At 37.3% G+C, this 144179-nt stretch overlaps 2 protein-coding genes and 2 pseudogenes across 6 annotated transcripts; 1 reads left to right on the forward strand and 3 right to left on the reverse strand.

Annotated features, from left to right (window-relative positions):
- The first annotated feature begins 6261 nt into the window (after positions 1–6261).
- LOC307055569 (upstream-binding factor 1-like protein 1) lies at positions 6262–7478 on the forward strand (annotated as a pseudogene). Its single transcript has one exon. The product of its transcript is annotated as an upstream-binding factor 1-like protein 1 (transcript).
- Positions 7479–11248: 3770 nt separating this feature from the next.
- Positions 11249–12153, reverse strand: LOC307055570 (putative upstream-binding factor 1-like protein 6; annotated as a pseudogene). Its single transcript has one exon. The product of its transcript is annotated as a putative upstream-binding factor 1-like protein 6 (transcript).
- A 2683-nt stretch (positions 12154–14836) lies between these two features.
- On the reverse strand, positions 14837–22649 carry LOC307056279 (tripartite motif-containing protein 64C-like; the record flags this gene model as incomplete). Its single annotated transcript, XM_079708898.1, has 6 exons — positions 14837–15330; positions 16585–16682; positions 18696–18718; positions 19469–19699; positions 20402–20497; positions 22239–22649. The coding sequence occupies 6 exons, from the start codon at positions 22647–22649 to the stop codon at positions 14837–14839; spliced, it is 1353 nt and encodes a 450-aa protein (XP_079565024.1).
- Positions 22650–31452: 8803 nt separating this feature from the next.
- FOLH1 (folate hydrolase 1) lies at positions 31453–86170 on the reverse strand (the record flags this gene model as incomplete). Of its 3 annotated transcripts, none has more annotated exons than XM_079707574.1 (19): positions 31453–31642; positions 32964–33056; positions 36754–36835; positions 37109–37373; positions 40210–40300; positions 42546–42637; positions 45198–45265; positions 48107–48170; positions 49871–49953; positions 52141–52260; positions 53890–53975; positions 54256–54354; positions 64879–64972; positions 67093–67279; positions 68071–68196; positions 76501–76602; positions 77898–78084; positions 83666–83771; positions 86053–86170. In XM_079707574.1, the coding sequence occupies 19 exons, from the start codon at positions 86168–86170 to the stop codon at positions 31453–31455; spliced, it is 2253 nt and encodes a 750-aa protein (XP_079563700.1). The 3 variants fall into 3 exon arrangements, with proteins under 3 accessions (XP_079563700.1, XP_079563699.1, XP_079563701.1); XM_079707573.1 differs by having other exon boundaries at positions 67093–67291; XM_079707575.1 differs by lacking the exon at positions 32964–33056.
- Between the last annotated feature and the right edge of the window lie 58009 nt (positions 86171–144179).

Raw genomic sequence — 144179 nt, forward strand, 5'->3', positions numbered from 1 at the left:
TGTACTGATATGAAAGTACTTCATGACATATTTCTCTAATGAAAAAGGCAAATTCTGGAAGGGTTTATATAGCATAATTGAGGATCTGCAAAATATCCACATAAATCAGTGTTTTTCCTATCACGAATTTTGTGTGTGTGATAGGTGGAAGCCTGATTCAGACCTGAGTCTCTGAATCTCCACAGCTGGGTCTGCTTTCCCTCTCAGTTCTGCTCTATGCCCCTGTTTCTCTTTTGTGATATCTATCGAGGATGTCACTTCAGGAGCAGGTTTTCACGTTGCACTTGCCTGGCATTTTCTCTTTTCTGTTGTGATGGTTTGCGAGTAGATCTTCATCGGATGATAGATTCACAGCTAAATTCTCACAGTGAAGATCTCAGGGATGACTTGTGTCCAGTTTGTCCCATCAAATTTGAGAATCAATTCTTTCTGCAGAAAAAAAGACATGTCTAAAATCTCATATGGGATTGTCTTCTGTGTATAATATTTCATACTATGTTTCAGTGCCTAAGTCGTGAATATGAGTCAGTGCCTATGATATAAGGACAACAATAACTGCCTAGAAATAAAAAGAGTGGGGATCTGTGTTTGTGGAAAGAGCAGAGGGGACATTTGAAGAGAGGAGAGCCAAGCACCATAGGGGAAGGCGGTGAGTACCAAGAATCTGGAAAAGCTATAATGGGACAATATAAAAATTATAATAGGTAATACTTTTAATTTTATGTGCTTAGAAGACTTTTTTGTGATTTTTAAATATTGAAATCAAAGAAAGGGAGTTATTATTTATCTGCATCTAGGAGAATTCTGAACAGCTGTGGCTGACTTAGGTCTATGATAGGTTCCAGAGCCTGAATTGATTCTGATGCTGTTTAAGAAAAGATGAGTCCTACAGATTTAGTGGAAATGTTAGGGAGGACTTTGAACATTATCTGCATGGAGCATTTTGAGCCAAATATTTCTATTTCTTAAGAAGCAGAGTGACTCCCATTAATATTTGGGTAACTGAAGGAACAATTATATGTCTGCACTTTGTATTGTCCTGTGGGAACTGCTGTGGCATAAAGTGAAACAAACAGCAAAGAAACAGCAGAACCTGGAGAGTTCTCATGATAAGCAACAGTTCTGACATCCAATGTCTTCTGTGTCCAGTGCACTAAGGCTGGTCCTTAAAAATTAAATACTAGCAATACTAACAATGGGTCCCTAATTCGTAACAGACCAACATTCAAAGGAAGAGTCAACATTTTCCCCCAAGTATTAGAGGTAATGACAGAAAGAAATCATTTGCTAGGAAGGATAAGACAGACACACCACAAAAATTACCCCATAAGTGAATATTATACCCAACTAATGATTTTTCTTTGTGTTGAACAATATCATTTTCTCAGTATTAGCACCAAGGAAAGCAGAAGCATCTGGATGAAACTGAATTAAAAGTTCTCCTCTACAATATTTAATTGGCATACATGAGTACATATATATATGACAGTGAGTTGTGTGTGTATGTTTGTGTATAATGAAGGAAGAAAATATGAAAAGGTTTAACTATTGCCCATAATATTTGATTTCACTAATAATATTTTGTGATATATCTCAAAAAAATGGATGCCTTTTAAATATTGATTCTATAATAGAAATTTAAAGATGAATGATCCTACTCTATGGTTACTATAATTCATTTATAATATATGTAATTTAATTCTGTGGATGAAATTATGGAAATATAAATTTAACCCAAAACCTATTCTGTATTTCAGAAGGGGATAGGCAGAAGTCTATTTCCCCTTAGCACCAACAAAAAAGCACAAGATAAAATAGTTGCATAAGTAATACTCATAATTCTCAATTATTTTTTGAGCAGTGTTTTTGCAAGTGACAATTTCCATAGAGTCAAGGTGAGAAAGGGAAAGAGGTAGAATTCAGGGATGTAGTCTCTATTTTCCACTCAAGGACTAACCTGCAATGTTTCTTCTGTTCAGAGTCATTTGGAGTTGGCTGGACTATGGAAAACTCTGAAAGTTACAGCTGCTGACCCATCCAAGAGAACATAGAACCCCTGACCTGATTAGATGGATTTTCCTACCAGCATCGATGAGACCCATTCTACAGTCTTCTCGTGAGTAAAATTTTCTGAGTAGAGGAATTAATATTTCTTTCCCTTAAACATAAAATTTTTTTTTTAATTTAACAGTCAGCAGACTTAAGAATTTCTCAGGTGGATGAAATATTCCTAGTTAATAAAAACTATGTAATTACTTTCAGTTTACTCTGGAGCCATAGAATTATAATACCTACAAATGTTTGAAATTTATACAGGAATATGAATGTTTCTGCTAATTTATGATTTCTATGGTGTAAAAGTAAAATGTGGGTTTCTAGAGGGGAAATCCTAGACAGGTAGTTTTTCCATTTGGCATGATACCTAAAACTTGGTTGGGAGCCTGCACTATAGAAGGTGAAGAGTAATGATTCTTCAGGAAAGTTTGCAGCTTCGGTCTTTAAAGTGCCCCATGACATTCCAGCAACAGGTGATGGCTGCAAAAATGTAACACTGGTGACACACTGAGTACCAGAAAGCAGAGGAACTTCTGCACTCACTCTGATATAGAAGTGGGAATTTTGATTAATTTCTGTCATTTATTTGAAAGCACAATATATCAGATGGCATTGGTTTTTATTTTAACTTGGAATTTTCATATTTCCAAATGTGAAAACACTTGTGATAGGATAGTCAATCTGATATGATTGGGAATATATTGATCTGCTAGTCTAAGAAATGGATTCCCTTTACATTAAGGTCACTTAAATTCATGGGTGTCAATGTCAAAGAGCAGAGAAAATTCAATTGTTTGAATTCTCAAAACTAATGGTTGTAGTTAAAAAGAGACTAATACACTGCTAATGAATTATTTTTATTAGTGATAGATGGGAATGAGTTTTTAACAGAATAGAATATTTAACAATAATTTTGTTTAGTATAGGTATACTGTGTATGTAATGTCATTTTTTTCCCCAAGTTGCTCTATCAATCGGTGGTAAGAAGACTATTTTTGTGTATGAGTGCAGGAGACAAAATGCAAAGAAGTGCTTCCCCTGCCAGCTCCTGAAGTACCTGCACATTTCTCCATAATGACAGTTTTCTATTGATATCTTATTTGTTCATATCTGTGAGCTTCCGTTGAGAGATATGTTTTTGTCATCTTTATATCTCTACCAAAACAGAGAGTACCTGTCTTTTTGTATAGGATTGTATTTAATATACATTAACATAAACAATGTCTACTGATGTTACCAGAAATGAGATATCTAGGTCTTTAGCTCCTTGACCCTTACATACATGGTTACACTTCTCTTCCTTTCACCTTCCTATCGTACTTCCATGATATGTTCGTTAGATTAATTATACCAGTTATTCTCTTTTGTTAAAAAAAAGACGTAGCTCAGCCAAGAGCTGTATTGTGAGTACAATCCCTGTTTCTTATAACATCTTCATTCTGCAGTTTACAAGTTTATTTTCTGTGGTTTTCTCTAAACCTATCACACACTCAACCTGAAACTCTGAAATGAAACCTCTTCTCAAGATATACAAACATATTAGTAATCTCTGAATTTCATCTAGAAGCTGTTTGTCCCCTTCAGGTTCAGTGTCCCACTGTTGCAAGCCTTTGGGAACCTCAACTCCTTGTAGGTTCCACTCACCAGGCTGATAATATTGTTAGTATCCCCTAACTAATGAACAATTTAATGAAATCATTCATTAAATGATTGAGCTATCTGTGATAAATTGTTTCCCACTTTCCCGATGAATGGAATCTATTTTTAAAACATATAAAACTATCACCCTACCTTTCACTTGTATTCCCTCATCTTCCATTGAGTTTTAATTTCTCCTACATTATACCTAATATAACATATTAATGTATCTTATAGTATATAATTTCTCTTTTGTTTTCTGAAAAGTTCTTCTTAAAATCTTTTTTTTAGTATTATTTTTTTACCTTTTTTGTAATTTAGGTAAGTAAATAAACTCTCTTAATGTTTTTAGTTTCCTCATCTAAGTCCTGGGATAATAGTAAATGTAAGCTATTTGGAAAAATGCCTCACTCGTAAAAGTGCCACACACAAAAACTACAGCACAACTGTATTTCAACCTTCATTGTTTTAAATACATTATCTTATCTTTTACAATAATTGGAAAGAAAACAATTTTTCCTCTCTAGATTCAGATTGCAAATATTCCACTTTTCATTTGTAAAGGTGATGTTATATAATTTTCCACCTTTTTCCTTAGTTACCATATATTTGAGAAAGTTTAGTCTTACACTAGAGGAATATCCTAAGAGACTGTTCAAGGTGTTTGGGGCAAGATCTTATTATGTACCACAGATATGAAGTTAGAAAAGATGTCTTTTCTATCCAACTAATTGGATAAATGGATATGAGAAAATTCTGCATTGTTACGGTTCTTCCACTTGTTTAAATTCTAGTAAGTACCAGGTATTTTGTAGAGAGTTTTCAGAAGCAGGTAACGCTTTCACTATGGCTTAAAGACTGATAAAGTTAAGAAAATAAACACTCTAAATATTCCATAATTTTCATTAAATCCTTTCCATTTAAAGACAATAAGTATGGCTCAATAGAATGCATTTATTCTAATGGACAGAGTCCAGCAAAATCTATAAATCAATCATTAACTTAAGGTTCAAGTGTTCATGACTAATCCATGAAGTGCTCACAGCAGTATGCAAGTCTGGAGGGTCTTCTAGGCTTGTCTCATTTCTATTTCTAGCTCCTCAGTTGCACATTTAGTCCATGGCCATCAAGACCCTTCTTAGAAGGTAGCTATGCTCTGGAATCCTATGGAGTGTTACTGTTTTAGAGAAGATTCGATTCACAGTAGAAATTGAGTAGAACATACAGAGAGTTCCCATATACCTCCTGCCTCCTCCAAATAAACACACGCACAGTATCCCCCATCATCATACACTGTACCAGAGTGGTGTATTTATTACAATTGAAGAACCTACACTGGCACTTAATTATCACCCAAAGTCCATGGTTTTACGTTAGTGTTCACTCTTGGTGTTGTATATTCTGTAGGTTTTGACTGATGTATAGTGAACATGTGGAATCATGTATCCACCTTTATAATATACAGAAGAGTTACACTGCCCTAAAAATCTTTTGTGATCACCTATTCATTAGTACCCCCAGCCTCAACCCTTTGCAACCACTGATTATTTTACTGTCATCATATTTTTACTTTTTCCAGAATGTCTTATAGTAGGGCTCATGAAGCATGTAGACTTTTCAGATTAGCTTCTTTCACTTAAGGATATGCATTCAAGTATATGCCATGTGTCTTGCTGGCTTGATGGCTCATTTCTTTTTAGCACTGAATACTATTCCATTGTCTGGATGTACCAGAATTTCTTTATCCATTCACCTACCTAAGGACATCTTGGTTGCTTTCAAGTTTTGACAATAATGAGCAGAGCTGCTATAAACATCCCTGTGCAGGTTTTGTTTTTTGTTTTTTAATGAATACAGGTTTTCAACTGATTTGGGCAAATACAAAGGAGCATGATTACCGAATTACATGGTAAGAGGATATATAGTTTTGTAACAAACTGCCTTATTGTCTTTCAGAATGCCTGTACTAGTTTGTATTCCCATCAGCCATGAATCAAAGTTCCTGATTCTCCACATCCTCTCAGTATCCAGTGATGTCCTTGTTTTGGGAATTTTACCATTCTTATACATGTGTTGTGGTATCTCATTGCTATTTCAAAGCCCTTTCCTTTTCAGGCATTTTCATTTTTAAAGTTCCCTTCATTTTCTCTTATCCTATGCCCCTTGAGTGAGCAGTCAGTCTTTAGTTTTGTTCATTTGTAGTTAAAACAAGCTGTGGTGAGATTGATTGGAAGGCATGTTGGAATGGGGCCTGAGGATTTTTAATTGTACAAAAGGAGTTCTTAATGCTCAACATGAATCTCAACTCAGAATTTGGGCCTGCTTTCATTTACATTTTTAAAGGTAAATTAAATGATAGAAGGGACATATCCCAGGTGGGGTGTGCTTTTCTTGTGTATCACATAGGAGAGAACCTTTCTTTTTCTTTCACTTCAGAAACATAGAAATCACACACACTGCAGGACTTCCAGAAATAACTCACCTGCTGAATCTTGAGAGTGAAGAAGCTGGAGATTTGCTGAGGTGTTTGAACTGCTGGGACGATATAAGTATCCCAAAGAACAAGAAATGGTGTTGCCTAAAGGCCAGGATGACTGGTCCAAAGAAGATATTGTGAAGTTATTGGAATATATGGTGAACAACATTCCATACAATGACAGGAACATGTTCAAAACAACCCAGTCACTGATGGACTGGGAAAAAGCAGCTTTTAAAGATTTTCCTGGGGAAATGTGCAAACTCAAATGGTTAGAAATTTCTTATAACTTGAGAAAGTTTCACTCTTTGAAAGAATTAGTACTGGAAGCAAAGGAAAAAGTTAACAATCCTTACAAATGGAGAAAACACAAGAAGCATCCTGATTTACCCAAGAAGCCCTTGACAGCTTACCTCTGCTTTTTCAAAAAGATGTGACTCCAGTACACCGAAAAACACCCTAAGCTGAGCAACAAGGAACTGAGCAAGGTTCTGTCTGAGGAGTACAAGAAGCTGCCAGAGCAGCTGAAGCTGAAATATAGTCAAGATTTCTAGAAGGAGAAACAGAAATTTAAGGAGAAAATGACTCTGTTCAGAGAACAACACCCTGATCTAGTCCAGAACTCCATGAAATCTGATGTCCCCAAAGGAAGCCAAATCAAAGTGCCAAAGAAGTTTCAGGGAAATGTGCAACAAGTGGTCTCCTCCCCAAAACAGTTTATTCATGAAGAGCCCAAGAAGCCACCTATGAATGGCTATCACAATTTCCACCAGGATTTGTGGTTGAGTAGGGAGCTGAAAGGGTTGCCCCGAGGGAGCGCATGGTAGATATTAGTAGATGCTGGCAACATGTCCCACAGAACCAGAAGGAGCATTATAAGAGGCAGGCTGAGGAGCTGCAGAAACTGTACAAGGTGGACCTTGATCTCTGACTCAAGAGTCTGTCTCCTGAAGAACATGCTTATTACAGAGAGACAACCTATTTGAAGCGTAAGAACATGAGCATGATGGGAGGCCCTAATCCCAAGATTAGGAGGATGGATCTGCAGTCCCCATCATCAGGGAATCTGCAGGGAGGGATTAGATTGGGCCAGGGGATTCAGGCTCCAGAGACAGAATCATCAGACACAATTGGAGAATATTTTCCTGCCTCAGGGAGATCAAAGGAAAATAAGGAAGAGGAAGAAGAGGAGAAAGGCAGCAACTCCTCAGACCACAGCAGTGGGGATGAAGATGAAAATTGTGAGTCTGAGGACAGTGGCTCCAGCTCACCTACTTCAGGGGAATCCTCTGGCTCAGATTCCAGCTGAGCTTTTTTCACAACCTGAACAAAGAACTTCCCAGCAAAAGGCCATGGCATCTTCATTAAATGGAAGGGCTCTTCTCCCTGTGCCCTTTCATTGCCTTTCTTCTTTCCTTCCCTCTTCAATACAAAGTAAGACTGGTTGGGAAAAAGGCATCTCGTGCAGTAATTTCTGGCTCCTCTCTGTACCCCAAGTCCATCCACAGAGACAGTCAATATATATACATATATATGTATACATATATATGTATTTGATGTATATATACATTTCTTCCATTTGTTCCTATATATATATTTGTCCATTTCTTCCATTTCTTCCTATATATGTATACGTATATATACATATATATGTGTATATATATATATATACATATAGCTGATTCTCTTTGTTATACAGCAGAAACTAGCACATCTTTGTAAAGCAATTATACTCCAATAAAGATGTTAAAGATGTTAAAAAAACACTATAATGGAAAAGAAAAAGAGTTTACCATTTAGGTTCATATTGACTTTCCTGAATTATTGAAACATCTCTTTGGGGGTAATTCTCATTCCTCACAGGGATCAGAAGAATTTCCACCCTAGTTCTGACACCATGTGTCCCCAGCTTTTTCCTGTTTAATCTCTTGCTTCTTCAACATCTCTACCTCATACTTCAACCAAGCTCTTCTATTCCAAGAACACACCTTCTTCCTCCCTCTTCTTAGTGTCATTAACCACACAAAGAGCTCCTCATTTCCATTTATACCTGGAAAATTTCTATATATATCCAAAATGACAAATAATGTAGTCATAATTTTTTCTAATGTTAAGCATTCAGGATTAATTCTTCTAAAAATCACAAAAGTAAAACCTAACTTGAACAATATTTTAAGATTGAAGAAAAATAATGTGAGTATATTAGGGCCAATTTTTAAAAAGTAGAATTTTGAGAGTGAATATCTACTGTATATTAAATATATTATGATGATACAAATATCAAATCTTTGAGGACTTATGCAAGAATACCTAGAAACATGGGAGCAGACAGACCAATAATAGACTATTGATATAATAAGGATGTATTTGTAAAATTAAAAGTCAAAGAGGAAAGAAAGATACTCAATAATAATATAAGGAAACTGTGCAAGATGGCAGAGTAGAAAGACTCTGTGCTCACCTCCTCTCACAGGCACATCAAAACCATAACTATTATGGTTGTCTCTGGGTATAGGCCCAGTAGTGGTATTGCTGGGTCATATGGTAGTTCTATTTTTAGTATACCCAGAGAAAACCGTAATTCAAAAAGGCACATGCACTCCAATGTTCATTGTAACACTGTTTACAATAGCTAGGTCATGGAAGCAACCTAAATGTCCATCAAGAGAGGAATGGATAAAGAAGATGTGGTACATGTATATAATGGAATATTACTCAGCTATAAAAAGGAACAAAATTGGGTCATTTGTAGAGATGTGGATGGACCTAGAGACTATCATAGAGAGTGAAGTAAGTCAGAAAGAGAAAATCAAATACCATATATTAACACATATATGTGGAATCTAAATAAACGGATAGATGATCTTACTTGCAAAGCAGAAATAGAGACACAGACATAGAGAACAAATTTAGGGAGACCAAGGGGGAAGGGGATGTGGGATAAACTGGGAGATTGGGGTTGGCATATATACACTATTGATACTATGTATAAAATAGAAAACTAATGAGAACCTCTACTGTATAGCACAGGGAAATCTACTCAGTGCTCTGTGGTGACCTAAATGGGAATGAAATCCAAAAAATAGGGGATATATGTATATGTATATGTATAGCTGATTCACTTTTCTGTACAGTAGAAACAACTATACTCCAATAGTATATATATTTACAATATATTGTAAAGCACATATACTCCAAAAAAAAAAAAAAAAACTATTCACAGGAAAACCAATGATAAAAAAATGCATAACCAACTAGATAAGAACTTCTAAAATGAAAGACACAAAGAAGGAACTACAACAAGATGGGTAGGAGGGAGCAGACTCACCATACAGTCAAACTCCATTGCCGCGAGTGGGCATTCAACAAATGGGGAATAATTACAACTTCAGAGGTTTTCCCAAAGGAGTGAGATCTGAGTCCCTCATTGGGCTCCCCAGCCCAGGCGTTTTGCAACAGGAAGATGATCCCTCAGAGTGTTTGTCTATTAAGGCCAGCAGGGTTTACTTTGGGGAGGCCCAAATGGCTGGGGGAAATAGAGACTTCACTCCTAATGGGCACATACAAAATCTCATACAATTTAGAACCCAAGGCAGAGGCAGCAATTCCATAGGAGCCTGGGTCAAATCTACCTGCCGATCTTGGACAATCTCTTAGAGAGGCAGGAGGCAACTGCAGCTTACCCTGGGGACTTAGACACTGGTGGCAGCCATTTGGGGGAGCTCCTGCTACCACGTGGACACCTCCCACTAGTTTATTAGCCCCAGGACACAGTCCCACCCTGGTCCAACATTCTGCAGTTGGAGCTCTCATGAATGGGATTAGTGCCTTATAAAAGAGGCTCCAGAGAGATCCTGAGTGCCTTCTGCCAAGTGAGGACACAAGAAGTCTTCCCCCGAAACAGAGCCATCAGCCAACCACGTTAGCACCCTGATCTGAGACTTCCAGCATCCAGAATAGTGAGAAATAAATTTCTGTTGTTTGTCCAGTTTATGATATTTTTTTATAGCAGCTCCAATGGATTAAACTAACATTTTCTATGAATCTACTGTGAGCCAGGTATAGGCATTACATTTAATCTTCACTTATACTTATTCTCATTTCATGAATGTATACTTGAGGAAACAGATAAACAATAAGTTAATTATTTTAACCAATGTCATCTTATTGTAATAGCAAATTCACAATTTTAATCCATATTTGCCTAATTCCAGTATTTGTACTTTTTTGACCAAATAATGCTTTCTATTACTGATTACACTTACTGGTCATTCTTCAATGTTAGAATGATATATTAAAGTTAAGAATTGTAACTTTTATCTCTGTATCCCATGCAACAAGGCATGACTTAGAAAACATTAGGTGCTGAATGAATTAGAAAATGCATGCATTAAATTCACAAGAAGAGCCCCACTTGACTTGATATCTCACTATGTATTCCAGGTTATAAGCCTTACTAGCACTTCAGGGCAAAAATGACTTATGGGAAAGTCTGCTGATTTTCAGGTAAAAAGAATGATCTCTTAGACCTAATTTTGCAAATTTAAAGTTAAGGAAGGAAGCAAGTAACACAAACTGCTAAAGGATTTTCCAAATAAATTCAACACGTTAGACATCTAGAAGGCATATAAAATTGATAAATCTCCAGTAACTTTAAGAGATTAAAAGCATATATTTACAGAGCATACCTGTGCATGAAATTGCATATGTCGGACTCTATGGGAAATAAATGTATAATTTTTTGAATACCAAATGCCTTGTGCACTACTTATCTGCTTGTTTTGTCAATGAAAACTCAAAATCAGCTTTAATTAATATTTGTTTTAATAAAGTAAAACATAAAAATGTTTCTAAGAGTGTGCAATAGCCATCTATCTATCCATCTATTTATCTAATTCAATGATCTTTATGTGTTAAAATAAAAATAGTTTCATATACCAATAGTGAAAACTATGGACTTGGGTGACAACGATGCGTCACTGTGGGTTCATCAGTTGTAAAAAATATATGCTGCATACAGAGAGACAACCTATACTAGATGTAAGAACATGATCATAAAGGGACCCCTGAAACCCAAGATCAGACAGACAGATCTACAGTCCCCATAGCAGCATATTCTTCAGGAAACAGACTCTTGAGCCAGTGATCCAGGTCCACCTTGTATTGTTTCTGCACCTCCTCAGCCTGTTTCTTATAGTGCTCCTTCTGACTCTTCAGAACGCCTTGCCAGGATGCACCTCCACCATGCAATCCCTCAGGGGCATATCTTGCAACTCCTGACTTGACCGTGAATCCTGGTGGAACATCTGATATGTGTCCTTGGAGGTTGTTCAGTCTCTCCATGGAATCTAATCCTCATGGAAAAATAGTTTTCTGGGGGAGACTTCACGTCTTGCACATTTTCCTGAAACTTCTTTTGGCCTTTGATTTAGATTCCTTTGGGGACATCCGATTTCTTGGAATATTGGACTAGTTCAGAGTGGTGTTCCCTGAACTGAGCCATTTTCTCCTCAAACTCCTGTTTCTCCTTCTGGAAATCTTGAATATGTTTCAGCTTCATGTTCTCTGGGAACTCCTTGTCTTTTGCCTGGTACACAGTTTGGGGTGTTTTGAGGAGTACTAGGGATACATCTCCTTTAAAAAGTAGGGGTAAGTTGTTAGGGGCTTCTTGGGTAAATCTGAATGTTTCTTCTGTGTGTGTGTGTGTGTGTTTTGCTTTTGTGAGAATTTTTAACATGTTCCTTAACTTCCAGGACTAATTCTTTTAAGGTGCATCATTTTCTCAAGTTATAAAACGTTTCTAACCATTAGAGTTTACACATTTCTCCAGAAATATCTTAAAAAGCTACTTTTCCCCAGTCCATCAGTGACTGAGTTGTTTTGAATGCATGGCTGTCATTGAACAGGGGATTATTCTCCATTTCTTCCAGGAACTTCACAATGTCATCTTTGGACCAATGGTGTTGGCCATTGGGCAACACCATTTCTAGGATTTGGGGCTACTTACAAGGTCCCACTTCTGCAAGCACCACCACAAGAGCTCCAACTTCCTCACACTCAAGACTCAGCAGGTGAATTATTTCTTGAGGTTCTGTAGTGTGAGCGATGCCATGTTTCTGCAGAGAAAGGGAAGGAAAGGAACTTTCCTTCTATGCCATAAATGAGATAATCACACCTCGTCTGTTATAAGTCAATTCTATAATTTAATTGACCCTTAAAAATAAAATGAGGGCTTCCCTGGTGGCGCAGTGGTTGAGAGTCCGCCTGCCGATGCAGGGGACACGGGTTCGTGCTCCGGTCTGGGAAGATCCCACGTGCCGCGGAGCGGCTGGGCCCGTGAGCCATGGCCGTTGAGCCTGCGCGTCCGGAGCCTGTGCTCCGCAACGGGAGAGGCCACAATAGTGAGAGGCCCGCGTACCGCAAAAAAAAATAAATAAATAAAATGAAAACCTTCCCAAATTCTAATTTGAAATTTATGTTTTGTTTTCAGACACATCATCTGTACTCTTTAAAATTCCCCTTGGCTCTCCAGCCTTCATTCCACCCAATTTTACAGGGCTTACCATAAATAGAACTTAACAAAAAAATGAGTCATTCAATCAAGAGGCTTAGGACAAGAGATATAATCAAAGAAAATGGAGGAAAAAAATCAAAATGAAAAGAGAAATGGCTAAAAGGATAGGACTTTCACTCCATAGTGCACTGAATACTTCCTTTGAATTGTAGGACCGAAGATACAGTGAAGGATTTGGAGATAAAAATGAGACAAACCAAGAAGCTCCTTCTTGTACTCTGTAAAAAGAAAACAAAATACATCCAGCTCCTGAGTTTTTGTGAATTGGATATTATAGATTGAACTTGAACAAATTATCATTTAATATATTCTTGTGGAGATGTGCCTGAGAATGAATGCTTTCTAGTGAACCATACTGTTTCTGCTTTCAAATGACCAGGGTATAATGAATATTATAGAACAATTACAATATTTTTTAGGTATCACATTATATTACAGAATCTGTATTTCTGTCATCTGAATTATTCTTCAAATTTAATTTGGTTTTGGCCTTCCCACTACTAGGGAAGTTATACCACCTTATGCTTAGTAGTATTTTATATGTCAGTTTAAATTCTGACAGTCACCATCATGTGAAGTCCTGTTTTCTGTTTCCATATCACTTTATGTAGGGTCTTCATCTTCCAGTAGATTGTACTGATCGTCTTAGGGAAATATAAAAATCAACACTATAAAACAAAATTATGCAGTAGTTATTTTAAACCTCAAAATAATGGAATTTTCTTTGGCTGTAAAGCTGCAAATCAATTACCTCTCTTTTGTTGACATTATCAGATAGCATTTTATGTCCATTATGTTAGCTACATTTTGGAAAACTTTATCAATGCTGGAATAATATTTGTTTATATTAATTCTTTCATTCATGTATTTGTTCATTGATTCATCCTATACTTCTATGTGTTATGTTATAAGTATGCATTGGATAGTAGGAATATAGTAGTAAATAATATACTGTCTCTACAGTCTCAGAATTGTCTGTCAAGTAGTAAAAGTGCTAATTTGAGGAAGGTTTGTTGAATATTATGATGAGACGGTATATGCTCAGAGAGCGTGTAATGAGAGGAACTACACTGGTCTGTGTAGTCACGAAAAACTTCCTGGGAAAAATGTTGTTGAGCTGAGATGTGCTTAATGACTAGGGTTTAGAGAAATGGCAAAGTCTGTCAAACACTTGGTTCTTACCAACTAGGTCAGCTTTGAAGAGAAAACTAAGCACCATTCCTTTTGTTTACTAACCTGATATATATATTACCTCATGCTTTCACCCCAATCTGGTTCAGATACGCAAGTAAAGCACACTGCTTACAATGTAGATGAATCTTTTTTTTTTTTTTTTTTTTTTTTTGCGGTACGCGGGCCTCTCACTCTTGTGGCCTCTTCCGTTGCGGAGTGCAGGCTCAGTGGCCATGGCTCACGGACCCAGCCACTCCGTGACATGTGGGATCTTCCCAGACTAGGGCACGAACCCGTGTCCCCTGCATCGGCAGGCGGACTCTCAACCACTGCACCACCAGGGAAGCCCGCTATGTAGATAAATCTTGAAAGCATTAAGTGAAAGTAAACATATATAAAAAGTCACACATTGTGTGATCCAATTGAACCATATGATAGAAAAATCCATGAAGAATAAAACTGGATCAGAGGTGACTTGGGAGGGGGAGGGGGAATGGGGTGTAAATGTTAATGGTCATTGGTTTATTTTTGGGGGTGATGGATATGTCCTAAAATTAGATAGTTATGGTTTCACTTTTTGAATATTACTAAAAGCCACTGAATTATATAGTTTAAATAGGGTGACCTTTATGGTATGTAACTTTTATTTTAATAAAACTATTATTTATGACAGAAGAAAAGCAACTGATTAGACTCTATGAAATATTCCATAATAAATTTTTATTACAAGAAAATTTAATTAACAAATATATACATTCAACATGGTTATGCCATTTTATAAACATACAGTTGTATATTCCATTAAATTACAATGTGCTCAGAGATAGTCAGATATCATCCTGTGGCCTCATGTGAGGTCTAGGACAACAATTTGTTCAGGCAAGAATTTCATCAATTAAATGGTCATGGAACTTGACTAGTCATGGAGATCTAAGGCAAAGGAAAGGCACCAGAGGGAAGGAGAAGGAGGAAGGAAGGAAACTATATATGAGGGAACCTCTGCAAACATCATAGAAACTCACAGTTCCATTGTCATAATCCAGAAACACTCCGATCCTACCCAAAGGCCTTTTCACATACTGAATTAAGGGTGGGGAGTTTGTGGACAAAGTATAATGATTGTTCACCTTCACAGAAAATAGAAAAAATGCTTCTTCAGAATCAATAATGATATCAGTATCACTCGTCAAAATATCTTTACAGACTCCCAGAATCCAGTTCGAGGAGTGTGTCACATCCACCTCCCAGTAATGCCTCCCAGATGTGAAGGCCACAGCTCCCCAGGCCACATATCTCTCCACAATCTGGGGCTCTCTGGGCACGTCGTGATGGTCACCTCCAAACATCACACTTGTACGATCCTCAGAAAGGCTTACATTGTGAATGGTCATTTTCTGACTCAGAACATTATCCACTGCAGAAAGAGCAAAAATCAGGTCAGCAAGTGAGATTTCTATGGCCTGAGAGGCAGAGGCTCTCTACCCAATGAGTCTTTTAATTTTCCCTCCTCCAAGGAAATACAAAACAAAGACAGCAAAGGGAGTTCAGACTAGCTCTTCTATGAAGAGCAAAAGGCATTACTATCTCACCAGCACACAGAAAGACTTCAAATCATACAGATAAAGGAAAAAAAAAAGGAGATATGAACTCTGTGAAGTCTGATTTAATGTCAATGTCTTGATAGTTTATTTCAGGACTCACCAAAAACATTATATTTTTTCTTTCATTTAGAAAACTTTTCTTGTGTCCTTTGTCTTTAATACGATCTAACATGTAGATAGCACTTGCTATCATGTGGGTATTTATTGGGCTATAGTCTCTACTTACTACATTTTCAAAGGTCAAAATTTTGATAGAAATCCATCAATGAATAATTTGGAAGCTTCTAAAAGGATGTTCTGGCCAACGATGTTCAAATATCCCTTGCCTTTCAGTTGCTTTGAAATTGATCTAATAGCATTACAATTATCCTGCCTAAGCCAATTTTAGTCTTTTCTGTCAATTCTTGCTGATTTTAGAAATAATAAATATTTTTGTACAATGCATAATAAATGAGCTTGTAATACAGAACAAATTAAAAACCAGCAATGCCATATTTAACTTTTTTTTTTTTTTTTGCGGTACGCGGGCCTCTCACTGTTGTGGCCCCTCCCATTGCGGAGCACAGGCTCCGGACACGCAGGCTCAGCGGCCATGGCTCACAGCCCCAGCTGCTCCACGGCACGCGGGATCCTCCCGGACTGGGGCACGAACCCGTGTCCCCTGCATCGGCAGGCGGGCTCTCAACCACTGCGCCACCAGGGAAGCCCCCATATTTAACTTCTTAAGAGTGAAATAAACTGAATAAACACAATATTGATGGTTACTCACAAAAGTAAATATTCTACCTCTTTATAACCACATGAGCAAGCTGGTTGCTATCCTCTTGCTCTGCCTATGTCATATGTAACTGAATATATATATCTAGTTTTGCACTTTCAGTAAACTATAGGTTGCAAAGCTCAGCCTTGATCTTTGTAATACAACTATACAGGCAGGAAAAATGTAACAACTTTTGGAAGTTATGTACTACCTTCATGTCAGAAAAAATAAAATAACAATAAAAGAATGCTCCTTCCCAAGAAGTTCTAATGAAATGTAGTCCTGTTCACTGAAGGTTGACTTTTACCTCTGAAGTTGTTCAGCATGTCTAGGATTCCAGTGACAGGCCAGGAAGTGAGCTCTGGGTTCACTGGCTGAGGCTTTTGCATCTGTACCAAATCAGTCCTGTAACAAATGATGTCAGTACATCTCAAGGTCAAAGGCTAATCACAGGACCATTACAAAAAAGCAGTTTTTTTTTTTTTTTTTTTTTTTTTTTTTTTTGCGGTACACGGGCCTCTCACTGTTGTGGCCTCTCCCGTTGCAGAGCACAGGCTCCAGATGCGTAGGCTCAGTGGCCATGGCTCACGGGCCCAGCCACTCCACGGCATGTGGGAACTTCCCAGACCGGGGCACGAACTCGTGTCCCCTGCACCGGCAGGCGGACTCTCAACCACTGCACCACCAGGGAAGCCTGGAAAAAAGCAGTTTTTAATCCAGGATATTTTGTCATAATTCTCCTATTTTTGGTTAATTCGATATACATTATATTCTACACACTTAGGAATATAAAAAGTTACCATACTTTTTTCTAAATATAAATTACATCAAATTTCAACTTCCCCATTCTTCTCAGACTTTACTCCAATTTTCAACTTATTGAACTTCATTCACTTCCTCTATTCCAACTGAGGTGATGCAAAGATCCTGGGCATTTTACAGAGAGCAAAAAATTCAGGCAAAGCCTTTGGGACTTCAGTCAGCAAGTAGTCATCAAGGATACATTCAGTGTCTAAAAGGAAGAGTTCACTTAGCCATACATGTTTGCTCTTATCAGCCCAGCAAGGGAATCGAATTCCAGCCTGACTGCCTTGGTCCTGAAGGTCTAACTTTCCAGTGGACACCAGGAAGCCATTAGCTCTGAGGTCCTACCTACAAGGGGGCTTGCTGTAATGGAACAGGCTGATTCACTGCTACTCCTAGGAACAAAATCACAGCCCCTCTCCCTATTAGGGAATTTGCTCCTTTCCTGCCTTTTTCACCTTCCAACTCACTAGTGTAGGTGCTTCCTCTGTGATATCTTAGAAAAATCCCTTCCCTAAGTTTTATTGTGGTGAGTCTGGAGAGGATGGGGTGAGTGGGTGGAACAAAGCCCAGAATGTCAGAAAGTTTTCAGGTATATTTGAATTCAGTCAAATGAAAAGGAAACTTCTCAGACCAAGGATCAGAAGGCCTCTAGAATCCTTTTGAAATAAAACAGAAAATAGCCAAAAAGACGATGTTAATAGATCAAAAGATGTACTGTTCGTCATCCATGTGCGAGGGTTCTGCACCTATGGATTCAACCATGGATTGAATCTGTAATTGATGTTTTATTTAATTAATTAATTAATTTAGTTAGTTAGTTAGTTATTTTACACTAGGCCCTTGTTTGTTATCTATTTTTTTGTTAAATTTATTTTACTTATAGAATAATACATAGATACATTCTTTTAAAAAAGTTTGAACATTATAGGTAAAGCTAAAGTCTCCTTTGACCACCTTTTTTTTTTTTTTGCTGTATGTGGGCCTCTCACCGTTGTGGCCTCTCCCATTGCAGAGCACAGGCTCCGGACGTACAGGCCCAGCCACTCTGTGGCATGTAGGATCTTCCCAGACCGGGGCACGAACCCGTGTCCCCTGCATTGGCAGGCGGACTCTCAACCACTAGGCCACCAGGGAAGCCCTGACCACCATTTTTAATCCTGATCTGCTTCCCTATGGCTTGAGATAACCACTGTGTGTTATTTATTTTAAATATAGCAGTGTGTACATGTCAATCCCAAATTCTAAATCTATCCCTCCCCTACATTCTTCCTCCCTGGTTCTAAATGGAAAATATTCAGAAAAAAAAAATTCCTGGAAGTTCCAAAAAGTGAAACTTGAAAATGCCACGTACCTGGGAACTATTTACATAGCATTTAATTTACATTTTATTAGGTGTTATAAGTAGTCTAGCGATGACTAAAGTGTATGGGAGCATGCTTGTAAGTTATCTGCAAATACTGTGGCATTTTCTATAAGGGATTGTGCATCCTGGGATTTAGATTTGGGGGATGACCTGAAAACAATTCCCCATGGTACCAAGGAACGACTATCCAACCACTTCATCAAAAAGACAACTTTTCCAGAAATCAAAAATCGTTAGTGTACACTCACATTTCCAATACATTTCCTGAGGCCTGCAATGAAAAAAAAAAATCATGTTAATCATGAGAGTTCTGTCCTTTTGCATCTTCTTTACTATTCTTGTTTGTTCAATAAGGTATTGTTTTTCTCATTCTCCTCTAAGGAACAATCAGAGGTTATCTTAATAACAGAACTTAAACTAAAACATGATGAGCTTCCTCAGGGCACATTAAGGAAGGAAGGAAGGAGGCCAGGAAGAGTCTGTGTAATGATGCAACAACATCAGGTTTCCAATGTCAGTCATTGCTCAGTCCTATTCCCAAGGAGAGATCTCACCATTATGATAACAATTAAAGCAAAACAAGGAACCATATAAAATGAATTATAGAGTGCATTGAAATTGACTACCAGTTCTAAAAATTTTACCTAGACAATGGGCAAAACCTCAATGTCTTCAGTAAGTGTGGGATAATAGAGAGTGACAATGTATTGAGAATTACTCCAAGAAAATTAACTTTCCCCTGGTCACAGAATTTTGCTGATTTTGGATAATCTGTCTGGATAGTACTCCTGATCACACTGAAAAAATTGTGTCCTATGTTAGCTAGTGAAAGGATAAAAAAAAAAACCTCCCAAAGATTACATGGCTATGAGAAATAAGGGATTGGACAAATAAAATAATGGGAGTCAAGGAACATCATCCTTTAGCTGAGATAAGAGCATATGCAGGTAACATTTCAATGTCATGGCAACGGTGCCCAGAATAGTACTTCTGTCTCTGAGGATGGAACCTCCCTTCTCACCTGGAGCAACTCCACGTCAGGCTTGTGGCACATCTCTGTCAGCTCTCTGTACATTTCTTTCAGACTTTCTTTCTGTTGAGTCATTCTGAATTCACTCTCCCTGAGTTGCTGGAGAGTCTCCTTCGCTTCTTTCTCCAGGGCCTCCAGATGGAGTTGCTCCTCCTCCCGGAGAAACAGGTGGATCCTCTGATACTGAACTTTGATCATCACCTTCCTCATGGCCACATAGTTCTGCAGAGATAATGGATTCAAAGAATCACTCATCCTCATTCTCAACAGAAAATGTCAAATATTATTTCCTTACTGTCATCAGGAAAGGTCTTGACAAACTTTCTGCCTCACATTTCAAAAGGCCTGGAATATTTGCTGGTCCTTCCAGTCCATCCTTTCTCTAAGTTTCTCACCTGTTTTCCCGTTTAAATCAAGCCATCTGAGGGGGTCCCAGTTTTTCTCCCTAGGAGGATTCTTCAGGGGTGTTACTCCATCAATTATTTCCTCTCTTACACAAATCTTGTTTTTTCTTGTTCCTTTCCCTGATTTTTCTAAATATTCTTTTATTAGGTAAACCCCATACTATGCAGCTTTAAAAATATACACTAATTCTCCTCTAGGTACTACTGTATTCCTCTCCTCACCTTCACAGACACACTTAGCACAATGTTGTCTTATACTCCATGTCTGAGAAGGTTTATTCAAATTTGAAAATGTGGATTAGGAATACGTTTCATGCCTTGGTTTTCCCATATACTAGCACTCTTTGAACTAGTTTGTATTGGTCTGTTATAACTGTGATTGCTGATAGGTCATTTGAAACCACTACTCTTTCCAAGGAAAAGACCACTATCCTTTACCTGGTAATTTGAATTTTGCTGAAAGTCTAAGTCAGGATTATATCTGTCTCCATGCAAACAAATAGAATATTTTTGTTCTTACCTCTAACAACTGAGTTTTGTTAGCTTCTTGATTCAGACTGTTTTGCATTTCTTGTGTCATTTTCCTTAAAGAGTCCATTCTCTTCAGAAGTTTCTCCTGCAAAATAACCATGAGCTTTAGTGACACAGATGATGATACCATAAATTCCATCCCCTTATGTATGAGCAAAGGCAGTCATTTAGAGCAGGGGTCCCCAACCCACTGGGCCAAGGACCACTACCAGTCCACAGCCTTTTAGGAATGGGGCCGCACAGCAGGAGGTGAGAGGGGGGCTAGCAAGTGAAGCTTCATCTGCCACTCCCCATCACTCCCCGTCACTCCCCATCACTCCCCATCACTCCCCGTCACTCCCCATCACTCCCCGTCACTCCCCATCGCTCCCCATCACTCCCCATCACTCCCCGTCACTCCCCATCACTCCCCGTCACTCCCCGTCGCTCCCCATCACTCCCCGTCACTCCCCGTCACTCCCCATCGCTCCCCATCACTCCCCATCACTCCCCATCACTCCCCGTCACTCCCCATCACTCCCCGTCACTCCCCATCGCTCCCCATCACTCCCCATCACTCCCCGTCACTCCCCATTGCTCCCCGTCACTCCCCATCGCTCCCCATCACTCCCCGTCACTCCCCGTCACTCCCCGTCACTCCCCGTCACTCCCCATCGCTCCCCATCACTCCCCATCACTCCCCGTCACTCCCCATCACTCCCCGTCACTCCCCATCACTCCCCGTCACTCCCCATCACTCCCCATCACTCCCCATGGCTCCCCATCAATCCCCATGGCTCCCCATCACTCCCCATCAGTCCCCATGGCTCCCCATTGCTCCCATCGCTCCCCATCGCTCCTCATCACTCCCCATCGCTCCCCATGGCTCCCCATCGTTCCCTATCACTCCCCATCACTCGCATTACCACCAGAACCATCCCCTCAACCTCCCCCTGCCCCCATCCATGGAAAAATTGTCTTCCACGAAACTGGTCACTGGTGCCAAAAAGGATGGGGACCACTGGTTTAGAAAATAGAAATCTTGAGTTTGAATTATGTGGTCAGATTTTTCCACATTAATCTAATTTGATTCTAATATGTTGAATATCAAAGTGACAGAAACATATAATGAAGAATTGGGGGGGACTTCCCTGGTGGTGCAGTGGTTAAGAATCTGCCTGCCAATGCAGGGGACACAGGTTTGATCCCTGGTCCCAGAAGATCCCAAATGCTGCAGAGCAACTAAGACTGTGTGCTCTAGTGAGCCTGTGCTCTAGACCCCATGAGCCACAACTACTGAGCTCACGTGCCACCAGGACTGAAGGCTGAGTGCCTAGAGCCCATGCTCCACAACAAGAGAAGCTACTGCAATGAGAAGGCTGTGCACCACAGCAAAGAGTAGCCCCCGCTCGCTGCAACTAGAGAAAGCCCACACGCAGCAACAAAGACCCAATGCGGCCAAAAATAAATTAATTAATTAAAAATTTAAAAAAGAAAGAAAGAATTGTGGAAACTTTATAGATAATGAAATTTCTCAGTTCCATGAGAGAAATGAAATTTCTCATTTCCTAAGAAATTGAGACTCAGATTTTTATATAACTTGACTAAGAATGTGTCAAGCTCACGTCAGGAGTCAGTATGCCTGGTGCTACCACATGCCCCAGGATACAGCAGTTCCACGTGTTTGGACAATTGGGCAACAACGTTAAAACGATACACTTACATGACCTACACTGAAAAATCTCCACCTCGACCATCTCCATCCCCATCAACTTCATTATTATCCTCATCTTTCTCTCTGATTTAGGAGCCTACAGATTCCTAATTGTTTTAGAAGCATCACTTACCCGGTATTCCTCAGCAGCCCATTGTATTGGACTGTGGCTGTGAGCTGCATGCTCCGGGGACTCAGAGCAGGGGCCACAGAGCAGGGTCTTGTCAACCTCACAGAAGAATCCTTTGGCTTCTTTGTGTATCACGCAGATCTGCGCCTCCGAGCTGTTGGTTTGTTTAGCTGCTTCCTGTCTGGCGAGGGAAGCCAGCCTCTTGAGTACAATATTGGTTTTGAAATCTGGCTTCTCTGATAGTCCCCTGCACTCAGGGCAGCTCTTTGGAGTCTGGTCTTCCTCCCAGCAGAGGTACAGGCAAGGACGGCAAAAGCTGTGCCCACAGTCTATGGTGACGGGGTCTATGAAGTAGTTCATACAGATGGAGCAGGTTAGTTCATTCTGGAAGGCTTGCAATGTGTCTGAATCCATGTTTCTGAAAATTCGAGACAGAAATAGAGAGGGTAAGAGAGAAAGTCTTTCTTCTGCCCTGATAAGGGAAAATAAAGCCTTTGGACAAAGTCCTGTCTGTTTGAACTCTATCTAATTTACCTATTTGCTTACCCTCAGTACAAACCTAGAAATGGTGAATACAGAGAGGTTCATACTGATACAAATGACAAAATTAGATAAGAGAGTCCCTAGCAACTTTTTTGTTTAAAATAAACCATGTTCTCAGTCATACCTAAATTACATGGATGTGCTTAAAGCTTAGACCAGAGGGTAAATGGTAAGATGACTCCAGAGTTACTTTTATTAGCTGATTGGTACAGAAGCACATATATAATCTCAATCTGTCTGTCTCTCTCTTTCTCTCTCTCCATGACTCCATGACTGGAACCCATACTTGCACAAACTTTGTCTCTATGCTAATGTTCTCTATGTCTCCTGCCTCTGAACTGAGAGATGTGCTTTTCTAAAGAAAAATAAAATTGTTTAGACTAATTTAAACTTAATATAATCAATGTTGGCTTTACCTTTGGCATATTAAAACTATAAACATTTCAGTGTTTGCTTCCAACTAAAATAGCAAAACTCCTCCTTTCAAGACAAAAAAGGAAAAAATTATGTTATTTCTAGTTCAGGAAAACAATTTTTCCTGGAGTCAGTTCAGATCATCAGAGCACTTCACATTTTGAACTAGTGAATGTTCAAGCTACAACAGTAATCAGTAAAAATTAATCAGTTGTTTTTTAAAACCAAAGAAAAAATTTGAATATACATGAGGATTTTCTCTCTACACTAGAAATTTCAAAGATGTACTTAATGGAAGTAACATCATATTCTCTTTGTTTCTGATATTTCCCTATTTGACCAATGCCACTTCTTGGGAGTCCCTATCAGTTCATTGAATCTATCCTGAACACTTTTCAAATCTAGACTGCAAACTGAAGTCTTTAAAGAGATACAGCACCTTTATTCTGGCATGGACATATATACACTACCAAATGTAAAACTGATAGCTGGTGGGAAGCAGCCGCATGGCACAGGTTGATCAGCTCGGTGCTTTGTGACCACCCGAGAGGGGTGGGATAAGGAGGGTGGGAGGGAGACGCAAGAGGGAGGAGATATGGGTATATATGTATATATATACCTGACTCACTTTGTTATACAGCAGAAACTAACACACCATTGTAAAGCAATTATACTCCAATAAAGATGTTTAAAAATATATATATAGCGCATATGAACTTTACAAGAAGATATTCTAATTCATTCAACACATTTAACTCTTATGTTCATCTGTATAAAGACTATGAAATGTATATATTATGTTGAACATTTTAGGTGTTCTATGTGTTTCATAAATATATATGTCTGTAGAAATCTCATTTAAGACCTAAAAACATCTAATAACATGTAAGGTAATGGAATAAAAATGATTACATATGTTAATGTTACAAATATCAATATATTACAATTGCTCTAGTTACAGATATTTTAGATATTGAGGTCATTAAAAAAAAACTAAGACAACTACTTGTTTGCTTGGACAAAACCCAAGCAGGCTAATAGGTAAATGGAAAGGATTTGGATGAAAGAAAATAGACATGAAGATATTTACAATCAATTTCTTACTTACCAGAGTCCACTCCCAGATATTTACAATCAATTCCTTACTTACCAGAGTCCACTGTGAGTGGTCTTACTTCTGGAAGGCTGCACGTCCTGGAAATCTGTGGATATCAGGGTCAACAAGAACTGTCCAACACTTGGTAGCTGCACTTTCCCTCAGTCCCCTTGAGAGAAGAAGTTACCCCTGGACAAATTTGCCTTTTAAAGGATTAGACTCTCCTGAGGCCACACCTACTTCTTGAGATTGGATAAGACCTTCAAAGGGAAGTGGAAAATACTGATAAGTTTACTCAGAAAGGTGTGAAAATGGTTGATTGGGTTTTCAGTATATAGAAAACCCAATCTTAGGGGTCTGAGACCCTAAAAGAATATAGACTTCTTTTGGGGTAAATGCAAAAAAAAAATTGGTGAAAACTTTTAAACAAAATACTTTATATATGTTATATATACGTACATAATATATACATCAATGTATATGTTTATATTAATATAAATATAATATAGTAATTATTTATACCATAATTATGTGAGTAATTATATTTAACACAATGCATAAAGACGACTGTTTTTTATTGAGGTATAATTGACATATAGCCTCATATAACTTTCAGGTATATAACGTAATGATTTGCTATTTGAATATATTGTGAAATGATCACCATATTAGTTAACATTCATCACAACACGTAGTTTAAAATTATTTGCCTTGTTATGAGAACTTTTAAGATCTACTCTCCTAACAAGTTTTAAATATGCATTACAGTATTATTATCTGTAGTTACTATGTTGTACATACTGTAGAATATTATTTTTAACAGAAGTGCCATACTACCTGTATTTTGCTGACACCTATCACAGTTTATCAAATTACCAATGCTTACATACACGTTATTTCACTAAATTATCTATTGTGTGTTAATTGAAGCACTACTTATTAAAAAATATGGGCAGTTCCCTGGTGGCGCAGTGGTTGAGAGTCCACCTGCTGATGCAGGGGACATGGGTTCATGCCCTGGTCCAGGAAGATCCCACATGCTGTGGAGCGGCTAAGCCCGTGAGCCATGGCCGGTGAGCCTGCGCATCCGGAGCCTGTGCTCCGCAACGGGAGAGACCACAACAGTGAGAGGCCCGCATACCACACACACACACACACACACACACACACACACACACACACACAAATATATATATACATATGAAAATAAATTGACCTTGCTAGAAATTTTTAAAGTGAAAATATAAAGAAGGTCAAATTTTTTTTGAATTTTTGAATTTTATTTTATTTACTTGTTTAAATATCAGGTTCTTATTACTCATCCATTTTATACACATCAGTGTACACGTCAATCCCAATCTCCCAATTCATCACACCACCACCCACACCCCCAGCCGCTTTCCCCCCTTGGTGTCCATATGTTTGTTCTCTACATCTTTGTCTCAATTTCTGCTCTGCAAACGGTTTCATCTGTACCATTTTTCTAGGTTCCACATATATGCGTTAATATACGATATTTATTTTTCACTTTCTGACTTACTTCACTCTGTATGACAGTCTCTAGATCCATCCACGTCTCTACAAATGACCCAATTTCGTTCCTTTTTATAGCTGAGTAATATTCCATTGCATATATGTACCCCATCTTCTATATCCATTCGTCTGTTGATGGGCATTTAGGTTGCTTCCATGACCTGGCTATTGTAAATAGTGCTGCAATGAACTTTGGGGTACATGTGTCTTTTTGAATTATGATTTTCTCTGGGTATAAGCCCAGTAGTGGGATTGCTGGGTCATATGGTAATTCTATTTTTAGTTTCTTAAGGAACCTCCATATTGTTCTCCATAGTGGCTGTATCAATTTACATTCCTACCAACAGTGCAAGAGAGCTCCCTTTTCTCCACACCCTTTCCAGCATTTGTTTGTAGATTTTCTGATGATGCCCATTCTAACTGGTGTGAGGTGATACCTCATTGTAGTATTGATTTGCATTTGTCTAATAATTAGTGATGTTGAGCAGCTTTTCATTTGCTTCTTGGCCATCTACATGTCTTCTTTGGAGAAATGTTTCTTTAGGTCTTCTGCCCATTTTTGGATTGAGTTGTTTGTTTCTTTAATATTGAGCTGCATGAGCTGTTTATATATTCTGGAAATTAATCCTTTGTCCATTGATTTGTTTGCAAATATTTTCTCCCATTCTGAGGGTTATCTTTTCATCTTGTTTACAGTTTCCTTTGCTGTTCAAAAGCTTTTAAGTTTCGTTAGGTCCCATTTGCTTATTTTTGTTTTTATTTCCATTACTCTAGGAGATGGATCAAAAAAGATCTTGCTGTGATTGACGTCAAGAAGTGTTCATCCTATGTTTTCCTCTAAGAGCTTTAGAGTGTCCAGTCTTACATTTAGGTCTCTAATCCATTTTGAGTTTATTTTTGTGTATGGTGTTAGGGACTGTTCTAATTTCATTCTCCTACATGTAGCTGTCCAGTTTTCCCAGCACCACTTATTGAAGAGAGTGTCTTTTCTCCATTGCATATCCTTCCCTTCTTTGTCATAGATGAGTTGACCATAGATGCATGGGTTTATCTCTGGGCTTTCTATCCTGTTCCATTGATCTGAATTTCTGTTTTTGTGCCAGTACCATATTGTCCTGATTACTGTAGCTGTGTAGTATTGTCTGAAGTCAGAGAGTCTGATTCCTCCAGCTCTGTTTTTTTCACTCAAGACTGCTTTCGCTATACGGGATCTTTTGTGTCTCCATACAGATTTTTATTTTTTTTGTTCTCTTCTCTAAAAATGCCATTGGTAATTTGATAGGGATGGCATTGAATCTATAGATTGCTTTGGGTAGTATAGTCATTTTCACAATATTGATTCTTCTAATCCAAGAACATGATATATCTCTCCATCTGTTTGTATCATCTTTGATTTCTTTCATCAGTGTCTTATAGTTTTCTGCATACAGGTCTTTTTTCTCCCTAGGTAGGTTTATTCCTAGGTATTTTATTTTTTTGTTGCAATGGTAAATGGGAGTGTTTCCTTAATTTTTCTTTCAGATTTCTCATAATTAGTGTATAGGAATGCAAGAGATTTCTGTGCATTAATTTTGTTTCCTGCTACTTTACCAAATTCATTGATTAGCTCTAGTAGTTTTCTCGTGGCATCTTTAGGATTCTCTATATATAGAATCATATCATCTGCAAACAGTGACAGTTTTACTTCTTTTCCAATTTGTATCCTTTTATTTCTTTTTCTTCTCTGATTTCTGTGGCTAAAACTTCCAAACCTTTGTGGAATAATAGTGGCAAGAGTGGACATCCTTGTCTTGCTCTTGATCTTAGAGGAAATGTTTTCAATTTTTCATGATTGAGAATGATGTTTGCTGTGGGTTTGTCATATATGGCCTTTATTATGTTGAGGTAGTTTCCCTTTATACCCACTTTCTGGACAGTTTGTATCATAAGTGGGTGTTGAATTTTGTTGAAAGCTTTTTCTGCATCTATTGAGATGATCATACGCTTTTTATTCTTCTGTTTGTTAATATGGTGTATCATGTTGATTGATTTGCATATATTGAAGAATCCTTGCATCCCTGGGATAAATCCCATTTGATCATGGTGTATGATCCTTTTAATGTGCTGTTGGATTCTGTTTGCTAGTATTTTGTTGAGGATTTTTGCATCTATTTTCATCAGTCATATTGGTCTGTAGTTTTCTTTTTTTGTAGTATCTTTGTCTGGTTTTGCTATCACAGTGATAGTAGCCTCATAGAATGAGTTTGGGAGTGTTCCTTCCTACGCAATTTTTTGGAAGAATTTGAGAAGGATGGGTGTTAGCTGTTCTCTAAATGTTTGATAGAATTCACCTGTGAAGCCATCTAGTCCTGGACTTCTGTTTGTTGGAAGATTTTTAATCACAGTTTTAATATCATTACTTGTGATTGTTCTGTTCATATTTTCTATTTCCTCCTGTTTCAGTCTTGGAAGGTTATACCTATCTAAAAATTTGTCCATTTCTTCCAGGTTGTCCTTTTTATTGGCATAAAGTTGCTTGTAGTAGTCTCTTAGGATGCTTTGTATTTCTGCAGTATCTGTTGTAACTTCTCCTTTTTCATTTCTAAATTTGATTTGAGTCCTCTCCCTCTTTTTCTTGATGAATCTGGCTAATGGTTTATCAATTTTGTTTATCTTCTCATTAGAGGAGGAAGATGGAGGAAGAGTAAGATGCGGAGATCACCTTCCTCCCCATAGATGCATCAGAAATACATCTACACGTGGAATAACTCCTACAGAACACCTACTGAACGTTGGCAGAAGACCTCAGACTTCCCAAAAGGCAAGAGACTCCCCCCATGTACCTGGATAGGGCAAAAGAAAAAAGAATAAACAGAGACAAAAGAATAGGGACAGGACCTGCACCAGTGGGAGGGAGCCGAGAAGGAGGAAAGGTTTCCACACACTAGAAGCCCCTGCGCGGGCGAAGACTACGAGTGGCGGAGGGGGGAAGCTTCGGAGCCCCGGAGGAGAGCGCAGCAACAGGGTTGCGGATGGCAAAGCAGAGAGATGCCCGCACAGACGATCGGTGCCGACCAGCACTCACCAGCCCGAGAGGCTTATCTGCTCACCCGTTGGGGTGGGCGGGGCTGGGAGCTGAGGCTCGGGCTTTGGTCGGAGCGCAGGGAGAGGACTGGGGTTGGCGGCGTGAACACAGCCTGAAGGGGTTAGTGCACCACGGCTAGCCGGGAGGGAGTCTGGGAAAAAGTCTGGACCTGCCGAAGAGGCAAGAGACATTTTCTTCCCTCTTTGTTTCCTGGTGCGCGAGGAGAGGGGATTAAGAGCGCTGCTTAAAGGAGCTCCAGAGACTGGCTCAAGCTGCGGCTAACAGCACGGACCCCAGAGACGGGCATGAGACGCTAAGGCGGCTGCTGCCGCCACCAAGAAGCCTGTGTGCGAGCGCAGGTCACTCTCCAAGACCACAAGTTATAATTTGAATCAACTCCAGGTAACAAATTGTCCCTTATAAAATGAATAAATGCAGTAATCTCTTCTAAAATGGACTAAGGGTGCCCTATTTGTGTTTCTGAGAGGAGACCATAATATTTTTGCTCTTTTTTTCCCCCAGAGCTTTTGATTTACACATAACTCTGAGCTGTCAATCAACAAGTTTAAATATTTATTTAAACTTGTTGAAATTTATTTAAAGGTACGTCTATAAACTAAAGGTGTTAAAGATAAATAAAGTATTGCATTTCACTACCTGTGTTCTCAATTGATTCAACACAATCATCCAGTCTATATGAAGCACTTACCTTTGCCTTTCAAGTATGGTGGGTGAACCAAAACAAGATAGCTGAGCCTTCTCCCACCAGAAAACTTACTGTATAGTTAGAAAGATAAGGCAAACACAAAACAATTTTTCAAAATGTGCTTAAATTAATCACAACATTTAATAAAATAACACTGAAATGCTTAATGCAAAAAAGATTTAAAGAATAAAGTAAAATTTTTATAGAAATATTATCTGAACTGTATATGTATTTTTAAACTTCTTAGTGTCCACATCATAAAAGGTAATTAAAAATATTTGAAATGAATTTCAATAATATACTTAAATATATTCAAAAATTATCATTAAAAATATAAATAATATTGAAAATATTAATGAGCTATTTTACATTCTTTATTCTATACTAAGTTTTTGATGTCCAGCATGCATTTCATACTGACAGCACAGCTCAATTCAAACTAGTCACATTTCAAGAGCTTGATATCTACATGTGGCTACCCTATTAGGCATTACAGAATCAGACAAACCACCTATTACATGGGAGACACATTGTTTTCAAATCCTCAGGTGACACAACAATTTCAAGCAGTCTTAGGAAGAGAGGGTGGATTGGAACCCACTATCTCCAAATTCTATAGCAATAGATGAGCATTATAAACAGTCTTATGATGATAATTTTAGAGGAAAAGTCAAAATCAGCCAGGCTGTTTGCTTTGTAAGAGGAATAATTGGCATCTGTACTTGGCATCTTAATGTCCACCAGTGAAGTTCTTTATTTTCTGGATACTGTGAATTGTATTCTTTAGGCCTTTTGTAGAATTTCCAAAGACTAGACTTTTCTTAGGGTATTGTATGTTAAAGAAGATTAGGTTATCTTAGGTGTAAACACAAGGTCAAATCATTTTGATTGGATTTACACAACAGCCTAATTTATTTGTAAGGAAACATCTACATGTTCCTGCAGTCCTCAATCCAAGGGACAGTGATTGCTCCATATATCTGTAATTCTTATATTCTTATATATTTTTTAATAATTATTTATTTATTTGGCTGTACCGGGTCTTAGTTGAGGCACACAGGACCTTCCTTGCGACATGCGGGCTCTTAGTTGCGGCACATGGGATCTAGTTCCCTGACCAGGGGTCGAACCTGGGCCCCCTGCTTTGGGAGTGCGGAGTCTTAGCCACTGGACCACCAGGGAAGTCCCTGTAATTCTTATATTCTTTAAACTTCTTTTTACCTTTTACTAGACAATACTTCATTGCTCCAATGCTATTGTAATTAATCATTCTTTACGTTAACTTTCTCTGTTTATGTTTCTGTGTGGTTTCTCTGTCTTGACTGAATGCTAATGCATAAGTGTTATATCCATGTAAGGGAATGCTCTGTGTCAGTGGAATCTAATGACCTACAGCCACAATAATACATGGATGAAATGTCAAAGGTGAGTGAAAAAATCAAGTCCTAGAAAAATATACATGGTACAATTTTATTTATAAAAATTCTAAAAATACACAACAAATAACAAACTGATGTTTTCTACATGTGCAGTGACAGGAGTAGTTTTGTAAATGCTGAATTAGACATGATTCTCTGATAATGCCACATAAGTGTATTAAAATTTTACTCTCTTCTTAATTTCACCACTTAGTCCAACTTCAGAATAACTTTCTATAATTACAGAATAAAAATCATCCATCTTTCTTATTCGATCTATATGGAGAAGAAAAAAGAATGTCAAGATGGATATATGTATCTATCTGTATCTATATATGTATATATATGTACACAACTTTATTTTTCAGTTTATCAGTGCATCCAACATGATTCTTTCTGAGTGATGCATCATACTAATTCAATGTGTTCTCCAAAGAAACTTCTTAGGCTACTTCTCTCAGAGTCCCTGCTGCAGCCTGCATGGTGAAGGCTGCAATAGAAATGTGTCTCTTCACTTCTTCCCAGGCCTTGGAAGGATCCACCTTGCTTTCAATATCAAACAGAGCATCGAAGATCCCTGGGAATGACTCCCCCATATACTTGTTGTGGCTGCTTGGAGCATAGATGACATGTCTGTTGATAAAAATAGTTTGCTATCAGTTGCTCGAATTATATATACAAGGGAAAAAACAGGGACTTTCTACAATTCATGGATTGTATAATTTTAATTGCCACTTGTCAATTAAATTTACAAGTTCAATCTCCAAAGACTAGTCTATGAAATATGTGGCAATTAATTATATTTTGACTTTAGACAGATGACTTAAAGTGGCTCAGAGCAACAAAAGTGATGATAATGATAGCAACAACAGCTTGTCACCTACTATGGATCACGCTTGGCATTAAATTACTTACCTCTCATTTTTCTAATCCTTGAAAATAAACTCTACAGAGTTGATATTATAATTTCAAAGAGGAGGAAATTGAGGTCTGGGAGATGAAGTGATCACTCTCAAGGCACACTGCAAGAAGTGATGACTTCAAAATACCACTCTATCCTATGAAATGTAGCACAACTGTGATTATAGGGTTTCATTTGTGACCAGACAACCTACATTGTGTTTTTCTCCTATTTAAAAAAGAAGTCATGTATAATACCTAGCGTCAAGCATGATGAATCATTAAAAACAGTTTTATAACATTCAACATGACCTAGGAAGAAGGTGACGTTTTACTGAAGGAGCTATGCCAGTGCATGTAACAGCCCTGGAAGAGAAGGACAAGTTCCACAGTAAAGAGGTAAAGAAGGAAAGGAACATGATTATGCCACTAAGGGGAATCCATTCACCCTGTTTGGATGATGCCCTTACACTCAATTCCAATTCTTTCATAGATAATCCCTAAACAGAAAGATGAGGTCGTTTCTGGCTGGTCAATGATCTAATTCTTTCTGAATACTTAGTAAGATCAACCTGGGGACAGTTGGTGTTTATCAGAAATAATTATGATTGTCAAAAATTAGAAAAAAACTAAATGTCAACATTAAGAGATAGAGTAAATAAATATATATTTATTATGCCTTATGTATATGCATAAATACACATATATTCAAAATAAAATAAGAGAGGGGCTAAAATTATGTATACCAAAGGACAAACATGATTTTATATCTGACAAGTAGAGTTGGGGAGATTTTTATTTTCTACTTCTGACTTCCTGGGTTTTCTAAATCTCCTGCAATGAACATATACTCTTTTATACGTAGAAACAGAAAAGATAATAAAATAAAGATCTGTAGTAATCATATTACATCATATAAATAAATAATATATTTATCATTTACTACATATACTTTGGAATTTTTTATATGCTTGCAAGAAATCAACTATATTTTTCCCACAGGGCAAAAAATAAGAAAAAAATTATATTAAAATAGTCATATTTTTACCCTTACCTATAAAAAGGCCTGTCTGGTAATCCTAAAGGATCAATAAATGCTCGTTCCAAAAACATCAGTTGATCATTCATAATTCTTAATAATATTGGGCTAGAAAAGGAAAGGAATACAGTTGTAGCTTCATGAAAATATGTGCACTACTCAGCAAACTAAAAATTCAAAACAAAACTAAACACAGCTAATATATTTTAACTTCCTATAACATGTAAATTAAGAACAGCAGCATGCATAGTTACATTTTTTAAAGTCCTACAAAATACTACTCTGCTGAGGCTTATAAAAGCACTGAAAAAGTTCAATGTGCCCATGGAAAAAATATATAGTAATTTTTATTTATATTGAAATAATTAATTGATAAACCTAGGTATTCAAATATAGGCAACACTTTTTTCATCTTAAGTCTCATAAAAATCTGTTCATAGAAGTCATTTCAATATTGAAATGGAATAGTCTATTAATGTTTAGTAGGGTACCTGGGGAATTATACATATTTACCAAATGACAGCTAATAATATTTTTATTATTATTTTAAAAGATAAACCTACCATGAACAAAAGGGGTGGTGCTTATTTCACCCTTTCAACAATATTTGAATGCCTGTTATGTATCAGACACTTCTGGCTTTCACAGAGCTCACATTCCAAAGTGTGCAGGACAGCGTTACTGTTATAAAAATGACTCAATACAACTGAAAATTTACCAGCCAGCCTGGAGTAGGGCAACAACGTTATTAAATTCAACATATTAAGTCTGTCATAATGAGATATAACCATTACCATAAGGAATCATAAATTACTTTATATAAAGATTTAATTATCTTAGTTTTGTTATTTTTTAGATTTAATAATAAAACAATGTGCCCATTACTATTCTGAATGTTTATAAAATTTGTTCTTTTTAATCTTCAGAGCAGTCCTCCAAGTTATGCAGGATAATAGCCCTGTTCCACAGATGAGATACTCAGATTCAGTAGATAAATGACTTGCCCAGGTTCACAACTAGAAAGTTTTAGAGTGAATAGTAGCTCAGTACTATTCCTTCAATGGCACTGTGTTGACAACACGAAGACAGACTAATTAAAGGCCCCACAGTTTGGATTTGAGCTATTTTCAACATTCATTTATTTAGCATCAAGAACTCGGGTTTTGTGATAGTATAAAGGTAAAGTGGGCATACACTTTACCTGTGAGCAGTTCACATAAACTAACAAAGGTGGCAACTGAACGAACCATAATTTCAATAAGATGCTACAGGTTTCCGAACCAAATTCATAAAGCATTGCTACAAACACAAAAATTCATGTGGTTACGCACACACCCCATTTGGATGTTCCTTGTACAGAGCAGGGTTCAATCTGAAATATCCCTGGGAGGTAAATGCTCACAGCACCAGACGTACGTAAACAGGATCTATTTCCACCAGAAGCAGGCTGGCCTCCCTAGGGTTGGAGGAGGTAGGTCTTGAGGTTGAATACTATGTGAGCATAAAAGTACCAGGGAGTCAACACTCTGTATCCTTTGATGGGTTAAGGGATTGATTTAAGAACAGCAGGATTCAAGAAGTGTCTCTTCCTCACATTTCAAAGTTTTGGTTGAGAAATTCAACATCCACTTTAATTTACTTTAGCCAGCATTTACTCATATTATGTACAAAGCATGGCTCCAGATGTTTCAGGATATGTAAACATAATATAGAGACACAATCTGTACCTTAACTATCATTTAGAGATGGTAAGACAAATACAGAAATACTCAAGGAAGTGAAAGCTCAGTGTCCTGGATTACCATACCATGCCAACAGCAGTTCTCCACAAGGAAGAAACATCATTTATTTAATGATAGAAAATCAGCTTAATAGACTATATGGTATTTGGCATTTCTCTAAAATTTATTTATAATTGTTGATTTTTTTACTCACATAAAAAATTTGGAAAGAATTTTAAAGTATAAGAAAAAAAATCTTCCTATTCACCCAAGGATATCACGATTATCATACTAATTGGTTTTCTGTAAGATTTTCTCTATATTCAATAAAATATTGTATATGTACAATTTTATGACCTTCTTGTTTGCCTAACATTTTGTTACAAATATCTTATTATACTTCCTTTATAACCATCAGTGTTAATCTTTACAAAATGTTTAAATGGGTGGACATCTGATTGTTTTGTAATTTCTGTCCTCATAGGTATTAAGGCTGTTTTGAATTATCTGGTATTATAATTTGTAACTTTCTCTGAGAAGCCATTTTATTCCCTCAAATTTGAGACTCTTTCCAGAAGAAAAAAATTCAAGAAATAGAAATACTATGGCAAAGTGTAAGAACCCTGTCATGGCCCTAGAAACTTTAACAGTATGTATTTATGCTTTTTAATAGTTTAAAGCAATTCACAATGCTATCAGAAAAACATGAGAGTATCTGCTTCAGTGTACTTCCTGTAGCAATGTGTACAAACAAGTTTTAAATTGCTACTCATTTGGTATGAAAATAGTATGACATTATTCTCATTTGTATTTTTGAATTATTAGTAAATTGAATACTACATTATTTTCATTTGTATTTTTGAATTATTAGTAAATTTGAATTTTTTAATCTGTTTCTGCACAGGTGGTATCTTCTTTTTGAATGATTTCTCTTGTCTATTGCAGGTACTTCCAACTTTGTTCTTTTGATTTTCTTATCAATTTTCAAAAAAAAGTATTTTTATTATATCTATATTACCCCCCGTCCATATTTTCTGGAAAAGAGTTTTTCCAGTCTTTTATCTTTGATTTGGAGTATCAGTTTCCACATTATTAACCATTTTAATATTTTCAAATCTGATTGCATTGTTATTTCTAAACTTGGAATCTCACTTCCAAGATATTTCAATTTTTACTAAAAATTTCTTCTATCCCTGTTGTTTATTTTTGCATAGAATGTGAAGTGAGATTTTGAATTCACTTTTTTATCAATTCCTGAAAGAGCTTATACAATATTATTGTTGAATACCTTTCTTTCTCATTTGACTTTAATGTATCCTTCATTACAAATACATCCTTATATATCACTGGTCTATTTTTTGTTCTGTCTGCTCTTTGTCCTTCTATGTATTCCTGCATTAGTCTCCAAGGATTTGATAGTTGTATCATCACAATATTTTTAATATATAGTAGATATTCACTCTCAAAATTCTACCTTTAAAAAATTGTCCCTAACATTCTCTTTTTCTCCAGTCTTAAAATTTCGTTCAAATTATATTTTACTTTTGTGATTTTACAAGAATTAATCCCAAAGGCTTAACATCTGAAAAAACTAATGGCTTTACCTTATTTGCTAGTCTGGATATAGAGAATTTTTCCAGGTGGAAGTGGAGATTAGGAACTCTTTGTGTGGGTAATGACATTAAGAAAAGGGAGGAAGAAGGTGTGTTTTGGGAATAGGAGAGCTTGGTTGAAGTATGATTTACAGATGCTGAAAGAACAGGAGATAAAACTGGAAGAAGATGGGGACACACAGTGGAGAACCTTCAATGTTAAGGTGGAAATTTTGTAACTACCACTCAGTTGGTAGTAAAGAAGGTACCAGCATTTCTCAACAGCACATATGCCACTCAGAATGTCAAAAATATCTCTTTGAGAGATATGGTAGTCCTGTATAGCCCTGTTAGAATGAAGAGAAAGAAAGCAGAAAAAAACTTTCCAAAGATACTTCAACAACAAAGATGTCAGCTAGTATTTTTTTTCATTATATCTATTACATGCATAACTTATATCTATATATATATATATATATATATACAACGTACTTGTTTTTGTCCAAGTCTTGGAGTCTCTCACTGAAGTTAGAAGCAATTTCTGTAAAATTCTTCACTGCAGAAAATAATGATTCTGAAATAGAAATGAGGACCTATTGGCATTGTTCTATAGTTTAAGCAAAGGGAACAATATAGAAGGTTGTTCTCTTTTGTATTTAACAAGGTATTTATATTTTTTATATTGCAAGACAGGCATCAATGAAATGGAAGATACATTTATATGCATAAAATATTTGATCATATGGAATAACAATAAATAATAAATGGGCCTAAGGTAGATCATTACATTTTAGAGATTAATAGAAACATATAGACTGTGAATTTTGGAAAAGGAAGTGTATCATACCAAATGACACACTGTATGTTTTCATTTCTTGTGGATGTTTCATTGAAATATTGTAGATTTTATCAGCATACTTTCTTAAAACGACAGCATAATCTCGACAGTCAAAAGGGAGCACTATGGAATTGGCTAGTTCAAAGACGATTCCTCCTCGAACCTGGGCCACAGCAAGGTGATACTTAAAAGCTGGATCATAAAACTTTTCCACTAATTCATATGTTTCATAGACACTGTGATACAGTGGATAGCTGCTGAATTTGTTTGTTGCCTACAAAAAAACCAAAAAAACAAAATATATCTCTCGTGAGATAACTTATATAAAATGCATAGTATCATAGATACTCTTAATAATAGTAAGACTGTTTCTGTCAGCAATGAATAGAGGAAAGTATTTAAGTACCTCAATAAGCCACTTACTAAAGGGTTAATATAATATTAAAACCCTCCCCAGGGTTTCACCAGTTAAAAATTATGTGTATATAACATAAACAATACTATGAATATTACCTTGGAAAAAACCTAACATTCTTGCCTTTAGGAAAACAGGAGATGTAATAGAAATGTTTCTGAAATAAAGACAAGATAATGTTGCATTTGGGTGAAAATAATTTAAGAAGATAGAGAATCATTAGAAACAAGGAAATAAGCATGATACAATATTATATAGGGCAATGTTGCAAATCGTTTGATGACTGAAATTCCATGAATAACTTTCTGACAAGCAGTGTGCTGACAAGTGAAGAGTGAACAGTGAGGGTTTCAGTAGTAGATCCAAAATCTCACTAAGTAAAGAAGTAATGCTCAGTCAGGTATAAAAAAACAAGAACATACACAAAAGGCAAGAGAGAACAACTTTTCAAATTCTGAGTTGCTGATTTATGCCTTTTGCCCATCGTTTAGATGCTTTTTTTTTTTTTTTTACTGATATAACAGAACACTTTATATAGTGGTGCGTTGAGAGTGGGACTCTGGAATTAGCCTGCCAGAGTTTGAATCGAGGTTTCATGGCTTATTACCAAATAACTCTGGGAGGTTATTAACCTTTCTTTGCTGTAGTTTTCTCATAAGTAAAATGTAGATAATATTAACATCTACCCTCATCACCAACCCCAATGGTAAGAGATTATAGAGATTTTCTGTCTGGGGAGAATAACTAGCCCAAGACAAAAGACCTATAGATTCTCTGCATTAGTTGGCTCCCAATGAAGCAACAAGAACATGCATTCTCAATCCCTCTCTTGTGAAGCACCCCCTACAACAAGCACCAGCCCTGTATACAGGGCTTCAATCAGCTTTTTATGGTCTCACTCCCAAATAAGATACATTGCCAAAGAGGGCCAGGCATTTGAAGAAAGTCTTTAACTTGAAAGATACAGACCAAGCACACAAACTAAAATAAAATCAACCCACAGTAAGGAGGTACTACGGGGAATGGAGGGAAACAATAAAAAAGAATGAATGAATGGCAGAGTTGAGAAAAATATCCCAGAATGTAGAAAAAGACACAGATAAGAACACAAAAGAACAGATAAAGACATTGGAAAATAATGCTACAGATGCTAAACAAATTAATAATGGTTTGAGAAAGAGGAAATAATCAAAGAAAAAAATATTTCCTCCAACTACAATACATAGGTTTCCAGAACAAAGAGTCCACTTTGTTCCCAGCTCAGCATATTAAAAAATGGCATAATACACATGTACACCAAGGGCAACACAGTCATAAACAGAAGATACTAAAATCTTCCTTAAAAAAAAAACAGAGGCGGGACTTCCCTGGTGGTGCAGTGGTTAAGAATCTGCCTGCCAATGCAAGGGACACAAGTTCGATCCCTGGTCTGGGGAGATGCCACATGCCATGGAGCAACTAAGCCTGTGCACCACAACTACTGAGCCAGTGCTCTAGAGCCCCCGAGCCACAACTACTGAAGCCTGCGCGCCTAGAGCCCTTGCTCCACAACAAGAGAAGCCACGACAATGAGAAGCCGGTGAACCACAATGAAGAGAAGCCCCTGCTCACCGCAACTAGAGAAAGCCTGCACACAGCAACAAAGACACAATGCAGCCAAAAATAATAAATAAATAAGTTTATTAAAACAAACAAACAAACAGAGGCAAGAGATCAAGGAACAAGGGACTTCCCTTGTGGCACAGTGTATAAGACTCTGCACTCCCAATGCAGGGGGCCCGGGGTTTGATCCCTGGTGAGGGAACTAGATCCCACATGCATGCTGCAACTAAGAACTGGTACAACCAAGTAAATAAATAAATTAAATAGAAAAGAAAGAGATCAAGGAACAAACAACATCTCTCAACAGGCAATGAAGCAATGAGTTCAAAATTCTAAGGGTACAGAATTTTCAAGCAAAATTTTGTGCCCAGTCAAATTATTGAAGAATTTTGTGTAGTATAACAGACATGCAAGGTGTTTAGCTGTCATTCACCCTTTTCAAGAAGTGCCTGAAGGATGTGCTCCCAAAAACGTGGAGAGTAAATAAGAAAAAGGAAGAAAAATCTGGGAAACAGAAAATCCAAAATACGAGTGAAATGAAGATACTCTCAGAATTCTTAGTGAAGGAAAATTTCACAGCCAAGAGCTGTGCCACAGGCAGAAAGAATAACCAGAGAACCTAGAGGAGCAGAAGAGCCCCAGTGGGAAAAATGGACTCTGCCAGTTCACCTGATGTGTTTGAATATACTAAGAGTTTGAGGTGAGTTAAGTATGGATACACGAAGGAAAAAAATGTCTTCTAATCAACAAGGGTAGCACAACTATATATTGAAAAAATGTGATGAGGGAAAGTATTTGGGGGTTGGGAGAAGAAGTGATATAAGAGAACTGAATGCCTAGCTTTCCTAATAAGAAGTAAATGGATAATACCTAAAACTGAAAAAGAAAGAAATAGCAGCAGAAGCATATTATTTACAAACATGCAGATTGATATCAGAAGAAACCAATTAAAATACTGAAAGAATTTCAATTTGATGAACAGAATCAGAGATGGAACAAGCACGGTGCTTAAGTCACTTTTTTTGATCCAGAGTTATTTGTTTAGCTAAAATATATTCATAACTAACCATGAAGAACTTACTGATAGACTTACCCAATCTTTAGTGTACCGTGCTCGGCCTGAAGCAATTCCAAGTCTTTGGAAGAACACTTCAAAATCATTACCAGATCCTAATTTGTTAATCCTTTTAGGGATAAAATACAGGATTATTTGAGTAACTTCTTCACTGAGTATAGATCAAAATTAATTAAACTAATCTCCACTAAATACTATAAATATAATTTTTAGATATATTGTGTTGGATATATTTTAGATATAAGCAGCAAAAAAAAAAAAAGTGGCGGGGAATGTCAATTCTGATGACAAAATATCTACTTCCATAAGACTGTTTTAGGGAGAGGTGACCACTGTTCTTTTGGGTTTCTGGATCCAACTCCAACCTGTTTGTGTGTGTGTTGTCAGGGGGGGCAGTTCCCCACACCAACAACAAGCGATTCTCCAGGCCATCAGCTGGGTATTCTACAATTCAACTCAATTCTGACATTGTCCACCCAGAGATAGGGTTAGGTCCCACACATTAAGGGCTCAGTCCCAAGAGACTGTCCCCCCCCAACACACAACCACCACCAGTGCTTCTGACCAACTGGCTGTAGATGGGAGGTTCCCACGACCCCCTCCTTGGGTTTGCTAGAGCTGCTTGTAGAACCCAGAGAAACATATACTTACTAGATCATCAATTTATTATGAAAGGTTATAACTCAAGAACAGCCAGATGGAAGAGATGCATAGGGTGAGGAATGGGAAAGGGGTCAGAACTTCCACGCCCTGTCTGGGCTCGCCGGACTCTTCCAGCACCTCCACATGTTCACCAACCAAGAAGCTCCCCAAACCCAACCCTTTTGGGGTTTTGTGAAAGCCTCATTCCATAGTCATGACCAATTAAGTCATTGGACACTGGTGACTGAGTCAACCTCCAGGCTTGCTCCCTTCCTGGGAGGTTGAGGGTCAGACTGAAAGTTTCAACCCTCAAGTCACTTGGTTGGTTCTCCTGGCAACCAGCCCCCACCTTAAGTGGGGTCGTATCACCTCATTAACATAACAAAAGACACCTTTGTCCCTCTGATCACTTAGAAAATTCCAGGGGTTTAGGAGCTCTGTAAGAGATCAGGAGGACCAAATATGCACTTCTTATTATGAATCACAATATCACACTTGTATGTTGCTTTTTTAGAAAAAGATTATTGAAGTTGGAAAATACTTTCCTTCACTAACTTTTTTTATTACCTATATTTGTTGTACATGATAAAGTTAAAAGAATCAGAAAATTTTCAGATAACTCAGATTTAATTCCCATCCTTAAAAATTTAAAGTTTTCATACTGTTATCTTTAATCTCAAACTACTGAGATATTTATTCCTCTTTCCGTGCTTATGAAGACACAACTAAACCTGAAATGATGTCTATATTCTTCTTAGAACATTATGCAGTTAACAAAACACTTGTTAACTGTATATGTTCAGAAAAAAGAATATTTATACAGTAATGAGAGGACAGACTTAGGTGACATGTGTATATATTACCTATTCAAAAGCGAACCATATTTTGACGGCCTACAGATTTAATTTCAAAACACACAGCAATATTTTGTAAGCAGAGAGGGTAGGGGGTCCCTGGGGAAAGAGAACTAGTCATGGCTTTCTTGATATAAGACAATTCATTTTTGTCCTAAGCCATTTTGTGGTAAAGGCCTGACCATAATGCTTATCCTTGAACAGGTCTCAGTAATTAATGACCTTAAGGCAGCAAGATAATTTAGGAACAAATGACTTATCAGGCAAGAGAAGTAACAATAGCAAAGATAATAAATCAGTTGTAAATACTCCCAGTTCTGTTACAATGGTAAAGATTAGCCTAAAGAACATTTTTGAGCTGTTTTGCAGAATTTGGATCCCCTTGAGCACTCAACCCCCAGATCAGCTGAAACCTAAGGAATGATGATGTTGACCCTTTCTGAACTCAATCAACTAAAGTTTGGACTCTGTCAAACTTTGCCCCAATTCTATACTGAATTCTCCTCTGCTCAAACCCCCTCATGAATATGTATGTACCCTTAACTTGAAACTTCCCCCATTTTGCTGTCCAGGGAGACACTGCTTTGGAAAAGATCCCCGGTACTCTCCTTACTTGCTGCAAGTAATACATCCTTCCTTCTACCGCTCTTTGGCTTGGTTGTGCCATTTGGCTGACACGCACCAGGAGGCAGACCCAGTTTTTGGGTAACAATTTTATTTGTAAACCTAAGCATCATTTTTTCTTTAATAGATATTAGAGAATTTTAAATTAAAATTTTATTATTTGTTGAAAGAAACTACCCTTTTATTTTCAACACAATTCCATACTGAATTTAGTAAAGAGTTTTCTTTGTTTACCTGGGCAAGCCACTGAATTCAGGTGAAGGGCTTTTTTCATTCCAGCTCTCAAAAAGGGATTTGCCTTCAAAACCTTCATCAGGACTTTGGAGCTACACAAGTTAAAAGGAAAAAAAAAAAGAAAAAAGAGAGAAAGAATACTTATAAATCAGATGTTTTAAAACCTAAACATCTATTAACCAGGGAATGAGTAGCCAAGTTATATTCAGGAAAATAAGGAATGCAATTCATACATTAGCAGTCATCAAGAATTACAACAATGAGTTTCTGACAATATGGGAAAATGCTCATGTTATTATATATAATGCACCTATTATAAAAAAAAATACATGGAGTGTATGGAAAAGAAAGCTATACCAAATTATTACCAAGCCATTGTATTCAGACAAATGGTCACACTGTAAGATTTTTTTTTTTTTTGGTCTATTTTTCCAAATTAAGGGAGGCTACTCTCAAAAACACATTCCTCCTCCTCTTATAAAAAAAAAAAAAATGAAAAGAAGCAAGCTGGTTAAGGGAAGGTTTGTTTTATACGTTTTTTGTTTTTTTTTTAAATATTGCTTTGTGCCAACAAGTTTGTCAAAGTCATTATATAATACATAACAAAACAAATGCACTAATATTTTATTTAATTAGTTGAGTATTTATTGTAATTGTGTTAAACACAGGGCTTTAAATACATTTTCAGATTTTACAGATGAGAATTCTAAGGGAGTACAATATGCACTACTATTGAATGCTAAACTCAGAGCATTAAATGTTATGCCAAAACGTTTAGCACACTAAACTGTAACTAATACTCACTAAACTGTAACTGAATAATATATGGTATAAAAAGTTTTTATTTTTTATTTAATAAAAGTCTTATGCTCTATTTTTTTTTTTTTTTTTTTTTTTGCGGTATGCGGTCCTCCCACTGTTGGGCCTCTCCCATTGCGCCATTGTGGAGCACAGGCTCCGGACGCGCAGGCTCAGAAGCCATGGCTCACGGGCCCAGCCACTCCGCGGCACGTGGGATCTTCCCGGACCGGGGCACAAACCCGTGTCCCCTGCATCGGCAGGCGGACTCTCAACCACTGCGCCACCAGGGAAGTCCCTATGCTCTATTTTTTGACAGGTTCAACTCAAAAGATTTTATAGACTACCTATTCTGTGGAAGTCTTTTTGTAGATGTCAGCCATACAAAGTTTAATAATACAAATTACACACCATCTACTAGGGGGAACTATAAATTAAAATGTGGAATTCATGTGCTAGGTACTATAATAGACGGATGTGCAAAGGTTGATGGGAACACAGATAAATTTATATAAACTTGGGGAGAGAGAAGCTATGTCAGCATCTTAAGTCATAAAATATCAATACATAAAGCACAAAATAATTTCACTCAAGCTTACAAATTTACACAAAACTTTGATACAAGGGACAGTACCACTCCATTTATTTTAAGTAATATGAATTTGAAATAATGTGTTTAGAAATATATTACTAAAGTCACAGTTTGTCACTAAAATTTGAAATACCACAAATCAACTTCCCCAAACAAAAACAGAATTTTAAAAATCCAAAACTGTCAAGAATCATATAATTTCAAACTTGACCTAGAAAGTAGTGTTTTTGCATTTGTCACAAGGTGCCACCAATCCACCTGGTAAACAAATATAACTGCCAAGCTTCCTTAGTATTGACCTCAAATTACATAAATGGTGGGAATTCTCTGAGACACAATGTTTCAGATATTTAATTTTGTATACACTTCATGGGAATTGTAAAACTGCAGGCACCTGACAGAGATCTTAAGTAATAATATGAATAGATTAGTGCCAAATTAAACTTTCCTATTCCTACTGGAGATGCTAATAAATTAAATTCCATGCTTGGGAAACCAAAGCTTAACAATATGTTTAGGATCTATTGAAAATCCCTATCTGAGGGAAATAATTGTCTTTCCTGGTAATTACATTTCAGTTGGTAATTCTGTTAAATAAGCAAGTCTTTTTATCCTTTTCAGTTCAAATCAGGTAATTAGCAGTAACAGCAAACATCTGCCATGCAAAACATTACTTATGCCTACCTTTAGGAACGGTAGCTTTATGGGGCAGGAGAATTAAAATGAAGAGTTGCCTGTTGGTCCTATAGAAATTCAGGCACCGCCTCTCCGCCAGGTTCAGTATGTTGTTCTGCTGTCAGAATTACGATAACTTTAGCTCAGTGGACTGAAGCCCACAGCAGGAAATCAGGAATTGGGTACATGGTCTTACCCAGTCTCTGTCCCAGGAGTCAGCACCTGGTTTTTTACACATACTCTTTCTCATTTGGTTAGAAATGTCAACTCTTCCAGAGTCCTAAGTTAATTGGTATTATTATATTAAAGAGTAAAAACCAGTTTTAAAATTAAGGAGTTAAACCGCAGGACCAAGTTCTGGTTCAGCTACTTGAACAAGTTGTGTGACTCTAGTGGCTAATGCTTTTTGGGCTCAGTTTTCTCGGTTTCACATGGAGATGGTAGACGCAATGCTCTCCATAGACTGCCTCAGATTGGTGTGGAAAAAATGGACAAAAGTTATAAAACAACACAGATGTTTAACAGAATAATGCTACCTCAAGAAAACATCATTTGTAGAACTTAAAATTCCATGTGATTATTTTTACCTCCTTTGTTAGGTTGTATACCAAGCTGTACATAAGTGGGGTACAATCAACTCTCAGAGTGTAGTTTCCTGAAAGACAAGAAGATAGTTTGTTTTCTATTTCATTTCTTTATTTTATTCTTCCATTCAAAGACCATTCCTAACTCTTTAGCCAGAATGATCCCTTTATAACCTAAGTCTGGGGAATTCCCTGGCAGTCCAGTGATTAGGACTATGAGCTTTCACGCAGAGGGCATGGGTTTGATCCCTGGTCAGGGAACTAAGATCCCGCAAGACACGTGGCCAAAAATAAAGAAATAAATAAAACCTAAGTCTGATCAAAACTCTCCAGCTCATCACTCAATAAAATTCATCCTCACCATGACCCTTGGTGCCACACATGAAACAACCTCAGGTCACCTCTCCAGATCTTCACCTCCTACTCCACCCAAGCGAATGTTCTATACAAAAGAGATAATAAAAGTACTCACCTCACAGGAATATTGTGTTAAATAAATGTTTATATTTAAACATTGGTTGGTAGTTTGTGTGAGCTAAATTCTGTATATGAATATTAACATGATGGAAATTCCTCAAACTGAGGACAATAGTTCCTTTGAAGAGAGGGTTATTTGAAAATGGTTTCAGTAGAAATTATTTTCTTTGTAAATTTTGCATTTTAACATTAGAAAGCTAATAGATGACTTTTTTTTAATTTGAAAAATGAACAGTTAATAAAATTTTAAATATAAAAACAAAGTGAGACAAGCTGTATTCCAATCACAGAGTAATGAGTGTGTTATTTGCTCTTGATCCTGAAAATGCTGGGGAGACAATGTAGTGTTTTAAACCAGGGAATGACGTAAACAGCAAAATCAAAGATTAAAAAAATGCATTTAAATCAAGTCTTAAAAAAAAGAAACTAGCAATAGAGAGAACACTATTCTACTTCTGAAGAATATATGTTTGGTATACTTATTCTGTGTGGCAAAGGTGTTTCATCTTCATATGTGTGTTTAAATAAGGATAATAAGGAATTCCCTGGTGGTCCAGTGGTTAGGACTCTGTGTTCTCACTGCCGGGGGCCCGGGGTTTAGTCCCTGGTCGGGGAACTAAGATCCCACAAGCCGTGTGGCACAGCCAGTAAATAAATAAATAAAGATAATAATAATCCAAGCTAACATTTTTGAACATTTACCTTGTGCAAGGCACAAGTCTGGGAGTTTTTCAAATATTAACTTCTTTTGCCCTTACAAGAGCCTTTGAGATATGTGCTCTTAGTAACTCTATTGAGAGGTGAGAAAGTAACAACCTGAGGTCACATAACAATAATAGAAAGTAGCAGTGCCGGGAATAAGGCCAAGCCCTGAGCCACTAACTAAGGAAAGTTAGAGGAAGAAAGAAAAGATAACTGAAACGCACGAACTAACTTAGGGGACAGTGGAGCTCAGATACGTGGACAAAGAAGAAAATGTAAATGCCAATGTGCCTCCATCAATATGCAATGCTCCAACTATTTTTTTTTTTTTTTTTTTTTTTTTTTTTTGTTTTGCGGTAGGCGGGCCTCTCACTGTTGTGGCCTCTCCCCTTGCGGAGCACAGGCTCCGGAGCACAGGCTCAGTGGCCATGGCTCACGGGCCCAGCCGCTCTGCGGCATGTGGGATCTTCCCAGACCGGGGCACGAACCCGTGTCCCCTGCATCGGCAGGCGGACTCTCAACCACTGCGCCACCAGGGAAGCCCTCCAACTATTTTTGACATGGCAGATTTACTAATAAACTAAAGAAAATATTCTATAAGTCCACCCTTCATTCATTTATTCATTCATTTGTTGCACCCATGCAAACACCATTTATTTAATAAGACATTAAGAATCAAGGAATGAAGAAGTATGATCCTGCCTGTTCCTGGCAGAAGAATATAGTCTAGAAAGGGAGAGGGTTTGTAAAACAAATAATTACTTAATAACAGCAGTGATGAGTGCTACAAAGATGGCTTCCCAGAAAAAAATAACATTCCTGGGGCGACTGTAAGAATAAGAATTAAACAGATGGTGTGTCGAACAGCAATCTGAGTACAGAGAACAGCAGTTGTAACGGCTGAGAAGTTGCATGTGGTCAAGGGGCAGAAAGATTCGTGCGGGGCTACAGTATAGTGAGTGACAATGGACTGTTTCAGTTTCTTGAAAATCGACTTGAGATTGTCCCTTAGTTTGAATCTCTGTTTATCAAAGCAAATCCATTCTAAAAGGCCTGTCTTCGATGCATATCTCATTTCTCAAGCCTTTCCTGACGTCGCTATCATTCTCTCCTCTGAACTCCAAGATCAGTCCAATAATATCCTTCTGAGATACCTCATATATTAGAATCCTAGACTGATGTATTTTATCATCTATACTGAGTCTTAAACTCTTGAGTACTACACTGTTCTTTACTAACCCCTAATTCCTTTGAAATCCTGGGAAGTACACTGCATAGAGAGGTGCTTAGTAAATACATGTTGAATTGAAGGAAAAAATATTTAAGAAGAAAAAATTTTTGGTGAAAGATGAAATCTGGGGAATCAGCATTTGTTTTCAAAATTTGTATGCATGATATGATGACAGTAGTTAAATCATAACTTTTTGCTGCTCCATTCTAAAATCATAGAAATCTTTAGTTCCATAACTGACTTATTCATTTAGCAGATACTCACTGAATTCCTACCATAGATAAGGTAATCTGCCAGATGAAACAAACAAATCATAGAGTGTTGTTTCCAGAGCCCAAATCAGCACCCTAGAGCTTACAGCTGCCATGAGCATGACAAACCAGCAGCAAATTCCCTCACCACTTGTTAATGGATTTGCACTCCTAGTTAGTGAATAATTTACAAACTAAATTGCTGTTACTACCAAGATCATATATTTTCCTATGAAACCAATAATATTCACCTTCTATAGAAGAATCAGCATTAATATAGGCCACACCACGCACTTGAAGAAGTCTGGAATTCTCCTATAATATTAAATAAATAAATAAACAAACAAATAGCCATAACCCCTTTCTAAAAAAACGCACATCTACATTTACTGTATGGAGGTTTCTGAATTAAGTTGGCCCAAGTTCACCCCAAATTTGACATGTAAGATTTTCAAGCATATGTTTGAAAGAATTTCAATAAAGGTCATTGGTAAGAAATAACAAGCAAAACATTTTTAAGACTAAAATTTGAGATGAGACTATCCACATTCATAATACAGTGAGTGGAAAAGGAGTTGATTTCTTTGTTTTTATTGGGTAGTTGCTGTGCGCGGGCTTTCTCTAGTTGCTGTGCGAGGGCTTTCTCTAGTTGCAGGGGGCTGCTCTTCATTGTGGCGGGCAGGCTTCAGTAACTGTGGCACGTGGGCATAGTAGTGGTGGTGCATGGGCTTCGTTGCTCCACGGCATGTGGATCTTCCTGGACCAGGGATCGAACCCGTGTCCCTTCCATTGGCAGATGGATTCTTAACCACTGTGCCACCAGGGAAGCCCAAGGATTGATTTCTTAACCACACTATGGTTTAATCCGTCAGATTAAATTCTCCTGTGTTATGACACCACCTATTGGTCAAAACTTTAAAACTTTTTTTCTCAGCTTTAAAACACTGGCCAAGGATTTTTTTTGATATAAGTGGATTATGAATCTCCAAAACAAGCAATTTTCTAAGTGTCCTGACTGTAAGAAACAAAGTGAAAAAACATGCAGCTCTAGGTGATGAAAATAAGATGAAAGAGGCAAATCACACCCTCAAAATATTTAGGCTCTTCTTGATGCCAGCATAAATCTTTTTTTTTTTTTTTTTTTTTTTTTTTGCGATACGCGGGCCTCTCACTGTTGTGGCCTCTCCCGTTGCGGAGCACAGGCTCCAGACGCGCAGGCTCAGCGGCCATGGCTCACAGGCCCAGCCGCTCCACAGCATGTGGGATCTTCCCGGACCGGGCACGAACCCATGTCCCCTGCAACGCCAGGCGGACTCTCAACCACTGCGCCACCAGGGAAGCCCAGCATAAATCATTGTCTACAGGAGCACTACTTTTTTTCTACCCCAGAGAAAATTGAAGTTGACAGGGCTTCTCATAATTCCTAGATAATAGGAGCCAAGTAAATATTTATAGCATGATTAGAAGTTAATGGAATGTTAATTTTGCATATGTTTACAAGTAACACTTCTATTACACAAAGCCAACAATGCATGCAGGTAAAATTACTTTCCAAGGAGCCTAGTCAATATTCTGTGGTGGGGCATTCCACTTCACTTTTAGCATGATTTAGAGTAGGTCATTACGATATGAGGAAGACAGTACAAGCTCAAGGAATATTTAAATGTAATTAGCTTTAGGAGTTAATTTGGAAAAGTTAAAACATTATATCTTATTATGATGTCCAGTTTCTAGTGAATTTACTTAGCTACTATCACACTCCCAGACAACGAAGATTAAATTATTTCCACAATTGACATTAAGTGGCTTTAAATATTCAAACAAAACTTAGTTCTCAAGTGACGAAAACATTTTTATCGTTGATTTTTGAAAGAGAATATGTTGCTTCAGACTTTCTGGAAAAAAGTTTGAATATTTTCTGGCTGGATTGACCAGTTATTCTTACATTCTTGTGAATTAAATATAAACTGCTTTATTATTATGAAAATGTATGTTATATCGAATTATCAACTAACCTCTGCCCACTCGGTGGAACCAAGAAGACCAAATTCTTCTGCATCCCAGCTTGCAAACAAAATTGTTCTTCTAGGCCTCCATCCTGAAATATATGTGCATACTTATAAAAGCTGGGAAAATGCATAATATTGCCAGGACATCACCATGCCCAGCAGAGTAACAACAGCAAAAATCCATTGGTTGTTTAGGAAGGGTGAATTATGGTGACAATCTTTACTTAATTTCCTTTTGAAAGATTTTAAAGCTGATCTGTCAATACAAAAGAGCACATCTGTATTGAAAAAGGGGGAAATGCAGACATGGTAAAAATCCTGTGAGATCATAAAATATTCTAATAGGTTTATAATGATTGCCTATGCTAGGAAGCCATCTGTGGTCTGCAGCTGCCTAGAGTGAAAGAAGACAATGCTGGATGTGGTCTGTGCTCTGAGACAATAGAACTGAGAGAAAATCCTTTACAACTCTTCCATGCTGTGTTGGCATCATGCAAACAATTGTTCAGTGTCAGCTGGTTGTGTGATTTCACTCTATTCTCTGCCAGAATTAGTCAACAGAAGCTCCATTCTCAACACTAGTGTCTGCTGCTGCTGAAAAGTACACCATGCATTAGGACGGTCATATGGCTTGGAGTTATAAACACTGATTTTGAAGTTAAAGAAAGATCTTATTTCAAGCCCTGGTTCTTTCACTTACTAGCAGTATGACCAAGGGAATGTTATTCAAACTTGTTAGACCTCTTGTTTCTTCACCTGTATACCAGGAAGAGCATAGTAAAGATAACACTCCTTGATTGTTAGGAGGATTAAATGGAATAATATTTATAAATATACCACTGAACAAGTGCTCCAGGTATGTAAGTTGTTATTGTTTGAGTACATATTTCATTTGTGCTTAAGGATATATATCCCTCTAGCTGTTGAGTCCAGAGCTTCATTTTTGTTAAGTATATTAATAGCATTATTCAAATCTCCTATTAATTATTATTCCCCATCATTGCAGTCTTTTGGCATACTTTGTAATTGTCATAGTGATGTTTTGTATTTACCACGAGAATCTTCTAGTAAAATCATGAAACTTTTTGTAATACTATTAAACACAACCTAATTCACAAACCATGTAAATTCAGGTCTCCATAGTTCTATTTTCTTAAAAAATAAGATAGCTGTGTGGAAAAAAGAATAGAGCACCTTTACATTTGATTTCAAAGAGTGACATCACTATTTTGTAGACTGGGAGAAAGAAATCTGAATTTTAACCCTAGTTCTCTGATTCTGCCACACACCAGCTACAAAACGTTGGGTGAATTACTTGATTCTGGAAACCTCAGTTAACTTATTTGTAAAATGAAAAGAGAAATAACTAAACATATCCCTCCTCCTATGAGTTCAAAATAGATAACATGTGATAACAGTTTCTCTGAGAAAGTAAGTACCAGGCAAATGTAACACATTTTTACCACATTCATTGTTGCTAAAAAAATATATATGGATCACATTTACAGCCTGTAGACACCTTGTTTGCAGGGTCAGTAAACAAAGTAGACCTTCTGTTCTCAGTATGTAATGTTTACTTTAAAAAGTAACCATTTGAACTCAATTTTATTTTGGTTATCATATGCAGATTCTAAAATGACTGAAGTAACTGTGCTAGTAGTATAATCTTCAATTCTGTGAGAGAAATCAAAGCTGGGGGTGTGAGAATGCAGATATCAAACTTTTGACAGCATCCTATTAAGCAGGAAGACCAGCATTTTTCTGAATTAGCTTTCATCCCCTCTGTCAGTTGGTGTACTTGACCTGAGACCTGAGGCTGGAAGATCCCAAGAAGCTCACATTTCTCAGGCCAGGACGCTTTGGCTTATGACCTAAATCTGGTGTCTACTCTCCAGTAAAGAAACCCATCTCCGTCTTCTTTGTTGCCAGAGAAACCACTAATAGTATAATTCCTTTATTTCAGATTATAATTTAATATATCAATTTAAATAATATGAACTTTATTATATAAATAAATGAATTATTAAAAATGAACATATAAAAATGAATAAACAATATCATTAACCAACATAAGTAATATAGCTGCTAGTTATTGAAAGCTACTCTCTGCTATTAAGCACTACTAAGTACTCTATGCTACTAAGATGATATAATTTGCATGCAGCCTCTCTGTTGTGTTTCACACAAACCTATGAGGTGGTATTTTTATACTCTCTTTACTGAGGACCAAACTGAGATTCAGAAAAAATGGTCTTTTTACTTTTTGCTTACATTACCTTCTTTTTTCAGCTTTCCAAAACTCCTGACAATTTCATGAACAACAGCTGCTCCACTCTGAGGGTCAATGCCACCAAATACCCAAGAGTCACGGTGACCTCCAAGAATGACATATCTGTCTAGAAAGCATCATTGCAAAATTACTTGCCATTCCAGGTCAAGAATAGAGGAAATTGCAAATGACTCAATAGCATCTAAACACCAAGCACTCAGGACTCAAGTTAAGATAGCAAAGGTTCCTGAAGACTTTTGTAAATATATCACTTTGTTCTGAATTTGATGTATGAAGAAAATATGAATGTGATAAGCAAATGTATACTTCAGTTAATTACAGTAATTATAAGTATATAAGTAATGATAAATGAGTATAAAAGTATCCTTATCCACTTCTTTATATAATTCTCTGTTACTCCTCTCTTACCTATTTACACTATGTTTCCAGTATTTTCAGAGTAAGAGAACACAGTGGCCAAATAACGATTTCTCCACTTCCTACTCCTTCTACTTACTTTTTAAGGTACAGCTCAAAGATTCTACATCTCTATGATCTGTTCCTATTTTCTACAGGGAGAGGGAATTGCACCCCTATCCAGTTTTCTGGGCAGTCTTTTCATATTGATAAAACATTTACCATGGGGCTTCCCTGGTGGCGCAGTGGTTAAAAATCTGCCTGCCAATGCAGGGGACACGGGTTCAAGCCCTGGTCCGGGAAGACCCCACATGCCACAGGGCAACTAAGCCCGTGTGCCACAACTACTGAGCCTGTGCTCTAGAGCCCACGAGCCACAACTGCTGAGCCCGAGTGCCTAGAGCCTGTGCTCTGCAACAAGAGAAGCCACTGCAATGAGAAGCCCTCACACCACAACAAAGAGTAGCCCCCAGTCGCCCCAACTAGAGAAAAGCCTGCGTGAAAAAAAAGTAAAAGGATTAAAAAAAAAAAAAGCATTTACCACACTTAAATGTAGGGGTCTTCTTGTCTCTGGTCTGTGTCTTTTTAAAAATTCCCTCCATCCCCAAAGCCTAGCACAGGGCTGGCACAAAATGTGTACTCAGTGAGATTCAATAAATAGCCAGTTGTACATTGTTTAGTGCTCATTGGAACATTGGAAGCATATCAATATTCTTTATCTTTGAAAGAAAGTACTGGCTGCTTGTACAAAAGATATTCAGTTTACTTCTGTGTGTTTGGGTAGGAAATATAACCATATAGTTCCTAAGGAATCAAACATAATGAAGTAAGATTATTTTCAAATGTATCATTGAGCAGGTAATCTGAAATCATATGGAAATCATGTGTATATATATTCCACCCATTTCAGTGTAAAAAAAAAAAAACCATGTAAAGGATTCATTAACTTCCGGTTATCTTAAGTTTTCTAAGAGTGTTACCTATCATTGTAATGAAGATATTTCTCCAGGAAAATATGTGGTAAAGAAATCCAGAAAGCTCAGATTAAACATCTGTAAACCATCTCTCCTTGCTCTTCCTCCCTTGCTCCTTTAATTGAAGCATGCATGGTTTATCAACAACCTCAGTCATCTGACCAATCTAGTCCCAACATTTACTTTCTTCACAACATGCATCACAATGTAAAATTACCTCCTATTGATCTATTTTTTGTTTATGTGAGTTCCGTTAGGACAAAGAGTTGCTTTGCTTTGTTCACCTTACATTCCCAGAGCTCAGAGCAGTACCTGGCACTGAAGAATTGCCCGATTGATATTTGTTGAGCAAATGATCAATTTACCTGGCTCCACTGCCCCTCTGAGAGTTCCAATTACATTGTAAATTCTTTTCACTTTATTGCTGGAATGGATGTGCATCTTGACTTTTCTAATGCAAAAATAAAGGGCACAGACTAAAAATACTGGTTAACAGCTTGCCACGCACAATTTTAAAATCTGACATTGTTTTGAATATTTCTAAATGCACACAGGCAATAATTACATTGACCAATTGTCCAATTGTGTGGATACATGTGTATTCCCCTTTTCAACCTGTTGTTATGTCTCCTGCTTGTAGTAGATTTTACTTTTCAGTCATCCTCTGTCATTGTTTTTTGAAAAAGCTTTCCTCCCTCTAAAGAGAGTTATTATAAAAATAGTCTCTTAACTTGGTAGAAAAGTTTCCAGTAAATCCAGGTCCAACATTGTAGGGCACTTGGAGACTTCCTTTCCAGCTGTAATCTGGTGGTGTTGATCCACCCATTTTTCTGTTGAACACAAAAAATATTATTAGCTGAAGGAAACCTTTGAAGTTATAAGTTAAAATGTCCTTGAACTTGTTTTCTTGAGTGCCTGCTCATAATAGCTAAAATGAGTCATGGTAGTACAAAGTGCTTTGCATAGGGATATGCCATTTAACTCTTAATACACCTCTTATGAGGTGGTTCTGCTATTACTCCCCACTTCAAAGATGAGGACGGTGAGGCTTAGAGAGATTAGGTAACATGCCCAAAGTCAAGCAGCTGATTAGTGGTACAATCGAGATTCAAACAGTTGACAAGTATTTGGACTCTGTGTTACCAGTTTCCAACAGTAAACCATGTGAAAAGTGCTCTCAAGAGCATGCTCTGTAGAATCAGCAGGTGTCAAACTCTTTGGAATTTCCCATTATGTTATTTCTCCCACTGATAAATACATTCCAAAATACATGTATGGTCATCCTTTACAAAGTACTTTTGCACTCATCTATTAGGGAGGGAGGAAGGGCAAAGGAAGGGATGTCACTTCAACCAACAGCCCTCAAATCTTTATACACTATTTATTTTTTTAATTCAAAAAGGTGGAAAGATTCAGGTGGACCAGCCCATATATGCCACTTGCCCTGGTTATCTCTCAGCAGGTGATTGAGAAAAATAATATGATAATATCTGTGGAATGGTGAGGTTCTTCCTGTTTCATTTCAGCATATTTTCCTTTACTGTTTAAGAGCATGGATTGACTTATTCTTGATTTGGGCATGGAAACCAAATGTACTTTTGCTACCTAGAAGCAGATAGAAGAAGATGGCTCCAGACAAACTTAAGAGAGTGAAAAACATCAATCTGTCTTTTATGGCTCAATCTCTGGTCCACACACCTGCATGCACCCTATGATTTACAATGAAACATTTTCTGTAGTTTCCTCCTTTTTTCTGTGTCTACACATAGGTACTTATTCCCTGCCTACTAAGTTGAGGTAATGTGAACAGCTCAACTTGACCTAGAATATATTATATGTGCAAAACTACATCAATATGATTATCTTCTAATGGAAAACTAAGTATAAATAACACTTTGTTTTAAAATGCTCTATCAGAGAGTAAATATTCACTCTTTTTTTCCCATCTCATGAGGGAGTTTGTTTAATAAACATAATTTCATGTAATATACTATATAATTTATTTATCTATATAAAATAAAATTTCACATGAAAAGCATCAAGTAAAATGAAGGGCATTATACATTGTTAAATATCATAATGAATAGTCAAAATAGTAGAGTATTATGTATACAAAAAATGGTAGAAGCCAAGTGAAGAATATACATATACTTGATTATACATAAAATACTTTTATAGTACTATATTGCAGACTAATAACATTGATTGCCTTTGGGATGGAAATGGGTACCAGGGAAACTTTTTATTGTATACCCCTTTGAATTTTGAACTGTGTAAATGTACTGCCTTTTCAAAATAAAAATATGAAAAACAAAACAAGGTGCAAATTCATCAGGAAGTCAATTACATATGATAAGGAAGGTAATGAAGAGTCCATATTCCCAGAAAATAATAAAATATAAAGCCAAGATTACAGTGCCCCCACAAGGTCAAGAAAATATCGCACATCTATGGAGAACAGAGGTTTTAGTCACTAAATTTCACTGGGATAATGAATCAGGGGTATAACTTTCTTTAGGTTCCTCTTTCACTCTATAAATAAAAAATAAATTCTATGAAAATTAAAAGGTTGAATATTTAAATTTCAAATCATAGAAATTTCAGAAAATATAATATTGGAAATGTCTTTGAAAAGATTTGATAGATCATAGATGCTCAATAAATATCTATAAACAACACTGAATTTAAAAATCTACATTGTGTAGCATATTAAACTTTATTTGTTCATTTAGCAAAGATGTATTCTCTATAATTCTCAAGGTACTGTATTGTACTCATTAAGGAATACAAATATATATAAGACATGGTCATTCTACCAAAGAGTTTATAAGTCAGAAAAAGATAGATATAAAACAGAGCATGATATATGATAGATAAAGTTCTGAAGGACAAAAGAGAGCTTGATTCCCCTTGTGGGATCAGAAATAATTTTCTTTCTACAGGAGGTTTCACTTATCTGGATTTTTAAAGAATGAATAAGATGTGGGCAGGGAACATGGAGGTAAAGAGCATTCCAGGTACAATGTATGATGTAAACAGGCACGAAGGCCGAAGAGTCAGAGCAAAAGTAAAGCATGGTGATTAATGTGGCTGGGGTATAAGATGATTAGGATACCATAACAGAGAAGCTTGAAAAGTAGTGAGACTTTGCTTCTGAGAAGATGCACTTTACCCTATTCATCCTGATGAGTACAACTAAATTCCCTGGACTATAAATACATTAAAAATAAACATAAGACTCTGAAAGGAGGAGAAAAGAAAATAAACCAGCTCAGGGCCTCAGGGTACAAGAAATGACAAAGTGGTGAGTTCCTTGGGTTTTCATGTGGGCTCTCAAATCTCAGACATAGAGCTGAAGAAGCTGGCAAACCAGAAAGGCTAAGTGGCTCACATAAAACACGTTACCCAACAAAAGCCTTGAGTATGAATACATACTTGAATACGTATACATATTCAACTGCACCTAGGACAATTTCCAGGATAGACCATATATTAGGCTATAAAAAAACTCAATAAATTTAAAAGGCTGAAATCATATCATCTCTTTATTAATCATACAAACCTTTTACTAACCCAACTATAGTATAAAGAATTTAGTAAGCAAAGATTCTTCAATATATGCAAATCAAGCAATGTGATACACCATATTAACAAATTAAAGAATAAAAACCATATGATCATTTCAATAGATGCAGAAAAAACTTTGGACAAAATTCAATACCCATTTATACTAAAAACTCTCAAGAAAGTAGGCATAGAGGGAATCTACCTCAACATAATAAAGGCCATATATGACAAACTCACAGCAAACATCATTGTCAATGGTAAAAAACTGAAAGCATTGCCTCTAAGATCAGGAACAAGACAAGGATGTCCACTCTCACCACTATCATTCAACATAGTTTTGGAAGTCCTAGCTATGGCAATCAGAGAAGAAAAAGAAATAAAAGGAATACAAATTGGAAAAGAAGAAGCAAAACTGTCACTGTTTGCAGATGACGTGATACTCTACATAGAAAATCCTAAGGATGCCACCAGAAAACTACTAGAGCTCATCAATGAATTTGGTAAAGTTGCAGGATACAAAATTAATGCACAGAAATCTCTTGCATTCCTATACACTAACAATGAAAGATCAGAAAGAGAAATTAAGGAAACAATCCCATTTACTATTGCATCAAAAATAATAAAATACTTAGGAATAAACCTACCTAGGTAGGCAAACGACCGGTACTCAGAAAACTATACAACACTGATGAAAGAAATCAAAGATGACACAAACAGATGAGAGATATACCATGTTCTTAGATTAGAAGAATAAATATTGTGAAAATGACTATACTACCCAAAGCAATCTACAGATTCATTGTAATCACTATCAAATTACCAATGGCATTTTTCAAAGAATTAGAACAAAAAATTTTACAGTTTGTATGAAAACACAAAAGACTCCGAATAGCCAAAGCAACCTTGAGAAATAAAAACAGAGCTGGAGGAATCAGGTTCCCTGACTTCAGACTATACTACAAAGCTACAGTAATCAAGACAGTAAGGTACTGGCCCCAAAACAGAAATATAGATCAATGGAACAGGATAGAAAGCCCAGAGATAAACCCATGTACCTATGGTCATCTAATCTATGACAAAGGAGGCAAGAATACACAATGGAGAAAAGACACTCTCTTCAGTAAGTGGTGCTGGGAAAACTGGACAGCCACATGTAAAAGAATGAAATTAGAACACTCCTTAACACCATACACAAAAATAAACTCAAAATGAGTTAAAGACCTAAATGTAAGACAGGACACTATAAAACTCTCAGAGGAAAACACAGGAAAAACATAAATCACAGCACGCACTTCCTAGAGTAATGAAAATAAAAACAAAAATAAACACAAAAATAAACAAATGGGACCGAATTGCACTTAAAAGCTTTTGCACAGCAAAGGAAATCATAAACAAGACAAAAAGACAACCCTCAGAATGGGAGAAAATATTTGCAAATGAAGCAACTGCCAAAGGATTAATCTCCAAAATATACAAACAGCTCATGCAGCTCAATATAAAAAAAACAAACAACCCAATCCCAAAATGGGCAGAATATCTAAATAGACATTCCTCCAAAGAAGATATACAGATTGCCAGCAAACACATGAAAGGATGTTCAACATCACTAATCATTAGAGAAATGCAAATCAAAACTACAATGATTTATCATCTCACACTGGTCAGAATGGCCATCATCAAAAAAGTCTACAAAAGATAAATGCTGGAGAGGGTGTGGAGAAAAGGGAACCCTCTTGCACTGTTGGTAGGAATGTAAATTGATACAGCCACTATGGAGAACAGTATGGAGGTTCTGTAAAAAACTAAAAATATTACTACCATATGACCCAGCAATCCCACGACTAGGCACATACCCTGAGAGAACCATAATTCAAAAAAACACATGCACCCCAATGTTTATTGCAGCACTATTTACAACTGCCAGGACATGGAAGCAACTTAAATGTCTATCAACAGATGAATGGATAAAGAAGATGTGGTAGATATATACAATGGAATATTACTCAGCTGTAAAAAGGAATGAAAATGGGTCATTTGTAGAGATGTGCATGGACCTAGAGTCTGTCATACAGAGTGAAGTAAGTCAGAAAGAGAAAAACAAATATCATATATTAATGCATATATGTGGAATCCAGGAATATGGTACCGATGAACCTATTTGCAGGGCAGCAATAGAGAGGCCGACATAGAGAATGGGCAGTGGACACATTGGGGGAAGGGGAGGGTGGTATGAACTGGGAGATTAGGATTGACATATATACAGTACCATGTGTAAAATAGACTGCTAGTGGGAACCTGCTGTACAGCACAGGGAGCTCAGCTGTGCTCTGTGATGACCTAGATGGGTGGGATGGGGGGATGGTGGGAGGGAGGTCAAAGAGGGAAGGGATATGGTGATATATGTATACATATAGCTGATTCACTTTGCTGTACAGCAGAAACTAACACAACATTATAAAGCAATTATTCTCCAATTAAAAAAAAAAAGAGAGAGAAAGAAAAAAAAGAAGACAGCAGTGTTCTAAGAATAGCCATGTATTGATGCTGACTGCCACCATCATTAATAAATGATTCTTCACTGAAGCCAAAGAATTAATTTGAGAGCAATTTATGATAATGTGTTGCTAGGCAATTAAAATAAACTTCTGAGAAAAAAAAAACAGAAAAAAATTTGGAAAATTTTCAACTATATGAAAATTAAACAACTGACCCTAAATAACCAATGGCTCATGGAAAAAAATTACAAGAGTAAATAGAAAATACTTTGAGATGAATAAAAACGAAGACATAAGACACCAAAAGTTATGAGATGCAGTTAAAACAGTGTTTAGAGGGAAATATATAGCTGTAAACAACTATATTAAAAAAAGTAGAAAGTTATCAAATCAATAAACTAATCTTCCACCTAAAGAAATTCAACAATGAAAAGCAAGCTAAATTCATATCATTAGATTAGAAAGGCAATAATAAAGACTGGAGCAAAAACAACAAAATAGAAACTAGAAAAAAAAATAAAGAAAAATGAATGAAAGCAAAAGTTGGTTCTTTGAAAAGATCAACAAAATTGACAAATCATTAGCTAGACTGACCAAGAAAAAAATGGGAGAAGACTGAAAATCAGGAACAAAAGAGGGAATACTACTATTGACTTTACAGAAATAAAAGGATTATAAGGGAACACTATAAACAATTATATACCAACAAATTAACCTCAATGAAATGAATTCCTGAAAAGATATAAACTACCAAAGCTGAAGAAAGAGAAAATGTAAGTAGGCTATAACAAGTAATCAAAACTTCTCAGAAAGAGAAGCCCATATGGCTTCACTGCTGAATGCTACCAATCAATAAAGAATAAACACCAAACCTTCACATGCTCTTTAGAAAAACAGAAGGAACATTTCTAAAGTTACCCTATGTGACAAACATTACCATGACACCAAAACCACATAAAGAAATCACAGGGAAACTAAAGATAAATATGAATATTGACACAAAAATCATTAATAAAATACTAGCAAACCAAATTCAACAGCATTTTGAAAGGATTATACACCATGACCAAGTGAGATTTATTCCATGAATGCAAGACTGATACTATATACAAAAATCAAAAAGTGTAATATACCACATTAACAGGCTAAAGAAAAACCACATGATCAGAAAAATTGATGCAGAAAACAAACAACCACAGCAACAATAAAACACTGGGGAAAATTCAACATCCATTGATGTTGAAAATTATCAGAAAACTAGAAATATTGAGAAAAAATACAAGACAAACTTGAAATATTTTGTGATGTCAGAATACAAGTGCTTATAAAAGGATTGGAAGAACTGTATTTTTTTTATATTGCTGGTAGGATGTAAAAGGATACAACCACTTTGGAAAAAGTTTGTCAGATTCTTAAAAAAGTAAACATGCTATTATCATATGACTCGGCAATTGCACTCCAGAGAAACGAAAACTTACGTTGACACACAAATCTGTACACAATTATCTGTAGCAGCTTTATTCATAATAGCTACAAACTAGTTGTTCTTCGAATGGTGAAACAAACTGTGATACCAAATACAATGGAACACTCCTCAGTGTTAAAGAGAAAAAAAACTATATATACGACAACTTGAACAAATCTGCAGAGAAGTATGCTGAGTGAAGAAAAGTCCCACAAGGGTATACATTTGTATAACATTGTTGAAATGATGAAATTATAGAAATGGTGAACAGATTAGTAGTTGCTAGGAGTTAAGGTCAGAGGGTATGGATGGAGGGGGATAGGAAAGGAGTGGGTGTGGCTAAAAGGGCCACATGAGGGATCCTGGTGATGATGGAAATGTTTTGTATCATGAGTATAAAAAATATATATATCAATATCTTGGTTGTGATATTGTACTATACTTTGCAAGATGTTACTATTGGGGAAAGCTGGGTAAATGGCCTAGAGGGACTTTTTAGTACTACTTACAGTTGCATGTGAATCACAATTATCTCAAAATAATGAGTTTAATTCTTAAAAATTAGGAACAAGTTAGATGGGCAGAAAATGATATGTTAGAATTTTGTGGTTTGTCATGTAGCCTCTATTAAGCTGTGAGCTTCTATACTATATTTTGAGGGCCCTGAGAACAAAGTCTATATATAAATCATACTTTTACCACAGTGCTTGACAAAAAGAGGCCATTGCATAAGTGTACCTTGAGTGGATAGGCTATAGGAAGCCATTAAAGGTCTTCTGAGCAGAGACACAAGAGTGAGACAGTGCCTTGACAAAGAGATGTCTACTAAATGCTTGTGCTGTTGAATAGAGAATAAATGATGCTCGACAAAGCTGTCTTTTACATCAGACATGAGTTTGGGCCCCAGGTCTATCACATACTTTCTGAACTTGGATTTCTTTATTTGTAAAATTAGTTTTCACAATACTAACTCATGTAGTTGTTTTATGGGCTAATTGATAAACAGTATGTAATCATTTAGCAAAAAGTAAGTGCTAGAATATAATTAGCATTCTATGCATGTTAGATGCTATTATCATTGTCTTTATTATTATTGTCATTGCTGTCATTATAATCCTGGTAGTTACTCAGGGAGACAAAGAGAAACCATGTAACCACATTCCCTTCAGTACAGATGCAAAAAAGAATAAGAAAGAACATACACACTGTTCCCCTTTTCTCCCACCTAGGTAAACACAATTTTCTTTTTTCTATAATTCACATTTCATCAACATTTTATTAAAGTTCTTGGCCTACCTGGGCCATTATATAACTTTAAGTCTCTCCTCTCCTTCTCATGTACTTATTAAGAAACTTTCATTTTATGATATATCCAATTTGTAAAATACTGTCTATTCTAATTAATACATAATGTTACACTACTAACTGTTTGTGGGAATATGAGAACTGATTATAATGGATATGTAGCACACTCCCTAGATAATCATGCAGAGGGAGTAAATACTCCCAAAGAAATTCATAAACAAATTACATGTTCTTAAAATGTTTTATGACTAAATTCCAGTCTGTAGAACGTTTCACTATACCTTAGAAGGTATGGATGGTGAAAAAGAAACTATCTTATTGCTTTTAGTATACACAGATCATCTCCTCCTTCCAAATACATTTTTTTTTTTTTTTTTTTTTTTTTTTTTTTTTTTTTTTTTTTTTTTTTTTTTGCGTTACGCGGGCCTCCCACTGCTGTGGCCTCTCCCGTTGCGGAGCACAGGCTCCGGACGCGCAGGCCCAGCAGCCATGGCCCACGGGCCCAGCCGCTCCATGGCACGTGGGATCTTCCCGGACCAGGGCACGAACCTGTGTCCCCTGCATCGGCAGGTGGACTCTTAACCACTGCACCACCAGGGAAGCCCCCAAATACATTTTTAATACATTTCTGTACTTCCAAAATTCATTTTTAATCATGGTGTTTTGAATGCAAAATATACTTCCATAGAATTTGTGTTATTTAATGATGATTGCATTTACAAAATGACTTACTAAAGCTGACTTAAATACGTTTGGTAATGTTTTTGTTCAAGTATTAATAATTCTACTACCCAGTTAGGGCACAGCCAAATTCAACTAGTTTACCAGAGCAGTCAAATGGTAGACATGATTAAATAAACCTCACGTCCAATTCTGTATGATCCTTCCTTCTTTCCTTCCATACACTCTTCTTCTAACTACAAAGATAATACGGGTTCACTTTTTAAAACTTATAATTTAGGGATTATTATATATATATATATATAATATTTTATATATATATATATATATATATATATATATATTTGAAATCTACTTTTTCTATTTAATATATAGCATAAGCATGTACCCACATTGTTAAATACTCTTGTATAACATATATTTTAATGGCTTCATGTACTGTCATAGACAGTAATATATTTAACTACTTATCAATTATTGAAGATTTGTGTTGTTTACAATTTTCTGCCATCACAGGAAAAGGTGCAATCACATTCATCTTTAAAATATAATGAATATTTAGACTTTATATTTACACAAACACATAGTCCGTGGTGCCCTCAGAAGTGCCCTCACATAGTCCGTGTGCCCCATCCTGAATCCTAACCCATGTGGTAAAGCTAAGAGCTCAAAAGAAAAAAAGACCAGGGTGCTTGCTATTCCTTAATCTGCCCTTAAATTGGACAGACACCTCCAATTCTCTGATGACAGCCTCCTCACCTGTAAAAATGAGGGCACTGAACTAGATCATAAATAAGTTTTCTTATACATTCTAGAATAAAATGATTAAGAATGCCTTAAACTCAAAGAAGAAAAGGGACTAACTGGCCGGATGCTTTGGTCTCCAGTGATTCTACTTTCAGAGAAGTCAGTGCTCTCTCCCCTCCTCAAGGATAATGGAGAAGAAGGGACATGCAGATGGGAGAAAGCAGGACAGGAAAGAGGAAAGAGCTCCAATGTCAGGTTAAACATTAACAACTCTGGAGAAGCTTCAATAGTGAAAGCAGAGGAAGAAGAGGAATGGATAAAGATGAAAATCAATGGAAGATGCTTTCAAAGGGCATTATTCCAGGTCCACCAAGAAGTAAACAATAAGAGGTTTCAATAAGTAAGAGATTTATTAGGGGAAAGGCATGTGAAGGAAATAGCAAGGGAGCTAAGAGAGGCTGAGAAAGCCATCAGACTGCAATGCAGGTCAGAAATGGGGTAAAAGAGAAAGAGAAGAAAGAAGAATGCTGGTGGCAGAATCCCTTGATAGCAAGGCTGTCAGGGAGTCCTGAGCCAGAATCTCCCATCAGAGGAGTCCCATGCCTCCCAGTAATAGGCCTCATTTTGTACCGTTGCTTCATTTAGTTACTGACTGGGAGCATCTATGGGAAGCATGGCCTTGACACAAACAGGGTGATGGATTTCAAAACACAGTGGAGCACCTTATCAGTAACACTCCCCATAGCTGATGATCTGAAAGACTTTCATGGCTGTCACACACTGGATACCAGTATTTAAAGCAAATCCCAGGTTAGAACCACTGTTCTATAAAATGGTGATAAAATTGTATGCTTATTTGATTTTCTGCCAACACACAAAAGAATAGATACTATCTGATTCCATTTATATCAAGTTCAAAACCAAACTAATCAATGATGATAGATATCAGAAAGTGGTTGCTTCTAGGGAGGTATGGTAAAAATTGAGCACAGAAAAATTCAGTATCAAATAATGGAGATAAAAGCATGAAGGTTGAAGATTGCCAGTAAAGAGAATTACCCAAATAGCCATCTGTTTTTTTCTTACAAACTTACTCTAGGAGCTTCTGTGCATCATAGTATCCAATTGGATGAACAGGAATATTTGGAAGACCCACAGCCTCTGCGATTTCACGTCTATAAGCATATTCTGAAAAAAAGTTGAACATACTGCTAATAAAAATGGAGTCCTTTTCAAAATGTTCTCTGTAAATCACATTAAACACATTCTTAAATTGCATCTACTAGAACTGTTACAATTAGAAAGACAGACAGTTTCAAATGTTAGCGAAAATGTGGAGCAACTGAAACTCTCATGTATTTTGTAAGAGTGTATAATTAGAGAGTCACTTTAAATAACTTCTTTGAAAAGTAATGTTATACAGAATTATGCCCTATGGCAGAACAATTACTCTCCTAGGTATTTACCCAAGAAAGATGGAAACATATGTCCACAAAAAGACCTGCACAAAATTGCTCATAGCAGCTGAATCTAGGTAGCCCATATGGGACACAGTCCAGCTGTTTGTAAATAGGAAAATGAATAAGCAATTTGTAGAACAGTCCCATAATAGAATTCTACTCAGCAAGTAAGGGAAGAAACTATTAACACACACAATAACATGACTAATCTCTAATTGTTGTACTGAGTGAGAGCAGCAAGGCAAATGATGAGGAAAATTCATAAATTTTTCTATGACCGGAAAATCAAACTAAGAAAGAAAAAAAATAACATGCCCGCTTTGTGGTAGGCCTTTCCCAATGTGCAATGTGCATCTGTATTGTACATTAACCAGACCTCCTCAAACAGTAAGATGTAATCAACCTTTAAGAAAAATGGTTGCTTTATTCAGACACCAGCGTTGTAATTTTAAGGTTATTTTAATTTCTTTTTCATCCCATACAGGGAGTTGTATTGACCAAAACACCTTTGATCAACGTTATGTAGAATGCTAACCTGTCAATATAACACATAAATTCTTTGTCTCAGAAATGTATAAAATTGCATCTCTAACTCCTGACGAATGGAACAGTTCTCAGAGCTTCTGCAAATCTGTTCCCTGGGTTATAATCCTCAGTTTGACTCAAATAAAATTCTCTTTTCTTTCTTCTTAGCTTGACTGTTATTTGATTTTCCACCAACACACAAAAGAATGGTTACTATCTGATTCCATTTATATGAAGTTCAAAACCAAACTAATTAATGATGATAGATATCAGAAAGTGGTTGCTTCTAGGGGAATATGGTAAAAATTGACCAGAAAGGGGCACCAGAGAACTTTCTGGAGTCATAGAAATGTCCTATATCTTATTTTGAGTGATATAGATACATGCAATTTTAAAAAATTATTGAATTAACTCAAGACCTGTGCATTTTGTTACATGTAAACTCTACCTCAAAATAAAAACACATTTTCTGTCATTTCTTCAGTTTTAAGAAAAATAAGAGCTATTTTTCCATTTTTTCTTCAAAATATTAAATTATAAGAGCTTCAGGTGATTGCAAAAGCTATTCTTGTTATAGTAAAATGACATAATAATATGTTGCATGGGATTTGTTTTAAAATTCTTTAGGGTAATAATGCAAAAAGGGCAGATGAAGGGATAAAATAAGGTTGACAAAGTGGTGATAATTTTCTCTATTTTTTTGTATGTTAGAACTATTCCATAATAAAAAGTAAAATTAAAAGGAAAAAAAATAGGGCACAAAAGGGAATTCAACAAATGCAAGCCTCACAGAGATACCATGATTTTTCTTTCTACAATGTCATCTTTTAAATTTGAGGATAATAAACAGAAATAGTCCAGTTAATCTTATTTTATGTTCACAAATTTTTTTTTTTTCAGTGCACAGGCCTCTCACGGTTGTGGCCTCTCCCGTTGCGGAGCACAGGCTCCGGACGCTCAGCCTCAGCAGCCATGGCTCACGGGTCCAGCTTCTCTGCGGCACGTGGGATCTTCCTGGACCGGGGCACGAACCCGCATCCCCTGCATCGGCAGGCGGACTCTCAACCACTGTGCCACCAGGGAAACCCCATATTACTTTTAAATATCTGAAAATGTCTGAATTTCAAAACCTCTCAGACCCAAGGATTCCAAATAAGGGATAAGGGACCCGAACCAACAATTTTCTGAGTTCAAAATCCTTTATTCTTAGATACAAAGAGAACAAGAAAAAGACATACTTTATCCATGTGTCAGAGGAAATCCTTGGGTAAAATCACTTTACAATGTTAAGGTTTTTGTGATGATTAAGGTCTGGTCACTCACCATTTGCTGGGTAGCCAGGTGTGAGAGGGTCCCCTGCACCATTAAGATTTAAGATATTTCCACGCTGAACACCACCTCCAGGAAGATTCCAACCACCTGGATAGGACTCCACCCCGGGAGCAAAGTAATCAGCAGGATCCGAGTACAAAATGATCCCTTTGGCCCCAGCCAGCTGGGCATTTTTAACCTGGAATAGACAGTCTTTCTTATTTTAGGTTGGTTACTCAAAATTACTCTTAAATAAGTAGCTAAACCTTATCTTCAATCTTTTATCCTTAGACTTACAACAAGGGACATCTCACAGAGAGTTGGCTTTTTCTTTTTCCCACTGCAAGCTCTAAAAATGAGTTTCCAGGGCTGAATCAGCCCTCAGAGCAGCAGATTTTAAAAATGTACATATTAGTGGTAGTGAGTATGTGCTATTTCCTTCCTCTAGTCTAGAAGCACAATAAGCAAGTAGACTCCAAAGACTAGACTCCCATTTCTTCTATGGTTGAGAAGGAATATTTCTGAAATTTAGCTTCCCACAAGAGAGGAAAAAATATTAGCAAATCGAGCCAAATTAAGTGATAGTAACTTTCAAAACTGCTGTGTATAAATTGGTTTCTCTCATTACCTATAATAAGAATTAATACTAAAATTTAATTTAGTAAATATTTTCAAAGGTAACATTTAAAACAAAGATACTGAAGGTTAACAACAAATCAAATGCATGCTTCTTTGTAGACCACAGGCATAATGTGTAGGTATGGAAAAAACCTGTTCTGTTTCCCTGAACTTCTACCCTGGCCGAATTCAAATGACCCAGTTTAAAACCCCTGTATATAAGCTAGAAAATGTGTCTTCCCTATGAGGTGGGCTGGTACAGAGTATGAGACGATCACAGTCCTCCAAAAGTTTTAAGGATGTGGTTCTACCCATGTAAGATACAACATAACTTTTTATTTTTGTGGAAAAGAAAAAAATATTATTTTTTACCTTATTTCCTCTGAAAATTTTCCCATATCTGGCAATCAGAATCTTCCCAGAGCAATTAATTTTCATGTCCCGCTCTAGTTTAAAGAAGTCTTCAGTTCGTGCGTAGTTAACATAGACTAGGTCACCCTGTTGAGATCACGGATGACTTAGTACAAGTAAGATTTAATAAAAGAGGTTTTTCTGCGTGAAGTCTGTTTCACATCTTTGAAAGAGGTAAGAGACAAGAGTATGCAAGAGGGCCAGAAAACCATGAGCCTCTGGTAAGAGATTCAACAGAGAAATGAACTTGAATTGAGAAGGCAATTACCTGGGTAGAGACTTGTGAATTAACTATTAAGTTTTGTTTATGTTGATGTCTCCTGTAAAGTGACCATAAAACTATAGAAGTTTTCGTCAGAAAAATGCACGTAAATATACACACTGCAATTTGGCAGGGGCCAGATATCCTAGGTGAAAAAGCCCTAGATGAGAGCTGTATTCTCCTTGAAGTATATTCACAATGGGTCTTCACACCACCAGGTAAAAAAGAAATGTCAGGTAATACTGCTTTACGGGTCTGGCTTCAGGATTACGAGTGAGTATTCTAACATCTCAGAGTATCAACATTATCATTTGTAAAATGGCCTGTTAGATTAGATCAGTGTTCTTCACACATTTTTTTTTCTCACCTACTCCCTAGATTATTTTTGAAGGAAATGTATCCCTCCTTTACTTTTTATTATTATATTTTTGGATTTTTTTAAAAATATCTTTATTGGAGTATAATTGCTTTAAAATGGTGTGTTAGTTTCTGCTTTATAACAAAGTGAATCAGTTATACATAAACATATATCCCCATATCCCCTCCCTCTTGCGTCTCCCTCTCACCTTCCCTATTCCAACCCTCTAGGTGGTCACAAAGCACTGAGCTGATCTCCTTGTGCTATATGGCTGCTTCCCACTAGCCATCTATTTTACGGTTGGTAGTGTATATATGTCCATGCCACTCTCTCACTTCGTCCCAGGTTACCCTTCCCCCTCCCTGTGTCCTCAAGTCCATTCTCTACATCTTTGTCTTTTTTCCTGTCCTACCCCTAGGTTCTTCAAAACCACTTTTTTTTTTTAATTTTTAGATTCCATATATATGTGTTAGCATACAGTATTTGTTTTTCTCTTTCTGACTTACTTCACTCTGTATGACAGACTCTAGGTCCATCCACCTCACTACAAATAACTCAATTTCGTTTCGTTTTATGGCTAATATTCCATTGTATATGTGTGCCACATCTTCTTCACCCATTCATCTGCTGATGGACACTTAGTTTGCTTCCATGTCCTGGCTATTATAAACAGTGCTGCAGTGAACATTGTGATACATGTCTATTTTTGAATTATGGTTTTCTCAGGGTATATATGCCCAGTAGTGGAATTGTTGGGTCCTATGTATGGTAGTTCTTTTTAAATTTTTTAAGGAACCTTTATACTGTTCTCCACAGTGGCTGTATCAATTTACAATCCCAGCAACAGTGCAAGAGGGTTCCCTTTCCTCCACACCCTCTCCAGCATTTATTGTTTGTAGATCTTTTGATGATGGCCATTCTGACTGGTATGAGGTGATACCAAATTGTAGTTTTGATTTGCATTTCTCTAATAATTAGTGAAGTTGGCATCCTTTCATGTGTTTGTTGGCAATCTGTATATCTTCTCTGAAGAAATGTCTGTTTAGTCTTCTGCCCGTTTTTGGATTGGGGTGTTTGATTTTTGATATTGAGCTGCATGAGCTTCTTGTAAATTTTGGAGATTAATCCTTTGTCAGTTGCTTCATTTGCAAATATTTTCTCCCATTCTGAGGGTTGTCTTTTTGTCTTGTTTATGGTTTCCTTGCTGTGCAAAATCTTTTAAGCTTCATTAGGTCCCATTTGTTTATTTTTGTTTTTATTTCCCTTTCTCTAGGAGGTGCGTCAAAAGGGATCTTGCTGTGATTTATGTCATAGAGTATTCTGACTATGTTTTCCTCTGAGTTAGATAGTGTCTGGCCTTACATTTAGTTGTTTAATCTATTTTAAGGGGTTTTTTTGTGTATGGTGTTAGGGAGTGTTCTAATTTCATTCTTTTACATGTAGCTGTCCAGTTTTCCCAGCACCACTTATTGAAGAGGCTGTCTTTTCTCCACTGTATATTCTTGCCTCCTTTATCAAAGATAAGGTGTCCATATGTGCGTGGGTTTATCTCTGGGTTTTCTATCCTGTTCCATTGATCTGTATTTCTGTTTTTCACACACAGGATTCTTGGTGGCTGCAGTAGCAGCCTTAGCGTTTCATGCCCGTCTCTGGTGTCCTACCCAGGCTTACGCCCGTTTCTGGAGCTCATTTAGGCAGTGCTCTGAATCCCCTCTCCTCGCACACCCTGAGGTCTTTTGACTCTTAGGCAGCTCCAAACTTTTTCCTGGACTCCCTCCCAGCTAGCTGTGGCACATTAGCCCCCTTCAGGTTGTGTTCATGCAGCAAACTGCCGTCCTCTCCCTGGGGTCTGACCTCCGAAGCCCGAGCCTCAGCTCCCAGCCCCACCTGCCCTGGCGGGTGAGCAGACAAGCCTCTCGGGCTGGTTGAGTGCTGGTCGGCACCGATCCTCTGTTCGGGAATCTCTCCCCTTTGCCCCCTGTTGCTCTGTTGCTGCTCTCTCCTTTGTGGCTCCGAAGCTTCCCGCCCCCCGCCCACCCCCCTGTCTCCACCAGTGAAGGGGCTTCCTAGTGTGTGGAAACCTTTCCTCCTTCACGGCTCCCTCCCACTGGTGCAGGTCCCGTCCCTATTCTTTTGTCTCTATTTTTTCTTTTTTCTTTTGCCCTACCCAGGTACGTGGGGAGTTTCTTGCCTTTTGGGAGGTCTGAGGTCTTCTGCCAGCGTTCAGTGGGTGTTTTGTAGGAGTTGTTGCATGTGTAGATGTATTTCTGATGTATTTGTGGAGAGGAAGGTGATCTCCGCATCTTACTCCTCCACCATCTTGAAGGTCCTCCCCCCTCCTTTATTTTTAAGTTGACATCTGAAATTTTTTGTCATGTCTTTAAGTTGTGGCGAACAATGCAATTTCCAGCACATTATAAATACTAACATTTTTAGAAGCAGTTTTACCTCACTTTTTATTTATATCCAAAGGAATTTAAATATTGTAATGATTTATTATTCAATATCATCCATTTTAAAATCACACTCTTCAGTCAGAATTTTATCATCACTTTTTCTTCTTGAACTTGTATTTGCCCCTTTCCCTAAAGCATTTTACTCTAAAGTAAAATGTATTTGTGCTGGACACCAGTGCGTTGGTATCCAGATTCCCCTTCACTGAGGATGTTCTTGCTTCTGCTGCAGGGAAGGATCTCTGCAGGCAGCCTTCAGGAGTCAGTCCCTTGCTTACGATCAGCTACAGCAGCCACCTTGTTCAAGGTCATGCCCCTTCTTAGGATGCACATGTTCAATGACTGATCGATGTGGGAATATGAATACCTGGACATCTTTGTCCAGCCCAGGACAATCCTGAAAGGCTATTCTGACTCCAGAGCTGCCCATTGGGTCAGCTGAGGCTGTCTTTGAGCTAGCATTGAGGTGCAGCTTCTCCATCTTCCTATTCCAGCTTCCTTCTCCTCCCTGCCACAGATATTGATCCCAAGAGAACACTCCTTAATAACCGTCTAGCATGCTAAATTCGATTTCAGTTTCTGTTATCTAGAATCTGGGTATGTTTGCAAGTCTTTTATTAATCACTGCCAAACTTGCCTTGATTAAGAATATGTGTGTGTGTGTGTGTGTGTGTGTGTGTGTGTGTGTGTGTAGTGCTTAAAAATATTTATTTCCTATGACAAGCTGTACATGTTAAGAAAATTCTTCAAGAGTAATTTACTATTATAATTATTAGTAATATCAATTGAGTCTAACAACATCATTACAAAGTTTTATAAATAATACCTAAGCATAAAATTTTACTTGAAATACAACTTTTAGTGCTATGGGATGTTAAAACATTAGGTCATGGATCTATGGATGAATAAATTATTTCCAGAATGAGTCAGGACTCACTCTCAGTTCTATTTACATTTCTTGTTTTTAGACAAGTTCTGAGAAACCTCGGGATGGGGATGAAAAAAATTGGAATTTTCCCTATATTATTTAAACTCTTTCCAAGTTACAACTCCTAAATCTCACACTGATCTATTATCCAAGTTAATTCTAATGATACCAGCTGGAAACTCAATTAGGCTCATCTTTAATTTTGTTCAACTATAAACCATTTGACTTGCCAAATCTTTGTTACCCAGCTATTAGAATCTTTCACTATTGTCTCTTTGTTTGGAGCCCCAGAGATTTTTTTTACTACTCAGAGATATTCTTCATCTTGTTTTAGGATGAATGAGTGATGTCTCTCATTCATAAAATATGAGAAAAATAAATGTAAATAGGGAGGTGGAGACAGAGTACCAGTGGGACCTCACCACGGGCTAGTTCTCAATTCCATGAAAGAGTCCACTGAGAAACTGATGATGCAACTGATTTATTTAAAACGATCCTCTGTCTGCCTTTGGAAAGTCTTCACATACCCTAGAGTTTGAAGTCCCTGTCCTACATAATTTCTAATATCCTATCATTTTATTTTGGTTATTGTTTTCCTCTTTAACTACATCTCATAACATGTGCACAACAAATTTATAACATATTGACATAAGGTTGTTTCCAAGCTGATTGTAGGATTCATTCCACAAACTTGTTGAGGGCATATCATTCTAGGAATTAGGGATACAGCAAATACCTGTCCTTGAAGAAACTTACATTCATGTGGAAAACAGAGAGATAAGATAATAAACAATAAAATTAATAACTAAGTAAATTGTATATTATATTAAAAGGTGATGAATTCTGTAGAAAAATTCAAAACAAAAGTTTAAATACAGTAGGCAAACAGAGAACTTGTACTGTACTCATTTGGGTGCAATTTTCAAAAAAGGGAGAAAGTCTATTGGGAAGGTGACATCTGAATCTTTGCTTCAGTAACAGGATTAGTTTTAGCTATTACTTTTCCTCCTAAGACCAATGCAATATTAATGCACTATTGATGATAGCACTGTATGTCTGATTTATAACTGTTAGTCTTCTCTGGAGCTCACTCTTATACTGCTGTGAATACAAAGCCATTAACCAATTTGGTTTCAGTGAATTTTGTTTTAGTGTAAATGTTCTACTTGAAATTTATTCATATTTAATATCACCAACTTTGAGAAGACTAACTACTTCTTTAAATGTCTGTAAATTGTGGCTATCTTTTAATAAATCTGCACTCCTCACAAAGCAAATTATGATGGAGAAGGGGTTGGAGAAGATATTAGTTTGAAAATGACAGTAAACTTTGAAAATGAAAACAAGTGTGGACAGATAGGCCCTCTCGGCACTTCACAAATGCAAGTTGTCACTGCTAGTTAGAAAAAAATCTTTATTTTCAGACAATGACCTTCTTGTAAAATTTACACTGTACCATTGTTCTATAACTGGGAATAAATACAATCTTGCACTGTTAGCCTACAATTTTCCATTTCTTTTAAGCTTCCATCTTCCTGCTCTTGTTAATAGAGACAGAATTGGGACATGAGACCACTGGTTCTCAAACCATGGTTCTTGAACCAACAGAATCAACAATATCTAGGAACTTGCTGGAAACAAACTCTCAGGCTTCATCCAAGACATACTGAAACTCAGGTGATGGGAATCAGAATCTGTGTTTTATACGATTGCTTATAATTTCCTTTGCTGTGCAAAAGCTTTTAAGTTTCATTAGGTCCCATTTGTTTATTTTTGTCTTTATATCCATTTCTCTAGGATGTGGGTGAAAAAGGATCTTGCTGTGATTTATGTCATAGAGTGTTCTGCCTGTGTAAGGTGCAAGAGGGAGGGGATATGGGGATATATGTATATATATATATAGCTGATTCACTTTATTATACAGCAGAAACTAACACAAACTTGTAAAGCAATTATACTTCAATAAACTTGCTAAAAATAATGAATGAGGAAATTAATAAAGACCCAAAATGTGAAAACATAAAGAGAACACTGGACAATATCACAGTTAAAGAATCCTCTTCAGTAAAAAGCAACATAAATAACATGAACAAATATGGGTGAAAAATTAGGAGAAGCTGTTTGCAATATCTAAACCAACAGGAGATGAATAACTAAAATATTTAAGAAACCTCTGAAGTTAATAAGAAAAAGGCCAGAAACTCAACAGGAAAAGAAGGCTATAATTAATCATTTCACAGAGCAAAAACACAGCATAGCTAATAAATATATTTGGAGATGTACAATCTTATTTATAATTAAAAAATGTGAATCAAAATAAATTAAAACAACAACAAAACAATTAGATGGGCAAAATTTAGAAAGTTACATAACTTCAGCCATTGATGAAAATGTGAAGAAAAAGGAACATTCATACAGTATTGGAGTGAGCAGTAAACTGCTACAGTCTGGACAGTATGAAATGAAGTATTCCCTACAAACCAGCAATCCCATACCTGGTTTAGTTTACACAGAGAGCCCATATATGAGCATATTCACTCCAACACTGTTTGTGGTAATTTAAATTTAGAGGCAAACCACGTGTTTGCCACTAAGAGACTGGATAAGTTACATGTGGTGTGCATGATAACATGCGATAACATGCAACAGTGAAAAGTAACAAACTACTCTGACATAAAGCAATAGATTTTAAAAAAAAAGTTGATTGAAAAGCAGTAAGAGACCAAGTAAGACCTAAGGTATAATATTATTTGCGTACATTTAAAATACACCAATTGCAAAATTAAGGCCATGTTTTTGTAAGAATACATACATTGCTAAAAGTATAAATACATTAGAGTCAATGGCAGGGTGTAGTGGAATGGAGAAGAGGAATGAGATTGAAAATAGGAATGAGAGATGAAAGGAAAGAAATTAAATTAGGGATCTTACATGGACCCATGATGGTAATGTGCCTTACCTTGAGGAATAAGTCTAGGTCACCTCAGGACACTTGAGTTCTAAAATATACTATCTCTTCATTCCCAACTTTTATATACCTTATTTCTATGTCATGTCAATTATGAAATAATTATAGTGATTATAAGCATTCTATTTATGTGCAAATATTTAGGGAGAATTTTTCTAATACTGTTCCCTTAACCATGATGTTAACTACTCATTTGAAGTAAATTTCATACAACCAATAGAAAATATTCTATTCTAAGTTTGTGAGAGTTTTTAAATTATAAATTAATCAAATATTCAAAACATTAGAAAATAATAAAAATAGTGTGTTTTTTAACTTTACTTATTAAAAAACATGGCATTGTCTAATATTAAATCATCCTTATGTTCTTGCAATAAATCTTAACTAATTGGTGAAGACAGAGCTTTAAATATCAATTCAATTCTAAATGTAAATTTTTTACTTAGGATGTTTCTGATAATAATCAAGCCCTTATCTCCCTATTGAGTGATACTTCAATATGCCCAACTGTCTATTAGCAACTTCTTGGAATATATCCTAGAGACCTCAAACTCAATATGTCCAAAACTGAATCTGCTTAATGTTAAATATTATGGTAGGAGACATAACATTTTCAAAGATATTAATAAACTATATTCAACTCTTTCAAATTTAACTTTCTTATAAAAAAACAAAGTACTATGCAAGAATCTGGGGATTTACTGTAAAATCTCAGATGATATTTATACACACTGCTTTATTGAGTAAACTACGTTACATTTTCTAAAATGGACATTCATACTCTTCACTTGAAAATGGCAACAATTTCAAATTCTCATTCAAGTTCTTTGAAAATTAATCCAAGTTATACAGTGGTAGTAAGATATGTAGTATTTTCATACAATAGAAATTACTTGGCAATAAAAAGGAACGATCTACTGATAAATGCAAAACATGTGAATTTCACAGACCCTATGCTTAGTGAAAGAAAATAGACACAAATGATTACATGCTTATCAATTCTATCTATATGAATTTCTAGTACGGGCAAAACTAATCAAAGGTGGCAAAAAAAATCAGAAGAATGATTGCCTTGAGAGTGTGTGGAGTTGATTGAGAAGGGGCTTAAAAGTACTTTCTGAAGTGATAGTAGTATTCTACATGTTGATGAGGTTTGAATTACACAGGTGTATGCATTTGTCAAAAGTCAATAAATGTACATTTTGGATTTCTCCATCTCAGTGTAGTAAATTTTATCTTAAAAAACACTATGAACACAAAATAGTATGTATTCCTTTTTATTACTAAGAAATTCTATTTCTTAAATGTAAAAAAAGTTGAATTTGGATTACATCAAAAACCTCCTTAATACCCCTTTAATTATTTCCTGTATGTATAAGGAAGTTCTCTTTGTTATTTTTATTTTATTGCATGCATTTTTACCTCTGGCATTCCTTGTGGAGAAAAGGCACTAAAAGGTGGAACAACATCTGAAACATTTTCATATCCTGGAGGAGGTGGTTCAAATAATGATGTGTTGAAAATCTAGAGAAACAAAATATAATAATCAGAGGCAAATCAGGTAAAGTTTGATTACTACAACCAAACAAGGAAATGTGTAGTATCTCTTTCTGTCAGTAGATGGTTAATGAAACCTTTGATATTTTAAAGATACAGATCAAAGAGCCTGCACTGTGCTAGAGGCTATGAGGATTTCATGAGATGAATAAACTTAGAGACCCTTAGAGGATGTATAAGCACTAGCTTTTGATTTAGAAGGAAAACTTTAATTCCCAAATAAAAATAACAGCATACAATATTCTTAGTCACTTATAAAAATGCTAAGATAATTACTTGGGAGCAAATTAAATGTTAAATTCACTTTGAACCAAATATAATATAATCTTTTAAGTGTATCACTGACATTGTTAAGTAAGAATCAATTTTTTTTTTTTAGGTTCCAAACCACTACCTCTAAAAGACAGCTCCAAACTACAGGAAGAATAAACTGACAGAATTCCAAAGGGAAATAAAAATAATCCACCACTATAGTTGAGATAATCTAACATTCCTTTCCCAGCAATTAATAAAGATTGCAGACAAAATAAGAATACTTCAAGGATAAAGGTGATTTTAGCCAAACAATTAAAAAACTTGAACTACTGAACAAATATAAGATCATTAAACTCAACAACTGAATACATTTTTTTCAAATAAACACAGAACATTTATAAAAATTGACCACATAATAGGCTATAAAGGAAGACTCAACAATTGCCAAATACAAACCACATTATCTGATCACAATGTAGTTAATTTAGAAAATCAGATCAAACTGATAGTGGAATAACTTTTAAATTTGGAATTTAAAAAATACCCTTAAATAGCTCCAAGGCTCAAAGATGAAAACATAGAAATTAGAAAATATTGAGATATTAATGATAACTAAAACACTTCTTCAAACTTGTGAGATCTAGTTGAAGTGGCTCTTAGAAGGAAATTTATGGTTTTAAATACTCATATTAGAAAAGAAGAAAGGTTGAACATCAATAAATTAAGTATTCAACTGAAAATGTTACAAAGAACAGCAAAATAGACACCAGGAAGGTAAAAGAGGAAATTATATTAAGTAAGAACAGAATTAATGAAACATAAAACATATATACAAGAAATGATTGCCAAAGCTGAAGGTTTATTCTTTGAAAATATCCAAAGGAATTTGGATTGCACAAGTGTCAATATTGATTTCTATCAGTATTTGGAGATGGTATAGGGCATTCTTTCACATAAGGTATTTCAAAAGAGTAGACCAGGAGGGCTTATTTTTTCTTTCTTTTTACCTCATTTCCATCTTCATCAATTATTGAGATGTAGTTGGGATGAGTCTTATTTGGATAGGACAACAGGACATCATAATGGGTTAACTCAACAGAATCCAGGCCAAATTCTTTCCACTGAGATTGAATTTGCTTTGCAAGCTGAAAGTTTTGTTCTGTTCCAGCTAAATGTGGTATCCGTGTAAAATTACTGTTGAACAAAAATTGAAAGCGGTTAGAAATTTTTAGTCAGCCTTTATCTTAAATCAACAACCAAATAAGGCTGATTTACATTAAAAAATACTTTGAGATGTTATACATTAAAAAGCAAAGTGGCACTATTATTGTATCAAATAGATTTTCAAGTGTGTTTTGAAATTTTCATGCTCTAATTTATACTCATTCAAGAGAAAAATTAGAAAAACTGATCTTTGTAGAGAATTGTTACACGCAATCCTGTAGATGTATCTCTATATATCAGATGAGGAAAGTGTTATATTCTTTCTTAAGAAAGAATGCATCTTTGAACTTTCATGGAATTATCTGTTTACTTCACCTTGTAAAATATAATTGGAAGATAAAAATATTTTCATCCAAAGATCAAGCTGTGACATGCCAAGAACTACTGATAATTACATTTATTTTTAAATACTGAAAGTTATAGCCAAGTGAGAAACCTTTTCATTAGCAACCATTTTAAAGTGTCTTCTTTAAGGAGTAATCTGAACATACTTACACAAGCTCAAACTGAATCTTTTGTACTCCATTCACCATATATAATAATTAAGTAAGTATAATACTTAAAATCAACGATGCGAATTAGTCTGACCACAAATATCTTTAACAAATAAACTATGTGGCTAAATTTTAGCTACCACAAATACTTTCATGAATAGATTAATTTCTCATTTAATATGTCCAGATACTGGTGCTTTTGTTTTAAATTTCTCTCTCTTGAAAATTTGTTGTTTCCCTGAAGATTCAGTTCATTGGTATTTTCAAACCCCTTTAAGAAAAAACAAATCCCATACGACAAAGCATCATGTATCATGATAAGACAGTGATCTATTTCTAGCTCATGAACTTCTTGAACTTCATGAATTTCTGGTTCTAAATATGTAGATTTTTCTAAACTCAACACATTTCCATCCTGATGGTGATTTAAAAAAATCTAATAGCCAACATGGCTATGATGATCCCAAATTGAAATGTTTGATTCTATTGTGTATCTTTAAAAAAAAAGGAGGAGGGGGATTCTGGTGATTAATTTTATAATTATATTAAAATCATTTAAATTGTATTTACAAAAATAGTATTAAAATTCTCATTCAATAATTTTTTTTTTTTTTTTTTTTTTTTTTTGCGGTATACAGGCCTCTCACTGTTGTGGCCTCTCCTGTTGCGGAGCACAGGCTCCGGACGCACAGGCTCAGCAGCCATGGCTCACGGGCCCAGCCGCTCCGCGGCATGTGGGATCCTCCCGGACCGGGGCACGAACCCGTGTCCCCTGCATCGGCAGGCAGACTCTCAACCACTGCACCACCAGGGAAGCCCTCATTCAATAAATTTTTAGGGGCTTAAAACCTTACATGGTATTTCTAATGTGTATTTACAAAATAAAGTAATGAAAAGAACACAATTTTAAGAGCCAGCTGAGGAGTCTGTATATCCCTTCATCAATGGATACCTGCAAAGAAAACAGAAAATAGCCAACAAGTTGCTATCTTCTTCCATATTACACAAATCCAAACTGTAACATAACTAGATGCAGATTATGCATATTTCCTGAAGTCACAGCTATAACTCTACTCTTACATGAGTGAAGAATTGTTATGGGAGTCTTGAACCTGCTCACACACACAAAAAGGAGATCATTATTAGACTTTATTATTGAAACTGAGTCCCCCTAAAACTGAGCTCCCCTGCCAAGTGTATGATTAACCTCTCTAACCAAAGCTTTATTCTCTTTCTTATTCTGCCCCTGTTCCTCTCAGGATTAAGAAGTATCAGAGAAAAGTGGGGACTGAAACCAAGCAGTACCCTGCAGGCCCCTCCCAGGTACAAGAGCCCCTCAGTGTCCCCCGTTTCTTTTTTGTAGTAAAAGGCTTTAGTCTTCTAGGCCTTCCATGGGTTCCAAAGAGCAGGCTCAAGCAGTTACTAATTAGGGAAGTGAGGGAATAGAGAAACAAAGGAAAAGCGGTCAAGCAAGAAAGTAATGATAGCTTAAACAGTATAACAACCTGATGCATATCTTTGGGCTGTTCTGCAGAAATTAAGAACCCCACCCAGGTGGAGGATGGTGACTACACGCTGACCACAATCACACAGACCCTAGACTAGTTGGAAACAGAAGGTTGTTGATTCAGATTTCCAAACATCACCCTGTTACCTCACCACCAACCAATCAGAAGAAAGTCCATGAGCTGCAACCCTCACCCCAAATGTTGCCTTTAAAAACCCTCCCCTTTAGATAGCTAGGAAGGAGTCACATAGCATAGGGAGATCAGCTCGGTGCTTTGTGACCAGCTAGAAGGGTGGGATAGGGAGGGTGGGAGGGAGGGAGATGCAAGAGGGAAGAGATATGGGGATGTATGTATATGTATAACTGATTCACTTCGTTATAAAGCAGATACTAACACATCATTGTAAAGCAATTATACTCCAATAAAAATGTTAAGGGCTTCCCTGGTGGCGCAGTGGTCGAGGGTCCGCTTGCTGATGCGGGGGGACACGGGTTCATGCCCTGGTCTGGGAGGATCCCACATGCCACAGAGCGGCTAGGCCCGTGGGCCATGGCTGCTGGGCCTGAACATCCGGAGCCTGTGCTCCACAACAGGAGAGGCCACAACAGGGAGAGGCCCGTGTACCACAAAAAAAATAATAAAAATAAAAATAAATAAAGGAAGGAAGGAATTATCTATAATGCTTAAAAAAAAAAAAAACCCTCCTCTGAAAGCTACTTGGGATTTATGGTCTTTTGAGAATAAGCTGTCTGTTCTCCCTATTTGACACCCTACAGTAAATGCTGGACTCCTTCACCTCTACCTGGTGTCAGTAGACTGGCTTTGTTGCACAGCAGGCTAGCAGACCCAAGTTTGGTTAGGTAACACTATGAGTGAAATTCCTGGTAAAAGTTTTGTCATTACCCACCAAGATGCAATGGTGTTCTATGATCAGGTTTAGAACCCACTCATCTGGAGCAAAGTTAATCCTGAAAATGATGAGTAGGAAAAAAGATTTGTTTCCAAGGATAAATAAATCAATTGGCCACAAAATCAGTGTATTGCAGGTTTTGCCACTAACTTGTTGTATAATCCTGGCCATGTCTTAAATTTCTCATCCATACATGTGGAGAATATTGCTACCTCACTAATTCACAAAGATTTGAGGCTCAATTAGACAACTACTAATAAACAGAAGTTCATTTTTTTTTGTTGTTTTAATCAATTGAGAAGTGTGTCACACTGTCTTGATTCTATTAGAATATCCAGTTATTTTCTAATAGGAAGAATAATTTACAAATTATCCAAAATAGCCAACGACATGTATTAACAAAAGAAAATAGGCTCATACAACTCTGTCTGGCTAGAAAAGTTTATATATGTTCCAAGTATCATTATGTTATCTCAATTAATAAAGGGAGCTATTGGTATTCCTGTTTTCATACATTACATCTGGTTCACAAATGCACAGTGCTTAGAGAAGTTAGATGACTTAAAGACAGCCAGTGAAAGATGGAACTGGTATTCAAATGTAGATCAGTAAAAGCCAAGACACTCTTCTGAAATAATCTTGTCTTTCAGAACAGGGTGGAGAAGGAAATTCCCTCTAGAGACATGCAAAATAGTGAACAGATCTGAGAATTTAACTAGATATTACAAAACAAAAGGGAAAACATAGGACAACCTTGCACCCCAAGGGAGACTGAAAAGGCAGCCCCTACTTAACCACCCCCCCAGCCACGACTGAGAGGTAACTTAGAAGTAGTAGAGGGCTTCCCTGGTGGTGCAGTGGTTGAGAGTCCGCCTGCCGATGCAGGGGACATGGGTTCGTGCCCCGGTCCGGGAAGATCCCACATGCCACGGAGCGGCTGGGCCCGTGAGCCATGGCCACTGAGCCTGCGTGTCCAGAGCCTGTGCTCTGCAACGAGAGAGGCCACAACAGTGAGAGGCCCGCATACCGCAAAAAAAAAAAAAAAAAAAAAAAGTAGTAGAGAATTTTTAGTAGTAAAGCAAAGGATTAGAAAGGGGAACAAGACAGAGGATCTGAGGCTTTAATGACCCCTAACCTAAGGGTCTAAATAGACTGAAAGCACTCTGATGGATAAATGACAAATTGGAATTCTGGAGAGTCCAGGAGGCTTCTGGAGGTTCTTTGGTCCTTGGAGGGGTGAGTGGGGGGTTCTGTTAATCTCTTTCTTTTGTTTGTTAATGATGAAAATTCTTGAGTTCTAAACAGTTAGAAGAGCTTGGTCAAGGCCACAGAGAATAGTCAAGAAGCTGACGGCCCAGAAAGTGAGCTACAGGAAGGCATTCATTTTATTTCTTTGCTGGTCACTCCATCTCACCGGCTAGAAAAGGAAAAATGAAGCAGAGGCAGCACCCCTGTCTAGGAGTGAAGATTATATCTCGCCAGACTTCCACTTTTATTATACCTATTATACGTAATTATAGTAAAAGAAGTGCAAGAGGCAGAAGGATTTCCACAAATTTAAGCTTCTGGATATCGCACTTGAAATGGCCCTTCCAAAGACTTGATAGGTGCCCTAGCAAATTTTATTCATGGTTTTAATTCTATCGTAATTAAATAGACATATGTGTTTGTATGACTGTGTGTATGTACATCTATACATATATATATACTTACTTGACTGTTTTTACATAAAATTATAACTTGCATTCACTAAGGAGTCCTTTAATCGTTATCAGGACTTCAAGTATGCCACTTTGAAAAAGCTAAGTATTCCAATCAATTATTCAATAAAAGTGTTTTATTTTTAGTTGCCTTGCAAATACTTTTTAAATTTACTCATTTACTTCTTTTTCCCTATACCAGGGACAGCTATTTCAGGAAATAGGGAGCTGGTTTTTACACTAGGTCGCATATACACTCTCTAATTTCATGCTCATCAGAACAATATCACTATCCCCATTTTATAGAGGTGAAAATGATGGCTCAGGAAGGTTAAGTATTCACTCAAAGTTACTTTAATATCAGTGGGCGAAGATGGAATTTAAACTCGTGTATGTCTGACTTCGAAGTCCAAAATTTATTCTTTTGACTAAAATATACTATCTTCCTCTGAAACAGGAGTCAGCAAACTATGTTACACTGACCAAATCCAGCTCACTTTCTTTCTTTGTACAGCCCACAAGCTAAAAATGGTTATCACATTTTAAATAGGTGAAAAACATCAAGAGGAATAATATTTTGTGACATATCATTTATATGAAATTTAAATTTCAGTGCCTACAAATAAAGTTTTATCGAAACTGTCACACTTATTCAATTACGTATTTACTATCACTTTTTTGGTGCTACAATAGCAGAGCTGAGTAGTTGGGACAGAGATCAGCTGGCCTACAAAAGCTGGACCTTTACAGAAAAAGTTTGCTGACACCTGCTTTAAAACATCTATCATGATAAAGTTCAGCTGAAGGTACAATCCTCTCCAGATGAAACATGATACAAGATCTTCAGTAATAAAACCTTTTTAAAAAGTCAGTTTCTGTTTATGAAATATTGGATCAAAACTTCTAAACAGAATAATAAACTTTTAAGTATACGCTTACTACAAGAACGTCTTGATGTTCTCTGCTTTCAACTCATCCAAAAATGCTTTCTTCACATTATGCTGTGGAATGTTAGTAGCTTCACTGGAGGATTTTATAAACCATCCTGTAAAATACAAACAAATATAGGAATGAGATATGAGCTTATAGACAGGGCCTATTTTTCCTTATTATTGTATTTATCATATATAAAACATAAATTATCAATGACCTCTGGCATTAACTGAGATTTTCTGACGTTTCATTGCTCTTGCCTACTTCCATTGGAAAAAAAATCATGCAGACAGACTTAATTACAAATCAGTTGCAACATATTTTTTAATCTAATTTCAATAAGTATTGCTGTTATTCTAAGAAATGTTTTATGAAGTTAGCGCTAAAATTGAAGATGGTTCAACTGATGGGAAAAATGAAGGCAAAAAAGAGATCCACTTTCTTTCTCTTTAAAGCTTCTATCCCCAGTGACGACGCCTCTGCTGACCCAGAATAAGCATTTAGTAAATGTTTGTAATGAATTAATTATGAGTATATTTCAAGTACATAAATTATTTCAAAGAGTTGAAGGCAATTCAGACTTGTAATTTGTTCTGATTCTGAAACTAAAGCAAAATATGCTTAAATATTTTGTGCTTGCAGTTGAAGTAGGCTTCAAAAGTTCAACTTCAGAGAGCTACAGTGAAACTCCAATTCACCCAACATCTCTGCAAGACACACAGTGAACACAGAGACTAGAGGCAATGGGTAGCCAGATCGCATACAGCCATTAGCCCTGGTAGTTGGCTTCGTGACATAGTTTATTTAGATAAATGATATGATTTGTGCATAAAATGGTTACCAAAATCACCCAGCTAGCTTTCATGGAGCTTTCTAGTTATTAATCACATACATGTTACACACATGCATATATACATGCATATTGAAATAAATGGTTGGCAGCAAATGGAAATAACAGTTCCACCAGTATGTAAAATAAAGGGACTTGGATTAGACTGTAGGATAAGGGCACTCAGAGGATGAAATGCTTGCATCGAGATCTAAAAAATGAGCTGGATAAAGAGGATGGTGGAGGCCTGTGGGAGGGAGGGAACAGAGAATCCTAGGAAAAAATTAACAAACATTAATAAAGAACCCACAGCCATTGAGCAGTGAATATAAGGATGGGGCTGAGGACAATACTGGGAAGAATAAAATGCTTTTAAAAGATGCAGAAGATCTTAGTCCTCATGCTACCCTTGCCCACGTTGTACAGCTGAGAAAATTGAAACTCGAGTTGAAGTGTGCCCTTAACGAGCACACTTATCTAAGCCCCACAATAACCCTAATATCCACATGCTAGTTACGAGCAGAGTGTGGCTCAAAGGTTACACAACAAGCAAGAAGAGGCTGAATTTGAGCCAGCTTAGTCGGTCTATGCCCTGGTCTTCTAAATCCCAGAAAGGGGACCCAGGATTCAGTGTAGGGCCGAACTACCAGGCTATACCTTAATGCTAGTCCTGCGTATTAATGTCCAGTTAGAAGCATCTCCTCACCAGGAAATAATTTTTTAAAAGTGCCAATACCCCAATACTGTGCCAGGAGCTTTAGATGCTATTTCGTTTACGATTCCCACTAAGTTACAGAATTTATAGTATTCTTATAAAGGTTGACAAACTGTGGCTCAGAGAGACTCAGTAACTCGCTCAAGGCCACAGAGAAGTTGCAGAGTTAAAATTAGAATTCAAAAGAGTCTCAGCGAATCTGTGCTGCCCGCTGGTTATCATGGAGAGTTGGGTTAAGTCTGCAAAACAGTACACAGGGGAAAAGGCTAAAGAACTGCTATTAAGGATCTGTTCAGAGCACTGACAATGTCAGCCGGTTAGCTCCTAAATGTTCCTCTTTATTTACTCCCGAGGACGAAAGAATGAGAGGATAGGGCTCCCACGCAGCAGTGCCCTGAGTTCTACCTACTGTATACACGAAGCAGTTCCAGGCACAGGCACTAGATAAAGACCCCAAACAGGTAAGAGTCGTTTCTTGCAAAGCTCCTTGGAAAACCTAGCAAATGCCCCCAGAGATCCGGCGCTCCTGCTAAGACGTACCAATTGCTCGCAGGGACTCAGCAGTTGGAACTTTCTCAAGTTCAGTTTGAGTCTTTCCGTTCAAACTCCTTACCCTGGGTGACTGTCCTACAGTAGCCCGTCCAGAACCCAACTGTGCACCGCCCCCAGCAACTCCCACCTAACTCGCGGGTGCTCGTCCCCACGTTCCCCCAACCCGATCTCCGCCCCCCACCTCCCGGGAGACCGGGAGACCAGCTGCTGGCCCCACGCGGCAGCTGGCCCGGGAGTCCCGCGAACCGCCAAACAGCCGGGTAGGCTCAGGGCTGTGCGTGGCGAGGGCCCCCGTACCGAAGAGGAAGCCGAGGACGAAGAGGCAGGCGGCCAGCACCAGGGCCCCAGAGCACAGCCAGCGCGGGCGGCGCCAGGCGACAAAGGTCGAGTCGGTTTCGTGCAGGGGATTCCACATCTCAGCGTGTGGCCGGCGGGGCCTCAGGGGACCGGTGCCTCTGCGGTGGCCCCCCTGCTGCCTCGCGGGCGGCGGGGCAAAGGCTTCCTCCTTCGAGGGCCGCTCTTGGCTGTTTTGCAGCCTAGAGTCCACTCCCAGCCCAGACCACTCGCACTCCCAGGGCACTCCCAGTTTCTCCGCCCCTGAAAGTATTTCTAGTTTACTCTCAACCAATCCCGGAGAGCAAGAGGCAGCATCAGTCCCCAGAAGAAGAAAACCCGGCCCCTTCGGAGAGGTGCTTAAAAAAAAAAGTTTACCTTGAAAATTGTCCGTTTTATGTTTTTGTTGTTGTTTTGTTTTGTTGTTGTTTTTGTTTTGTTTTTTGCGGTATGTGGGTCTCTCACTGTTGTGGCCTCTCCCGTTGCGGAGCACAGGCTCCGGACGCGCAGGCTCAGCAGCCATGGCTCACGGGCCCAGCCGCTCCGCGGCACGTGGGATCTTCCCGGACCGGGGCACGAACCCCTGTTCCGTGCATCGGCAGGTGGACTCTCAACCACTGCGCCACCAGGGAAGCCCTAGCTCTTATTTTGAAATAAAAGGAAAAGAAGGAAGAAAGGTAAGGAGGAAGCAAAGAAAAATCTCTTCTCCTTTCTCCACTCCCAGACCACAATCCAATTCACAAAAAGAACACTAAGTTTCCCGTAATTCAATAGAACGATCCTCTTTTGTCTGTCTAGGAAAGTGCATGTTCCAGGCAAGCTGGTAAACTAAACTATTTCTCAAGAACTTTTTTCAGATCCGAAATCCTATTAAATACTATTACAGCCCTAAAAGGAGTAAAATCAAGTAGAAAACGGTGGTGTCCAGTTCTGGCACTGCTTTGGATATTCAGGGAGTGAATTTTGGTGTCAATGCCAGTTACCACTGTGCTCTTTTTCCTAATGAAGATCATTGATACTAATCAATTATTAGGGAATTATTCCTCCCTTTACATAGCACAACCATTTTTAAAGAAATATTATTGGAATTTGCTGAAGGCAGAGAGTACATCTCTTTTTATATCAGAGCTGCCCTTGGCACTCTCTTACATTGTGGGTATGAAATCAGTCTTTGTTGAATTAACCTGAAGAGTCAATCACACATAAACCTACCCCTGTTATAAATTCTTAAAAAATTATAACAATGATATCTAAAAGAGGACAATAACGACAAGCTTTATAAAATCAACGATGTTCTTATAATCTGTAAGGGAGACTGCATGCATGGCCTCTAGCTAGGAGTGCTTTATGGAACCATTGTATTTAAAAGAATCGTGAAGTACCAGCAGAGTTTGAACCAGGGGAGATGAGAAGAAACTTTGGGTCTGGGAGCCAGAGGGATAGTCAAGGAATGGCAGATAGTTTGCTTTGGGAAAGGGAGCGAACAGGGAGAGAGTGAGGAGAGACGGGGCTACATCATAGAGAATGTTGGGTACTTTGATAAAGAATTTCTGAGCTAAGTGAAGAGATGTGGGAAAATTAAGATATTAACAGTGAACCAAGACGACTACTAGATGACTTAGGACAGGAAATGAAGGAGTTTCTTAAGCCCTTTCTAACAATAGCTTATATTTATTAAATGTCTCCTAAAGTTCCTATTGTTAAATCTAACCAGGAATGGTGGAAGAATAATACTTACTGAGCACTTTCTAAATGAGCCACTTTATATACATCAACTCGTTTAATCATCGGTACCCTTCGTGGCTGATACTATCACCCTTCCCATTTTACATGTAGGAAAACTGAAATTTAATGAGATGAAATAAATCACTCAAAGTCAAAAAGCTAAGACAAAATCCAAAGCGTGCCTTACTCTAAACCACTGTACTGTCTCCTTTGAGCATGGGCTGCATTTGCTAAGCTCTTTGCTTGTATTGGGAGGAGCACTGGGCTTGGAGTCAGAAGACTTGGACTTAAGCTTTGGATCTGGTCCTGTCTAAGCCTTGTACCCTGGAGGGTCACATATTTGGTTTACTTGAATGTATCTTCTCATTTGTAAAATATAGGATCATCTAATAACATCATTAAGTACCATCTGTTAATAAAGATATTCTGAAGGTCAGATGCGAGTGTAAATGAGGGAAATTATATTTATTAAATATAAGAAGGGTTTTGAACAATGTTACAACTACCTAACAATTTAATTAATACCCTTATGGTGAGCTGGGCTACATTTGAAGAAATCAGAGAACAAATGAACATCTGTCAAATCTTATTGAAAGGATTCCTTGTCTCCTCATGAAGCTTATAGTTTAGTGGGAAAAACATAGCTTTTACGAGTAATTAATTACTGATTAATATTATGAGCACATTCTACATGGCAGGCACTTGCTATATGCTTTACAGAATTATTTCATTTAATTATCAGGATTTAGCCCAAAAGAATTTGAAATCTCTAACAGGTGGTTTTGCAAGCCACACTAGATTTTTCTTTTCTTTTCTTTTTTTTTTTTTTTGCGGTACGCGGGCCTCTCACTGTTTGTGGCCTCTCCCGTTGCGGAGCACAGGCTCCGGACGCGCAGGCTCAGCGGCCATGGCTCACGTGTCCAGCCGCTCTGCGGCATGTGGGATCTTCCCGGACCGGGGCACGAACCCGTGTCCCCTGCATCGGCAGGCGGACTCTCAACCACTGCGCCACCAGGGAAGCCCTCTTTTCTTTTTTAAGATGCTCTCTCTCTTTCTTTTTTTTTATTTTTTATTTATTATTTTTGGCTGCATTGGGTCTTTGTTGTTGCACGCGGGCTTTCTCTAGTTGCGGTGAGGAGGGGCTACTCTTCCTTGCAGTGCACAGGATTCTCACTGAGGCAAGGCACACTACATTTTTCTGTTGCCACTATTTCTCTTTTACAGCTGAAGAAACTAAGCTTTAATGAAGTTGATTAACACCCACCCTCCCCCCAAAAAAAACTGACACATGTTTGCTTTGATAAGTATTAGATCACACTATACTTCCTTCTTCGACTATTGAGGAAAGATTGTAGATGACTCTTCATATAAGGACTTGTAGAAGAAGAAGAATGCCAAACCAGTAAGATACGTTCTTATTTTTCTTGATTGTAACATTTATCCTACTATATTGTAACTGTGTTTACTTGTCTATCTTCCTGGATATTGTGAATTTTTTTTTTGAGGCCAAGGACTTTATTTGATACATATTTATACCCATAATTCCTGGCACAAGATAGCTAGGAATGGCTATTTGTTTCAATGAATGAACAGGTGAATGATTGAACAGAAGAACAACTTTATTTTTTTATTTTATTTTTATTTTTTATTTTTTTGCTTTATAACAAATTTAATCAGTTATACATATATATATGTGCCCATATCCCCTCCCTTTTGCGTCTCCCTCCCGCCCTCCCTATCCCACCCCTCCAGGCGGTCACAAAGCACCGAGCTGATCTCCCTGTGCTATGCGGCTGCTTCCCACTAGCTATCTGCCTTACGTTTGGTAGTGTATATATGTCCATGCCGCTCTTTCGCTTTGTCACAGCTTACCCTTCCCCCTCCACATATCCTCAAGTTCATTCTCTAGTAGGTCTGTGTCTTTATTACTGTCTTACCCCTATGTTAGAAGAACAACTTTAATGTTAGAAAGGAAAACTATTTGCTTGATAATTCACTATGTATTATGCCACCTAATGACAAATGAAAAATCTGACATCCCTACACCTTGCCTGGGTGCCTATTTGAGATTTCAAAAACATTGGTTTCACACAATACTCTCCCCAACCCTGCACCATTTACTTCCTTCACACATTCATTATGACTCATAAACTCCCAAGGAAAAATGAATACAACATCTGTTTAATAATGCTTTATTTTTGAAAGTGTCCAAAATTGCAAATGTACTCGTCTATGTGGACATCTTATTTCCACTTTCATATGCATAACTTCTTATATGGACGTATTATTTCCACTTTCATATGCATAATTTTTTCTCTCTTTAAAGATCCTGCTTAAAAATGCTTATGTTGTGAAGTCTTCTTGATATTCATAGACATTTGCTACTAATACACTGATCTCTACTTTTCCTTAATTTTGTGTCAGCCTTTTGTTACACATGTTACTTTCTTATTCCCTTTCAGATTTTAAGCTTCTTGGTGCCAGGAACCATATCATGTTCCTGTCTATTTTCCAGAGTTATCACAATGCCTCGCATATAGAAACATCCTTTTGAATGAATGGATGACATTATGCTAAGTAAAGAAGCGATTATGAGGTATAAGAGATCATTACTGTTACTGAAGAACTTTACTCGATGGGAGAAGACAGGACCTAAATGGAAAGATAAATAACAATACCAGAAAGCAGAGATTATGAGCCAAAAAGAACAGCAATAGCTTGTGCTCAGGAAAGCATTCTGGGCTCCATGTTTGTACCTAATGATTCATATTAACCTCATTAGCTTTTGTTTGAAGAACACCTTGAAATATTTCATAGTGCCATATGCCCATCCATACACAAAAAATGTATGGCTTTACTTTGTAAGTAAGTAGATAAGGTAAAATGTGACCTGATCATCCTCTTCCTCTCCCAGTGCAGGAAATAATAGATTCAGAATAGAAATATTAAATGAAGGAAACGTAATACACTTGTATCTGCTACTAGTTATCAGCTCTTACAGAATCTCTAGACTGAAAGCTCCAAAGAGGAAGGGCTGTGCCTGACAGAGCACTTGGCACATAATACTTACACAATAAATACCTTTAAATGATTGAACAGTACAGCAACTATTAGATGATGAATAGTTATTACCTAGTTACAAAACTCTTTTAAACAATAGAACTGTATAGTACAAAATAAAACTATTTAACTTTAATTCAGTAAAGAGAGAAAGCATTTTTGTCCTTTACTAATATATACTCATTTAGATATTTTATTCAGTCCGAAAAGCATTTCTTAAAATTATCAGTGTGGGCCAAGTACTGGGCTGGGTCACAGAAACACCAAATAATAAGATCTTTTTTTGCTTAAGCTGAGATTTCTGACTCTCTGAACTGTAAGATTTGGTAAAAGCAGATGCTCAATAAATGTAGCTATTATGATTCCCTACCTATGACTGGCTAGAATTGAATATATATAAATCAGTACAAAATAGTTGTGCTGGCTAACCAGCCTTGGAGAGAATGTGTATAATCCAACCTTGTTAGGCTGAAATGATTTAAAACAGTCTTGACCAAGAAATCTTGGAATATTGCTGTGAACTCAAGTGGAAGGAAGCTTGAAAGCTCAAACAGAGCAGTGTTCTCAGATTAATTTTCCGAGGTCTCTACTCTGCTTTTAATTTCCCAACTCAGAAATCTTAAGTGGAATCCAGTGTACTATATAGCGATTCTAAATTCCTTAACAAAGCACTGCGGGCTATCTAGATTTTGGATTCTTTTTGGCAACATCCTACATTAACCTCCCTGTCATGTACTCTAATGTAATTTCCTAGTCTTGCTAACCTTCAGTTTACTCATCTATAAAATAGTAATAATACAAGTTCCTGTTGCACACGGTGGTTAAAAAAGGTTATCAGACAAACCTGGCACTTAGATCACTGTAAGTGAATAAGAGATGCTGTCGTTATGTATTTCCAAAAAATCATGTAAAATCATTATCTTATTTGATCAGATTATTTTAAGTAAACATCATATATGTACTTAGAAATCTCCTGTGTTTGGAACCAATACACTATCATTACGCTAACCTATGCTCAAGAAAAAACTATTCTTATGAGAACAGTAAAGAAATATATTCCAAAGAGTAAAATGAGATACTCTATGCATAATACTAATATTTCTTTCATAAATTGAAAGTGATTAGATCAGTCAATATGACAATAAGGACAAGAGAAATCTGTCTTTGTACAGACATGAACTAAATCAAAGAGTATTACACTCATCCCCAGAATCTGTTTGAAAGAAAACAATTAAAATTATTTTAGCTCCTTTATCCTCAGGCTCTAATACATATTTACTTTTTAAAAATACTTTAATGTTCTAAAAAAAATACTTTAAAGCTCCATGACAAAGGAAACCATAAACAAAACAAAAAGGCAACACACAGAATGGGAGAAAATATTTGCAAATGAAGTGACCGACAAGGAATTAATCTCCAAAATATACAAACAGCTCATGCAGTTCAATATCAAAAAAACAAACAACCTAATTAAAAATGGGCAGGAGATCTAAATAGACATTTCTCCAAAGAAGACATACAGACGGCCAAGAGGCACAAGAAAAGATGCTCTAACATCTTTACTATTAGAGAAACACTAACTAGAGAAATGCAAATCAAAACTACAATGAGGTATCGCCTCACACTGGTCAGAATGGCCGCCATCAAAAAATCTACAAACGATAAATGCTGGAGAGGGTGTGGAGAAAAGGGAACCCTCCTGCCCTTTTGGTGGGAATGTGAATTGGTACAGCCACTATGGAGAACAGTATGGAGGTTCCTTAAAAACCTAAAAATAGAACTACCATATGATCCAGCAATCCCACTCCTGGGCATATATCCAGAGAAAAACATAATTTGAAAAGACCATTGTACCCCAATGGTCATTGCAACACCATTTACAATAGCCGGGACATGGAAACAACCTAGATGTCCAACAGAGGAATGGATAAAGAAGATGTGGTACATATATACAGTGGGATATTACTTAACCACGAAAAAGAACAAAATAATGCCATTTGCAGCAACATGGATGGACCTAGAGATTGTCATACTGAGTGAAGTATGTTAGACAGACAAAGACAAATATCATATGATATCGCTTATATGTGGAATCTATAAAAATGGTACAAATGAACTTATTTACAAAACAGAAATACAGTCACAGATGTTGAAAACAAACTTATGGCTACCAAGGGGGGAAGGGGGGGATAAATTGGGAGATTGGGATTGACATATACACACTGCTATATATAAAATAGATAACTAATAAGAACCTACTGTATTTCACAGTGGACTCTACTCAATACTCTGTAATGACCTATATGGAAAAGAATCTAAAAAAGAGTGGATATATGTATATGTATAACTGATTCACCTTGCTGTAGATCAGAAACTAACACAACATTGTAAATCAACCATACTCCAATTAAAAAAACCTTTAATAAAACCTTTAAAAAAACCTTTAATAAACATTCTTGAACAAAAAAACAAAAACAGAAACAGGACTCCATGACTTCTACTTAATCTGTAAACACAGAACCCTTGAACTCTAAATTACACATTAAATAATGTAGCTTGGAAAGACAAGAACTCTCTTTTCCAAGTGATTTTCTATATTTTAAAAATTTTCAATCTTTTAAAGTTGGAGGGTGGTTATATGAACATATACATTTGTAAAACTCTTCTCACTATACATTGAAAATCTGTGCATTTTATTGTATATCAATTATAAATCACAAAATTGATTTAAATAAAAAGATAGGTGTATAGGTAAATGAGAATATTTCTTAATGATTCCTCTAAATCCCACTTTTTTAAACTAATTAATTCTCATTCTCCTAAACTAGAGGAATCTTTGCAGACAAGTTTCTTTGCTTTGAAGTTTTGAGAAATAGAATATTTAGCTTTTCAATCAAATGATAGAATGGGATTGTAAAAGGACTTGTTTTAAGAAAAAATATAGAGGGTTTCGGTTAAATTTTATTACTAAAATGAAGGGTGTTTATCTTTTTAAGAATTGTATATAGAAGTATAGGAAATAAGAAGCTCAAAGTAATCTTTTACACCCTTCTTTCCTTTCCTACACCATATCACCCTCCAGAGGTAAGTATTGTAAACATTTTAGTATTAGTCCTTCCGGACATTTTTCGATGCATATACACAATACCTTTAAAAATACAAAATGATATCATGTTATGCATTTATTTGTTTTTTTTTATTTTAAGAAAGCTTTTAATTGATGTGTACATACTTACAGAAAAGTATACAAATCATAATCGTACAGCTTCATGAATTTTTACGAGGGGCAAACAATGGTAATTCAGCACCAGGATCAAGAAACAGAACTTTACCAGGAACTCCAGATACCCTTCTCAATCCCCTTTACATCACTACTCCTCACATTGAATAATATCCACTATTCTATCCTGAATTCTAACACCAAAGTTTAGTTTTGCAGTTTCTATAAATAGAATTATATACTTTTGTGTTCGGCATATTTCACTCAGAATTACATTTGTGAGATACTTTCAGTGGTGTACTAGTAAATCAGCTCTGGCAAGGGAGGGGAAAGCCCTGATTTGTGGCATCTCTTAACTTCCATGATGCAAATACTCCCACAGTGGTAGAGTTAAAGCTAACAACGTGATGTATGTGAGTTGGAAGGAGATGCCCGTAATTGCCTTTTTTGGGGTTGCATTGGGTCTTTGTTGTTGCGCACGGGCTTTTCTCTAGTTGCAGCGAGCCGGGGTTACTCTTCGTTGAGCTGCGTGGGCTTCTCATTGCAATGGCTTCTCTTGTTGCAGAGCACAGGCTCTAGGCACATGGGTTTCAGTATTTTCAGGGCACGGTCTCAGTAGTTGTGGCTCACGGGCCCTAGAGCACGCAGGCTTCAGTGGTTGTGGTGCACGGGCTTAGTTGCTCTGCGGCATGTGGGATCTTCCTGGACCAGGGATTGAACCCGTGTCCCCTGCATTGGCAGGTGGACTCTTCACTGCTGCACCACCAGAGAAGACCCCCATAATTGCCTCTTGTAAGCTGGTAGGAGCAGACTCCAGCATACTACTGGGCCATATTTTTTCCATGTACCAATCATTAACTCATTCTCTGGGCTATGAACTAACAAATTTTACAAATATACCACCATCTATTTATCCATTTTCCTCTTGATAGACATCTAGATCACCTCCAGTTCTTAGCTGTTAGAAACTGTGCTTCTACGAACATTTGGCGATTATATGTATTTATTTATGTGGGTATATATCTAGAAGTCACTCTTACCAGCAGTGTATGTGACATTCTAATTCCTCCATATGCTTGCCATCTAAATTGTATTTCCCTGACAGCTAATAAAATAGAACAGCTTCTCCTAAGTTTGTTGCCCCACTTGTATTCTTTGAAGTGACTGTTCAAGTGTTTTGTCCAATTTTCTGTTGGGTATTCTGACTTTTTCTTTTGGTGTTTTTGTAGGAATTTTTTTGTACTTATGCCTATAATTTTATAATACTTTTATTTTACTCAGTAATGGAGACTTTCATATTAGTACATAAATTTTTTCCTTTATTGTTTTAGTAACCTTATAATATTTTAAAGAATAGATGTGAAAAATAGATTTTTTCATTCTTAAGCATACCAAAAATTTCTATGTGTACCTGATTCATATGAGAGTTTAATATATTGAATCAAAGCTGAAATCTGTCCCGAAAAGTAGCACCAGGAATTTTGTTATGAATAAACATTTAAAAGGACGAGTGGCCCTTAAAGAACTTGAAAAATGAAAAGGTATTCTCCAGTCTGATGAAATAGAAAGGGCCATTTTATTCCACACACAGCAGAATAATCACAGAATGCTGGTGATTTTAGTTTGGTAAGAAGCAAGGTGAGTGTGATTTGGAGAGGATAAAGTAAAAATTGTTGAGATTTGTTTGGAATATAAAAGTAAGAGTTCAGCCAGAAACTCATTAGGAATAACTATTGGCAAAGGTCACAGTTTGGAAGGTCTGTATTGGGAATTCTGAGAAAAAATACATTATTAAGACCTAGACTAAAGAGAATTAAATTAGCAAGTGTCTAAAGAAATATCTTCCTCAGAGTTCTTGAGAAAATATGGAGAATGGTAAAGACTCAATTAAATGTAATTTTATTGGGAGAGGGAAAGAGTGTTGATTGGTGGGATGTTTCATTGTTTAAGCTAGAAACTAAAAACTCTGTTTTGGGGGGTTTTGGTTTTGTTTGTTTCTAAATAATTGGAAATCTTTTACACTATTGTTGGGAGTGCACAATGGTGCAGCCACAATGGAAAACAGCATGAAGGATCCTCAAAAATTTAAAAGAACTACCTTATGATCTAGCCGTCCCACTTCTGGATATTTATCCAGAGGGATTGAAAGCAGGACTCGAAGAGATATTAGTACTTCCATATTAATTGCAGCCATATTCACATAAGATAAGCTGTAGAATAAAGCTAAATGTCCATCAACCAATGAAAGGATTTTTTTAAAATAAAGTAGGTATACATAACATAGAATACTATTCAGCCTTAAAAAAAAAAGGGAATCCTGCAATATGTGACAACATTGATGAAACTTGAGGACATTATGCTAAGTGAAATCGGCAGTCACAGCAGGGAAATACTGCATGCTTCAACCTATATGAAGTATCTAAAGTAGTCAAACTTGTAGAAGCATAGAATAGCATGGTGTTTGCTAGGGAGTTGCTAATGAAGGGCTATAAAATTTTAGTTATGCAAGATGAATAAGTTCTAAATATATGCTGCATAACATTGTGTCTACAGATAATATTGTGCAGAATAGATAGCAGTATTGTTTTGAACACTAAAAAATCTGTTAAAAGGTCAGATATATTAAATATTCTTACCTCCATTAAAAAAAAGAACAAAAAAACTAGAAGGCAATTCTAAAACTAAAGGATACTAAAAGGCCCCAAATATAACCAAAACAATACATTAACAAAAATTTAGTTTTAAAAATGTGGTATCTTAGATTCATTAGAGTATTCACTTTGAAAATATTAACAAAAAATATTATTGAAAAGACACAAACATTCACATATACAAATATGCCACAGTACATATTTTCAAAGTCATGGCTTTGAAATCAGACATATTTGATTTTAAATCTACCTCAGGTGCTCACATACACAATTATAGGTAAATTGTTCAGTTTTACCCCTTTTATAGTCTCTACCAACTCCACAGAAAAGGCTCTTCTCAAAGTTACCAAGACAGTGGTCAATTCTCTTTGCTCCTCATTTTCTCTCTCTCTCTGTTTCTCTCTCTCTCCCTGTCTCTCTCTGTCTCTCTGTCTGTCTCTCTGTCTCCCTCTCTCCATCTCTCTCTTTTATTAGTGGAATGGACTGAACCTTGGCACTGTATAGCCATGAGTTACCTACACCCATATGGAAATCTGTTTCTACCAAATGGGAAAAACCTGACCAAAGTGTAGGTTTCCATTAAGATCAGAGTTCTTTAGACCTATGTAGGAAGAATTTTAGATAACATAAGAACCAAAAGAAAATTAAACCCAGTGATGTAACCACCTGAGTGAGGTTGCAGAGTCTTGTGAGAAGAAAAATTAAGTCAAATCTAAACCCAAGCATGTAATCTCTGTTGGTTATTAGACCTACAAGACTATTATGTGAGTTGATATAGTGACTACAAATAGGGCATCACAGGCATAGTATCTCTAGTCAGTATCTCAGGTAAATATGCCAAACATGTAAGAGAGTATCCTTGAAGACTCTTTGCAATGGCACCAATATTTCCTTTGTGAGAAAGCATATTTTTACCTCTAGAATATTTAGATTTAAACATAGAAATGTTTAGGTAATCAAATTAATTATTTATTATTCCATTAATTATTATTTCAAAACTGTGCTGTGTGATATTTAAGAGAATTTGGCCTATTCGATTAGACTTGATTCTAATATAAGCTATATAATTGAGTAATTCAGTTAATCTTTTGGGTTTTAAATTGAAATTACTTACTATATTTAGATGCAGTTTTACTGAAATATGTAAAAGAAGTTAATATTCCCCATAATTATAACTTGAATTTTTTAGAATTATAAGAATTAATTTTAAGTATTTGATAAAGTTTGTCAGGTGATTGAATTGCTTAAAAATTAACAGAATACATTAAATGTATAAATGCTGTTTAAAATGTTTGACAGTATTTAATTAACTGTGTAAAATAAGACTAAAATTACGAAAGGTCCCAGGGTTATTGTTAAAATTTACTTGATTTATTAATTGAATAAGATATATATACTGAAACTAAAGTTAAGAAAAAACAAGTTCTTTTTTAAATTTCAAACTTCAATCAACCAAATAGAGATTATAAAAATTAAAGTAAAATTCTGAATAGTTTTTTTTCTGTATAAAACCTGCCCTTAAGGATATTCAAAACAATTTTTTAAATGTTACAATACAGATCCTCAAAGAGTTTAGTAAAGTGAAATGCTAGTTCCCCAATTAACACTTTCTCTTCCAGACCAGATGACATCACTTCTCTCAAACTGACATTCCTTCTCAGTCTCCTTTGCCAGCTCCTCCTTTACCAGCCCATTAAATGTTAGACTGTCTCAAGGCTCTGCCTTTGACCCTGTGCTCTCTTCTTTCTATAGCATCTCTTGAGGTGATTTCAAACTCTAAGTATGATCCATGCTCTGGTAGAAACTGCTCACCAAACACATTTCCTGTTTCCTAGGCATATAGCTAGGCCAGAAGTTCTCAGTCTCCCTTGAAGTTAGGTAGGTCCACATTACTGTGTAAGAGTTAATAAAATATAGGAGGAAGTGATATATACCACTTCCAAGTCTAGCCTTTAAATACTTCCTACATAATCCTCTCTCTTCACTTCAATCATTTGGCTGAATACACAAGATCTAGGAGAGATATCAGAGGCTCTAGGGGATGCTATTGCCTCAAGATGGAAAGAGCATCCATTTCTGAATCATTACTTGGAGGAGTAACCAGCAATCAAGAATGCCCACTGGATTTTATAGAAAAGGAACTTCTATTTTTTTTAATCCTAAAGATTTGTCACAGAAGTCAGTGTCACTAATATCACTGATCTTGATAGAATCTTCCATTTTTTCATGTTTTTTGTCAGCCTAGACTTCACTCCTGGGATCCAGAATTAAACATCCAATTGCTTAAATGAAATCTCCACCTCAGAGTCTATAAGGCCCACCAGTATTAGTCAGGGTTCTACAGAGAAACACAACTGATAGGCTATACAGAGATATACAAAAGAGAAGATTTATTATAGGAATTGACTCACATGGTTATGGAAGCCAAGAAGTCCCACAGTCTGCTGCCTGAAAGCTGGAGAGCTAAGAGAGCTGATGGTATAATTCAATCCTCAACTGAAGGCCCAAGAAGGGGCGTGGTAGGGGTGTGTCTCTTGTATAAGCCTTCAAGTCTGAAGGCCCAAGAACTACTTCCTCTGATGTCTGAGTGCAGGAGAAGATGAACGACCCAGCTCAAGAAGAGAGAGGAAACTCATCTTTCCTTCACCTGTTTGTCCTGTTAGGACCCCAATCACGTTGGTAAGGGTGAATCTTCTTTACTCAGTTTACTGAATCAAATGCTAATCTCTTCCAGAGACACCCTCACAGATACACCCAGAAATAATGTTCTACCAGCTCTCTGGGCATCCTTTAATCCAGTCAAGTTGATACATAAAAGTCACTTCACTACCACCCCCAACACATTTACTGTCCACTCTCCAGCATCACCCCCACCTCCACCCAGACTTCCCTATCTGCCCTATCTGAATAAATGACACCATTCTCCATTGTTGTTCAGGATAAAAGCCTGAGGCATTCTTTATCCATTTACCAATGAAATATTTATTGAGTCTCCTATGCATCAGGAACTATGCCAGGTGCAGCAGATACAATAGTAAACAAAGTAAACCTGGTTGCTGTTCTCTCTTTTAGTCATATCCAACCACCACTAGGGTCCTCCTAAAAAATAAATGTGATCAAATCTGGCTCTTGCTTGAAAATCTTTGCCTTTACTCTTTCTTTCGCTTCAAAATAAAGTTGAATTGTTTTCATCAGGATATGCACATTTTCCCAGGACCTTATACTAATCTATTCTTGTAGTGGACATCTACCTTGAAAACCTCATGCCTCTGGGTTCAGTTAGTTGAATGAAGAAAAGATACCTGATTCCATTTAGCAGACGGTATTCTTTGCTGAGGTATTGAATTGTAGTTTGAAATGGCTGGAAGTGTTACACATGTGACTAGTCAGCTTCTGCCTACCACATGGATACATTCACAGAGAACTGGGATTAACTAGAAAGTATAATAAAGCATGTGTCCAGAGAGGAGCAGAGATAGTATTAGAAATGGAGTACTCCCTTAATTCCTGACCTTGATCTTGATTCCAGGGTTTCTTGACACTCAGTGTCATTCCTACCCTTGGGTTCTATGAGATACTCTTGTGTCCTTGTAATAAACCCCTACCCCTCTGTCCATTCTCCCTTTTGCTTAAACTAATTTTAGTTTATTTTACTTGCAACATTGAATCCTGAATATTTAAGCTCTTCAACCTCATCTCTCCTTCAGCTCTACTCTCCCATTCTCTAATCCCATCATCTATCATAAAAACATGTTACATAAAATTTCAAATGGTTTCTGAAACATTCTTGGCTGTTTTGTGGCATTAGGCTTTTATAAAATCTGTCTCGTGCCTCAAATGCCCATTACCACTTAACTTTCTGGAAATGTTCTAGTTGTATATTAAGGTTTTTCTCAAATATCACCTCTGCAGTTCATTTTTTCTGGATTTTGCCAAGAAGACGTTTTCATCTTCTGTGTTGCCATAGTACTCCATCTACACATCTGTTACAGCATAAAGGACATGAAATTACTATTGAGAGATTTTCTTCCACATTAGACTAACTCAAGTGTAGGAATGGTCTTTAATTCTGAAAAGCATTTGGATTAGTTTCTATATTTCTGAGAGTATACGTGATGTATAGAAATGTTTTGTCTTTAAGCCAACTAAATAGAATACTTTAAAAATTAACTTTGTCAACACCATTGGAAGTAGAAAACTATCACACACTGATACATACATAGACATACATAAACATACAGAGAGGCAAAAACAGAGAACTTATGGTTCTAAAATTTTACCAAGAAGCAGATAGGGTAGGGGTCCCTGGAGAAAGAGAACCAGACATGGGTTTCTTGACATAAGAAAATCTATTTTTTTGCCTAAGCTATGTTGTGATCTAAGCCTGGCCACCATGCTTGTTCTTGAACAGGTCTCGGTAATTAATGATCTTAAAAGAACAAAATAATTCAAGAACAGATGACTGTTATCAGGCAAGAGAAGTAACAATAACAAAGATAATAAATCAGTTGTAAATACTCCCAGTTCCACAATGGTAAAGATTAACCTGAAGAACATTTTCGAGCTGTTTCACAGAATTTGGACGCCCTTGAGCACTCAACCACCAGATCAGGTGGAACCTAAGGAATGATGATGTTGACCCTTTGTGAACTCAATCAACTAGAGCTTGGACTCTGTCGAACTTTGCCCTAATTCTATACTGAATTCTCCTCTGCTCAAACCCCCTCATGAGTATGTATGTACACTTAGCTTAAAACTTCCCCAATTTTGCTGTCCAGGGAGACGCTGTGGGAAAGATCCCCGGTATACTCCTTACTTGCTGCAGGTAATACATCCTTCCTTCTCCTGATCTGTGACTTGGTTGTGCAATTTGGCTGACACCCACCAGGAGGCGAAGCCAGTTTTTTGGTAATAGTATAATAATACAAAACCCACAAGTTTAGAAAAGAGTGGTTGGATCCAAATTGTGTTTCTGGCAGATGCATAAGTTAAGTTTACCAGCTCAGACGGCACAAACTTTTTATTAATATTTGTGGAGAGTGTTAAGATTTTCCATTTTTTCATTTGCTTAGTTTCCAAATAGCCTTTCCCCTTTTTTCCTTTCTTTTTCTTTTCTTTTCTTTTCTTTTTTCTTTTTCCTCTGATAAGAATTACCTCTCTGAAGTTTCTGTTTCAAAGAGATGGCCCTCAGTTCCTAGAGAAGACCAGGTAGAACATTTACATCTCAAAGATACAGGGAATGAATGCAAGTTTCTTCAAGAAGGCCTTTTGATTCTAAATCCAGAATTTTACAATACTTACAAGTCTTTTGAGATGAATAGGAGAGGTTTGGGGATTGGTAAAAAGATAACTGAGCTTTTAATTGTTTCTAGAGCTGCATTTCTGTTCTTGTAAAGACTTGATCTGTAAGAAAAATACAGTTGTTTTTAATTCCTCAAAGAATGGGTTGCAACCTAAACGACAATGAAGCTGACCTATCCATTCAACTACATTATCTTCAATTTTCTTTAGGAAAATTAATAAACAGAAACCTCATTTAAAATGGAGTTGGGAGGCCAGAAGGAGGAGCTCTCATGCCCTACCACTTAACGTCAGTTGCAGACCCAACAGGAAGAAACTTACCTTTATGTCTCCAACAGGAAGAAGTTTACTACTTTACTGCCCAGGAGGAAGAAGAAAGAATTTCTCCTTGCTTGGAAACAGACCAGCCAATGAGAGACTGTCACAGCTCAGCCAATGAAAACTTCCAGTTCCTATAATAGAACTCTCTGTTTATAACAACACCTTCACTTCTCCCTTTTCTAGAAAAGAATTTTCCTCTCCTTTGTCCTCCAGACTTACCTGTGGTTCACCACCATAAATTGTATGTCCCAAATTGCATTTTTTTTTTCTTTTCTCAAATAAACTCATTTTGCTGGTAAAATAACTGGCTGTTTTATTGTGTAGGTCAACATTACTTGGTGTCAGAGAGTGGGATCCAGAGAAGACCCCCCCAATAACTCTGAGGCTGGTTATTGGGGGTATTCTTTGGTGCTGGTACCCACAGAGCCCACTGAGCTCACTGGTTTCTTGCAGACCCTGGAGCTGTGCTCTTTTTGCATTTTAAAACTTCCCAGGCTTTATTCACGGGACCTGCTTTTTTTTTGAAGGTTTTGTCCTTTCTGTTAAAGGTTTTATCTTTTTTGTGAATACTCATTTGACACTTTGGCCTGACTCTTTTGAAATTGGGCTGTTCCTATTGGAAATGTGCTGCTAAGCCTTTGGTCAGATTCCTTTGGAACCAGCCTGTACCTATTGAAATTGTGCTGTTTAGGATTTTTCTTTGCTTTTCTCTAGAGTAAAACCTCTAAGAAATGGCATCCAAGTTATCTAAAAGTTTTGAGCATGCCCTCTCTTTTCAGAAACCCCAGCTTGTTTTATAAATTAAAACCACAGTCCCTCCTCATGCACATTTCTATCTAAATGGACCTACTTAACCAAAAGTAATTTAGAACACTGATGCCCATTATGGGGAACTTTTTGAACTCCCCAAACTTACTTTTCTTAAAATTGTATTGGACAGCCATGGCTTTAAAATTGTCAAAACTGAATGGGATACTTATTTTGATTGGTATTTTGAAGCTTTCAAGTGTTATCAGAAATCTAAAATTTCTTCTCTGAAAAATACAATTTTTAAATAACTGAGGCAGACAAACAATTAAAGAAAGACAAAATGGCTTCTGAGGCTGCTCTTTCCCTCCCCCAACCTCCCAAGTCTTTTTATCCAGATGCGTGGGAGCCATCCTTGTGCTCAGGCCCCACCTCCAGCGCCATCTTTCTCCTTCTGTTCTGCACTGTCTTCACCTCCCCTATAACCTGTGCTTCTCCATTCCAATTCTCTCACCAAACTTCCCTTTTTTCCTAAAACTTTCCACACTCTCTCCTCCTCTGGACCTATCAGAACCTGCCCCTTTAAAGTTAAGTCTTCTGATGATACAAACAAACCTCAAGTTTTTTATGTTCCTTGGACTAAGGCCAAATTGTGAGCCACAGTTAAAGAGTTTCCTAAAGTAACTAATGATCACCCCCACCCCATAGGTTTGCTGAAGAATTCAACATAGTTATCAGACTTCCCAACCTGGTTTTTCAGATCTATATCAGTTAGTTTACATGCTTGTTGGTGAGAGTCAGGCCAAACATTGGATGAAACTTGCCCAATGGGAGCTTCCTGGAAGAGATTTAAAAAAACAAACTCCTAACTTTTGGCAAGAGGCTAGAACATTCACTGTAGAACTCTATGCAGCACTTACAGTAGCTTTTCTTAAGCCTATTGATTGGAACAAAATTCAGGCTAGCACACAAAAATCTGGTGAACCTTTTCATGGCTATTATAATCAACTTCAGATTTCTTTCAAAGAAAATTCTCATCTTCCTTCAGATGTTGAATCTATTTGGGTAGCCTTTAACTCTATGCTTGTTAACATTTTGAACTGGTGTCTTTCTTTTTCAGTTAAAAGGACCAGGGTGGAATAAGAAACTATGTCCACTCCAGATTTAGTTAATTTGGCAAACCAGCTCACTCGCACCCTAGATGAGTCATCTAAAAGAAAGACTGCTAAAATTCTTAATTTTCAACTCCAGCTAATGAAGGTTCCCAAACAAAACCAAAGCCCTCCTAATTTCTGCTAATATTGCAAAGAGCCAGGACATTGGAAGAAAGAGTGTCACCAACTTAAGTGCTTCAGGTGCCTTTAGCCCTCTAATCACCTTTTTCAATGTCCTCTTAACTCCCAATGGTCTAAAGGGATGCAAAAGATACTATCCTCTCAATATCCAGAGCCACTTGCACAGATAGCCAAAGGAAAAAATGGCTTAGACAATTATCCTCAGAGCTGGCAATAGTGGTAGGACCCTAACTGCAAATATGGTACAGCCATATCTGTTCAGCCATATCTAGCTACTGTTTCTGTTCAGCCATATCTAGCTACTAATAGGATGTAACCCACATTTATCTCTATCTCATATTTTAGGGGTCCACAACCTGACAATTGTCAAGCCAAGTTCTCAGGACACAAAACAAAACAGACAAGAAGGTAATAGCTGTTCCTGAGAGAGAAAGTGCTGACAACCAATGAGTACCTGAAAGCAAATTCATAAGTCACAAGTCAAAGCTCTAATTCTTACTTTTTTTTTTTTCCCCTGGCAATCTGAATTTGGAAAGGAAGGAACAGCATGAAATTTACCTTCCTCTCTCTACCAAGCACCACAGATAGAGATCTGAGAGAACTGACTTTGGTAGGAATTCTCACCCTTTGCTGGCTTCTGCCATTTTGCCCAGGATCCCATTTGCAGGCTCTGGAAAGAGTGGGGTGTCCCAGCAGGTCCCATTTTGGTCACCAGAAACTGTAGCAGAGGAAAAATAATTTTCCCTATACCCTTTATGGTGAGTGTTTGGCTGAGACTTCGTTTTCTCTAGGTTACCTCATATATAGATAAGCTTATCAAAGTTTAAATTTCTCCACTGTGGTCACTGAATTCAAAATATTTGTTGGTAAGGTTAACTTGCTTGTTCAGCCTTAGGACAAAATTTTATTTACCCGAGGCCTAAGTCAGGCCCAGTCCAACCCAAGACCCAGTCCAGTTAAGTCAAACCCAGTCTGACTCTGGCCAGTTTCAGGACCCAGTCTGGAAAAAGAAATGCACGAATAAATTCTGGAAGCTAATAATGTAAAAGCTGCAGAGCTAGGATCCAAGAGGGATGTACCCACCATCTCCAGAGGCATCAAGAAAGCAGGGAATTCAAGGGCTCAGCAGGTACATTTGCTTGGTTGCTTCTTGATCTTGGGGGTGTTGGGGGAGGTTGGAGGGAGTCTCCTTTGGTTCCACAGTCTGAAACCAGAACCACTAAAAGACAAACTCAGGTATATTAAAAATTTTAAGAGTTTATAAGAGCAAAAATCAAATGGAATTTGGCAACATCAAACCAGAAGTGGTTAAGAATGCTCCACTGACAGGAGCACAGGGAGAGGCTTTTCTAGAGAAAAAGTGGGAGAAAAGTAAGAAAATTATTGATTGAGTATAGTTTAAAGCCTTATTTCCTGTTTGTGATTGGCTGTGCTTAGCATTTTGATTTCATAATATTAAGGCATTTATAGGGTTAGATTTGGGTTTGGTTACATGGGCCACCATGGCATTAGGGCCACACCATCTAATGGTTTCCTGTTTTAATTAATTTAACACTTCTCATTTATAGGTTCAGGATTTTGGATTTTATCACAAGTCCAATGGGTATCAGGCAAGGATCTCTTGCCAACAATCTCTCTAATGAAAGTTATTTAGGTTTATACGGACTTTGTTGTTGTTGGAGCAGTAGCTCATTAAGCAACCATTTGAGGGCTTAGATGAGGTTGTTTGTGAGCTATTTCACACTCTTCTGATTTATATTGGGGTACTCAATGCCCTCTTGCACTAGAATACTTTGTTATTTTCTTCAGAAATGTTTATACTACGACTGTGTCCATTTCCAATATGTACTATATCTTGGTTAAGAAACTCTTTATGAATTTCCATGTTTTCTTCTGCCAAGAGCTGAACTAAACAAGATGTATTTTGAGCCACTGGCCAATAGTATGCAAAAAAATTCTTTTTTTAAAATATAAGTTTACTAGCTAGAAAGGCTTTGGAGGAGAAAGACCTCTTTACCCTTCAGAAGTGGCAGGAAGATCAATCTGTTCCTCAGAATTGGCTCATCCACCTGTGACTCTGAAATGATTATATGAAGTGATATTAATGCAGGTTTTGTAATTCAGTTCATTGTTTCTTGTCCACTCCGATGAGGAGCTTGATCTGTTCTTCTGTTCCAGCTCTTCCCCTTCACAGCAAGTAAATCAAAGGAGAGGAGGGAGTTGGGGGGGGGAGGGTGATGAAGACCTGAGAGTGAGGGTTTCAAGGTGACATTCTCCAGAAAGAATGAAGAATTATGTCAACCAGTCGAAACACATTGTGGAGTTTGAATTTGGATTAGAATTTTTTTCTTTATGTCTTTTTGCTCCAGTTTTTTTAAATTCTCCTTTAAAAATGTGTTATAGTACAAATTAGATTTTAAAACTCCACCTTTGTCCTAGCTGAATTGATAGGTTAAGGAATGCTTCCAGATATCAGACCTAAATGAATAGGGGAATGGCTTATCCCTAAATGGCAAGCCAGTAAGGATGGCCTTCTTTGGAAAGCCCAGTCACAAGAAAGTTGATATGAAGTGGAAACCAGGAGTTTTTCTATAAAAATAATCCTTTACCCATCTGCCCATAAAAACAAAAAAAAATTATTTAGTTTTTACAGTGTTGTAGGGATTTTCCAGCTACTGCTAATAGTGAGGGAACAGATTTAGTCTCTGGACAAGGACAGAATGAGAATGGCAACATAGTTTCAGATTCCAGAAGAACCAGGGTTCCTGCCATGGACTGTCAAAATATCCATCTATAGCTTAGCTTCTGTTTAGATGACCATTCCTGTGTCTCTTAGATACTCTTCTTCCTGATCTTGGGAAGGCTGCCCAATATCATCTGTGTTTCTATCTGGATACTAGGCACATTATTTTCTTGTTATCATATATTACTCATATATAATTCAAGTGGATTTTGCTGTTTAATAGAAAGAACACTAGACCAGGAATCAAGAGCTGTGGTTTAAAAGAAAGGATAACAGAAAAATGTAAAGTCCTCTTACTTTGTAACTATGTAGCTTTTAAAATTATTTAAACTGCTACAAAATTATTCATAGTACTTTCATTCTTAATTACTTTCCTTAACAAGCTGCAACAGCTGCTGTAAAAATTCTGGAATCATCTTTGAGTCAATAAAACAACACATAGTAAGGATAACCATTTTTTTAAATAAAAGAAATAATAATGTAGTAATAACTAACAGTTATTGCTTATTTGTTATGTGTCTGGGATTGTGATAAATGCTTTACGTGGGCAGTTGAAAATAAATGAAATGTTAAGTAAGCAACACACTAGATATATATGATAATATTCAGTTTGGTTAAAGAATAAAATATAAAATAAAATTATCTACAGTGTGCATGCAGTCATTAGTGTGTTTTGTATTTAGGCATAAGTGGGAAGTATTTCAAACAATTTTTACAGCCAAGCCGAGTAACTCAGTAGAAGAGAAGTCTGCCTTTATTATTACTACTTTCTGTCAAGCCTAAGCATCTGAATGTCTTACTTTCACTAGAAAGCAGCCTGGGCATTGCAAGACCAGTGTATTTACTATCATAGATACATAACATAGCTGAGTCATGCCCTTCATTCTGAAGCCCCAGGGGAACATGGTGCTATATAATGGGGTGAAATGAGAAGCAGGGAGGAGAGGAAGCATAACTTCTTTAGAGGTATGAAGCCAAGATTCTTAAGAGGCTAGAGTAGTTTTCTCATTTTTTTAAGTTTCTTTTTGTACCTCCTTTCAATTGAAGAGAATTGAGGTCATAATCACTTTTTTTCCCTTTCCATTTTCATTATTGACTTTACATAAACATGGAGTAAGTTACTGACAAAAACACTCTGGACTTGTCATCCCAGATCAACTCTATCATTCAATTAAAACTCTGCACACAGGAAAGTAATTTGGATTAATAAGCAAGTGGGACAGATGTTTGTGCTAGCTCATATTTCAGTAGATAGGACACCTCTAAAATCATCATCATCATCACTATTATAGCTTTGGGTTTGTACATTCTGGGTTCTAAAATTTTGACAACAAGAGTAAGGTAACATTGTCCCAGCCCCAAATATGGAGGAGTTCTATAACTGAGGACTTTGAAATACAAGTAAAGAATTCTTCTCTTTTGCATGGCCTAAATTCTGAAAATCCTCTTCTATATGTCTTCATATTCTGTTCTTCTGCATTCAGATGATTCTTTGTACTGAAAAGAAATTAACCAGATATATGTACATCCTTAGTGTTCAGAATTCACTGTACATATCCAGGTGTATATTTGCAGTGTCCTTCTATTTCCCCCCTCTGTCTCTGTTTCTCCCTGTGTGTGTTGACCACTGCCTGCACCATTTAAAATGCACTTCTCTTCCCAAAAAGAGTGTATTATTCATGGAGATCTCAAATTTAAAAGTTCCTTCCATTGGACAGAAATGTGCATAGAATATCTTCCTTTGACTGAAACAGTTTAGAATTGATATTGTTTAACCATTTTATGGCCCATACCATGTTAGGGAAGTATGCTTATTTAGTACATCTTCCCTATATTCTTGTTTATTTTTCATTCTGTTGTACTTTGTGAATCTTTTATAAGCCACCTCAAATCTTTTTGGTGGGACTAAGTCTAGAAATGTATCACATCTATGCTCCAGCCCAATTTATATGTGCCTGTTCTAGATTGAATGTTTCCCCAAATTTTATATATTGAAGTCTTAACCCCCAGTACCTCAGATGTGACCTTCTTTGGAGAGGGGGTCTTTACAGAGGAAATCATGAGGCCATTAGAGTGGGCCGTAATCCAATATGACTAGAGTCCCTATGAAAAGGGGAAATTTGGTCATAGACGTTCATAGAGGGAAAATGTCTTATGAAGAAGAAGGCAGAGGTCAGTGTGATGCTTCTACATGCCAAGGATGCCAATCCTTATCATCAACAGAAGCTGCAGGAGGGACATGAAACAGTTTTCTCTCACAGCTCTCAGAAGGAACCGACCCTGCCAACATTTTGATTTTGGGCTTCTAGCCTGCAGAAATGTATCAATAAATTTCTGTTGTTTAAGCCACCCAGTTGTGGAATTTTGTTATATCATCCCTAGAAAACTAATACAGTGTCTCTAGTGAAACAACTGTCTTATTAACTGCAGATTTTTTTCTTTGGCATTTCTGTTCTATACTGGAGTAGGCATTCATCAGGAGAAGTAAATTTGCTTGTCACATACTTTACTCTGTGGTAGTTTTGTAAGGGATACAAAATATAAAATGATTCCTGCCTTAAAATATGAAATTTATTAATCAAATATCTATTGAGTGCCAGATGTAATTATGTAACAGGTACTCAGTCAGGATATGGATCTCACAGTGGTGAGCACAAGAGCTGGTGATCCCTACTCTCATGGAGGAAATAGTCTGGAAAATGGCAGTGGGGTGAAGCATTAAGAACATACACAAGATAAAATAATTGCACGTTATAATAAATAGTTTGAAGGAAAATCACATTTTTATAATAGTAATTTCAATGCATACAAATATGTGATCATTGCCAAGTAGGAAAGAAACAACTGTGCATAGAGGAGGGAACAGTGATCATCCTTGGCTGTGAGATGGTCTGGGAAGCCCTCCAAGGGAGGACGTTTGAGCTCAGCTTACAAAGAACAGTTGACTTTGATAGAGGGTAGGGGGAGACCCCGTTTACAGTTGATGTACACTTGATTACATATGATTCCCAAGATGGGAATAAGCATGAACCTCTGGGTCACTAGTAGTCCACTTGTCTGGAACATAAAGAAATAGAATAATCAGAATGATATAGTAATCATAGCTGTTATTATTTTTTAATGCTTACTAAGTGCCAGGAACTGAAACAAAGGTTTACATTATCTTATTTACATTCACATTTTTAATGAGGTGGACTGTAGTTGTCCCAGTTTACAGATGAGGATGTTGAAGTTTGCTCAACCATTGCTTTGAACTCATGTTATTATACCACACAACACACCACCTAGACTGATTCATAGGAATAGCTGTGATTTGGAACGAGGTCTCTAACTCCAACAAACTGCTTATTCCATGAAAGAGGACTGTGTCCCCATCCCCACATACAGTCAGAGGATGGGTTGCAGGCAGATTTTAGAATATTTGTATTCCTAGCTAAAGACTGCAAAGTTTATTTTAGAATAAACAAAGGGAGAAATAGAACTTTGGCAAAGTAGTTACATGAACTGAAATGTGTTTTAGTATATACTTGCTAAAATGTTGAAGCAAGAAGAAATTGGGGAATAAGAATCCCTTAGCCCTTAATAAAGGGAAGATCCAGATGAGAAATACAGATGTATTATTAGGATGGCTTAATGTGCACAAGAAGCATCTGAGGTGCCTCTTAATAATCCCTATTTCCAGGCACCACCCCAGGGGATTGTTGATGTGAGGAAGCTTGAGACAATATTCTGTTCTCACTTAGACAAAAGATTAGGGAAGCAATGTGAGCAAAACTTCCTTCTTCACAGCAAGGCTTTGGCCTGCAGCGACCAGAATTCATTCATTTTTTCATTCCTTTTCCCACTAGGACCTGAGATCTTGCTCATAATAAGCATGTGGATGAATTGAATTGAACTGTCGGAGTGAAAGACTCTTGTCAAAGAAGAATCATTAGGATTGTTTGAATTGAAAAAGAGAACAAATTCAAGAAAACACGATTTGTAAGTCTGGGAGAGAGAACACGTGGGCGTACAGGGATACTTGTATGTGACCAACAAAACAAAATTAAATGAAATCTCTAGCCTATTATATCTGAGTGATCTGCTGCTTAGGGTGCATGATTAAGTTCCTAGCAGGTTTTATGTCTGTTGGGTACTTTTCCTCTACAGACTCTGAAAGCACTTTGAAGAGGCTGTGTCACCATTAGGAGGCAATATAAAGCACCATTTGATTAGAGCCTCCTGCTCTGCAAACATGCAGGCAGCGTTCTTTCTGCTGAGTGCTAGAGAGGAAGCAGAGAACAGTTTTTTTTCCATTGAAATAGCAGGAAGATATGTAGGGAAGCACAATATTGTTTTCTGAGTCAGAAACTGGCTAGAACATAGACATGTGAGTGCCCATCTTCTCTAAAACACGTTGGATTCCAATACATATAAATGGGGTGAAACATTAAAATAAATGGCAGGCTCAAACGATACTAAAGCCCTTATTTAAGAAGTCCTCATTTATTGACCTGAAGGTAGTTGGCATTCCAATATATATCTGTGGAAATAAAAATATCAATAACAAATTTAGGGCATACATGCTCTCAAGGGGTTGCTGGCTTGTTTCTCATACCTCTTCTGTTGCTGGACCTAGATGTAGAAAGGTTGTCTGTCCTTCCTTCTCCTAGTTGACACTTCCAGATCATTTTCCCTCTGTCCTCCTTAAAAATCCCCCAGCCTGATGCTCATATCATTAGATTATATTACTTATTATTCTTATTTATTGCTTTAAGATTGTATCATGTAAGTCTTTACAGCACTCCTGTGTGTCATATAAGTTTTTACAACACTCCTGTCATAACTCATGATAAATGTCCATGGATTAAATTTCCAAAATCCTGACCTCTCTTTCAGAGAACTTCCATTCTACTTCAGCTACTCAGGTCCTTGGTTGTACCCTAGAATAATCCGTAGTTAGCTCCTCTGTCCTGCTGCCACCACATCAACTAACCTGTTCTATCTGCACATGAGTATTCTCTCTTGTTTCATGCTACTAAGAATGAACTAACCATTATCCTATATGCTAATACTTGTACACTGGGTCTCACTCCCTTTCACTTCAGCAATTAGACTCTCTCTCTCTTCTTTATGCAATATTTCTCTGTCTCAACCAGACCATTACCAAAATCATGCAAGCATACTGTAATATCTTCTTTTTTAAAAAAAAGAACGCTTCTTTAAATAATCTCCAACTATTACCTGATTTCTCTGCTTCCCTATGTATCAGAATTCCTTGAAAGAGGTTTCTTCTACTCATTCTGTCCCCTCTCTCTCCTCCAGTTCTGTCTTGAATCTACTCCAAAAGGTCTCCACAATAAACAAAAAGTAGCCCTTCTCAAGATTATGAATGACTTCCATTGTGCTAAAATCATTGGTAAACTCTCAGTCTTTGTCTTAATTAATTTCTCCATAGCTTTGGAAAAAAATTTTTTTTATTGAAGTATAGTTGATTTACAGTGTTGGGTTAGTTTCTGGTACACAGCAAAGTGATTCAGTTATACATATACATATTCTTTTCCATATAGGTTTTTACAAGATATTGAATATAGTTCCCTGTGCTAAACAGTAGGTCCTTGTTATTTATTTATTTATTTATTTTTAACTAATTAATTTATTTTGGCCACGTTGGTTCTTTGTTGCTGTGCACAGGCTTTCTCTAGTTGTGGGAGCGTGGGCTACTCTTCATTGTGGTGTGCAGGCTTCTCATTGTGGTGGCTTCTCTTGTTGTGGAGCACGGGCTCTAGGTATGTGGACTTCAGTAGTTGTGGCATTCAGGCTTCAGTAGTTGTGGCACGTCGGCTTCAGTAATTGTGGCTCGCAGGCCCTAGAGCACAGGCTCAGTAGTTGCAGTGCCCAGGCTTAGTTGCTCCGTGGCATGTGGGATCTTCCTGGCCCACGGCTCGAACCTGTGTCCCCTGCATTGGTAGGCGGATTCTTAACCATTGTGCCACCAGGGAAGCCCAGTTATTTATTTTATATACAGTAGTATATATGTTAATCTCATCCTCGTAATTTATCCCTCTCCCGCTTTCCCCTTTGGTAACCATAGTTTATCTTCTATATCTGTGAGTCTGTTTCTGTTTTGTAAATAAGTTCATTTGTATCATATTTTAGATACCACATATAAGTAATATCATATGATATTTGTCTTTGTCTGACTTATTTCACTTAGTGTGATAATCTCTAGGTCCATCCATGTTCCTGCAAATGGCACTATTTTATTCTTTTTTACAGCCATGTAGTATTCATATATATATATGTATACTACATCTTCTTCATCCATTCATCTATCGGTGGACATTTATGTTGCTTCCCTGTCTTGGCTATTGTAAATAGTGCTACTATGAACATTGGGGTGCATGTATCTCTTTGAATTACAGTTTTCTCCAAATATATGCTCAGGAGTGGGATTGCTGGATCATATAGTAGTTCTATTTTTAGTTTTTGAAATAACCTCTGTACTGTTCTCAATAGTGACTGCACCATTTTACATTCCTACCAACAGTGTAGGAGGGTTTCCTTTTCTCCACACACTCTCCAGCATTTACAGTTTGTAGACTTTTTAATGATGGCCATTCTAATTGGTGTGAGGTGATACCTCATTGCAGTCTTTATTTGCATTTCTCTGATTATTAGGGATGTTGAGCATCTTTTCAAGTGCCTATTGGCCATCTGTATGTCTTCTTTGAAGAAATGCCTATTTATATCACCTGTCCATTTTTTGATTGGGTTGTAGATGACTCTTTCCTTGAAATACTTTCTTCACCTGGCTTCTGGAAGCTTCCCTCTCAGTCCTCCTATTCCCCTTGGTTGTTTCTTCTAGCTCCCATTGTTGACTCTTCTCATCTCTGCAATGGGGTTCACTGGGGTTTGGTGCTTAGATCCCTTCTCTTCTGTATCAACACTCATTCCCAAGGTGATATCACCCACTCTTATGGCTTTAAATATCTGTATGTTGATGATGTTCAAATGTTCTTTCCCCTGAACTTAAGATTCTATTCAACTGCTACTGAACAGCCTCACTTGCAAAGTTAATAGACATCTCAAATTTAATACATCCTAAGTTGGACTCTTGATACCAGCTCCTCCAAACCTGATCTTTCTGTACGTTTCCTGATCTCATTTAATGTCAACTTCTTCTTCCAGTTGCTTAAGCAACTTGGAATCACCACTCCCCCTTCCCAAGTGACTTTTCTCTTTTTCTCATACATATTTGATCCATCAATCAATACTCTTAATTATACCTTCAAAACGTATAAATAATCTGATTATTTCTCTCCCAAGGCCAACTCTTCCAGGTGGCCTTGATCTGTTTCCTGGATAAATGAAATCCTCTACTTTTGGTGTCTCTGATTCAGCACTTGCCTCCCTCCTATGGTCTGTTCTGAACATAGCAGCTAGGTCAGATTGGGTAATGTCACCCTTGAACCCTAAACTCTACAGTGGTTTCCCACCATCCTCCTTACAATAGCCAACAGCCCTGCATGATCTGACCACCATTTTTTTTCTTCAGACCTAACTTATCCTTCTCTTTTCAAGCTTCATTCATTAATCACACTGTCCTCCTTGGTGTTCTTCACACTCAATGTGTGCTTCCAACACAGAGTTTTATTGTTCCCTTTACTTGGAGCACTTTCCCCCAAATACCCACATGTCTCCCTCAGGTTTTTGCTAAAATATCAGTTTCTCAGGGAGGCTTTCCCTGACCACCATATTTAAAATTATACTCCTCCCAGCACTATCTATCCTCCATCCCTGATCAATTTTTCCTAATAATATTTATAGCCATCTGACTTACTATATATTTTACTTATTTATTTATTGACTTTTCTCCCCTCTAGAATGTAAGTACAACGAGGGCCTGGCTTTTGTTTACTGTTCTATCTCTAGCACCATGGAGAATATCTGATACATAGTAGGCACTCAGTAAATAACACTTGAGTATCTCAAAGTCAGACAACTCTGGTTTCTGTCTCCCAGCTCCTCTACTTAACAGATATAGAAATAAGAAATATTGAAAACACTAGGAACACCCCTGTATTATTGACCAGAAACAGTAACATACTCTTTTTCTCTACAAGGACCAAGTTGATCAGTACTGAAGAAATATCAGTGACATTCATACTCATGAAATTAAAGTTAATAAAAATATATTTAGATGCTAGGTGCTTTTTGATACATTTGAGAGAACGAATTGAGACCTTTTGCTTTTTAAGTCAAGTGGACTTCCAACCCCTTTTAAGAATTAAGTTAAAAAGGTCTCATTTTCTCTGAAGGCTTCCTGACTTCCCAGTCAGTCATCCCTTCCTCATCATCCTTTCATCAGCATATTTTTACATATCTTAATTTTAGCCCCTATCACATTTATTATAGTTCCCTGTAATGAGTTTATTTCTCCAGATAGGCAGTGAGGTTCCTGAAGACAGGGGTAATAGATATCTACCTTTGCTAGAAGTGTTTCTGTCACTGTGAAGTGACACTGTCACTTCAGAAACACTGTCAAGTGTTTCTGTAAGTTCTCTTAGGTCTTTTTTGAATAGATTATGTAATCTAGGCTCAGATGGCACAATACTGGCAACAATTCACTGCTATTAAAAAGAAAATTACTATAAAAAAGAGCTTTGTTTATAGACATATTAATAAGAGGGGAACAATGAAAGACTATCTTTAAAAATTTTAACATACTCTCCAAATTTTGGACTTAATAACCCTAGAAAAATGTTAATAAACATAAATACAAAAGTACTTTATTTTTATTATTCCTATATTTTGTATTACCCTGATTTAGACACCAGATGTCACTAGGAGACTATGGTCCATGTCACTCTTTCTGTAAACAAGAAGGAAACAAAGGCTTGACATTGTAACATGAAGCAAAATCTATTTCCTTTTAGAAACTCATCTGGATGTAAATCCTAGTAGCTGTAATATTTTATTTTTGATCTGATTTTGACATAATCTAGGTTAGAATAAAGAACACTGGGAGACCCGGAGGAAGATGGCGGAAGAGTAAGACGCGGAGATCACCTTCCTCCCCACAGATACATCAGAAATTCATCTACACGTGGAACAACTCCTACAGAACACCTACTGAACGCTGACAGAAGACCTCAGACCCCCCAAAAGGCAAGAAACTCCCCACATACCTGGGTAGGGCAAAAGAAAAAAAGGATAAACAGAGACAATAGGATAGGGATGGGACCTGCACCAGTGGGAGGGAGCCGTGAAGGAGGGAAGGTTTCTACACACTACAAGCCCCTTCGCGGGCGGAGACTGCAGGTGGCGGAGGGGGAAAGCTTCGGAGTAGCGGAGGAGAGCACAGCATGCGGAGGGCAAAGCGGAGAGATTCTGGCACAGAGGATCGGTGCCCTAAGGCACACACCAGCCCGAGAGGCTTGTCTGCTTGGCCGCCGGGGCGGGCGGGGCTGGGAGCTGAGGCTCGGGTATCGGCTTTCAGTCGGAGCGCAGGGAGAGGACTGGGGCTGGCGGCAGGAAGAGAGCCTGAAGGGGTTAGTGCACCACGGCTAGCCCGGAGGGAGTCCGGGGAAAGGGTCTGGAGCTACCGAAGAGGCAAGAGACTTTTTTCCCTTTTGTTTCCTGGTGCGCAAGGAGAGGGCATTAAGAGGGCTGCTTGGGGAAGCGCCGGAGACAGGCGCGAGCCGCGGGTAAGGCGCGGACCTCGGAGACGGGCGTAGGCCGCCGCCGCCGCCGCCGCCGCCGCCGCCGCCGCCGCCGCCGCCGCCGCCGCCGCCGCCGCCGCCGCCGCCGCCGCCGCCGCCGCCGCCGCCGCCGCCGCCGCCGCCGCCGCCGCCGCCGCCGCCGCCGCCGCCGCCGCGGGGCCTGTGTGCGAGCGCGGGTCACTGTCCGCCCCGCCTTCCGGGGGGCCTGTGCACCCCGCCACTGCCGGGGTCCCGGGACCCGGGGACGGCTTTCCCGGGAAAGCGCACGGAGTGCCACGGGCTGCTGCAACGTCACGCCGGCCTCTGCCGCCGCAGGCCCGCCCCACACAGCGCGCCCCTCCCTCCCCTCTGCCTGAGTGAGCCAGAGCCCCCGAGTCAGCGGCTCCTTTAAACCCGTCCTGTCTGAGCGAAGAACGGACGCCCTCCGGCGACCTACGCGCAGAGGCGGAGCCAGGTCCAAGGCTGAGACCCGGGAGCTGTGAGAGCAGAGACAGGGAAATCTCTCTGTGCAGCCTCGGAGGCAGCGGATTAAAGCTCCACGGTCCATTTGATGTGCCCTGCGTCTGTGGAGTGCATGAATGGACAGCGAATCATCCCAAATTGAGGAAGTGGACTTTGAGGACAAGATTTAAGACTTTCCCCCCTTTTTTCTCTTTTTACAACGAATTATCCCAAATTAAGGAGGTGGACTTAGCAAGATTTCAGACTTCTCGCCCTTTTCCTCTTTTTACAACGAATTATCCCAAATTGAGGAGGTGGACTTGGAGAGCAAGATTTTTGATTTTTCCCCCTGCTCTCTTTTTGTAAATGTGTATGTGTAATCTTCTGTGTAAGATTCTCTCTGTATAGCTTTGCTTCCACCATATGTCCCAGGGTTCTATCGGTCCGTGTTTTTTTTCAATAATTACTTTTTAATTTTAATAACGCTACTATATTTCATACTTTATTCTATTTTACTTTACCTGCTCTTTCTTTTTTTCCTACCTTCCCTTCCTCCCTCCCTCCCTCCGCTCCTCCTTTCCTTCTTTCTTTTTCTTTCCTCCCTCCCTCCCTCCCACCCTTCTTCTTTCCACTTTCTTTTTCTTTCCTTCCTCCCTCCCTCCTGTCTTTCTTTCTTTCTTTCCTTCCTCCCTCCCTCCCTCCCTTCTTCCATTCACTCTTCCTTTTGCTTTCATTCCTCCCTCCCTCCCTCCTTTCTTTCTTTCCTTCTTTCCATCCTTCCTCCCTCCCTCCCTCCTTTCTTTCTTTCTTCCTTCCTTCCTTCCTTTCTTCCCTTCTTCCTTTCTTTCCCTCTCTCTTTCTTTCTTCTACTGATTCTTTCTTTCTACTTTTTCTCCCTGTTATTCTGAGCCGGGTGGATGAAAGGCTCTTGGTGCTGCAGACAGGAGTCAGTGCTGTGCCTCTGAAGTGGGAGAGCCAACTTCAGGACACGGGTCCACAAGAGACCTCCCAGCTCCACATAATATCAAGCAGTGAAAATCTCCCAGAGATCTCCATCTCAACACCAGCACCCAGCTTCAGTCAACGACCAGCAAGCTACAGTGCTGGTCACCCTATGCCAAGCAACTAGCAAGACAGGAACACAACCCCACCCATTAGCAGAGAGGCTACCTAAAAACATAATAAGGCCATAGGCACCCCAAAACACACCACCAGACGTGGACCTGTCCACCAGAAAGACAAGATCGAGCCTCAACCACCAGAACACAGGCATTAGTCCCCCCCACCAGGAAGCCTACACAACCTACTGAAACAACCTTAGCCACTGGGGACAGACACCAAAAACAACGGGAACTATGAATCTGCAGCCTGCAAAAAGGAGACCCCAAACACAGTAACATAAGCAAAATGAGAAGACAGAAAAACACACAGCAGGTGAAGGAGCAAGATAAAAACCTACTAGACCTAACAAATGAAGAGGTAGTAGGCAGTCTACCTGAAAAAGAATTCAGAATAATGATAGTAAACCTGATCCAAGATTCTATTTCCAAGATCCATAATCTTGGAAATAGATTAGACAAAATGCAAGAAACAGTTAACAAGGACCTAGAAGAACTAAAGATGAATCAAGCATCGATTAAAAACACAATAAATGAAATGAAAAATACTCTAGATGGGATCAATAGCAGAATAACTGAGGCAGAAGAACGGATAAGTGAGGTGGAAGATAAAATAGTGGAAATAACTAATGCAGAGCAAAATAAAGAAAAAAGAATGAAAAGAACAGAGGACAGTCTCAGAGACCTCTGGGACAACATTAAATGCACCAACATTCGAATTATAGGGGTTCCAGAAGAAGAAGAGAAAAAGAAAGGGACTGAGAAAATATTTGAAGAGATTATAGTTGAAAACTTCCCTAATATGGGAAAGGAAATAGTTAATCAAGTCCAGGAGGCACAGAGAGTCCCATACAGGATAAATCCAAGGAGAAATATGCCAAGACACATATTAATCAAACTGTCAAAAATTAAACACAAAGAAATAATATTAAAAGCAGCAAGGGAAAAACAACAAATAACACACAAGGGAATCCCCATCAGGTGAACAGCTGATCTCTCAGCAGAAACTCTACAAGCCAGAAGGGAGTGGCAGGACATAATTAAAATGATGAAGGAGAGAAACTTGCAACCAAGATTACTCTACCCATCAAGGATCTCATTCAGATTTGATGGAGAAATTAAAACGTTTACAGACAAGCAAAAGCTGAGAGAGTTCACCACCACCAAACCAGCTTTACAACAAATGCTAAAGGAACTTCTCTAGGCAAGAAACACAACAGAAGGAATATACCTACAATAACAAACACAAAGCAATTAAGGAAATGGGAATAGGAACATACATATCAATAATTACCTTAAATGTAAATGGACTAAATGCTCCCACCAAAAGACACAGGTTGGCTGAATGGATACAAAAACAAGACCCATATATATGCTGTCTACAAGAGACCCACTTCAGACCTAGAGACACACACAGATTGAAAGTCAGGGGATGGAAAAAGATATTCCATGCAAATGGAAATCAAAAGAAAGCTGGAGTAGCAATTCTTATATCAGACAAAATAGACTTTAAAATAAACACTATTAGAAGAGACAAAGAAGGACACTACATAACGATAAAGGGATCAATCCAAGAAGAAGATATAACAATTGTAAATATTTATGCACCCAACATAGGAGCACCTCAATACATAAGGCAAATACTAACAGCCATAAAAGGGGAAATCGACAATAACACACTCATAGTAGGGGACTTTAACACCCCACTTTCACCAATGGACAGATCATCCAAAATGAAAATAAATAAGGAAACACAAGCTTTAAATGATACATTAAACAAGATGGACTTAGTTGATATTTATAGGACATTCCATCCAAAAACAACAGAATACACATTTTTCTCAAGTCCTCATGGAACATTCTCCAGGATAGATCCTATCTTGGGTCACAAATCAAGCCTTGGTAAATTTAAGAAAATTGAAATTGTATCAAGCATCTTTTCCGACCACAATGCTATGAGACTAGACATCAATTACAGGAAAAGATCTGTAAAAAATACAAACACATGGAGGCTAAACAATACACTACCCAATAACGAAGTGATCACTGAAGAAATCAAAGAGGAAATTAAAAATTACCTAGAAACAAATGACAATGGAGACACGATGACCCAAAACCTATGGGACGCAGCAAAAGCAGTTCTAAGGGGGAAGTTTATAGCAATACAATCCCACCTTAAGAAACAGGAAACATTTCGAGAAAACAACCTGACCCTGCACCTAAAGCAATTAGAGAAAGAAGAACAAAAAACCCCCAAAGTTAGCAGAAGGAAAGAAATCATAAAGAGCAGATCAGAAATAAATGAAAAAGAAATGAAGGAAACGATAGCAAAGATCAATAAAACTAAAAGCTGGTTCTTTGAGAAGATAAACAAAATTGACAAACCATTAGCCAGACTCATCAAGAAAAGAAGGGAGAAGACTCAAATCAATAGAATTAGAAATGAAAAAGGAGAAGTAACAACTGACACTGCAGAAATACAAAAGATCATGAGAGATTACTATAAGCAACTCTATGCCAATAAAATGGACAACCTGGAAGAAATGGACAAATTCTTAGAAATGCACAACCTACCAAGACTGACTCAGGAAGAAATAGAAAATATGAATAGACCAATCACAAGCACTGAAATTGAAACTGTGATTAAAAATCTTCCATCAAACAAAAGCCCAGGACCAGATGGCTTCACAGGCGAATTCTATCAAACATTTAGAGAAGAGCTAACACCCATCCTTCTCAAACTCTTCCAAACAATATCAGAGGAAGGAACACTCCCAAACTCATTCTACGAGGCCACCATCACCTTGACACCAAAACAAGGCAAGGATGTCACAAAGAAAGAAAACTACAGGCCAATATCACTGATGAACATAGAAGCAAAAATCCTCAACAAAATACTAGCAAACAGAATCCAACAGCACATTAAAAGGATCATACACCATGATCAAGTGGAGTTTATTCCAGGAATGCAAGGATTCTTCATATACGCAAATCAATCAATGTGATACACCATATTAACAAGTTGAAGGAGAAAAACCATATGATAATCTCGATAGATGCAGAGAAATCTTTCGACAAAATTCAACACCCATTTATGATAAAAACCCTGCAGAAAGTAGGCATAGAGGGAACTTTCCTCAACATAATAAAGGCCATATATGACAAACCCACAGCCAACATCATCCTCAATGGTGAAAAACTGAAACCATTTCCACTAAGATCAGGAACAATACAAGGCTGCCCACTCACACCACTCTTATTCAACATAGTTTTGGAAGTTTTAACCACAGCAATCAGAGAAGAAAAGGAAATAAAAGGAATCCAAATTGGAAAAGAAGAAGTAAAGCTGTCACTGTTTGCAGATGACATGATACTATACATAGAGAATCCTAAAGATGCTACCGAAAAAACTACTAGAGCTAATCAATGAATTTGGTAAAGTAGCAGGATACAAAATTGATGTACAGAAATCTCTGGAATTCCTGTACACTAATGATGAAAAATCTGAAAATGAAATCAAGAAAACACTCCCATTTACCATTGCAACACAAAGAATAAAATATCTAGGAATAAACCTACCTAAGGAGACAAAAGACCTGTATGCAGAAAATTCTAAGACACTGATGAAATAAATTAAAGATGATACAAATAGATGGAGAGATATACCATGCTCCTGGATTGGAAGAATCAATATTGTGAAAATGACTCTACTACCCAAAGCAATCTACAGATTCAATGCAATCCCTATCAAACTACCACTGGCATTTTTCACAGAACTAGAACAAAAAATTTCAAAATTTGTTTGGAAAAACAAAAGACCCCGAATAGCCAAAGCAATCTTGAGAACGAAAAACGGAGCTGGAGGAATCAGGCTCCCTGACTTCAGACTATACTACAAAGCTACAGTAACTAAGACAGTGTGGTACTGGCATAAAAACAGAAAGATAGATCAGTGGATCAGGATAGAAAGCCCAGAGATAAACCCACGCACATATGGTCAACTTATCTTTGATAAAGGAGGCAGGAATGTACAGTGGAGAAAGGACAGCCTCTTCAATAAGTGGTGCTGGGAAAACTGGACAGGGACATGTAAAAGTTTGAGAGTAGATCATTCCCTAACACCATACACAAAAATAAGCTCAAAATGGATTAAAGACCTAAATGTAAGGCCAGAAACTATCAAACTCTTAGAGGAAAACATAGGTAGAACACTCTATGACATAAATCACAGCAAGATCCTTTTGGACCCACCTCCTAGAGAAATGGAACTAAAAACAAAGATAAACAAATGGGACCTAATGAAACTTCAAAGGTTTTGCACAGCAAAGGAAACCATAAACAAGACCAAAAGACAACCCTCAGAATGGGAGAAAATATTTGCAAATGAAGCAACTGACAAAGGATTAATCTCCAAAATTTATAAGCAGCTCATGCAGCTCAATAGCAAAAAAACAAACAACCCAATCCAAAAATGGGCAGAAGACTTAAATAGGCATTTCTCCACAGAAGATATACAGACTGCCAACAAACACATGAAAGAATGCTCAACATCATTAATCATTAGAGAAATGCAAATCAAAACTACAATGAGATATCATCTCACACCAGTCAGAATGGCCATCATCAAGAAATCTAGAAACAATAAATGCTGGAGAGGGTGTGGAGAGAAGGGAACACGCTTGCACTGCTGGTGGGAATGTGAATTGGTACAGCCACTATGGAGAACAGTATGGAGGTTCCTTAAAAAACTAAAAATAGAACTACCATATGACCCAGCAATCCCACTACTGGGCATATACCCTGAGAAAACCATAATTCAAAAAGAGACATGCACCAAAATGTTCATTGCAGCTCTATTCACAATAGCCCAGAGATGGAAACAACCTAAGTGTCCATCATCGGATGAATGGATAAAGAAGATGTGGCACATATATACAATGGAATATTACTCAGCCATAAAAAGAAACGAAACTGAGCTATTTGTAATGAGGTGGGTAGACCTAGAGTCTGTCATACAGAGTGAAGTAAGTCAGAAAGAGAAAAACAAATACCGTATGCTAACACATATATATGGAATTAAAAAAAAAATGTCATGAAGAACCTAGGGGTAAAACGGGAATAAAGACACAGACCTACTTGAGAATGGACTTGAGGATATGGGGAGGGGGAAGGGTAAGCTGTGACAAAGCGAAAGAGAGGCATGGACATATATACACTACCAAACGTAAGGTAGATAGATAGTGGGAAGCAGCCGCAGAGCACAGGGAGATCAGCTCGGTGCTTTGTGACCGCCTGGAGGGTGGGATGGGGAGGGTGGGTGGGAGGGAGATGCATGAGGGAAGGGATGTGGGAACAGATGTATATGTATGACTGATTCACTTTGTTATAAAGCAGAAACTAATTTTATAAATAAATAAATAAATAAATAAATAAATAAATAATAAAAAAAAAGAACACTGGACTGGGAGTCAGAATCTTGGGTTTTAGCTCCAACTCTGACATTTTCTTTTATTTTTTTAATCAAGATTTTAAGATTTTTAAAAAAATTTTTTTTATTTTATTTAATTTTTTTTATACAGCAGGTTCTTATTAGTCATCCATTTTATACACATCAGTGTATACCTGTCAATCCCAATCGCCCAATTCATCACACCACTACCCCCACTCACCTGCAGCTTTACCCCTTGGTGTCCATACGTTTGTTCTCTACATCTGTGTCTCAATTTCTGCCCTGCAAACCAGTTCATATGTACTATTTTTCTAGGTTCCACATATATGTGTTAATATATGATATTTGTTTTTCTCTTTCTGACATACTTCACTCTGTATGACAGTCTCTAGATCCATCTACGTCTCAACAAATGACCCAGTTTCGCTCCTTTTTGTGGCTGAGCAATATTCCATTTTATATATGTACCCCATCTTCTTTATCCATTCATCTGTCGATGGGCATTTAGGTTGCTTCCATGACCTGGCTATTGTAAATAGTGCTGCAATGAACATTGGGGTGCATGTGTCTTTTTGAATTATGGTTTTCTCTGGGTATATGCCAAGTAGTGAGATTGCTGGATCATATGGTAATTCTATTTTTAGTTTCTTAAAGAACCTCCATACTGTTCTCCATAGTGGCTGTATCAATTTACATTCCTACCAACATTGCAAGAGGGTTCCCTTTTCTCCACACCCTCTCCAGCATTTGTTGTTTGTAGATTTTCTGATGATGGCCATTCTGACTGGTATGAGGTGATACCTCATTGTACTTTTGATTTGCATTTGTCTAATAATTAGTGAGGTTGAGCAGCTTTTCATGTGCTTATTGGCCATCTGTATGTCTTCTTTGGAGAAATGTCTGTTTAGGTCTTCTGCCCATTTTTGGATTGGGTTGTTTGTTTTCTTAATATTGAGCTGCATGAGCTTTTTATATATTTTGCAGTTTAATCCTTTGTCCGTTGATTTGTTTGCAAATATTTTTTCCCATTCTGAGGGTTGTCTTTTTGTCTTGTTTATGGTTTCATTTGCTGGGCAAAAGCTTTGAAGTTACATTAGATCCCATTTGTTTATTTTTGCTTTTACTTCCATGACTCTAGGAGGTGGATCAAAAAAGATCTTGCTGTGATTGATGTCAAAGAGTGTTCTTCCTATGTTTTCCTCTAAGAGTTTTATAGTGTACGGTCTTACATTTAGGTCTCGAATCCATTTTGAGTTTATTTTTATGTATGGTGTTAGGGAGTGTTCTAATTTCATTCTTTTACATGTAGCTATCCAGTTTTCCCAGCACCACTTATTGAAGAGACTGTCTTTTCTCCATTGTATATCCTTGCCTCTTTTGTCATAGATTAGTTGACCAGAGGTGTATGGGTTTATCTCTGGGCTTTCTATCTTGTTCCATTGATCTATGTTTCTGTTTTTGTGCCAGTACCATATTGTCTTGATTACTGTAACTTTGTAGTATAGTCTGAAGACAGGGAGTCTGATTCCTCCAGCTCTGTTTTTTTCACCTCAAGACTGCTGTGGCTATTCGGAGTCTTCTGTGTCTCCGTACAAATTTTAAGATTTTTTGTTCTAGTTCCATAAAGAATGGAACTGGTAATTTGATAAGGATTGCATTGAATCTGTAGATTGCTTTGGGTAGTATAGTCATTTTCACAATATTGATTCTTCCAGTCCAAGAACATGATATATCTCCTCATCTGTTGGTATAATCTTTAACTTCTTTCATCAGTGTCTTATAGTTTTCTTCATAAAGGTCTTTTGACTCCTTAGGTAGGTTTATTCCTAGGTAATTTATTCTTTTTGTTGCAATGGTAAATGGGAGTGTTTCCTTAATTTCACTTTCGTATTTTTCATCGTTAGTGTATACGAATGCAAGAGATTTCTGTGCATTAATTTTGTATCCTGCAACTTTACCAAATTCATTGATTAGCTCTAGTAGTTTTCTGGTGGCATCTTTAGGGTTCTCTCATGTCATCTGCAAACAGAGACAGTTTTACTTCTTCTTTTCCAATTTGGATTACTTTTATTTCTTTTTCTTCTCTTATTGTTGTGACTAGGACTTCCAAAACTATGTTGAATAATAGTGGTGAAAGTGGACATCCTTGTCTTGATCCTGGTCTTAGATGAAATGGTTTCAGTTTTTCACCATTGAGAATGATGTTTGCTGTGGGTTTGTGGTATATGGCCTGTATTATGTTGAGGTAGGTTCCCTCTATGCCCACTTTCTGGAGAGTTTTTATCATAAATGGTGTTGAATTTTGTCAAAAGCTTTTTCTGCATCTATTGAGATGATCATACGGTTTTTCTTCTTCAATTTGTTAATATTGTCTATCACATTGTTTGATTTGTGTATATTGAAGAATCCTTGCATCCCTGGGATATATCCCACTTGATCATGGTGTATGATCCTTTTAATATGTTGTTGGATTCTGTTTGGTAGTATTTTGTTGAGTATTTTCGCATCTATATTCATCAGTCATATTGGTCTGTAATTTTCTTTTTTTTGTAGTGTCTTTGTCTGCTTTTGGTATCAGGATGATGGTGGCCTCATAGAATGAGATTGGGAGTGTTCCTTCCTCTGCAATTTTTTGGAAGAGTTTGAGAAGGATGAGTGTTAGCTGTTCTCTAAATGTTTGATAGAATTCACCTGTGAAGCCCTCTGGTACTGGATTTTTGTTTGTTGGAAGGTTTTTAATCACAGTTTCAATTTCATTACTTGTAATTGGTCTGTTCGTATTTTCTATTTATTCCTGGTTCAGTCTTGGAAGGTTATACCTTTCTAAGAATTTCTTCCAGGTTGTCCATTTTATTGTCATAGAGTTGCTTGTAGTAGTCTTTTAAGATGCTTTGTATTTCTGCAATGTCTGTTGTAACTTCTCCTTTTTCATTTCTAATTTTATTGATTTCAGTCCTCTCCCTCTTTTTCTTGATGAGTCTGGCTAATAGTTTATCAATTTTGTTTATCTTCTCAAAGAACCAGCTTTTAGTTTTATTGATCTTTCCTACTGTTTTCTTTGTTTCTATTTCATTTATTTTTGCTCTGATCTTTATGATTTCTTTCCTTCTGCTAACTTTGAGTTTTGTTTGTTCTTCTTGCTCTACTTCCTTTAAGTGTAAGGTTAGATTATTTATTTGAGATTTTTCTTGTTTCTTGAGGTAGGCTTGTATAGCTACAAACTTTCCACTTGGAACTGCTTTTTCTGCATCCCATAGGTTTTGGATCATCGTGCTTTCATTGTCATTTGTCTCTAGGTATTTTTTGATTTCCTCTTTGATTTCTTCAGTGATCTCTTGGTAATTTAGTAACGTAGAGTTTAGCCTCCATGTGTTTGTGTTTGTTACTTTTTTTATTGTAATTGATTTGTAATTTCATAGCATTGTGGTCAGAAAAGATGCTTGATATGATTTCAATTTTCTGAAATTTACTGAGGCATTACTTGTGACCCAGGATGTGATCTATCCTGGAGAATGTTCCATGCACACTTGAGAAGAAAGTGTAATCTGCTGTTTTTGGATGGAATGTCCTATAAATATCAGTGAAATTTATCTGGTCTATTGTGTTATTCAAAGCTTCTGTTTCCTTATTTATTTTCATTTTGGATGATATGTCCATTGGTGTAAGTGAGGTGTTAAAGTCCCCCACTATTATTTTGTTCCTGTCAATTTCCTCTTTTAGAGCTATTAGCAGTTGCCTTATGTATTGAGGTGCTCTTATGTTGGGTGCATATATATTTATAATTGTTATATCTTCTTCTTGGTTGATCCCTTGGTCATTATTTAGTGTTCCTATGACCATTTTCTTAATTGTTTTGTGTTTGTTTTTGTAGGTCCTTGTCTTCTCTTGTGTTTCCCACTTAGAGAAGTTCCTTTAGCATTTGTTGTAGAGCTGGTTTGGTGATGCTGAATTCTCTTAGCTTTTGCTTGTCTGTAAAGCTTTTGATTTCCCCATAGAATCTGAATGAGATCCTTGCCGGGTAGGGTAATCTTGGTTGTAGGTTCTTCCCTTTCATCACTTTAAGTATATCATGCCACTCCCTTCTGGCTTGTAGAGATTCTGCTGAGAAATCAGCTGTTAACCTTATGGGAGTTCCCTTGTATGTTATTTGTCTTTTTTCCCTTGATGCTTTCAATAATTTTTCTTTGCCTTTAATTTTTGCCAATTTGGTTAGTATGTGTCTTGGTGTGTTTCTCCTTGGTTTTATCCTGTGTGGGACTCTCTGCACTTCCTGGACTTGGGTGGCTATTTCCTTTCTCATGTTAGGGAAATTTTCAACTATAATCTCTTCAAATATTTTCTCGGGTCCTTTCTCTCTCTCTTCTCCTTCTGGGACCCCTATAATGTGAATGTTGTTGCATTTAATATTGTTCCAGAGGTCTCTTAAGCTGTCTTCATTTCTTTTCATTCTTTTTTCTGTATTCTGTTCCACAGCAGTGAATCCCACCTTTCTGTCTTCCAGGTCACTTATCCGTTCTGCCTCAGTTATTCTGCTATTGATTCCTTCTAGTGTAGTTTTCATTTCAGTTATTGTATTGTCCATCTCTGTTTGTTCTTTAATTCTTCTAGGTCTTTGTTAAACATTTTTTGCATTTTCTCGATCTTTGTCTCCATTCTTTTTCCGAGGTCCTGGATCATCTTCACTATCATTATTCTGAATTATTTTTCTGGAAGCTTGCCTATCTCCACTTCATTTAGTTGTTTTTCTGGGGTCTTATCTTGTTCCTTCATCTGGTACATAGACCTGTGCCTTTTCATCTTGTCTATCTTTCTGTGAATGTGGTTTTTGTTCCACAGGCCACAGGATTGTAGTTCTTCTCGCTTCTGCTGTCTGCCTTCTGGTGGATGAGGCTATCTAAGAGGCTTGTGCAAGTTTCCTGATGGGAGGGACTGGTCTCTGACATTTTCTATTTCTTTGACTACCTGGTAAGTTTCTCCACCTTTCTGGTCTCTGAAAGCTTTCTCATCTGAAAATAAGGATAGCAAAAGAAGATGATCCCCATAAACGCTTCAGCTCTAACTTCTGATGATTTTATTCCCTCCTCTTGCTACTCCTTAGGGCATAGCAAGGAGTTCCTCACCTCCAGTGGTGACTGGGAAGTCAGCTCCCATGAGATTTTTGGGTACATTTTACACACTCAATTTTATTCTAAATGCGGGCTTTCATGGATTGTGACCTACTGTGAAGATGGAAAACCTTCATGTTCTCATTGCCACACCATCTCCAGATGATGGTTGACATGTTGTGTGAAATTCCTTTTCCCTCTAGAGAATGCTCCATTTTTATTGTAAAAATATTGCACAGAATTTGTTTAAGATGTCAATTTGTAAATATGATACTTCTTTGCAATAGTCATTTTGGGGGTTTCATTCTCACTGGGAAATGAATTATTTACCTTAGGTATTTATGAATACTAATCTGAATATTCTCTCTCTTTGTTACCAATTCTCTGTTCTGCCTACCCATCCACCTACCTAAAACTCATACAGCTTAATCTTTTATTTAAGGTGTTACAAAGCAGCCTGCAATCACAAACCACTTGTAGAAGTCTCAGACACTGTTATTGTATGAGTGCCTCATTTGTCTCTTTCTGTGAATATTTATCCATTGGTTAATATATACATTTCATATGGTTCTTCTTTTTTTTAACATCTTTATTGGAGTATAATTGCTTTACAATGGTGTGTTAGTTTCTGCTTTACAACAAAGTCAATCAGCTATACATATATGTATATCCCCATATCTCCTCCTTCTTGTGTCTTCCTCCCACCCTCCCTATCCCATCCTTCTAGGTGGACACAAAGCACCGAGCTGATCTCCCTGTGCTATGGGGCTGCTTCCCACTAGTTATCTATTTACATTTGATAGTTCTTTTGATGGTGAGGGTCCAGCAGTCTCAAACCATTCCTTTGTAATTCTTTTACTATGAATTAAGCCACATAGTAGTATCTTTGAGAATAACCTCAATTAGACGGAGCCCTTAACACTTAGAGCCAATAATCCATTACCTAATTTACATGAACCAAGTTTACAAATGTTTTTGTAGGATTTATTCATTCCTGAAACATATGTTGCGTATTTACTAAGCGCTTTGCACTGTTGATGGTCTGAGATTTAGACAACAAATAATACACCGGGTAGCCTGGGCCCAGCACCAATAGGTATGGACACAGCAAAGTGATGGACGCTGCAGTGGAGTTATGTCAGTGTGCAGTGGGGGGCTAGAGGAAGGCAAGCCTAAGCCGTCTGGGGGAGCCTGAGAAGGCTTCACAAAGATTTACAAAGTTACCCTTGACTTGCATTTCAAAGAAAAAGTCAGCAAGTTTGGATGGGAGGTTGGGAGACTATTTCAGGCAAAGGGGGCAGCAGAGGCAAAGAAACAGAGACACAGAACTGCATATTAAACTGGAGAACTGCCTGTGTGTGGTTTGTGCTTATTGGTTAGCGAGGGGGTGATACACTGGGAGGTGAGACTGAATTAACGTCACCCATTGATTTCTCTTTGAAACTTATAAAACATTCTCTTACCTCTCCCTCTTCATGTATTTTGATAACTTTTCAAGGGTCAGTTCAAGTGTTTCTTAGAGAACTATTCTTCATGATCTTTGTTTCAGTGACTCATTGCTACTCTTTATTTATATGTTGGTGGTTTGACAGGTACATGGGCTCTTGCCTCAGCTAGACAGTGAGTTCCCCTGGGTCATGTTTGTACTTAGCAGTCACATTGAAATCTTATTGTTCAATATATACAGGATGGAAGGAAGAAAAGAAGAGAAGAACAGAGGGAGGGAGGAAACAATGGAGAATTCTACCTACTGTACTTACTTAGCAGCATCATATGAGATAATGTATGAAATGTTCCATCCAATTCGGGGGGTTTCCAGGTCCCCGAGGTTGAGTACCCATGCCTTGTTCTGCCTGACAGCCTAGGACTGATCTACTTGCAGACTTTTAGTGCTCTGGTTGCTGAAAACAACATCACATGGCTCTGTGCAAAGTACAGTGCCCATGGGTTTATGGAGGCATATATACCAAAGTTGAGAGTCTGACTGAAAACTTAGCAGTCCTGTGTGGTGTCTTACAGTACTTTGCATTTTGAAAGAAACTCATAACATAGCTATATGGAGCTATATGTAGTTTGGTTGTCATGATTATTGTAAACTTCCATGAGTGTCTCATATTGTGTTATTCATATGCATGTTATTTATACAGTCATTCTACCCACTATTCTTAAAAGCTGATATTTAAAGATACCACTGCATTTTTACGGTTCTCTTTCATTCTTGTATCTGCAATCAAAACCAGATGCACTAGCATCTGTTTTCCTTTGTTAATGCCAAATCTCACTTCCAAAAGTCAGCTTTCTTTTGACTTTTTTCCTCAAATCATACTTTAGGGCTTCAAGAAAACATGGAGGCCACCAAACCAATACTCACTCTTTACAGCTGAGGAAACTGAACTCCAGAGAGCTTTAGACATTTACACAAGCTCACATGGTGTTAGTGGAAGAATGCTAAGACTTCTTGTTTATATGTCTTTTCAGATAAATCATATTATACTTGAGAGTAGAGTCATTTTAAAAATTTGGTTTAGTTCAGAAAGTTTGCATGAAGTATGAAGTTGCTTGATATAATAATTATTTATATTGTTACAATTTGTTTTATTTTATCTATAATAATTCATCAAATCATTATAAGCTTAAATACTTTACAAAGTAATTCCACATTAATCATTTTGTTGTGTCTTATTCATACTCATTTGCAGAACACAGGTAGATATAACTCTATTATTAATCTCATGTCAAAGATGATCACATTGAAGTTCAAGGGTTTGTGGCCTTGCTCAATGTCACATAGCTAGTAAAAGTAGGTGCCAATATATAAATACAGGTCTTCTGACTCCAAGCTTACTCCAATCCACCAAAAGTATTATTTAAATCAAAATATTAATTGTCTACAGAAAGTAAACTTGAAGAAATAGGTTAGTCAGTTTTAATCTATTTCTTTGCTTGGAAGCAGAGGTGATAATTTTCATTCTCTTTAAAGCTCTCATTAATGGTGAAACTGGACACTTCCTGTGTCTCCTGAATTGGAATTTCATTATTTAATTTGAAGTATTAATTTGAAGTATTGTTAATCCTCAAGATATTAGATACAGTCATGTTTATGCATAATTTTGTAAGCTTAGTTCAGAGTTAGATGTAACATAATTGTTTTTAGGTTCTCTGTGCTAATGCTTCTATCCATCAGAGCAGATAATCGAGGAGTCCTCTATATATGTCATATGCATGGACTTCCTCAAATTATCAACATGGCACTTAGCTTCCTTATCTTGGAAATCTCTTAGTTCTTTTTTTTTTTTTTTTTTAATGCGGTACACGGGCCTCTCACTGTTGTGGCCTCTCCCGTGGCGGAGCACAGGCTCCGGACGCACAGGCTCAGCAGCCATGGCTCACGGGCCCAGCCACTCCGCTGTATGTGGGATCTTCCCGGACCGGGGCACGAACCCATGTCCCCTGCATTGGTAGATGGACTCTCAACCACTGCGCCACCAGGGAAGCCTTCTTAGTTCTTTTACAATATTGCAACAGTACAACTTCCAGAGGAAAATGTAATTTTGATCATTTTGTGTGTTTATGAAGAAATAATGATTATTATTAAATGTTGGCTCTATTTATATTGAGTTACTGTTAAAATGCCATATAGTGACTATTTAATTATATGCTACTTTCTCTTAAAAACACTTGAAAATAGGATCACATATGCTATAGATTAATAATATATAAATACATATATATTACTTATATATTACTTATATATTTCTTCAACCACGGTTGAAGAAAAGTCAACTGTGGTTGAAGAATGATGCATGATGCTTGAAAAAGAGAAGAAAGAAGGAAATTTTCCCCCAATTCAACATTTTTTATTCTTCTACAATCATATTCTTTTCTAGATCAAGAAGATTCTTGAAATTTGTATTATTGAATACTTTTTTTTAAGCTGAGGAAACTACAGATCTAAATGTTTTGCCAAAAATCACACAGTCAATTGGTAGCAGCACCAAAACCAGAGCATAGTTATTTTTCAACTATGTGCCAGAATCCCCCCAGCCCCTGACTTCCTTAATAACGTATTACTTAATAATTTAATTTCACTTGAACTTCAACTTTGTAATCCCCAGAGTAGATTATATTACAAAAAAGAGGAAGTTCTGAAAGAATATATTTATGATCAAATTTTAATTTTCCTTTTTTATATAGCATCTAGCAGTCTGCTCATCCAATGTGCATTGCAAATAACTATCATAAATATTGTAAACACCTGATTAAACTTTCTCTTTTATCACTCTATACAAAGACATAGGTGGGGGACCCATGAGAGCATCTCCTCACACCACGGTTAGATTATTGGCTAGTACAACTCTGAGCCCTTCTCCCCACTCCCAATCATTCCCAGTCACCATATCCTATGCTTTCCCAATCCAGCTGACAAGACCATCTTCTTAAAGTCTTTTAAGTTCTCAGAACAAAATCCTTAGTGATTCATTTCAAGAAACATTAAATCTAAATTTCTCTAACAAGGTTCTACAAATCTAACCCTATTCACTAGTATTGTGATGGAGTGGGAAGGTGTGCATGAGGCAATTTTTTTTCACTTCTTATTTTTAAAATAATTTTTATTGGAGTATAGTTGCTTTACCCTGTATTAGTTTCTACTGTATAGCAAAGGGAATCAGCTGTACATATACATATATCACCTCTTTTTTGGATTTCCTTCCCATTTGGGTCACCACAGAACACTGAGTAGAGTTCCCTGAGCTATACAGTAGGTTCTCATTAGTTACCTATTTTATACATAGTATCAATAGTGAATATATGTGAATCCAAATCTCACTTCTTTTTAAAAGTTTTATTGAAATACATATAGTTGATTTACAATGTTGTGTTAGTTTCAGGTGTACAACAATGTGGTTCAGCTGTATAGACAGATAGATAGATAGATAAATAGATAGATAGATAGATATAAAAATATATATATTCTTTTTTAACATTCTCTTCCATTATAGGTTATTACAAAGTATTGAGTATAGTTCCCTATGCTATACAATGGGTCCTTGTTGTTTATCTATTTTATATATATTAATGTGTATATTTTAATCCCAAACTCCCAATTTATCTCTTCCTCCCCTCCGCTTTGGTAACCGCAAGTTTCTTCTATGTCTGAGTCTATTTCTGTTTTGAAACTAAGTTCATTTGTATCATTTTTTAATATTCCACATATAAGTGATGTCATATGATATTTGTCTTTCTCTGTGTGACTTACTTCACTTAGTATGATAATCTCTAGGTCCATCCATGTTGTTGCAAATGGCATTATTTCATTCTTTTTTATGGCTGAGTAATATTTCACTGTATATATGTACCACATCTTCTTTATCTATTCCTCTGTCAATGGACAGAGGTTGCTTCCACGTGTGTGAGGCAATTTTTTTTTTTTTTGCGATACGCGGGCCTCTCACTGTTGTGGCCTCTCCCGTCACGGAGCACAGGCTCCGGACGTGCAGGCTCAGCAACCATGGCTCACGGGCCCAGCTGCTCCGCGGCATGTGAGATCTTCCCAGGCTGGGGCACGAACACGTGTCCCCTGCATCGACAGGCGGACTCTCAACCACTGTGCAACCAGGGAAGCCCGTGAGGCAATTTTTTTAATTTTGAGCTGTGGAAAAGTAAGAACTGCTTGTGTGTAGGGGGGGGGTTGATCTTAATATTGAAGTCAGAGGCATAATCCATGAGGACAAAGGGCAATCAGAAGCGACAGAGGCAAGAGGCAGTCTTTTCCTCAGAGAAGAAGCTTGAGCGGTCAGAACACTCCTCTTGGAGGAAAAAAGGACAGGTGGAGGCTCCCAAGAGCTCTTTTCCCTATAGTGACCAGGCCACCTGGCAGTTCCTGAGGACTGGGACCCTGACACCTCAGTCACATGCAGTTGCCCCAAGTAAAATGCACACTTTACCTTCCTTCTTAATCTCCAGAGTTTTCCTGAAGAGGTTTCACTGAATTCTTGATCAGTAACAGTTTTAAGCTGTTTGAAAATTTTCTCTTGATCTGCATACTTCTTAATGCAACATTAAGTAGAAGGCACCCCAGTTCAATCTTTTACCGTGAGACCAAACATACCATTTTTAGATACTTGTTGGGATGGTTCTTTGAACAAGTCAAAAAAGAAGGATGCTCTCTGAGGTTATGAAGACACTGCAAGTGTGGCAGGGACAGACTTGTCAGAATGAACACACTGTGGCATTCTGAACTAAACTCAAGGCGATGTCTATTCAAAAGCACTTTAAGAATTATGCATGACAATCAAGTGTAACGTAAAAGGAATCTCTTAACACTTCTGTTAATAATTATTTTATCTAAAATTAAAATAAAACATGATTTAGGTTTATTCATATTTATATTAACACAAATGTATATGTTAATATCACATATGTATAATATGTACTTCCAATGTATGAGCACATATGGATGAATGTATATATTCAGTGAATATACATATTGTTCATATATTGGAAATACATTCGCCAAAATTTCCACTGATGGGTTGAAGCATTAAGGAAGTTTGAAAACTCCTGCTCTAGTCCTTCTCCTCGTCTGCTTATGAAACCTGAGGAGCTATTCACCTCAGTATTTTGCAATGACACAAGTAGATTAGAGATGAATTTGTTTATCCCTCCAGAATAGCTATAAATGTGGTTATAAAGACAATGTGGGTTTGCTGTAATCAGTGAAACTGAGGGAGCAAAGAGAGGATACTAAAATGTCTTGCTTTTGTCCTAGAATGTTGTCAATAGACAACAACAATTTTTTAAAAAGGGAAAACTGAGGCCCAGAGAGGTTTATTAAATTGCTTAAGGTAACAGATCTTATTACAAGCAAAGTAAGCATTTGAATTCAGGACTATTTGTCTTTAAATCTTGCCTCTTGTGCAAGTACAGGGAATTGCAAGAGCTGATGGCAGTAGCAGCTAACAGTGGAAGGTGTTAGAAGAAAGGCATTTTAAAAATTTAAAAAGATTTCCTGTTGAAGTTAAAATTAAAAGATGAAAAGGAGTACACCAAGGGGGAAGAGTTAGAAAGCCTAGAGATGAGGGAAACCATCACCATAAGAACCTGAAAGATGCTTACAGTTTGAAGGGTATATCTAAGAGAATAAAGCAGGTAAACTTTGAGAGACTACCTGGAATTAGATTATGATGAATCTTATGATTCAACTAAAGCAGATTAAACTTTACACTAAAGATATTTAGTTCCTTTAATTAAGGTCACTAATTTCTTTAATTTCCTTGGGCCTAAACTTGCTCATTTGTACCTTGGAGGTTGTATTAGAAATACATTATTTGTTTGCCTAATATTTCTTTCCTTGAAAACTTAATCCTTCCTTATGCAACCACTCCCTTCCCAGCCACAGGCATATAACCACATGGCAGTCAAAGTGCCTCATCCTTTTGGATATAGTGACTGATTCAGAGATGAGAACCTGACCCAAGCAAGGCCACTTGGAGACTATGAAATGTGATATGTGCGTGTAAGAAGAGAGCTTTCAGAGGAAAGCTATAGTATGGGCTAAGGACTGCTGCAATGGCCATATATTTTAACCAATGGAGAGTGAACATGAAGCCAAAACACAAAAGAAAGCACTGAAGGGAAGGATGGAGAATTATATCCCTATAAGGCCCTGGCTCCAGCCATGCTTGAAGCAGCTACAATTCTTGGACTTCCTAGTTATATGAACCAATTATCTTCCTTTTTTTTCTTAAAGTAGTTTGATTTCCTTGAAATTAAAATATTCTTGATGAACACAGAGTTGATTCTGTCTGCTTTCAAGGCTATTGTGAGGATAAACTTTTAAAATAATATAAGAATGAATTGTAAACTCTAAAGAGTACCTGACTCATAATTACACATTTAACACAAGTTCATTTGCCCATGGAGAAATAATTTTTAAATAATTATTCCCACTAAATAGGGCTCTTCTTGGAATAAACACACAGTAATAGATTTTTGCATATGCTATGATTTGGAATCATAAGTGTTTCTGTGTCGGGCTTAGTTCTGAACACTGTTTGTGTGTTTGTTTGTTTTTACTAGTAAATGAAACCAGCAAGTATTATGCTTATTCAAGTGCTTATGGCCAAACATATTTAATTACTCAGGAAAAAATTGTTTCTACTCGAACAATGTTTTTTTTAATAGACTGGGGCATTATTTTTCTTTAGTACAATTGTGGTAATAAAGCTGGAAATATGTTTTCACAGCCGAGTTTCCTCAGAGTTATTTATAATGGTTTGATTGCAAACTTGACTCCCTGTGTTTCCTGCTTCTTTCTCTGTGAGTGAATTAGGGGATTCCCTGGTAGTACAGTGTATTTACTCCACCCATTTGCTATCTTACCTCCTCTTTCAAATATTTCAAACTCTCCTTGCCAGTGCATCAGGAAAAAAAATGTTTATTTTGCTCCTCAAATTGTATATTATTGCTTTTATCATATTCTGGGCTGCTCATAATACCTTCCTGAGATTCAAAGGCAAATGTGCCAGCTTTTCCAGTCATTCTGATGATATTGTTAGGAAACAGGTTGATAAACTATGGCTGAATCATTCACAGTGCCAGATGTTCCTGGCAATTTTTCTTATATGAAAATATATCTGATATATTCCAGAAATGGAAATTACCCACAGTCTTTCAGTATCTGATGTATTTTTACCAGGTATTTCTTCAGTAAGCTACTTGAATGGAATGAGTTAAATAATAACAGCATTGGTTTTTCACACAAAAGTTTGGAATATTCCCTACAGACACAAAAGTATTTTTTTTCTCATTCTCCCTTGTTAGAAATTCACCACAGTAGTGAGGCTGAATGTTTCTTTTAAGGGCTTATTACATACATTCTGAGGAGTCAAAGGAGAAATGACAATTTACAAAACAAACTGTACTATGATTTGCATAACAATCTGTGCTAAATCATAGTATGCAACACACATAAGCCCAAATTGATTTAACATCATCATAGACCCATATGTTCCAGAATAAGACCACAGATGAATTGGCTTACCTTATCTCTAAACTCACATATTTCAAAGAGAAGACCACTGACGGTCAGTAATTTGCCTTGTTTATAAATTCTGACCGATCCCTGCCCAGACCAGGCTTACTAACTTCTGCTCTAAAACCACTACGTCTATCTATCTCCTCTCCTAAATCCTATAAGTACCTTTCTCTAAATTTTCCCTTTTGAGAGCTACAGATACTCTTGCTAATGTTGTGCTCAGCAAGCTTAATAAATTCAGCTTTGTGTGATCAACAGTTATCCCTGGTGATCTTTATATGGGGACTTGGATCATTCATACACAGTGACATTATTTTCCTCATCATCCATTGTGATACCCACATTGTGCTCATTCCTCCTAGAATTTAAATCCTTGTAATGAGAGATGTAACATTTACTCCCCTCCTATTAGTTAATGGAAAGACATCTGAAAGGAGATGGAGACCAGGGACTTATTCTTGTTCAAACTCCATATTCCTTTATTGAAGTCAATCAAAACCAGGCGGTAAACAATCCTTTTAAGTAATGACCCTGGCTCTACAGAAATTATAAAGGAGCCTCAAAAGACAATGATGTACTCATGTGCTCTCAACAAGCAAGCACTAGCCTCCACTGTTGTTGCTGTTGTTTCTTAGAGCATGCTCCCAAGGTTGGAACAAAGGAGAAATGTGCAGAGACTACATGAAGGGGGCCCAGAACAGCTATGCAGGCAGTTGCAACTTGCTTTGATCAGCACATAAAATCTTCTTGCTGTGAATTACTATCCTTTTCAATATAAATAACATGCCACCTCCATCATGACTTGTGGGGTTGGGCTACATGTTTGTTAGGTCCTTTCCAAAATTGCAAAGCTGGTAAACTTTGACTTTAATGATTTTTCAGCTCATCTTTTTTATTTCCCACTCTCTTCACATTGGTTCTGTTTTGCTACTCTTCACCACTGTTCACTGATGTTCTTAGAGTTTTCCTGTTGTCCTCATTTGCTCAGGATCTTTATTTTGGGCCTGCATCCAAGAGCAAAACATCACTCTCATTCATGTGATGTTATTTCCTGTGTTGGAACGAAAACAATCAGAATGAAGTTTTAATATTTGAAGGTTATAACTCTAATATTTGAAGGTATAATTGATTTTATCATGATATTCCCAAAAGAAACAATAACTGAATCAAGGAATGGATGTTGATATTCCATGTATCATCTCTATATCAGTGACCTACTTTTCATCTGCATCAGGCCAGCCCTGTGCAATAGTATTATCTTATTTGCATGATGAGCACATCAAGGATGCCATCAAACATTATGTCTTTCAATCTATTCCCCATCAGGCATTTGTCAGCCATTATATTCAAAAACTGCATATAAAATTAACTGACTTATAATGAACATAATTATGTGCTAAACTATGTATTTTATCTCATTAAATTCAAGTAACTGGGAGAGAATGTATTTATAACCCACATTTTCCAGGTTTTAAGAGATTAAGTAAATTGCTCAATGTCACACATTTAGTAACCGTTGGACTTTGCTCTCAAGAAGCTTTCAATCTGGCTGAGTAAATAACGATAGTCGTGGAACAGTTACACAATAACATGAGTACAAAACACATGCCACATGACAGTACCTTATTAAATGCCCCCTAACCAATTTGTGAAATCTAAATTTCCTGAATTTAAAGAAAGGAGAGATCATGATGAAATGGACTCTAGTTAGAAAGTTTCCTAAAGGAGATGGATAATTACACTGGAGTTCAAAATATGTGCAATGGCAGAATGTTTTGTGAGGACAGAAGTAGTGTCAAGTAGAGGAACAATACATTCTTGAAAGGAACAATAATTTGCACAGTCAAATTACCAAGTAAATTTTCAATAGCTAGTGAATGGGGAATGGAGAGGGGGGAAATCAGGAATGAATAGCTATCAGTGTTAAGGGAGGTGAAAAGTATAATTGGCAGCCACACTATCCCTTCTCTCCAGGAGCCACTTGGAGCTATAAAGAGATTGGCAACTCAGGTTTATTCTAGTGGAATTTATTTGTACCTGCCTGAAGAGTTACAAGAGCCATATTTTGAAATAGAGAGAATTTAGAAGGATGGTCCGGCAACTTCCAAACATCAAGCAGAATCATTTGTTTATGAGTTGGTCAATATGTTTGTTGATTGCTTTTTTCAGTCTTTTGAGAGGTAACAAAATGGAAATATGTATAGCTGGGAGTGCCAGAAAGAAAAATAAATAAATATATGGCTATATGTGGATATGGTAAATGAGAAGAAAATTGATATTTATAAGCGGATCTCAGACTGTGGATCATGAACTGTGCTAAATTTTTTCCTTAATTATTTTTAATCCTTACAACAACTGTAAGAAGTTGGTGTTATTTACCTTTTTTTTTTTTTTTCCAGAGAGGGAAGCTGAGCTTTAGGAAAGTTTAATACCTAGCTCAAAGTCATATAGTTACTAAGGAATAATGTCTTTATTTTAGCCAGATCTCATTGATCTCCAAGTACATGCGTTCTGATCAAATGAATCTCATCAAAAACAAAAACTCAAAATTTTAGTGAGCAAGCATTCTTGGGAAACTTAAAAGGCAAAATTTTCAGATAATAATTAGTGTTTCAATTATATATTGCTACGTAACATACTACCCAATACTTAGTGCATGAAAATGACAACTTTTAGTTACTCTTCATTATTCTGTGTTAACTGGGCTCAGCTGGTTGGTTCTTCTGCCATACTATAGCAGATGTCAGCTAGTTCTACAGTCATCTGGAGGCACTGCTAAGCTAGAATGTCCAAAACAATTCACTTAAATGGCTGTATTTGCTGTTGGCTGTTGTCTTGGATCTCAGATGAAGATGAGGCTGCTGACCAGACTATCATGATTCTTTTTCACACATCCTCTCCATGTGGCGTGGACTTCTCACAGCATGGTAGCTGATTCCAAGAGGGAGCGTCCAAGTGCTCAAAAGTATAAGTTGTAGATCTCTTTAGATTCAGTCTTGATATTTCCACAGGGCTTCTACTGCCAGATTCTATTTGTCAAAACAAGTTATTGGGTCAGCCTAAACTAAAGAGGTAGAGAAAGAAATTCCACCTCTCAAAAAACGTGGCCAGGGATTTGGAGGCACTTTTAATCAACTACAACTAAATTGTTTGTTGTGATAATGGAAGTGGGACCCCTCTGCAACTAAATGTTTCTAGTTAGTTTTATGTGTGTATATATATTCAGCCATTGATATTATAATGTTTACTCTATGTGGGTAGGAGCACTGCACCTGTTTTCACAGCACTGTATTTATTCTTAATGCTTAATAAATGTAGTTGACTTGGCCATGGATTCAACTGATGCGGACTGTTGTAAAAATAAACGCTGCTCAAGAGAGTTCTCCCTCCCACCCTCAGGTGACCTCCTAAGCAAAAGTAAACAGAATGAAATCAGCCAACCGTTTTATTTCACAAAGATCACTGTCTAGTTATGTCAAGGAACAGCCTTTTAGTTAGTATCCTCAGGGCAGAAATCTGCAGCCTAAACCCAGGTGAAAATTTTATTCCGCATTGACCTATTTCAGGGACAGGCAACCACTTGCTGAAGAAGCAAGTTCTTATTATTAATTAGTAATTTATTATTGCATGGTTGCAAAGGAACCTTATGACCTGTTGAGACTTAAAATGGGCACAATCATCAATGTTTCTGTCATTTCAGAATAGGAAACAATTTTAGTCTAAAGTGTGTGTTTCTGGAATGTATTTCTAAATACTTCTTTTTTTAACAACATTTTTGAAAGCCACGTTAAAAATAAAACTTTTGGCTACTTTTAGCCTAAAATAATTACTTTTCCCAAACATTGACACTCAAGTAGTGTCTACTACACAATTAACATTTGTTATATTTTGCTATAAACATAAATTTATTTGAATCAGAAAAGGTCAAGCAACAAAAGTTTAAACTCAATTCTTTCAATTTTAACAAGATTGTATATTTTTTGTTAAATGTGGTATATGTTTGGCAGAGTAAAAGCAAATGATTGTTTATTCACTACTGAGAAAGTAACTAATTATAATCATGTGGAATCATATGATAGGAATAGGAAGCATGAGAGTAGATACAAGAAATAACAAGGAAAGCATTTGTTATGCTTTTTCATAAATCAGAGGGCAAGTGTTGCAAAGAGAAAAATAAAGTTACTGATGATTGTATTTTTTTTTTTTTTTTTTTTTGGTACGTGGGCCTCTCACTGCTGTGGCCTCTCCCATTGTGGAGCACAGGCTCCAAACGCGCAGGCTCAGCGGCCATGGCTCATGGGCCCAGCCACTCCGCGGCATGTGGGATCCTCCTAGACCAGGGCAGGAGCCCGTGTCCCCTGCATCGGCAGGTGGACTCTCAACGACTGCACCACCAGGGAAGCCCTGATGATTGTATTTTAATATTAAAAATCATCATAAAGTATATTGAAAATGTAGCTATATGTTCAAAATCTAAAATTAATGCACATCCAGGGATTTCCCTGGTGGTCCAGTGGGTAAGACTCTGCACTCCCAATGCAGGTAGCCTGGGTTCAATCCCTGGATGAGAAAATAGATTCCGCAGGCATGCCGCAACTGAGACCTGGAGCAGCCAAGATAAATAAATAAATATTATAAAAATAAAAGCAATGCATATCCAAAAAAAGAGAAAAACCTAAAAGGAGAGTTATTTATATTGATATACATATATAGGGGTATTTTGGTACAAATCAATATAAATGTATTATACTGTTTGATAAACAAAGTTGGACACATAGAAATAGTTTTAACTATTTAACTATTCAACTAATTATTAATTGATTTGTCTCCAAAATTCCAGTGAAGTTGTTCCTACTACACTAATCCAAAGGTTCCATTTGTTCTTGCTCTATTTGAAACTTCTTTTTCCCACCTCTCTTGTTCCCCTCCCTTGGTTTAGAGGACACCTCTGTGACTGGGTAATTTTCTTACTTTTTGATCTTCTTTATCTAAATCCTTTACAGTCTCCTTTGCTAGATGCTAGGTCCTTTTTCTCCCCAACTTGTGTTCCAGGTGTCTGTCTTCACATCACCCATTCTCACAAGTAAGCCCCTTTTAACTCTTGACTCTCAGAATCTCTGTCTCTGGAAATCCTCTCTTTAGTATCTGGAACTCATAATTTCAAAATTAAGCATATTATCTTCTCCCAAAAATGTGCTTTTTCTCCTTAATTAATTTACCACCATAACGGCATCACCACTTTAACAGTCTTCTCAGACAGAAATCTGAGTCATCAAGATGCCTCTATTCCTTTCCATACTCCTGCATACAATACATTTCTAAATTCTCATAATTCAACTTCCAGTATTTTTCTTGAATGTATTCTTTTTTCACTGACCCCGTATGGTTTCAGACATTTATTCAGTCTTTTTCCTCAACTCTTCTTATATCTCCCATGTCTCCCTGCTCCCAAACTTTGTCATTTCCAGTGTCTTGGGAGCTTCCTCCTTCTAAAACATACACCAAACCATAAAACCCTATAACATATCTCCATTTCCTACAGAAAAATATCCAAATTCCATAGAAGTCATTCAAGATTCTTGAAGATATTCCCTCTGCTTAAATGATAGTTTCACCTCCCAGTTCTGTGTTCTCTAACAGTAGAAGACCATGCAGTTTGAGGTATATTTCCACACCTTTGCACATGGTGTGTCTTCTTCCTGAAATGTCCCTTAAAATTGTCTTCCATCTAGTCAATTTCAAATTGTTCTTTAAGATTAAGCTGAGGGCTTCCCTGTTGGCACAATGGTTGAGAGTCCGCCTGCCGATGCAGGGGACACGGGTTCGTGCCCTGGTCCGGGAAGATCCCACATGCTGTGGAGCGGCTAAGCCCATGAGCCATGACCGCTGAGCCTGCGCGTCCGGAGCCTGTGCTCCGCAAAGGGAGAGGCCACAATGGTGAGAGGCCTTACTGCAAAAAAAAAAAAAAAAAAAAAAGATTAAGCTGAATTGTTGCTTCATCTGTAAAGATTCCTGTTTAAAAAGTTAATAATTTTCTCCCATTTGCTACCATGTTACCTTGTGTATTCCTTTATTATTGCATTATGTTTCTTTGTATTTATTTGATTGTATGCAAGCTTTCATCACCAACTAACTTCAATTTTTTGAGGAAAAGGTTTGTTTCTTATCAATCTT

Source organism: Hyperoodon ampullatus (assembly GCF_949752795.1).
Source record: "Hyperoodon ampullatus genome assembly, chromosome: 7".
NCBI classification, from domain to species: domain Eukaryota; kingdom Metazoa; phylum Chordata; class Mammalia; order Artiodactyla; family Ziphiidae; genus Hyperoodon; species Hyperoodon ampullatus.